We start from the raw sequence: 110,697 nt of genomic DNA on the forward strand, positions 1-110,697 counted from the left end.
CCTGACCTAAGGTGAGTTTTAAATAGGGACAATTTTTAAACAATTTTAAAGAGCCACAGCTACCAATATTTGGATTTTAATTGGTTTTTAGCAGGGGAAAATTTTTTGTACAATGTTTTAATATGCTGTGAGCCGCCCTGAGTCCCATGGGGAGAAGGGCGGCATATAAATTTAAATATAAATAAATAAATAAATAAATGATTAGGTTGGACCCTAAATTAAAGAAATTTTTGCATGAATTACCAATAGTTGCAGATATGTGGAAGTTTTTTGTCTAGCCAGGAACTCAAGGAAAATAATTGTTTGACTTTTTCTGCTCTTTGACTTTTTCACCTTTACTCTGACTTCTGATTCATAGCAAAAGTAGTCCAGACAACCAGCGTTTTGCAGCCCTTTGAAGTTACTACATCCCTGAAAAAAAAATATTTATGACCCTTGTAGCATCCCATGGTCACATGATCAATATTCAGACATCTGGCAGCCAGACAGGCATTTACAACAGTTGCAGCATCCCATGTGATCATCATTTATAATCTTGCTGGCTGACTTCTGACCAGGAAAGCGAATGCGGAAAGTCAGATTCACTTATCAGCTGAAGCGATTCGCTTAATAACCACAGCAAGAAAGGTCGCAGACTTGGGTACGATTCACTTAACAACTGCCTTGCTTAGCAGTGGAAATTCTGGCTCCAACTGTGTTCATTAGTTGAAGACTACCTGTAGAATTCCAAGTGTTGGGTTATGCGCCAGCCGTGTGTTGCAGCTGCTTAGAGGACCAACGCAGTCCTAGACTGCTTTAACAGAGGGAGAGAATCAAGATCACGTGAAGTGTTACTACCGCTTTACAATGCCTTGGTAAGGCCACACTTGGAATACTGCATCCAGTTTTGGTCGCCACAATACAAAAAAGATGTTGAGACTCTAGAAAGAGTGCAGAGAAGAGCAACAAAGATGATTACGGGGACCAGAGGCTAAAATATACAAAGAACGGTTGCTGGAATTGGAACTGTCTAGACCAGGGGTAGGTCACCTTGGCTCTTTTATGACTTCAACTCCCAGAATTCCTGAGCCAGCCATGCTGAGGAGAAAGGGAGAGGTTTCCAAGCTGAGCCATTCTGTCTCTGGAATTCTGGGAGTTGAAGTCCATGAGTCATAAAAGAGCCAAGGTTGCCTATCCCTGGTCTAGAGACTGGTCTAATGAAGAGAAGGACGAGGGGTGACATGATAGTATTCGTTATAGAGTCCCCGACGGTGTTTCTTCTCCCTCAGTTCGATAAGAGGTTTCGCGGACTTCCGTCCTGTTCTTCGTTGCCTACCTTTGATTAGTTCCTCTCTTCGTTGGATCTTGATTCCTCTTTGAAGGACTGTCAATCTTGTTAATTGGTCACCTTGTTGGACGGAGGTCTTCGCCACTTACGAGGTTGTGACCAGGTTTTTAAGAAGGGATTGGACAACCATTTGTCTGAAATGGTATAGATTTTCCTGCTTAATCAGTAGGTTAGACTAGAAGACCTCCAAGGTCCCTTCCAGCTCTGCTGTTCTGTGCCTACATATAAACCCATTAGCATTATTATTTCAGTATTTAAACTACACTATGTAAAAAGAAGAAAGCCATTTTAGGAGTCATTTACCAAGCATAGCATATGCTGAGAGTAAATCCATATCAGCAACTTTGCATTTTCAGACTTCTGCTCGTAAGCATGCTCAAATTCTTGGAAAAATGTGTTCTAATGGGAAAAAGCACACCAAATCTTTCTGTTGCATTGTGAAATAATTATTTTCCTTGAAAACAAGTGCCAGACTACACAAAGATCTTTCACGTATGTGCAAATTAGTGCTATTGCATCTGGTAATTCATACAAACATTTCTTTAGCTAGGATTAGATATCCCATACCACCTACCATTTGCTGATGGAGGCTTTCTCTTCAACTACAAGTAATCTTTGACTTACAACTATTCATTTAGTGACCGCCCAGTTACCACAGCACTGGAAAAAGTGTCTTATGACACTTTTCACATTTATGACCCTTGATCATGTGATCAAAATTCAGACACTTGGCAACTAGCTCATATTTATGACCGTCTCAGTGTCCCGGAGTCATGTGATCCCCTTTTGCAACTTTCTGACAAGCAAAGTCAATGGGAAAGCCAGTTTCACTTAACAACCGTGTCACTAACTTGTTAATTGCAGTGATTCACTTAATAACTGTGGCAAAAAGGTTGTAAACTGGGGCAAAACTCACTTAACAACTGTCTCACTTAGCAACTGAAATTATGGTTGTAAGTTGAGGATTACCTGCATAACTTCCAGAATTTCTGGATACTTGTGTGTAAATCAAATCTAGGACAGGAAAAACTCAAGCCTTTTAGGGGAGTTTTAAACAATTACTTCAGTTTGAGGAAGCGGAAAGTCTGCACCGTGGGAAAATAGCAAAGAAATTAGGCAGAACATTATTTGAAGTGCTGTGGTAGACAGAATAACAAATGAGAGACGCACACACAGACCCACACATAAACATTTCATGCGGTGTGCTTCAACACTAACAAGCACCTTCTCATTCGGCATGCAATTATTCTGAAAAATCCTTCATGTTTCTCTTGATGTTTACCTAGATAATTCAACCATTTTTATGGCAGATGGGTGCATAAGACCCACGTCGTTAATGAGGGAGTCCCACCTGCTGATCAGTGAAACAAAAACTGGTTCTTAAGGTAACAAAAGAAAAACAAAACAAAAGGGATGTTAAAAAGAAAGCAGATGTTATAGGAAATCTGGCTGACAATTTCTGAACTGTTGCTGAACGGAAAAGCCAGTCAAAGCTCCAGAGATAAAAAAACAAAAACAAAAAACCTTACATTCCATCAATCTGTGAGTGATTCAACTTATTTTTTTCCTCTTTATCTCTCCATTTCCCAACTGTTCACGAACCATATAACATAAAGTAACTATGGAGTGTTTGGCGCTCCCAAAGCTTGATTCTTTGCTTAGATTCTTATCAGTTTCCTGATGATGCTACCTAGCTGGGTAATGAAATGTCTACAAATAGACAACTGATCTCAGAGAGCACTAAGGACCCCACAGTCCAACTGTAAACTTCAGTTCTCTTCTATTGAAAATAAACAATACGCACCGTCTGGGGGCATCAGGTGATCGCCATTTTCAACCTTCCCAACTGGGAAACCGGATTTGTTGAAAGATTGCATGGTTCATGGCAAAAAGGTCATAAAATCAGGTGTGATTCACTTAACAGCTGTCTTGCTTAGCAACAGAAATTCTGCCCCCCAACTGTGGTCATTAAATCGAAGACTGTCAATGCAAGATAAAACCTGCTTAGCTATCAAAGATAATTAAAATAGTATTAAAATATTGAGTTTAAAAAAAGCTATTGACTGCTACAAAATGCTTCTGGAGAGTTAGTTTTGGCTACACAATACAAGTTTGATTGTTGGTATGTTTATTGTTTCATAGCAATGGCAGTAACATGGCTACAATACTTGATATACATGCCATGATGATTTAAGATACGTTTGCCATATTAGCCTGTATATTTGTCATTTCCAGTAGAAGTATCCCGTCAGTAAAATCATGCAATCTATATTGGTCATAAAAGGAGAACACTAAAATTAAAATGTGCCTGGGGAAGTTAATTATCATTGATTGATATTTGCTGTTCTGTAAAGAGCTGTTACATTTTATTACCCATATAAAATGAAAATGATCAGAGCAGCAATAATAATGACAGCATTTTACATATCAATTTTAAATCAGCAATTAGGCTGCAGCATTGCATAACCGGTAAATGGGAGTCTGTAAATAAATGGCAAGTCTGTCTGTCCTTTGCTGACTCCATTCAAAATTATTTCATTTCAGTTCGAAAGATTACTCTTTTAGACTCATTCTGAGATAAAAGCCTTCCAGGGCAGCAATCTGGCTGACTTTAGTTGTCTTCCCGGAGATTTCTCTTTCATAAGTGTGCCTTTTCCCAAATTTATTTATTTTATTGGCAGAATTTATTAGCTGTCCATCTGACCACATAGTTACCACAAATAGATGCAAAAGAAGGACACTGAGAATTGAGAAGTTTTCTTGTTGTCAAAAGACCCGGCTAAGAGATTTTTTTTTTCACTGAAGACAAAAAAAAGTATGGGGAACTATATGTTCAAAACTGTGTGTAGAACTCAGGTGTCCAAAGGTGGTTATGATAGTCATAGCTTGTGTCTTTCTGTATCAGAACTTGGTTAGGAGTTCCAGAGAGTCATAACTATGAGTCGGAAGCTGATCAGAAATTAAAACATTTGAGAAAGTTCTATGATTGCCAGCCTGATCCATGCTGAACTGAACTAAAGAATCTGAATTTTAGTTCAGTGGTAGCCAGGAAATTATAATCTCAGCTTGACCACCAGATTCCCAATAGATCAATTAGAAATACGGTTTGTAACATCTTGCTATCATACTTCCAGAAACCTAACATGGTCAAAAATATTAAATGTTTTCATGTTAGATAAACAACTCTTAGATAACTAAGATAACTACGAGTTCTTCTCAGTATGTGTTCCACCTTATCTTTATTTTAATACTATGCTCAGGGGTCCTTGTTTAAACATTGGATTTCTTGTCTTTGTCAGGAAACAGTTGACCCCCTCTACGTCTGTCACTCTTAGAAGATTCTGCCGTTTTCTGTTCACTCCCTCCCTCGTGGTCTTCACCATCACCCTCCTGGTCTCCTGCCACACTGTGGTAAGAGGGAGGGATAGACTCCAAGGATGGCGTTTGAGACTCTCCCATGTGTCGGATATAAGTTTCATTCATCAAAAGGGCAATGAGGCCTCCCTTTTCTGGAGCATCCTCTTCCAGGATGTCACCATCAGAGTTTTGGTGACGATGTAAGAAGGAGGCCTGCTTCAGGGAACGTTGAAGCAAGTGACTTCGAAAGGCTCTCTGGATGACCATAGCTGAAGCTTCCTCATACTTACGTCGGAGGGTGGTGGTGATTGGTTCGTGGGAAGCCCTGGATGGGTTAGCAGCCATGAACTTTTCCTCCATCTGTTGCTTGAGTATGTCCATCTCTCCAGAGTCCCCCAGAACCCTTTTGGTGAAAGCAAAGAGAATGTCCAAGCAGTGGATTCTGTCTTCACTGACCATGGGCAGATCCATTGCGATCAACTCAAGTCTGTTTGGCTTAGGGATGCGCAAGGGATCCACTAAAGCGTGTGCAAAGTCGGACAGCTCGGAATATGAAATAAACTGGGTTGCCTTGGGGTCAAACTTCTCCCATACCTCGTAAAATATTTCAAAGTCGTCGTCCCCTAAAGGCTCGGTGCTTTCTTCTGTGGCTACGTTGAAGTTCTCCAGAATGATAGCGATGTACATGTTCACCACAATGAGGAAAGATATAATGATGTAAGTCACGAAGAAGATGATCCCCATTGCAGGGTTTCCACAATCTCCTCTAGAAGACGTCGAAGGAACGTTGAGCTTTGGATTACAAAATGGCGGTCCGGTGTTCAAAATGGGGCTGAGGAGCCCATCCCAGCCAGCAGAGGTGGTGATCTGGAAGAGGCAGAGCATGCTATTCCCAAAGGTTTCAAAGTTAAACAGGTCATCAATCCCAGCTTCTCTGACAACGTATGCGAAGTTGGCCATGCCAAAAATGGCATAAATGAACATCACCAGAAAAAGCAGGAGGCCGATGTTGAACAGAGCAGGGAGAGACATCATCAGGGCAAAAAGGAGGGTCCGGATTCCTCGAGCGGATCGAATAAGCCGAAGGATTCGTCCAATCCGTACTAAACGGATCACCCGGAAAAGCGTGGGCGAGAAAGAGACTACAATCCCAGACAGCACATTACCTGAAAGGAAAACAGAAGGGATCAGATTCTTCCTCAGTGGGTGTGTGGACATAGGGAAAGAAGGAAGGAAGGAAAGAAAGAAAGAAAGAAGGAAGGAAGGAAGGAAGGAAGGAAGGAAGGAAGGAAGGAAGGAAGGAAAGGAAGGAAGGAAGGAAGGAAGGAAGGGAGAGAGAGAGAGAAAGAAAGAAAGAAAGAAAGAAAGAAGAGAGAGAAGGAAAGAAAGAAAGAAAGAAAGAAAGAGGAGAGAGAAAAGGAGAGAGAAAGAGAGAGAAGGAAAAAAAGACAAAGAAAGAGAAAGAGAGAAAGAAAGAAAGAGAAAGAGAGAGAGAGAAAGAAAGAAAGAAAGAAAGAGAAAGAAAAAAAGACAGAGAAAGACAGAATGAAAGAAAGGAGAGAGAAGGAAAGAAAAGAGAGAAAGAAAGTGAGAGAGAAAGAGAGAGAGAAAGAAAGAAAGAAAGAAAGAAAGAAAGAAAGAAAGAAAGAAAGAAAGAAAGAAAGAAAGAAAGAAAGCTCTCCATGGTGTTTCCATGGAAATGTTGATAGAGGTATTAAAAACACCTGGATACTTTAGAAATACTGTACAACTTTTAAAACCAAAGCAATTTTCTTTAAAAGCCACGTGATGTTTAATGAATCTATACTGCTAAAATTGTGCACTTTTAAAGTCCCTTGGTAAGATAATCATCCCTAGTCCTCTCAGAGAACACAACCCCTGACAGGTCACACAACACATGTGGATCTGAATGATACGTTGCTTTCCCCCCAATGAAGGAGGACCATGATTCTCTACCTTTCTGCTGCTCTCTTCCTTCCAGGGCCTCTGGCCAAAATTTCTTGGCACCATTGGAGCCCTGATGTGATCAGGGCAACCTCTCCTTCAGTCTTTCAATTCTCCCTCCCGGCTAAAACTTGTGTCTTTACAAACTGCGTTCCCTGATTGGCCATTTTGTTTTCTATACTTGCCCTCTATTTAGCATCTCTTTTTCTCTTCTTATTCATAATGTATTTTATTCTCTTGATATTGCTGTGAGCCGCCCATAGTCGTTCTAGAATTACTACGTAAATCATATAAATTAAGTCAAGCTTGATTCCAGTCATTTCATGCACAAATCCATGTAGTTTCTTTGAAGCAATATAAATAATTTGCTACTACTTTCCTCCAGAATCTCTCTCTCTTTCTCTCTATCCCTGTCTCTGTCTCTTCCTCCCTCCCTCCCTACATCTCTCTCTCTCTCTCTCTCTCTCTCTCTCTGTGTGTGTGTGTGTGTGAGAGAGATTTTTTATCTATCTATCTATCTATCTATCTATCTATCTATCTGTCTGTCTGTCTGTCTGTCTGTCTGTCTGTCTGTCTGTCTGTCTGTCTGTCTGTCTACCTACCTACCTACCTACCTACCTACCTACCTACCTACCTACCTACCTATCTATCTATCTATCTATCTATCTATCTATCTATCTATCTATCTATCTATCTATCTATCTATCTATCTATTTCCAGTGTAACCTACAACACTGAGAAGTCTCTTGTGCAAATACTAACAAGACCAAAACCGCATCTGATCCCATAGAACAGGGATCTTCAAACTCAGCCCTTTTATGACTCATGGACTTCAACTCCCAGAATTCCTCAGCCAGACATGCTGGCTGAGGAATTCTGGGAGCTGAGGTCCATGAGTCATTAAAGGGCCGAGTTTGAAGACCCCAGCCATAGAAGGTCATCCCAGTTCTACCACTAATGGGGAGCCTCATCTGCTTCCTTTGACTAAGCGTTGGGGACATCTTTGGATCTTTGGAGAAGTCTTTGCAGGGTTTGGACCACAGCACCAAGTGCTACTGTCTCCTGTCTCTTTTGGAGAGAAGTGGACATCAAAATGCATTTGTAGGTATATGGCTTATGGTGTCCAGTGAAGAGGTGCAATAGAGGTGTTTCTTTAACTCTTGACACCCCTAATTTCAGTAGGCACAATTTAGCAGGGGACTTCAAAGGTTTTTAGTGCTTGATTCTATTGATATTGATAGATAACTTTATTGTCACTTTGAATGTACACCAATCAGCGTACATCAAAATGAAATTTTGTTGCATACAGCTCTCAAAGGGTCACCACCTCCGATATACACTCCTTGTTCGTGGCCAGCTCAAGTTTCAGATCGTCCATTTTAGTCTCTAGGGAGCGAACGATGGCAAACAGGACAGATGGAAATGGAGCTCCATGTGAATTAGGCCTCAAATTAGCTTGTATTCCTGCACGACAGCCTCGCCTCCTTTCCTTTTTCTGATCCTGTCTCTTCCACCTTTTCCTTAAAGAGGCCTCGCTTCTTTTCGCCCCTGGAGAACACTGCCGCCACCATCAACTCCTCCAAAAGCCTCTCTCCCTTCCTCTGGGCCTGCCGACAGTCTCATCCAGTTCCTTCACCCCATAAGCCCCGGGACCTCTCCTCCTCTGCCTCCTTTGGAAACAGCCCTGATTTGCAATAGAATCCATTGCTGGGCTAGCAGTCAGATCTTGCTGCTGGCAGAACAATTTCAAACAGCGCCAACGACTTTTAATGGTCTCACTAACAGTTCTGAAACAGCTAGAAACTCGCCACGCTAGCAAAGATTGTCAGTTGTATGTTACCTTAGTTCCACCACGTTGCTCAAACACATCAAAACCTTCCTGATCATGTAGCCCATATCCCATAATATCCCTCCCAAAACTTTTCATCTTCGAGAGCCGAGACAGCCATTCTACCACGCTTAGCATTCTAGCTGGCATGCAAAAAAAGCAAAAAACAAAAAAACCCCAGTAAGATCAACCTACCTACAATTGACATGATCACAACCACCAGATCAAAAATATTCCATCCATTGATAAAATAGTAATGTCTCAAGGCCACCAGCTTCAGGACACACTCAGTTGTGAACAGAGTGATAAAGAGGATGTTAATCTTGTTCAGCACATAGATCTTCTCCTGAGACTGGTCGTCCGCCTCCACCATCATTGTGACCATATTAAGGCAGATGAGAGTCATGATGGCAATATCGAACGCTTGGTGAGTCACAATATCAAAAAGGAAGCCTTGGTACTTGTTCTAGAGGCAAGAAGAGAAGCAACCTTGCTCAGAATTTAATGTATTATCAACAGAAGAGAATCTCTGAAGCTCAGGGGTTGAACTGTGGAAGCCTTGGTGCTCTCTGAGTTTGGGTTGGGTTTTTTACAGACATTTTATGACCCAACTAGATAATATCATCAGTGGTAGAAAGGAGTGGGGTTTTGCAGGGAGGAGGAGGAAGAGGAGGAGGAGGAGGAGAAGAAGGGGAAGAAGAAGAAGAAGAAGGGGAAGAAGAAGAAGAAGAAGAAGAAGAAGAAGAAGAAGAAGAAGAAGAAGAAGAAGAAGAAGAAGAAGAAGAAGAAGAAGAAGAAGAAGAAGAAGAAGAAGAAGAAGAAGAAGAAGAAGAAGAAGAAGAAGAAGAAGAAGAAGAAGAAGACGACAACTGCGGGGTCCTTGGTGCTTGGGGTCCTTGGTTGTTTACTTGCAGATATTTGATGATGTTATCTAGTTGGGTAATGTAATGTCTTCAGGCAAACAACCAAGCACCAAGGTCTCCACAGATTAGCTTGGAATAGGGCAGTGCACACCAGAAATACATTTGGAAAAAAGTGCATTGGACTTTGCACAAACCCAAATCATACAAAGCACCTTTCTACCTTTCTTTAGAATAGTCTTTTATTTTTCAGTCTCGCAGAACAAAAAATAGTTGTGACTACTTTAATGACTCTGCTCATTAAAATCAATGCAACTTTTAAAGCAGTTGAAACTTTTGTTTTGGCTCATGCTGAAAATGCTTTAATGATAGCACAGGCCCTCTGTGGTTTGTGGAATACCCAAAACATGTTTTTCATATTCTTTCCAAAGCAAGCACAGCTGTACTCATTATTTTCCAAAACCGACCCCCAATAATTTATGTTACAAATGAATACAATCAGGAAATAAACTCTTGGTGCTTCTAGTGTTATTTTCTTATCTGTGTAACAAAGGACAGTTCTATACAGGTAGTCCTCGACTTCTGACCACAACTGAGCCCAACATTGCTATTGCTAAGGGAAATATTTATTAAGTGAGTTTTGCCCCATTTTACGACCTTTCTTGTCACAATTTTTAAGTGAATCACTGCAGTTCTTAAATTAGTCACACGGTTGTTAAGTGAATCTGGCTTCCCCATTGACTTTGCTTGTCAGAAGGTCGTGTTAGAAGTAAGTCTTAATCCTGGTTCATCCAAGCCGGGAATAAATAAGCAAACATGGCGACTGCTTTGGGAAGAGGGTTACAGTTTATTGCAGAAGACAGATGGTCCTTGCAAGAAGCAGCAGAGGAGAAGAAAGAGAGCGAGCACATGGGTAGAAGGCCTTTTTATACCCCCTCCCAGCCCTGCTTGGAGTAGTTTCCTGTTCCTGTGGCATGAACTTTGAGGCTATTTCTGTGTGTTTTTCTAGGCCTTGATATCTGTGGTTTAATCCCATTATCATATCCTGCTTCCCAGGTGATGGGGCTAATGACTCTTAAGAGCTTGAAAACAGAACTCTAGGGACCGAGGTTTGAAGGACTACCAAGGTGTAGACGTATACATATTCTGATCGATGACGGGACCCGTTTCTCTACTCCGGTCCAAACCAAAGACGATTTCAAAAAATGCTTTTAAAAATCCTTTTGGTGAACAATATTTTTTTCTGCCTTTTTAATATTTCCTTCTCTGGGTTAACTTCCCACAGTCGCAAATGGGATCACGTGACCCCAACATGCTGCAACCGTTATAAATATGACCCAGTTGCCATGCATCTGAATTTTGAACATATGACCATGGGGATGCTGCAGCAGTTGTAAGTGTGAAAAATGATCATAAATTACTTTTTTAAGTGCCGTTGTAACTTCGAACTGTCACTAAATGAAATTTGTTTCTCGAGGACTACCTGTTATGATGCAAAAGGGGAAAAAAAAACCACTGCTCTTCGTTAGGGCAAATCAAACTGCAGCCCTGGAAAAATGTCTCCTGAATTACTAAGGCACTTTACAATGCCTTGGTAAGGCCACACTTGGAATACTGCATCCAGTTTTGGTCACCACGATGTAAAAAAGATGCTGAGACTCTAGAAAGAGTGCAGAGAAGAGCAACAAAGATTAGGGGACTGGAGGCTAAAGCATATAAGGAACGGTTGCTGGAATTGGGTATGTCTAGTTTAACGAAGAGAAGGACGAGGGGAGACATGATAGCAGTGTTCCAATATCTCAGGGGCTGCCCCAAAGAAGAGGGAGTCAAGCTATTCTCCAAAGCGCCTGAAGGCAGGACAAGGAGCAACGGGTGGAAACTGATCAAGGAGAGAAGCAACCTAGAACTAAGGAGAAACTTCCTGACAGTTAGAACAATTAATCAGTGGAACAATCTGCCTCCAGTTCGACACTTACGAGGTTGTGACCTTCAAAAATTCTTCTCTGACCTGTCGGTAAACAGACTTTACCATATCCCAAAGGACGGACTCGTCCCCCAACCTGAGCTACTGGAGGTTCCAGGGAAGGTTGAAATAATAATAATAATAATAATAATAATAATAATAATAATAATAATAATAATAATAATAATAAATTATTATTAGTATTATTATTAGTATTATTAGTATTATTAGTATTATTAGTATTATTAGTATTATTAGTATTATTAGTATTATTATTATTAATTTGCTTGCTGATGATAAACTTGATTATCCTGTTTGTACTGAAATTGCTGCCACTTCTAATGTATCATCTTAACCCTAAGATTCATTCTTTACTTCCCATCTAGATTACTGCAATGCGCTCTACGTGGGGCTGTCCTTGAAGACTACCCAGAAACTTTAACTTTCACAGCAGGGGCATCTAGGTTTGCCCATGTAATGTCTATGCTGTGTGAGCTGCACTGATTTGAGGTTTTAAGGCTTAGGATTTTGTGATTATAGAAACGTCTTCAAAATTTTGTGAAATGTAAAGCAAAAGGTTGAGGTTGCATTATCTTTGTAATCTACTGCACCAAAAAAAAACTACAAAAACCCTCAGGAATCATTTTTTTCTCTCTCTCCTCGCCCCTTTCTCTTTCCTTTTCTTATTTTGCTAACTTATATTTCTTCTATATTTTTATCTTATAATGATAATTAATAAAAAAAGTATTTAAAATATATATCTACAGTCCATTAAATATGAATAATAATAACAACAATAATAATAACAACAATAATAACAATAATAATAACAACAACAACAACAACAACAATAATAATAATAATAATAATAATAATAATAATAATAATAATAAAGTTGGAAGGGACCTTGGAGGTCATCGAGTCCAACAACAACAACAACAACAACAACAACAACAACAACAACAACAACAACAATAATAATAATAATAATAAAGTTGGAAGGGACCTTGGAGGTCATCGAGTCCAACCCCCTGCTCAGGCAGGAAACCCTATACCATTTCGGACAAATGGCTGTCCAGTCTCTTCTTAAAAACTTCCAGTGTTGGAGCATTCACCACTTCTGGAGGCAGGTTGTTCCACTGGTTAATTGTTCTCACTGTCAGGAAGTTTCTCCTTAGTTCTAAGTTGCTTCTCTCCTTGACTAGTTTCCATCTGTTGCTTTTTGTCCTGCCTTCAGGTGCTTTGGAGAAGAGCCTGACTCCCTCTTCTTTGTGGCAGCCCCTGAGATATTGGAACACTGCTATCATGTCCCCCCTCGTCCTTCTCTTCATTAAACTAGACATACCCAATTCCAGCAACCATTCCTTATATGTTTTAGACCCCTTACTCAAGCAGGAGAACCTATACCATTTCAGATAAAGTAGATTGATTTGAAGTGGGCAGCCTTATTCATTTTTGCAAGCGTATTCTAACGGTAATCCTTTGGAGGGTATTCTTACCGTTGGCCTTGGTATAGGCTTTTGAGGCTTCTTTGATCCCAGTTTTTTCATAGCATTATAGTACTTTTTTTGTTCTTCCGTCATAAAGATGTCTTGTCCACCAAAGTACAAGGAGAAAACACAACAAATACTACTGACAGTGCATTTTGCATTGTTTCAAAGCCAACAATCTATTTTTGAAACATCACTCATCTTTCCTTTCTTCTGAAGTTCATGCTGAATTATTACAAACAAATTAAAGACTCTTTGCTGACCATATTGAAATCCTTAAGTTGTCCTAAAGCTAAGTTGTTCATTGCTCCAGACTTGCTATTTCGAGAACTAAGAATTAAAAACATGAAAATGTTTTCATCCCAATAGAGTTTGCCTCCTAATATACCTGTCCCAATTTTACTGCTCTACAATAGAACTGAAATTTTCCCATTTGCCCCATCCCTGCCCCCCCAAAAGAGAATAAAACTGAAAAGATTTTCTCCTCTGATATTCACAGAAAACTGAGCATTTTCCAAAACTTATTGCAAAACTGTGGAGGAAGAACCTGCATGTACTGTATATAAAAAACTAAGTTCCTTTCTGCTAGCAGGATAAAAAAATGAATATAAACTGAGTTCTTGAGACTTTCCACCTACAGAAGGTCAGTTAAGCGTGGCACCCTACTAACTCTTGAGATTTACTTTCCCATTCAGCGAGCATAAAGCAAGACAAGAAACGTGGATACTTATCTTTTTCTTTTGTTGATTAAAATTGTCAATAATGACCCCCACAAAAAGATTCAGAGTGAAAAAAGAGCCAAAGATGATGAAAATCACAAAGTAGATGTACATATATTTGCTGTGCTCCCATTTTGGCTGACGCTCAACCTGCAAAAAATGAAGGACAGAGATGTGGCTTTTAGACTGAGTTTTTTTTTTTAAAAAAAATCCTCTTTATAGCTAGTCAAGAGCTGTGTTTTGCTAGAGAAATACCTCTTGGTGCAATCCGATATATGAACCAATACAGATATTAATATTTTTTTCCACAGGTTGCAGTTACATAAAGATGAGTGCTATCTCTCATTATCTCGGAACAATTATTATGAAACATGTAGAAGTGAGAAGCAAACACTTCAACGGTTCCTATTATCTAATCTCTACAGATAGTCCTCAGCTTACGACTGGTTGCTTAACACTGTACAGAGTTATGATGGACTCCCCCAAAAGATACCGATCATCTAGATTCAAAGTTCCAACATCTGGGCCCCCCATCCCTGCTCTCGTGATTGCACATTTGCTGCACATTTCTGCAGCCATATGACCACAATTTACTATGTTTTTTTGCGGGAAACTGCCAATTACTTCCAATTTCTGGCAAAGAACTTCCCATTGAGGACAATGGGTCCACTTAACAACCATGGTGTTTAATGACCACATATATACTTAGCAATGTTGTCAAGTTGGGTCAGTCATATGATGATCCACTTGATAAATTCCTAACAGTGAGGACAATTAACCAGTGGAACAGCTTGCCTTCAGAAATCGTGGGTGCTCTATCATTGGAGGTTTTTAAGAGACTAGACCAACGGTGGCGAACCTATGGCACGGGTGCCAGAGGCAGCACTCAGAGCCCTCTCTGTTGGCATGCGCGCCACCGCCATCAGCAGCAGGTCCATCAGGCTGCCACCGCCGCCCGGAGCAGGAGCCCCACCCAGCACAACGGAGGCGAAGTGGTCGACTAGCAAGCTTGAGTAGAGGTGGTAGAGCAGAGGTCACCAACCATTGTCGATTGGTGGACTGGAAGAAAAGGGAGGGGGAAGCATTTTACATGCATGCATGCACATACGGGGCCGCGAGCACACACACGCTGCAAATGGGGCGGGGCTCGTGCCTGCATGATACTCGCTAGCCCTGCCCCATTCTTGCGTGGTGCAGCGCCTTGTATCTGCACCCTGCGACGCGGCAGCAGCCATTTTTGCACCTTGCAGCACAGTGGCCCATTTTTGCACCCCTGGTTTTTCCGTACCAGAGGCGGCACTCAGAGGCACCTCCTTGCCCCCCTCCCCGAGGGCACCACAATGCTGATGCGGCCCTGGCACTTTGTGATAAATAAGTGGGTTTTGGGTTGCAGTTTGGGCACTTAGTCTCTAAAAGGTTCGCCATCACTGGACTAGACAGTCACTTGTCTGAGATGGTATAGGTTCTCCTGCTTGAGGAAGGGGTTGGACTAGAAGACCTCCAAGGTCCCTTCCAGCTCTATTCTATTCTAATAACAGACACAACTTATGATTGCAATTCCAGATTCAATTTTACAGTTGTAAGTAGAGGACCACCTGTGCCCCCTTACTATTGTTCCAGGAAACTAGACACAATACGTTTGGTTAGATCTCCTTGTTCCTGCAGAATACAAGAATAATTTATATTAAATCCAAAATGCTTCACTTCAAAAACAGAGGTATGCTTTATATTTTCCATTAGATTAGACGACAACAGCTTCTTTCAATAGCATCTTTTTCAACTCACAAATTTTATTCACAATTCAAGCTCCCGAAATTATGGTGAGACAGTAATTCAGTCTCAGTTTGAAGAGGAAGAATCTGCAAGTGGGTAATTACCGTGTAATTATTCAATTACTGTAAGGAAGGCTAGCAATGTCAAAGTAATTTTAAAAAATTAGCAAGCCCTACATAATAACTTGAATTTCTACTTTGGCTTATCTGAAGCCTTCAGCTTTTCCATTAAGCTTCTCTCAATTGGCTCTTTTATTACCACCATCTGAACATTGTATACACATCTATGTGATATCAGCTAATCTGGGAAGTTGAAAGAGTTGGGAAAACAACCCAAAATAAAGCAATAGCAAATCATTTCCATATTTCACCAAATAAAAGACACAGATGTGTCCATGTGAATGGAGATCAACTCATAGGTGACATTACTTTAGGCATAAAAATGTCAGTGGGACTTTGAGCCAGTCACCAGGAGATTTTAAATTCTAGTTCCAACTTAGACATGAAATCCAGCTGGGTGATTTTGGACCAATCACAAGGAGAAGGAGAGTTCTAATCCCACTTTAGGCATGAAAGCCATCCAGATGACTTTCGCTCAATGACAAGGAGAGGGTGAGATCTAGTTCTGCCTTAGGCATGAAAAACCATCTGGGTAACTTTGGACCAGTCCTTCTCTCTCAGTCCAACCCACATCAAAGTGTTGTTACTGTGGAAAATAGGATGAGGAAGGTAGTTTGAACATATTTGCGTCCTTGAGTTATTTGTTTATCTTGGATTCCCACATTACTCTCAACATGGTTAGTAAGACAGAAACTGAAGAAGCAGATGTACTGGGATCCAGTTCCCCATTTTGGAAAAAAACAGCAGAATCTCTCCCTTCCTCCAGTTCTCCTTCTAATTGCATTTATGGTGCTGGAGTTTCTATACTTGTGTTTCTTATAAATTCTGTGTCTCCAAACAACAGGAAGAATTTAGCTGCCCAAACACATTAGAATTCAATCCCATTTTATACCAGTTTATGGCAATCCCAGCTGAATCTCAAATAGGTTTTGGATAGGAAGGTTACCGTGTATTGGATATGTTCTGGAAGGCTTGCATTTTGCCTCCTATGACATTCCTAGATCCCCATACACACTCCTCCCCCTCCCCCCAAAAACCAAGAAATAAGCTGCATAGGCCAGATATTTTAGAGTGAAAATCAAAATGGTGAAGAGAGACAGTGCAAGGTGGGAGCGGTTCCCTGCAGCTGAATAAGGCACTCACTGGGAGCTGAGGAACAGAGATACGCTGGCTCAGCAGGAACCAAGTAAAAAGCAACAAAAAAAGTTCTGGCTTTTCAAACCCTTGTTTAGAAACCCAGTGAAGATTCAAGAATGGGGGCATCTCCAGGAAATCCCAGAGCCTGCTGGATGCATACCCCTTTCCTGAGCCTTCCTAAGACCAAGCACTTCTCCTGGCTGGCTCGCCTAAAATGTTATGCAGGATCTGAAGTGTGGCTTGGTAACAAATGCAAGAAATCAGAAGTTGCCTTTAAGCTTATGTGTTTATTCAGCGGAAGAAAAACGGGCCCCTCTAAAAGAGAGGAAGCCCAGAGTGACAATAAATCCTCACATTTATACTTTTTGATTACATAAGCAATCCACTCAGCAAGGCTAACACATATTAGGCTGCATTAACAAAGGGATAGAATCAAGATCACGTGAAATATTAATACCACTTTACAATGCCTTGGTAAGGCCACACTTGGAATACTGCATCCAGTTTTGGTCACCAGGATGTAAAAAAGATGTTGAGATTCTGGAAAGAACGCAGAGAAGAGCAACAAAGAGGATGAAGGGGGTTGGAGAGTAAAACATATAAAGAACGGTTGCAGGAATACCCATACAGGTTAAATTACTTCTCTTCCTACTCCCCCCCCCCCACATGATAGCCATGTTCCAATATCTCAGGGGCTGCCCCAAAGAAGAGGGAGTCAAGCTATTCTCCAAGGTGCCTGAAGGCAGGACAAGAAGCAACGGGTGGAAACTAACCGAAGAGAGAAGCAACCTAGAACTAAGGAGAAACTTCCTGACAGTTAGAACAATTAACCAGTGGAACAATCTGCCTCCAGAAGCGGTGAATGCTCCAACACTGGAAGTTTTTAAGAAGAGACTGGACAGCCATCTGTCTGAAATAGTATAGGGTTTCCTGCCTGAGCAGGGGGTTGGACTAGATGACCTCCAAGGTCCCTTCCAACTTTATTATTATTATTATTATTAATTATTATTATTAATTATTATTATTAATTATTATTATTATTATTATTATTATTATTATTATTATTATTATTATTATTATTATTATTATTATTATATGAGATAAAGAATTTACTTAGAAAGGCTGGCACACTATAGATAAGATAAGAAAGAACAGAAATAGCTAAAGATGTTCTTTTGGGTGTTTCCCTAAAGGCACTGGGTGTTCTCAGATGTCTTGGGACATTGGGTGTTCCCTTGGTGATTTTCCATGGCCCTGAAGTACCCAGAGATAGAGGGGGCATCTGCACATACAGATACAATCTATGCTTTCTCCTGATTCTTGGTCAACACAGTGGTAAAAGAAACTGAGCTTGGCAGCTGGAAAGCTGACAGGCCAGATTCAAGACTTGAGCACCACACAACAGGGTGAGCTCCTGTTACTGCCCCAGCTCCTGCCCATCTAGAGTTCAAAAGCTGCAAATGCGAGTAGATAAATAGGTACCCCTTTGGTGGGAAGGCAACAATGTTCTATGTGGTTGACGCATAGTCATGTTGTCTAAATGGCCATGGACAACGCTGGCTCCCTCAGCTAGGAAAAGGAGATGAGCACCCAGCCCCTAGAGTCGGACACAACTAGATAGAGGAAACTTTTATTTTTACCTTTACATAGAAGCTGTGGAACTCCAACCTTTGACAACTACACTGACAGTAACTGTGATGGGATGTGGAAATAATCTTGAGAAATCAGACTAAGAGATGCTACCTAGAAAATGGTCAGATAAGAGACAGCATAGCCCACATCTGCCTAGTGGAAAACACAAGAAGCTCAGGAGGGACCCTCACGAAGTTATTGGACTGTTAATGTGGCTTTACTATAAACCAGAATTAGCTTACATGGCCATGTTTCCTGCTTGGTCTACCTGGCAGTTGTTATGGGTTGTCTATATGGCAATTTTGTAATGGGAAAACAAACTAACTGGGTTCCCATAGCAATGTACCACAAACTCCCACACCCTACTTTAGTCTGCATGTTAGTGACATGTTTTGGCAGTGTGAGAAATTTAATTGTAAATTGCACAGATTTAGAATGGTTTACCTAAACTACATACATATTTTGTTTCTCACCGTACATACTGGTAGTTATATATATACATGTGAAGATAGCTTTAGAAAGCATCTAGATATCACTATCCTCCATAGAGCCAAGAAGCAGCCTCATACTTCATTTGACATTCACAGTGGCTGTGAACAGATTTTTTTTATTTAATTTACTTTTTAATAACCCATCTTTATTATTTTTATAAATAACTCAAGCTGACGAACATACTCCTTTCTCCTCCTATTTGGGCTAAGAAGAGTGACTGGCCCAAAGTCACTCAGTGTCTTTCATGCCTGAGGCGGGACTAGAACTCATTGTCTCCTGGTGATTGGCCCAAATTCTCCTAGCCAGCTTTCATGCCTAAGGCAGGATTGGAATCCACAGTCTCCTGGTGATTGGCCCAAAGTTACCCAGCCAATTTTCATGCCTAAGGCGAGACTAAAAGTCACCATTTAAAAGTCACCATTTCTAGCCTGGTGCCTGAACCACTAACCAAACTAGCCTTGAAAGGTGCCTTATAAAAGATGCCCTATATTCCAATTGGACGGAGAAGGGAAGTGTTGATTTAACACAAGAAGTAGTAAATAAATTTGTCTAAGACTTACTCCTGTTGAATCAACTGCTGCATACATTATGTCCATCCAACCTTTAAAAGTTGCCTAAAAGAAAATAAGAAAAACAGGATGAAATAATTGATGCGGTGTAAAGAAGCTGCTGGACAACAGGCAAATAATAAAGAGCTGAAGATTTGCATTAGTCTCCATTCAGGACATCTTGGAGATAATCACACATGTGGCTTCTTTTTTCTCTTAATTTTTTTTTAACCAATATTTTTTTATTCAAAACATTAAAATACAAATTCCAAAAGGGGAAAAAAGTATAAAAGCAAAGCAAGACTATTAAACACACATACACAAGAAGAAAATAATTGCAGATAAAAAGAAAAAGACAGATATATAAACGTACATATTTTAACATTTTGAATAAAATATGGTTTTGAATTAAAAGATATAAGGTGTCCATAAGTTATGTTTGTCTTCTAAAGATTTTCATCCATAGACTTTTCTTGAGAAGCTTAACAGTTTATTGTTGCCTTTTAGGATTCTTTTTAATTTCCCAGGCAAATCTATATTTTTGAGATTCCCAGGTAGAGTCTCAACTAAGTACTAACCAAACTAAACCTAGTTAGCTTCTGAGACTGGCCCAAAGCCTAGAAGATGCTGACCTTTTAGGTTAGATTAGAGCTGTCCCAGCTTGGCAATGTTAAGACTTGTGAACTTCAATTCCCAGAATTTTCATCACATGACCCTGTGAATGCTGCAGGATCCAGGTTTGATGGATTCACCACCAAGAATATTAGTGTATGAAGAAAAACTTTCTAGGACTTTTGTTCTATTGGTTGACCAGCTCATCTACTTCTAAAACTTGCATGAACAATGGAAAGCAGAGTACGAGTTAAATAGGCATGGAACTAAATTATGGCTGAGACAGGAGGATAAATCTGCAAGAGGTCAGGTAGGATGGGGTAGTTATGTGCATGTGTATAAAAGGGAGAAAAATCACACAAATTCTCAAACCTACCACTTGAAGAAGAGCCAAATAGCCTAAGCCAACGTTATCAAAGTTCACTTTAACGGTGGTCCAATACAGTTGTCCAGTGCTGTTTTTATTCTTGCAGTCTGACTTCCGAAGTATAATACTTTCATTGATAAAGCTATTTGTTTCGGTCCGGTTAATGCATTTTCCAAATTTTCCGGCAAACAGGCTGACTCCAACAATGCTAAAGATGAGCCAAAAAATCAGGCAGACAAGAAGCACATTCATAATGGAAGGAATGGCTCCAAGTAAGGCATTGACCACCACCTGTGATGCAGAGGGAGGGAGGGAGAGAGGGAGGCAGGGAGGGAGAGAGGGAGGGAGGCAGGGAGNAAGGAAGGAAGGAAGGAAGGAAGGAAGGAAGGAAGGAAGGAAGGAAGGAAGGAACAAAGGAAATTTGATTTTTTAAATTGAGGCATCTTTTAGTTGCAGTAGCTATAAATCTAAATCCTCTATTACCAAGATTTTTTTAAAAAAAATAAATGTTATTCAAATCCAGCTTTTAAAAAATCCTATTCATCATTCTTTTAAAGATGTAGGTATCATTAACTTGTAGTTTTATATAAATAAATATGTTTTACAGGTATATTTACAGCAAACGAGATAGTCAGGAAAACAGGAGAATCATGAGGTAAATCACAGATCACACAGAAAAAAAAAGGCGGGAAAAAGGGGAAACTCCCCTTCCCCCTCCACAGCAACCAATCACAGCGCAGGTTGCCTCACATGGCAGCCCGCCCTCTCCAATCAATCAACTCTGTGTGTTCTGGTTGACTGCGCAACCTCACTGCTCCAACTACTAAATCTGAATTAAATTTCTTAAGAACCTTCCAACTGTAACCTCCCCAAACTGTTTTCACTTTCACCACCGGTTGCATAGCAACTGTTTGAAGTTATGACAGGTTTCCCCCCTCCTCCCCATCAAAGGTAGTTCTGATCCAGTTCCAGAGTTCCGATGGCCGGGTTCCCCCTCTCACGTTCACATGACCACATGTCAGCCCTCAGCAACTGGCCCACCTTTACAGTCATTTGCAGCATCCCGTGGTCATGTGACTTTTTTTTTTTGCCAAAAACTGACATTTACTTCTGGTTTTCAGCAAAAAAAATGCCTCACAGCAAACAATGGATTTACCTAACAACATTGGCATTTACATAATGGCCACTACCCCCCAAAAAAGGTCATAAAGTCATATCAGTGACATGGATGACAGGGTTTATCACCACCACAACTTATTACCGTAATGGGCAGGCTCCATTACAGTCATAAGTCAAGGACTATCTGTACTGCAGTGTTTCTCAACCTAGGCCAGGGGTAGGCAACCTTGCCTTTTTTATGACTCGTGGACTTCAACTCCCAGAATTCCTCAGCCAGCCATGCTGAGGAGAAATGGAGAGTTTCCAAGCTGAGCCATGCTGGCTCAGGAATTCTGGGAGTTGAAGTCCACCAGTCATAAAAGAGCCAAGGCTGCCTACCCCTGACTAGGCAACTTTATGCTGTGTAAACTTCGACTCGCAGAATTCCCTATTAGCATATTGGGGAATCCACCCATTGATTTAGCATTGTTCTAAGTTGCTATTTTACCTCTGTATATGCCTCATGGGTCTGAATGTTGCTTCCTAATGACAAAAATAAAAAGTTCACAGTTGTAGAGATGGCTTGCTTTCTTTACTGGATGCTCCAGAGCTCTTAGAAATCATCCGTCAGGACCAGATTTGGCAGCCTTTGTTTAAAATAAAAGCTAAATGGGATCAGGAAATCCCTGGGGAAATCAGTTCTCAGGACTTGTGTTTGTGTTAATAATAATAATAATAATAATAATAATAATAATAATAATAATAATAATAATAATAATAATAATAATAATAATAATAATAATAAAGTTGGAAGGGACCTTGGAGGTCATCGAGTCCAACCCCCTGCTCAGGCAGGAACCCTACACCATTTCGGACAAATGGCTGTCCAATCTCTTCTTAAAAACCTCTAGTGTTGGAGCATTCACCGCTTCTGGAGGCAGGTTGTTCCACTGGTTAATTGTTCTCACTGTCAGGAAGTTTCTCCTTAGTTCTAGGTTGCTTCTCTCCTTGATTAGTTTCCACCCATTGCTTCTTCTCCTGCCTTCAGGCGCCTTGGAGAATAGCTTGACTCCCTCTTCTTTGTGGCAGCCCCTGAGATACTGGAACACTGCTATCATGTCCCCCCTTGTCCTTCTCTTCATTAAACTAGACATACCCAATTCCAGCAACCGTTCTTTGTATGTTTTAGCCTACAGTCCCCTAATCATCTTTGTTGCTCTTCTCTGTACTCTTTTTGTTTGTGTGTTATAGCAGTAGAGGGAGGGTGGGTTTCACCTCTCCTGTCTGGGAGTAGCCATATTGGCCACTGTGAGAAACATAATACAAGTAATCCTCGACTTACAATAGTAATTGAGCCCAAAATTTGTCTTACTAAGTGAGTTTTGCTCCGTTTTACAACCTTTCTTGCCACAGCCGTTAAGTGAATCACTGCAGTTATTAAGTTAGCAACATGGTTGTTAAGTGAATCTGGCTTCCCCGTTGACTTCACTTGTTAGAAAGTCACAAAAGGGGATCACGTGACCCCAGAACACTGCAACCGTCATAACTATGAGTCAGTTGCCATATGTCCAAAATTTGATCATGTGACCACAGGGATGCTGCAACAGTCATAAGTCCAAAAAATAGTCAAAATCACTTTTTCCAGTGCCGTTGTAACTTCGAACAGTCAATAGATGAACTGTTGTAAGTTGAGGACTACCTATACAGGTCTCTGATGGGCTTGGCCTGGTCTAGTGCAGGTAATCCTTAAGTAAATATAATTCTTCTCTTGATAGGACCAAACTAGTATTTTTCAACATTGGCAACTTTTAAGATGTGTGGACTTTAACTCCCAGAATTCTCCAGCCAGCATCAATGAAGTCTCCACATCTTAACGTTGGCAATTTTTGAAAAACTCTGGATTAAACCATGAATGTGGAAAGATCACCTAGTGTTAGAGGATTGCCTCAATTTGAACAACAGGTTCGAACACACGTCAGAATACTTACTTCAGCAGCATAACTAATTTCAGTGCTTTTGACAGAAAGGGTACATTAACTTTTTCTGTACTCAAATATTATACAGAGAGGATCATCTCTGAAGTAGCCTCATTGTCTGGACTACTTTAAAATAATTACTTTAAGGATTGCAGTCTTTAGTTTCCATGTGCAACATCATTTATTCTGACAGAGTTCATGATCTCTGTTAGCACCTTTGATTCTCTGCTCTGTTTCGGGCTAAATTGCTTTAGCTCAGTTATTATATACATGAACATAATCTCGTATTCATCAAATCAGGGTGACCTGTGAAGCCAAGGGCTCCCAATTAAGTATAAAATAGATTTAAGGTATCGTGATGAGCTTTAAAATTTCTCTGGGGTTTGTTTATTTAAATTATCCATTGAATAAACACTGATGAAATAAGATATTATCTTTTATACAGATGGTATAATTTACTAGAAAGCTATTTAACGCAAGAGAAAAATATACAGGTAGTCCTCATTTAATGACCACTTGTTCAGTGACCATTCAATGTTATGACCGGATCTGGAAGTTGCAGTTGTCACAGTGTCCCTATGGTGACATGATGGTGATTGAGGTGCTTGGCAACCAGCGCACAATTACAATTGTCCCATCAGTTCCAACCTGTACCGCCAGCATCTAACAAGTAAAGCCCTGTCATTGGGGAAGCCAGCAGGAAATTACAAGCTACATGACATTGTACTTAACAATGATTGCAGCAGGGACTGCCATGATAGGTCAGTATGATGTTTTTTTCAATTCCTAACCATGTTACTTAGCAACAAAACTGCCAGTCAAGTTGTGGTCAGTAAGAGAGGACTACCTGTGGCTTATTCGTCGCATTTTAGAGAGCTGTGGTGGCACAGTGGTTAGAATGTAGTATTGCAGACTAATACTACCAACTGCCAGCAGTTCGATTCTCACCGGCTCAAGGTTGACTCAGCCTTCCATCCTTCCAAGGTCAGTGAAATGAGGACCCCAGATTTTGGGGGGCAATAGGCTGACTCTATAAACCGCTTAGAGAGGGCTATAGAGCACTGTGAAGCGGTATATAAGTTTAAATGCTATTGCTATTTTATCAGCAGTAGGAAAAAAATAACTTGTGGCAATGCAATATGATTTGAACATCTTTCCAAGTTCAGTTATGGATTTAGTATGCATATTCATCATCACTGCTTATACCCATTTGTAAATAAAACTATTATGATATATAGGAGCAGGATCAGCAAAGTATATCTAGAATGGAAAATTCACCTGTAATTAGCATTATCATCCTTGTTAATGCCATGGTGATTTGTTAGTGGCGTTCCACGGAGAGTACTGTATATTGGAATATATCAGAGGCACATCCTCTTAGCAATTTGGAATCAAACTATTAAACACTTAAGTAATCAAAAACAGCTCCTTGGAACATATGTCAAAAGCAACAGCAAACTAGAAGAGATAAAGGAAAATCACTCCAAGGTTCTGTTGCTGATCTTTATGGTAATGACCTGATGCCGTTTTAATCCATGGTTTTAATCAGTCTCATGTTCACTATCTCCTGACCTGGTAAATATTCAAAATATGCAAAGTAATTGGAAGAAAATGGATTGAGCACTGAAGATTTCAGTTCTTCAGAACTGGAGAAGCTTCTTGGGTGAGAAGCAAAACGTCTTCAAGGAAAAACAAAGGAAGCCCAGTCGCCTTTTGAAAAAGCACCTTTGGGACCAGCAAAACCTCTTCCTCACCTTATCTCTGTGTGAATTAGGGAATTTGTCTGAGATGTTTTCTCATGTTACTATCTTGCTGTTCTTTATTCCCTACTCCAAGTTGTGATGTCAATCATCTGCTATACATACAGTATATTTGCTGATGCTTTACTTAAACGTATGTATGTATGATGTGTTTTATTAGTGTTGTGTGTCAGTGATGCATGATCTCTGTAGATGACATATGCTAAAAAAACAAACCTATCTACCCAAAAGCTATTAATGCAGGGGGTCCTAGAGCATAACAAAAAAATAACAGAATAACAGAGTTGGAAGGGTTCTTCGAGGTCTTCTAGTCCAACCCTTGAGATCCTATACTATTCCAGGCTTTTTTTGGAGGCTTTATGGGATGGATACACATGGCCATAGAAAGAACAGCAGAGTAACAGAACAGGATAACAGAGCTGGAAGGGACCTTGGAGGTCTTATAGTCCAACCCCCTGCTCAAGCAGGAGACCCTATAAGATTCCGGACAAGTGGCTGTCCAATCTCTTCTTTAAAAGGGTATGATCAAAGCTCTATCCAACAATTAACCAGTGGAACAACCTGCCTCCAGAAGCAGTGAATGCTCCAACATTGGAGGTTTTTAAGAAGAGACTGGACAGCCATTTGTCTGAAATGGTATAGGGTCGTGGTGGCGAACCTATGGCACGCGTGCCACAGGTGGCACTCAGAGCCCTCTCTGTGGGCACGCACGCTGTCGCCCCAGTCCTAGGCCTTCAGCTGGATTTTATAAAATATTTTTGCTTTAGGCCTCCACCGCCGTGTGCAAAAAAAAAAAGGTTCAATCAATCAATAATTTCAACTTCTCACAGGAAGAAAAAAGATCTTGCAAAATTGGAATTGATTGATTGAACTTTTTAGTCCCACCCAGTCTGCCATTACCTCTGCAGCCACGCCCACCCCATGGGCCACGCCCACCCGGCACCCGACGATACATAAGTGGGTTTTGGGTTGCAGTTTGGGCACTCGGTCTCTAAAAGGTTTGCCATCACTGGTATAGGGTTTCCTGCCTGACCAGGGGATTGGACTAGATGACCTCCAAGGTCCCTTCCAACTCTATTATTATTATTATTATTATCTTGTCTCTATCTATTCATTTTTTTATGTGTGCTGCATTTATAAGATTAATCGCACTTTAGGGAAATCTCTGTTGAGATCCTCTGATCATCTCATGTTGATAATTCTGAAGCTGCTTAAAAAGCAGCGGTTTTCGTTCTTCTTACCCGCATCCCTTCAAATCGAGATAGGGCTCTTAGCGGTCGCAAAGCTCGCAACGTACGGAGAGATTTCATGGGGCCCATCTCTGATTTTCCAAGCAAAGGTGCTATAAGAGTTATCAAGGAGATCTAAAACAGAAAGCAGGAATATTAATTTCAAGGCATTACTTTAAATACCATGCATTTTGCCTCCTCCTGTGCTAAAAATACACCAACCAATTAATTTTCTGCGTAAATTTTAAAAAGAGGGCATCATGAAATGGTACAATAGGATTTGATTTTACAAAACTTTGGAGAATGGACCAGCGAGAGATTATCTAGTATTTCTCTAATCTTGCACTAGTAATTTAGCATGAATATTCCGATTTGTAAGTATTCTGCTGTACAGATAAATTTCAACTTTCGCCCACAATTATTTCTGTTGTTGAGCAAGATTGTTAAGTCTTACCCAATTTTTTTAGCCATGATTATTAAGAAAAAAACTGCAGTTGTTGTGAATAATGCGGTCGTTAAGCAACTCCAGCTTTCCCCATTGACTTTGCTTGTCAAAAGCTGACTGGAAAGATCACAAATAGTGATCGCCTGATCCCTGGGACATTGCAAACATGATAAATATGTACTGGTTGCCAAGCACCTAATGTCAAGTTTCAAAGCATGTTTTTTTTTCTGCTGCAACAGTTATTGCTTCTCAACTTGCCAATGAATTCAGAGGGGAGGGAATCGGATTGGAATGCAGACTTCAAAGATTAAGGAAGCGGACCATGGGAACCAAGGACGTTTACCAGGTGTCTGGCCAGACCCGGAGATACTTTCTCATAACAATATTGCTGCATCTAATTGGGCATTGTGACCTGATCCAGAGGGAGGAGAGAGAATTCTATACTTTCACTATATAGGGCTTGGGTGGGGTTTTGCCAGAGCTGGTTTTGCTTTGATCAGGGTGGAAATAATGTACTCAATAAAGTTTTACATTAAGAGATCGGAATGTCTCAAAGATGTTTGCTTGGTTGGGTTCGTCAGTCAGAACCCTGTCACCCAAATTTTGATTGTGTGACAATAGTTCTAGGTGTAAAGATCGGTTGTAACTTTTTTCCAGTGCTCTTGTAACTTCAAACAGTCACTAAACAAATGATTGTAAGTCAAGGGGCATTTGTATTCTACTTCCCAGTTGGTCAGCTTTCTCATGTTTGATCTCCAACAGTCCAGATCCACAAAATAGGTGAAAGATGTCCTAATCTCAAGCTTGGCTTGAATGGTTTCAGTGGAGAATTCAGCCAAGCGTCCATATTAATGAATTGTTGTTAGTTGTGAAGTCGTGTCTGACCCATCACGACCCCATGGACAATGTTCTTCCAGGCTTTCCTGTCCTCTACCATCTTCTGGAGTCCATTTAAGCTCACGCCTACTGCTTCAGTGACTCCATCCAGCCACCTCATTCTCTGTCGTCCCCTTCTTCTATTGCCCTCCATCTTTCCCAGCATCAGGCTCTTCTCCAGTGAGTCCTTCCTTCTCATTAGGTGGCCAAAGCACTTGAGTTTCAACTTCAGGATCTGGCCTTCTAAGAGCAGTCAGGGTTGATCTCCTCTAGGACTGACCGGTTTGATCGCCTTGCAGTCCAGGGGACTCGCAGGAGTCTTCTCCAGCACCAGAGTTCAAAGGCCTCCATTCTTTTGTGCTCAGCCTTTCTTATGGTCCAACTTTCATGGCATAGCTTTCATAACTTTCACGGCATAGCTCATAGCTTCATTGAGTTACGCAAGCCCCTTCGCCACGACAAGGCAGTAATCCATGAAGGAGATATTAATGAATAGGTGATCAGAATTCACAGTTCTGTTCTTCTTCTCCTGGTTGGAATTTCAATCATCTTGGGCCCCGTAGCCAAAGAAAGAACCAGATTCTTAGAGTCTTTCTGAAAGTCAGGAGAGTTGGGACATGATCCTTCCAGGGATGAGGTGCTACAGTGGAAGAGATGTGCCTCCTAGGTCCCACCAGATGGCGCTCCACGTCAGAAATAATTTTGTACAGTACTTCTTTATACAACTCAATCACTCTCAGCCAATTGCCTTTCTTCAAATTTAAGCAGTCCCAAACTGTAAAAATGTTCCTTCTCCTTCTCCTCCTCCTCCCCTCCCCTCCTCCTCCTCTTCCTCCTCCTCCCCCTCCCCTTCTTTTTCTACAATTATTGAAGTAAAACATGTTTTATCTAATGTCAGAATGTCATCAGAGACCATTGGATCTTTTCAGGGAATGAGCTGCAGAGAAGTTTAAAAAAGGAAGACATTCTCAACCAAAGTTAAAAGGTGGCCCATAAGAAACACTTAAATGAGTAGGTCAATAAATCTTTCTCCTCCTCCTCCTCCTCCTCTCAAACTATACAGAGAATTCCATACAAGGTTGCATCATAGATGTGTATCAGGGCATTACAATCTGGGTAATTTTATTTCTGATCCCTTTTCATCCATCCCATGAAATTATCTTTTTTTCAGATCTATGCTCTGAGTGCCTTAAGCATATGCTGTGCTTTAGCATGAATATATATTGCCATCTAAGCCAAAACCTTCGCTGTGTTGTCTCCATTGTGCCAGTTGATTTTGGCAATCAACTCATGCTCACTTGGAAAATCAATGAGATCCATTCCATTTCAACTGCAATACTTACATCTACAATCAGGAAATCAAGCCAGCACCAAGCGCTGGTGAAGTATTTGTGGAATCCATAAGCCACCCATTTCAGCAGCATCTCTAAGACAAATATGTAGGTGAAGATTTTGTCAGCATACTCCAGCATGGTTTTAATATTCTGCCTTTCGCTCAAGTAAATGTCTTCAAATGCCTGAGATAAGAATGAACATATTATTACATTTGTAGAATATTATTACATTTATTATTAAATTTACTATTTTTCTTATACATCTCCCTCTTCCTTTCCTTCTCCCTCTCCCCCTTCCTCCCTCCCCCCTCCCTTTCCCTTTCTATCCCCCTCTTCCTCTTCCACTCCCTCTCCCTCCCTCTCCCTTTCTCTCTCTCTCCCTCTTTCTCTCTCTCCCCTCTCTCCCCTTNCTCTCTCTCTCTCTCTCTCTCTCTCTCTCTCTCTCTCTCTCTCTCTCTCTCTTTCTCTCAGACACACACACACATACACACATATCCACAGGCACACAAACATATACATGCTGCTGGGACATTAGACATAATACAAGAAAGGTATAGCAAATATAAATGGAAAACTCATGAAAAAATCAGGGTTAAAAAAAAGGGTCTGTCAAACTTCTTACTTTTTTTTAAATAAACCTTTTTTATTATGCTTTCCTCTGACCACAGCAATTCTTTCTCTTTTCTGTTGCTTTAGCTACCATTTTAACCCACTTTCCTTTTCCATTCTATCTCTCAATGTTCTCAGACCATTAAGGATTTCATTTTTCCCCCCATTGACAATTAATAAGGTGCTGAAGCAAATCCTGAACACTGATGAAATGAAAAAAGTTCATTTTGATATGATGGTGCCTTCAAATTAGCGAAAGCACAAAAACCTCAAAACCAATCAGATTTAAAAGCAGACTATGAAGGAGGCAAGTATATAAGTGGTTTTCCATGAAAACCCGATTAGACATTCAGCCAGATCCCCAAAACAATGAGCTTTGTTTTGAAAGAATCATAGAATGGTTAGATCAGTGGCAGATCAGATTTTTAACCAAGCTAACTACCCTCCTGTTGTTGTCAGGCAGTCCTCAACTTATGACCACAAGCGAGCTCAAAATTTATGTTGCTAAATGAGACAGTTGTTAAGTGGATTTTGTCCCATTTTATGACCTTTCTTGCCACAGTTTTTAAGTGAATCCCTGCAGTTTTAAAGTGAGTAACACGGTTGTTAAGTGAATCTGGCTTCCCCTTTGACTTCGCTTGTCTGAAGATCACAAAAGGGGATCATATGACTTTGGGACATTGCAACCGTCAAAAATATGAGTCAGTTGCCAAGCATCTAAGTTTTGATCACATGGCCATGGGGATGTTGCAATGTGTGAAAAAAATTCGTAAGTCACTTTTTCCAGTGATGTTGTAACTTTGATCGATTACTAAACAAAATGTTGTCGATTGAGAGCTATCTGTATTTGTCTACATTGATGTTTTTCAGTGTCAGCACCTTTAAGATGCATGGACTTCAAATCCCAGAATTTCCCAGCTAGCCTGCTGGCTGGGGAATTGTGGGAATTGAAGTCCATGCATCTTAAAGCTGTCAAGGTTGAGAAACCATGTTCTACATTATTCCTGACTGGAAATAATAATAATAATAATAATAATAATAATAATAATAATAATAATAATAATAATAATAATAATAATAATAATAATAATAATAATAATAATAATAATAATAATAATAATAATAATAATAATAATAGTAAAGTTGGAAGGGACCTTGGAGGTCATCTAGTCCAACCCCCTGCTCAGGCAGGAAACTCTATACCATTTCGGACAAATGACAATGTACTTTCCTTTCTTCTGCTTAAGTTAATGTTAAAGGAAAAACAGTTCACACATACCAGCGCTCCACTGCTCAGCAAAATCATGAACACAATGAAGCTTTCAAACCAGTTGTGTTCCACAATCTGGTAACATGTCTTTCTTAAATTCCACCAGGTTTTCCCTGGAAACTTAGTCGTATTCACTGAACACCAAGGATAACGGTGAACACATCCTGAAAGAGACATTAAAGTCACAATGTAAAATTAATGCGTAAAGACAATTCCCATGAACAGGTTAATATTATATATATTAGCTCTGCATCCTGTCTTTCAAGATGCTTGAAGAATCTCTCTGGGAAGACACCACTAATCCAGTTGGCCACCCTGTCTGGGATGATGAAAAGTTTAGACCATCCTTTCTGGATGATAAAATTCATAAAAGTAGGGGTGGTCCTTGACTTACAACTACAACTGAGCTCAAAATTTCCATTGCTAAGCAAGACAGTTGTTAAGTGAGTTTTGCCCCAGTTTATGACATTTTTGCCACATTTATTAAGTAAATGATGTGATCCTTAAGCGAATCTGGTTTCTACCGTTGACTTTGCTTATTGGAAGCTGGTTTATGCCACTAGCATAAATACATGGCAATTGTCAAAGCCCCAGAATTCTGATCATTTGACCATGGGGATGCTGCAACGGTCGTAAGTGTGAAACAGTCACAACTCACTTTTTTCAGTGCCTTTGTAACTTCAGATGAACACTATACAAATGGTTGTAATATATATATTGATATTACACATTATTATGAATTGAGATGTGTTTGAATATTAGTTGAAGATGCATGGATCTTTGGACTGTTAGAAGAGAAATCAGCTGGGCAGTCCTTGAAGAAAATTGGATACAGTTTTCAGAGAACCATACTTTAAAAGAAATTCAGAGAGGGCCGTTTTGGTGATGCTCTGATACGTCTGTGAGTCCGTATATCAAAACCTGCATGCTGGTGGGTATGGTATCACGAAGCCTTGCTCCTTAAAATGTAGGTAGACCATCATGGAGCCTGCCCATCACCATCATAATAATCACAGGATGGGTTGTCATGTGACCAGATTTGTTTTTACGATCTTTTTTTTGTGGAGGTCACTAACACCACAGACCTAAAGTGACCGCCACAGTAGCTAACTGAATGTTGCAGTCATTAAAGGAACCAATTATTTGCTATCAGGAGTCTTTTGGCAAAAATTGGAAGTAAATGCCAATATTGTAAAATAGCGATGGCGAACCTTTTATAGACCGAGTGCCCAAACTGCAACCCAAAACCCTCTTATGTATCGTCAGGTGCCGGGTGGGTGTGGCCCATTGGCTGGGTGTGGCCCATTGGCTGGGTGTGGCCCATTGGGTGGGCGTGGCTGTAGTGGTAACGGCAGACTAGGTGGGACTAAAAAGTTCAATCAATCAATTCCAACTTTGCAAGATCTTTTTTTTTCCCGCGAGAAGTTGAAATTGGCTGATTGATTGAACCTTTTTTTTTTTTTTGCACACAGCAACGGAGGCCTAAAGTGAAAAGGTTTTATAAAACCCAGCTGAAGGCCTAGGACTGGGGCGACGGCGCGCGTGCCCACAGAGAGGGCTCTGAGTGCCGCCTCTGGCACCCGTGCCATAGGTTCGCCACCACTGTTGTAAAACATAGTCACATGGCCGTGGGGCATTGCAAATAGGTATAAATCTGGACCAGTTATCAAATGCCTGAAATGTTCTGTAAGTTACTGGCGGGGGGGGGGGAGTCATCAGAACTTCAGAACTGGGTTGTAAGCACCCAGAAAGGTTTGTTTTAACCTCAAAAGATTGCAGGCATCCAGTCATAAGCTGACTACTGTACATCTGCAGATACATGAGGGGATGACGCTTCAATTACAAATGTCATGGCCACCATCTGGTAGATTCTGACCCACAGACCCACAGATATCTCTGGGGACATCCTTATGGTTATAAAATCATATAAATCTGTCAAGGGGCTCCTTACTTTCTGGGAAACAATTGTCTGGCTGCTTGAAATCCTCATCAAGCTCGGAGATGTTCTTCAGGAATTCATCTGGGTTTATCAGATCCACAGTGCTGCCTTCTGAACAGCTGGTAGAGTCTGCAATCTACAAAACAAAAAAGACAGGCCAGATGTTTCCACGGGATCAGCTGTCCCTTGGCATTCCTGGAGTAAATGCTGAGAGAAGACACCCCCATTTTTTAAAACATGGAATTGGGGTTCTGCATGATCTGAACTCAAATGGCAAAAGTAATTTGTAGAATATAACACTAAACCAAACCAGATGTGTTCTTTTCTCAGAGGCCATTACCGGATCACAGAACACACCCATGGGTGTGTTAAGCAGATTTTGATCTCTGCACATTCTTAGTTAATACAGGCAGTCCTTGACTTACAACAGTTCATTTAGTGACCATTCCAAGTTACAATGGCACTGAAAAAAGTGACTTGTGATTGTTTTTCACACTTACGACCGTTGCAACATCCCCATGATCATGTGATCAGAATTCGGATGCTTGGCAACCGGCACTCATATTTATGACGGTTTCAGTGTCCCAGGGTCACGTGATCCCCTTTTGTGACCTTCTGACAAACGAAGTCAATGAGGAAGTCAGCTTCACTTAACAACTGTGTTACTAACTTGAGAACTGCCGTGATTCAGTTCGCCGCTGTAGCAAGAAAACGAAAGTAAAATGGGGTAAAATTCACAATTCCAAATTGGGCTCAATTCTGGTCATACGTTGAGGGTAAGGGTGAAAAATTGCCAGTTTTTTCAGTGCTGTTGTAACCTCGAACAGTCACTCAATGAACTGTTGTAAGTCGAGGACGTACAGGTAGATAAGCTGGGCTGAGAAAGATTGAGTGGCTATGTTTCCCAGAGAATTCCCATGTGGGAGGGTGAAAGACTAGGTCCACACATGTGAAGGGCCAATTAAACTGATTTAAGCCTATGCCTAGGAATCTTCTCAGCACCTGCTAGAAGGGGCTGCCCCAAAGAAGAGGGAGTCAAGCTATTCTCCAAGGCGCCTGAAGGCAGGACAAGAAGCAACGGGTGGAAACTAACCAAGGAGAGAAGCAACCTGGAACTAAGGAGAAACTTCCTGACAGTTAGAACAATTAACCAGTGGAACAACCTGCCTCCAGAAGAGGTGAATGCTCCAACACTGGAAGTTTTCAAGAAGAGACTGGGCAGCCATTTGTCCGAAATGATATAATGTTTCCTGCCTGAGCAGGGGGTTGAACTAGATGACTTCCAAGGTCCCTTCAACTTTTTTTTTTTTTAATTATTATTATTATTATATAATAATAATAATAATAATAATAATAATAATAATAATAATAATAATAATAATAATAATAATAATAATAATAATAATAATAATACCTAGTAGCGTGTCAGTCGGTCTACAAGTCTGACCTAAACCGTAAAAACAGATGGATAGCTCAGGAATGGGTCCTGGACCCTATCCGTCTACACCTACTTTGATGGTATTACAGAAATTGTCGCAGGATGGAAGCGGTTCCTAGTAAGGTCGCCTTTTGCAATTGACTAATGGTGAATTTGTCAATGCCAATGGTGTTCAAGTGGTGGTATTATTATTATTATTATTATTATTATTATTATTATTGTTATTATTATATGGAATTCAAGGGAGATTGGACTTTGTCCCTGGGTGGCTATGCTCAACTGTAGGCACCCCGCCCCACGTTCTGCACTTCTTCTCCTACACCTGAACTTCACCCGTAGATCACTTAGGCAATATTTTTCTTGGCTGTAGATTGAGGAGTGGTATTTACCTCTTTTTTCTTGGACAGCGAAGATCCGACTTTCCCTTCGGGAATAGAAATTTCTGACGTCCGGCTCCAGACTTCGCAGCTTTTGGCCTTTTCTCCCCTCAAGCGCAACTGGTTTTCTTGCTGAAAATCACAATAGCTGGGATTCAAAATGAGTTTGCTAAGCACTGGTTGCCTTGGCTACCAATACGGCAGCCACAATCACATGATCCACACCTCACCTCTCTTTTGTGGGTGCCAACCCTACAGATGCCCCTGCCCAGAGTTTAAACATCAGGATTCTGACTAAATTTATTTTTCTTCTTTTCCATATACAGGTAGTCTTCAACTTACAACCATTTGTTTAGTAACCATTTGAAGTTACAACAGCACTGAAAAAGTGACTTCTGAGCATTTTTCATGCTTACAACTGTTTCAGCATTCCCATGGTCACGTGATCAAAATTCATAGGCTTGGCAACTGGCATGTATTTACGACAGTTGCAGTGTCCTGGGACCACATTTTGCAACCTTCTGACAAGCAAAGTCAATGGGGAAGACAGATTCACTTAACAACCATGTCACTAACCTAACAATTGCAGTGATTCACTTAACCACTGTGTCAAGAAAGGTCATAAAATGGGGCAAAACTCATTTAACTGTCTTGCTTAGCAATGAAAATTTTGGGGTCTCAATTGTGGTTGTAAGTCGAGGACCACTGGTACCATTTTCCAACAAATATCCTCGCACCTAAACCTCCTGTCCAGGGATGTTCATACAAACAAATCCACAAAAAGGAGTTGAAGCTTTGATCCCATGGTTGTGGCTGTGATTTTGCTTTTCTGGACACTCCAGCAGATATGTCCCTGCTGTTTATCCAAGAAAGAAGAATTTTTATTTATTACATTTATATGCCATCCATCTCACTAATTATAGTCACCCTGCGAGGCCTACAAAATGATTAAAGGATGATACAAAATATTATATGCATCTTCCTAGTATTTATTTATCAGCATTTCTGCCTACAGACTTAAGTAGATCTTCTCATAGAAAGAGAAGGTGCGGGGAAATAGTATACATTTTAACCCTTTTGCCAGATTTGCCATTTCTGACAAAAATTTGGTTTCTAGGTAAGCAACAAAACCAGGAGATCTTGATGAACCAGTACTGATCCTCTCTAAGGCACTGTTTTACAACTTTCGCAACATTAAGATGTTTGGACTTCAACTCTCAGAATTCCCCATACAACCTGTTGGCTGGGGAATTCTGGGAGTTGAAGTCCAGACATCTTAGAGCTCCCAAGGTTGAGAAACACAGCTCTAAGGGAAATAACTAATAAACAATAACTTCTTGGAATCAAGTTCAATTCTGGTGCTTTCATGGACCCATCATAGCTATTCTCACAGGGTTAGCCACTGTCTTCTTCAGAGATATAGTTTCAACCCAGGAATGTCCTGCTGATCTCCTACTGACCCAACTTGACTTTGCGACCTGCTGAGATGACCCGAATCTAGCTCCTAACCTGCTTCGTACACTCTGTCTCCATGACCGAGCCCAGATCTTCTGAGGTGTCACTATCAGTTTCCCCATGAGCAATCGGAACACAGATAAACACGCTGGGATTGGAGATAAAGTCATCTTGGTTGCTCTTCTCACTTGCCCACGGGCTGCTGTGACCCTCTTTGGAATTATGGACGTTGCTTCTCAATTCTACCTCATTTTTCTCCAAGTCACATTTTACTTTCTTGGCAGCTGCTTTCCTCTTCCACCCCAAAACTCGGAGGAAAATGGTCAACACAGCCTGTTTTGCGACATGAAGTCCTCTGTGGATCCTAGCAAAGGCAATCTTCAAGTTGTTGGTCTCCCTGTCGTCTTCTGGGAGCTGATTGAGGTTATCGGTACTGAAGGAATTCAGCAGAAGGGCAATGAACAGATTGAGAACCTCAGAGGAAGGAGAAAGCAAAAGGTTAATAACAGATGCAAATTATTATTAGATTTGCTTACAGGTAATATAACAGATTATATTATTATTATCATTTGGAATACGAATGGGGAGACAGAGGTCATTTACAAGAGGAAAGAATATTTGGACAAAGTGTTGGCTCTTTTCTAATCTCCCCAAAAAATCTCCTGGTGATTTCATAGATATAGGCCAGGGGTAGGCAACCTTGGCTCTTTTTATGACTCGTGGACTTCAACTCCCAGAATCCCTGAGCCAGCCATGCTGAGGGGAAAGGGAGAGTTTCCAAGCTGAGCCATGCTGGCTCAGGAATTCTGGGAGTTGAAGTCCACGAGTCATAAAAGAGCCAAGGTGGCCTACCCCTGATATAGGTAGTCTTCAAATTACAACCTTTCCTTTAGTGTCCATTCAAAGTTAAAATGACATTGAAAATAGAGTACATAGAAAACAGAGAGATAAATAGAGAAAGACAGACAGACAGACAGATAGACAGTAAAGAGAAGAAAGAACCCTAACTCACCACTAAATTCCCAATCACCATCACCAGCACGAAGACCAGCAGGCATAGCGACCGCTCAGCTACCACCATGCAGTGCCACATGGTCTCAATCCATTCCCCACACAGGATTCGGAAGATAATGAGAAAAGAATGGAAAAAATCCTCCATGTGCCAGCGTACTTTGCAAGTGGGATCTAACTTCTTGCAAGAGATTTTATAACTGTTCCCAAACAGTTGCATCCCAAATACAGCAAAAATAAAGACGATAATGGCCAGGACCAGAGTGAGGTTGCCCAGAGCATCCACTGAATTTAAGATGATTTTTATGAGGGTGTTTAAGGTGGGCCAAGACTTTGCCAGCTTGAAGACTCTCATCTGTTGAAGACGAAAAGATCAAATCAGTTTCAAATCAGTTTTAACAATAACAGAGTAATACGGTATGTCAAGTACTATGTTCAAAGATAACTAAAGGAAGCAAGAGGTCAAAAAAGTTGAGATAAAGAGCCACAATCATGACTCCCTTTCTTAAACATTCAACTCATCTCTGCCAGCGATCCATAAATTAAAAATATTGTCCATTTACTGATAGTCCTCGAATTACAATAATTCATTTAGTGACCGTTCAAAGTTATAACAGCACTGAAAAAAGTGACTTATGACCATTTACAACATCTCCCGTGGTCATGTGATCAAAATTCAGATGCTTGGCAACTGACTCATATTTATGACGGTTGCAGTGTCCCGGGGTCATGTGATCCCCTTTTGCAATCTTCTGACGAGCAAAATCAATGGGGAAGCCAGATTCACTTAACAACTATGTGATTCATTTAACAACGGCAGTGATTCACTTAACAACTGAGGCAAGAAAGGTCGTCAAATGGGGCAAACCTCACTTAACAAATGTCTCACTTAACAACAGAAACTTTGAGCTCAGTTGTTGTCGTAAGTCGAGGACCACCTGTAGTTCCGAAGCCATGGAACAAACAGTTACCAGCCTCAAGGTTCGCAGCACAGAATAGCTGCCCTTTTTCCCGCCTTTTTTCCCTTTCCTGTCCTCTTTGGTCTCGCTGGACGTGCTGAGATCAACTATGCTGATCAGGACAATCACGCTGTCAAAGACGTTTGAGCGCTGCTGAAAATAATGGTAAGGGTCCATGGCAATGATTTTCAGGATCATTTCTGCTGTGAAAATCGCTGTGAAAATCTGTCAGATTCAGAGAAAGAAAAAACAGCAGAGTCAGTCCTGAGGAAGGTGAGGGCTACTTCATGTTTATTTCTTCACTGGATTTTTTTTTTAATCCTGCCTTCGTTGCTTTATAAGTAGCTCAAGATGGTGAAAATACTAATATTCCTTCTTTTTCTCACTTCAAGAAATCTGTGAGGTAGTTGGGGCTGAGGGAGGGAGTGACTGGATTACCCAGCTGGCTTTCATGCCTAAGGCAGGACTAGAACTCACCATCTCCTGGTGATTGGCCCAAAGTCATCCAGTCAGCTTTCATAGTTAAAGCAGGACTAGAATTCACAGCCTCCTGGTGATTGGTCCAAAGTCATCCAATCGGCTTTCATAGCTAAGGCAGGACTAGAATTCACAGCCTCCTGGTGATTGGCCCAAAGTCATCCAGTCAGCTTTTATAGCTAAGGCAGGACTAGAACTCAGCATCTCCTGGTGATTGGTCCAAAGTCATCCAGTCGGCTTTCATAGTTAAAGCAGGACTAATTCACAGCTTCCTGGTGATTGGCCCAAAGTCATCCAGTCGGCTTTCATAGCTAAGGCAGGACTAGAACTCACAGCCTCCTGGGCCTTTATCACTAGACTAAACTGATTTTCTCTTAGTCTTCCATATATTCAGTTCAGTCTTTGTTTGTCAAAGTCATGTGATCCTTGATTGGTTGTTTTATTATTATCATCAATTCAAACAAAAAGGAGAGTCAACAGGAAGGTTAAAAAAATCAAGATGGCAGCCAAGACCACACAATCAAAGACTTGCCCTCTTTTTATCAGTACAGGTAGTCCTCGACTTACAACAGTTCATTTAGTGACTGTTCAAAGTTGCAACGGCACTTTAAAAAGCAACATAGCTATTTTTCACACTTACAGCCTTTATAGCATCCCCATGATCATGAGATCAAAATTCAGATGCTTGGCAACTGACTCATACTTATGACTGTTGCTGTGTCTCAAAGTCATGTGATCCCCCTTTGGGACCTTCTAACAAGCAAAGTCAATGGGAGAAGCCAGTTTCACTTAACAACCGTGTGACTAACTTAAAAACTGCAGTGATTCACTTAACAACTGTGGCAAGAAATGTCGCAAAATGGGAAAAAAAACTCACTTAACAAATTTCTCACTTAGCAACAGAAATTTTGGGCTCAATTGTGGTCGTAAGTCGAGGACTCCCTGTATAGCAACAGATTTAATATTTTTAAACAAGTCACAACAATTAACCAATGGAACAACCTGCCTCCAGAAGCGGTGAATGCTCCAAAACTGGAAGTTTTTAAGAAGAGACTGGACAGCCATTTGTCTGAAATGGTGTAGGGTTCCTGCCTGAGCAGGGGGTTGGACTCGATGACCTCCAAGGTCCCTTCCAACTTTATCTAATAATAATAATAATAATAATAATAATAATAATAATAATAATAATAATAATAATAATAATAATAATAATAATAATAATAATAATAATAATAATGTTGGAACCAGTAGACTATCATTTAATTTTGATAGTTTTTATTAATCGTTTCTTCACCGTTGTCGTTAGTCATATAGTGCACGGTTTCTAGGTTTCTAGAGGAAATGTGTTTCAAATCAAGAAGAAAAATAAATCCATAGGGATCCCCTAACACTCCAGCCAAAGGGATCAACCAAATTTTTATCATTTTATGGATGTAAAACAGGGATAGTAGATTCCCTTCTGCTTCAGGATTTGCTTACCATGTTACCACTCGAAAGAGCTTGCTCAAACTGGGGGGTCATTTTGTAGTGGTCCAAGGCCATAAAAAGAGTGTTCATCACAATGCAAAGTGTGATGATGAGATCGGTAAAGGGGTCCATTACAATCACACCCACTTTCTTCTTTATTTTCTGCCACAGAGGGCAACAGTTCCAGATAAGACACTTGCGGGCTAACTTGTTCAAGAAGCCAGGCCATTTTCGATCTGATTCTTCAAGCTCTAAACAAGGGAAAAAGGGGGAGGGGGAGGAGAAAGACAAGGAGGAGGAAAGGAGGAGGAGGAGGGGGAGGAGGGGAAGGAGGAAGGAAGAGGAGGAGGAGGAAGAGGAGGGAAAGGAGGAGGGGAAGGGGAAGGAGAAGGAGAAGGAAAAAGAAAAGGAGGAGGGGAAAGAGGAGGGGGAGGAGGGAAAGGAGGAGGAGGGGGAGGGGGAGGAGGGGAAGGAGGAAGGAAAGGAGGAGGAGAAGGAGAAGGGGGAGGAGGAGGAGGGAAAAGAAGAGGGAAAGGAGAAGGGGAAGGAGGAGGGTAAGCGGAAGGAGAAGGAGAAAGAAAAGGAGGAGGGGAAAGAGGAGGGGGAGGAGGGAAAGGAGGAAGAGGGGGAGTAGGAGGAGGGGGAGGAAGAAGAAGAAGAAGAAGAAGAAGAAGAAGAAGAAGAAGAAGTAGTAGTAGTAGTTATTGACCTACTCATCTAAGTTTTTTTATGGCCTATCCTTTTAACTTTGGTTGAGAATGTACAAAATGTCTTCCTTTTTTTTAATTTCTCTGCAGCTCATTCCCTGAAAAGATCCAATGGTCTCTGATAAAATTCTGACATTGGATAAAACATGTTTTACTTCAATAAATTGTAGGAATTTGAATGGTTAGGAAAAGGTGTTTTATTTTTCAGCCATCGCTCTTTATGTTTTTTAAGAAACACTTTTTGACTGCAAATTCCACACAACAGAAAGTTGGGATGCAAGCATTTGTAAAAATTTCAAAATAACAGACCATAAACAAATACAGTGGCCCAGAATCACCTTACAGGGGAAGTGGGTAGCATAAACATTTAATAAATACAATAAATACATAAATAAATATGACAGATTTTCCTAATCTACAATTTCTACTGGAAAGGAATTGCTACTGTAATAATCTTTGACAGCTATTTGTTTAGTGACAGTTCAAAGATACAACAGCCACGGAAATGGGTGCAAGGGTCAGTCCAGATGACCCTTGCACCCATGATCAAAATTTGTGTGCTTGCAACTGGCATGTACTTATGACAGTTGCACTGTCCCAGGGTCATGTGATCACCCTTTATTATCTTCCCAGCCTGCTTCTGAAAAGCTAAGTCCATGGGGGAAATTGGATTCACTTAAAAAACAACACAATTCACCTAACAATGATCTCAAAAAGGTGGTAAAATTGGGCAGGACTCACTAGGCCATGGGTAGGCCACCTTGGCTCTTTTAGGACTGGTGGACTTCAACTCCCAGAATTCCTGAGCCAGCCACGCTGAGGGGAAAGGGAGAGGTTTCCAACCTGAGCCATGCTGGCTCAGGAATTCTGGGAGTTGAAGTCCACGAGTCATAAAAGAGCCAAGGTGGCCTACCCTTGCAATAGACCATCCCCATGTTTAGAAACAAAAGTTCTGCAAAAGAAAACTTGTACCTTCAAGGACGCTGGTGATAATGCTGGCTACACTTGCTGCCCGCTGTCTCTGAAGTGGCTGGTTGTAATAATCAACTGACAGTCGATGAACTTGGACCATCTTGTTAGTTTCATCATACAAAGACATCTGTTTAAAGACACATGCAGTAGGTTTACCTATAAATATCCCTGCTCTTTGGGCAGAAATATGACAATTTATACATCAGGCAAGTCAAAGGATTCTTAAAACTGAAATATACAGGTCCTATACAGGTAGTCTGTATGAGAGCAGAGAAGAATGCAGGGAAAAGCAACAAAGATCATTTATAGTGATTTTCAGCATCCTGTGGTCACACGACTGCATTTTATGACATTTTTGATGAAAAGCAGATGTTTTGGCATGGTAACAGTATTCATTGTATGACAATAGCATTTGCTTAACAACTGCTGCAAAAAAAATAATAAAATCAGGCTAATCACATGACTGACCCTGTTTGTGACTGTAATGTCCAAGCTCCATTACAGTCATATGTCAAGGACTCCCTATATTACAGTTGTTAATTGATAGGTTTTTGTAATCTGTCTCATATTTAATCTACATCTGCACAACCAGCTTTTCTTCTTTCCTTCCCTCCCAATTCCCCACAACTTTAGTCCTAAATTAGTCAAATTATGCATATAAAGAAAGCACCTGCAGTTCATTTGTTAGTCATAAAAGTGCTAACAGACTCCCTCCGACATTCAGACTAAAATAATTATAAGAAACACCTCTGACATTAACAAGAGAAATAGTTATACCACTTCAGTGAGGTTCACACAGTGACTAGCGTTTTTCAAATATGTCTTATGAATTGTAGAAACTGCTTGCTTAAAGATGCAGCCTATAAATAAATTCATTAAACAAATATAATTCATTATAATCGTAGAGAAAATCCACCTATCAGTGTGGTCCATAAAAGTTGAAAATGACTCAGCATTATTCACTTACCCAATTCACTCACTCAGTCAGTCAAATGATTATAATATACAGGTAGTCCTTGACTTACGACCATTTTTAGTGACCATTTGAAGATACAACAGCACTGAAAAAAGTGACTTATGACCAGTTTTCACACAACTGTTGCAGCATCCCCATGGTCACGTGATCAAAATCCAGAGGCATGGCAACTGGTTCATATTTATGACGGTCACAGGGTCCCGGGGTCACGTGATCCCCTTTTGTGACCTTCTGACAAACAAAGTCAATGGGGAAGTCAGATTCACTTAACAACCATGTTACTAACTTAACAGCTGCTGAAATTCACTTAATGATGGTGACAAGTAAGGTTGTAAAATGGGGCAAAACTCACTTAACAACTGTCTTGGTTAGCAACAGAAATTTTGGGTTCAATTTGTCATAAGTTGAAGACTACTTGTATGCTACGAAGTATAGTTGAAACTACCTCCTTTTATGAAAATATTAGGCTGTGTTGTCCCAAAGGACAATTAGGGGTCCTTCAGAAAACATCCCTATCTAATATACAACCATGTATACAATTCTGATGTATAACTACACCTGCATCATGAACAGCCTATGAAGCATAACCCCCTTTCTTGAAAGAGCAAATAATTGCCAATATTTTCAACCCACCTGGTTGCTCATTTTGGGATTTTGCATAACAGGAGGAAGCAACAAAGCTTCTCCTGCAAGAGGTTCCACGTTCAAGGACCTCATTCCACCAGGTCCCAAGGAGACCAACCCGTTGCAATCATCTCCAGTGTTCCATCTATTGGACTGCATGTAGTTAGGAGTAGCTGGATGAGACCCATAGCTGGCTTGACTTTGGGTGCTTGGACGCCTGACTATGCGCGTAGGCAAAACACAACTACGATGGAGCTCCATCTCCCCAACATCGTTGGAGTCTTCATCCCCAACTTCAGTCTTTGATCCAGTCTCTTTCCCTGACAGGTACAAACTGAAGACACTGCCATGACTTGGTCTCCGTTTTGCTGGGTTTGAAGAAGGTCCATAGCCATAACTGAAGATCTGCAGAGTACAAGGATGGGAGAAATGAAATGCAACACAATATTGGCATGTGTTGGTTTTCATCACCTAGGGCAGGGCTTTTCAACCAGTGGTACAGGTACCACCTGTGGTACATTGGCACCTGGCAGGTGGTACCCGAACATCCTAGAAAAGTGGTAGCGGGGGAGGGGAATGAGCTGAACCGGTGGCAGCACCGCACAAGTCTGAGTGAGAGATGGCTGGAGCTGCAGGGCTGTCAGGGCTCAGCGGAAGCGCCAGGATCAGTGCCGCTTTCCAGTTGATTGGCGCTTCTTCGGGGCTGACAAGGCTCAGTGGAAGTGCCAGGATCAGTGTCAGGCTCCAGCTGGAGCTCGGTGCTGATCCTGACGCTTCTGCTGAGCCCTGAAGAAGCACCAATCAGCTGGAAAGCAGCACTGATCCTGGTGCTTCTGCTGAGCCCAGAAGAAGTGCCGGTCAGCTGGAATGTTGCAGCATCTCCAGGGTCTTTTGATTTACATTCAGATGCTTGGAAACAGATTTATATTTATGATGGTCACAGTGTCCCAGGGTCATGTGAGGTGACCAAAACCTGCTGCAACCACCCAGCAGACGAGGGGAATAAAAACCAAACACCCCCACCACCCCACCCCCGCTGCCAATCCTCAACAGAAATGCTCACAGCAATGAAAACCTCGGACAGGAGGAAGAGCGCCACCGGGTGGGCAGGCAGGTGTCTTGCTCAGCTGTGGCTTGCGGGGCACTTTTTTCAGTGCCATTGTAACTTCGAACAGTCACTAAGCGAACTGTTGTAAGTCGAGGACTACCTGTACTTTATCACTTTTTTCCTTTTTTTTTTTTTTTGGTCATCAAGTTTTTGACACCTTGCTAGGCGACTGGTGGTACTCGGATGTTGCCATATCCTAAAAGTGGTACAATGGGTGAAAAGGTTGAAAAGCCCTGGCCTAGGGAAGTTCTTCAAATAAACAAATTAATGGTAAAAGAGACTGTGTATAGCTCAGGATTGAACTGAGAGGTCTTTGGTGCTCTCTGAGTTGGGTTGTTTTCTTGCAGACAGTCCATTAGCACTGATGATGTTACCTAGTTTGGGTAATGAAATGTCTGCAAGAAAACAACCAAGCTCATGTGCCAAGGGCCTTCAAATAAAATTATGGACTGTGAATCTACTGCCCAATGCAGAAAAAAATATGAATGTTTTGAGCTCCCTGTCAATAAAGAAGGTTATTTATGATTTATTTCTGCCACTTATCTTAGGGACATATCTATAGAGATTCTCAATCATTCAGTCATGGTTGTCCCAAATTTGCTTTTCCAAAAGTCAATGGACTTCCTTGGTTTTTCTTTGAAAACATTTCACTTCTTATCCAGCTTCTGGTCTTCAGTTGAACTGAAGAAGCTTCTTGGATAAGAAGCAAAATATTTTCAAGGAAAAAAAATAAGGAAGTTCATTTGCTTTTTAAAAGCACCTTTGGGACAACCATGACCTGGATGATTGAGAATCTCCATAGATGTTTTCAAAGAAAAAAACAAGTCCAGTTGTCTTTCAGAAAAAAACTTTTAGGTGTTTACTTTGGGGACCTGGCTTTGGGGAAAATAATAATAATTTTTCTTTTTTACAAAAAAGGAATATCAGATTGCACAGTATAGTTGACTGCTTTCCTGGGTCACAGAAAAAGATCTTGAAAGTCACTTTTCGAAGGTATAAATTTACTAAAAACTTCCATGAAAGGGTTTTTGGTCACCAACTGGTGATTACAAATTGCACATTGCAGTCAGTTTTTTTTTCAATTGGTACATTTTTTTCCACAGTTTTAAGATTCCAGTTTTGCATGAGTCTTTAGTTGTTCAGTTAGCAACACGGTTGTTAAGTGAATCTGGTTTCCCCATTGACTTTGCTTGTCAGAAGATCATAAAAGGGGATCACGTGAAACTCCCCCCCCCCGGACACTGCAACCGTCATAAATATGAACCAATTGCCAGGCATCTCAATTTTGATCACATGACCATGGTAATGCTGCAACGGTCATAAGTGTGAAAAATGGCCATAGGTCACTTTTTCCAGTGCCGTTGTAACTTCGAACAGTCACTAAATGAAGCATTGTAAGTTGAGAACTGTCTGTACTGTATATTAACATACTGTTTTCCGATGACTGTCATTTGAAGCTGGGCCCGAATCTTCCATTCCTAAGGACAGTTTCTTCATTCGGTTGCTTCGTTCTTTGTCTTCCTTAGATGCTGGAGACACTTCAAAGGAGCTATGAGACATACTGTCATTTTCTCTGGCGTTTAATTCCTAGATTGTGGAAAGAGCGAAAGGGAACTATACAATTCTGTTTTCACATACATGTTTTTTAAAAAAAGATTACTATTTAAAAGGACAGCTTCCCTGTATACAGCTGCTGGTTTACCCTGACTGTCTAAAAGACTCCCAAGTAATTGCAGTCTTTTCTCAATTGTAATATTTTCAATATATCTCCTTTTAAAAATATGTCTGGCATATCTTTGTAAATCCAAACCATATAACAGTGATGGCGAACCTTTTAGAGACCGAGTGCCCAAACTGCAACCCAAAACCCACTTATGCATCGTCGGGTGCCGGGTGGGTGTGGCCCATTGGGTGGGTGTGGCCCATTGGCTGGCTGTGGCCCATTGTGTGGGCGTGGCTGCGGTGATAACAGCAGACTGGGTGGGACTAAAAAGTTCAATCTATCGATTCCAACTTTGCAAGATCTTTTTTTTTCCCACGAGAAGTTGAAATTGACTGATTTATTGAACCTTTTTTTTTTTTTTTTTTTGCACACAGCAGCGGAGGCCTAAAGCGAAAAGGTTTTATAAAACCCAGCTGAAGGCCTAGGACTGGGGCGACGACGCGCATGCCCTCAGAGAGGGCTCTGCGTGCCGCCTCTGGCACCCATGCCATGGGTTCGCCACCACTGCCATATTATTATTATATTTATTATTATTATATATTATTATTATTATTATATTATTATATTTATATTTATACCCCGCCCTTCTCCCGTAGGACTCAGGGCGGCTTACAGCCAGTTTAAAAACAGTTTAATACAATACAATACAAAGTTTTAAAAAATCATTAAAAATAAATATTTAAATCGGCCGCTTCTACTAAAATTTGGCTAAAACCAATTTAAAATACCCCTAGGCCAGTCCTGCCCGCTGAAANGACGGCACCCTGATGAGGGCCTCTCTGTGGGAGCGTATCGGCCGGTGGGAGGCAATCTGTGGCAGAAGGCGGTCTCGGATGTAACCAGGTCCAATGCCATGGCGCGCTTTAAAGATGATAATCAACACCTTGAAGCGCACTCGGAAGGCCACAGGCAGCCAGTGCAGCTCGCGCAGTAGCGGCGTTACGTGGGAGCGACAGGTCGCTCCCATCACCGCTCGCGCGGCCGCATTCTGGACTAACTGGAGCCTTCAAAAGCATAACAAAACCTTCAAAAGCATAACAAAACAGTAGTCCTCCATCGCCTTCCCTAGCATTGTCTCCAAATATATTTATTTGAATTTTCTATCCTATTTTTCATACAGGAAGTTAAATGCCACATACATCATGTTCCCTCCTTGAAAATCTGAGTCACTTCCTTCTTCCTTTTTTTCCCTGGCACACATATAGTATATGTCCTTGGTCTCACTTCCTGGTAAGGTCTAGTTAGACTTGCTATCTCTATCAGAATTTCCTATAAATAAATCTCTTTTATGTTGTAGTCGCCAAACTTGCTTTAACTAGTTAAGCTAGATCAGTGGTGGCGAACCTATGGCACGGGTGCCAGAGGTGGCACTCAGAGCCCTCTCTGTGGGCACGCGCGCCGTCACCCCAGTCCTAGGCCTTCAGCTGGGTTTTATAAAACCTTTTCGCTTTAGGCCTCCGCTGCCATATGCAAAAAAAAAAAAAGGTTCAATCAGTCAATTTCAACTTCTCGCGGGAAAAAAAAGTTCTTGCAAAGTTGGAATTGATTGATTGAACTTTTTAGTCCCACCCAGTCTGCCGTTACCACCACAGCCACGCCCACCCAATGGGCCACACCCACCCGGCACCCTACGATGCATAAGTGGGTTTTGGGTTGCAATTTGGGCACTCGGTCTCTAAAAGGTTCGCCATCACGGAGCTAGATGATGTGATAAAAGTATTGTATAGGAATCATGGTGGTGCAGTGGTTAGAATGCAGTATTGCAGGCTAACTCTACATTCCCACAGCCAGGAGTTCAATCCTGACTGGCTCAAGACTTCCATCTTTCCAAGATCGGTAAAATGAGGACCCAGATTATTGGGGGCAATAGGCTGAATCTGCAAACACTTAGAGAGGGATTTAAAGTGGTATACAAGTGTAAGATCTGTGGGAAGAATCCAGAGAAAGAAAATTTTTGGGAAATATTAAAAAGGCAGAATATATTTCCTCAAAGGATTTTAAAGTCAGACACCAACAACAACACCCCAAGTCTCTCTGCCCCAAACAGAAACCAGGCCTGCAGAAATGCAGATGTGATAATCTTGTCAGAAAGATTGGAGCCAGGAAGCTTGGATTAGAAAAACAAAGATTCCTAGAAGCTACAATCCCTCACACACAAAATAATCCAATAGTCATCAGCCACAGCCACAGGGAAGCAGGATATGACCTTTAGGACATAATAGGATTAACCCACCACTCCCTGCTATATGTGGTCAGTTTTTCCAGATTAATCTTTTTGTCTGGCTCTCCTCTTCAATAAAACCTTTACAACCTTCTTTCTAAAGCAGTCTCCATTTTGTTTAATCCCAGCTTGGACTGGACCCTGATGAAGATTTTTCTTTCAACAGAGCTATTGCTATCATTGCTATGCAAGTCCAGGAAAGCCTGTGAAGGGGGTGAGCTCATCAAAAAAAAAGTCAATATGGCAGCCACAAACATACAATTGAAGACTCTCCCTATTTTCTGCACATTGTGAAGCATGTAAAAATGGGAGGAGCTTCAATTATATCAGGGGTGTCAAACTCAATTTCATTGAGGGCCGCATCAGCATTGTGGTTGCCCTCAGGGGGCCAGGTGGGTGTGGCCAGGGTGGGTGTGGCCTGCTGGGTGGGCGTGGATGGAGTGGGTGTGGCCTACTGGGTGGGCGTGGCCAACTCTACATCGTTCACGTCAAGGGGGCCTGTGGGGGCCTGGGCAGGAGTGGGACAGATCTGAGGGTCTCTGGCAGAAGGGGTGGGACCGGGGCAAGTGCCAAGGCATGGCCCACTGGAGGAGCCTCACTGTTCCTCTCAGACCATGCAAGGGGGGCTGGATGGTGGTGTGAGCTGCCCGGAGCCCTGGGCAGCAGAGGTCAAATGCCCAGCCTGGCCCTTGAGCACCTGCGGCACCAAACCCAGCCCCACTTCCTCAAGGCTGCTGCTTAAGGTTCTCCTGGTTCCTCGCTGTTTCCAGATGGCCTTGTGGAGCTAAGACTGAATGCGTTTCAGCATAGATGGCCACCACAAAATTGTACATTAGCTCCCGGCCGGCCTGGGCCAGGGCCAAGGCAGAGGGGGCCGTTCCCTCACTGTTTCCAGGATGGCTTCGCGGGCCACATGAAACCACTTCACGGGTTGCATCCGGCCCCCGGGCCTTGTGTTTGACATGTCTGAATTATATGGTTTAAACAACCAGCTTAACTTTTTGGACTAGCTCTGCACAGATTTATCCTGTTTGTCACAAGTGGAGGTTGTGATGTAGTGGCACAATGTTCTTTTAGTCATTTTAATGAAAGCAACCAGAGTTATAGACACCTCTTGCTCTTTTTTTAGCATTTCCATGGCTTCCCGGAATTTTCTCTCTTTGGCCTCTGTTTCAGCAATGGTGGCTTTGCTCTGTTCTTCATAAGCCATGGTAACCACAGCTAAGATTAGATTGACCAGATAAAACGAGCCCAAAAAAATGACCAGCACGAAAAACAGCATGTAGATCTTCCCAGATGCTCTTAGTGTCTGAAATTAGAAGAATATATTAACCAGTTGTGAGAAGTTTTATATGAAAATATATTTTATTCTTTATACTGTTTCCATCCTCCCTTTAAACATCAGCAGAATCGACAATGGTCTGAGAATCAGCATCTCCACTAGATAATTGACAGTCAAGCTGAAACAAGTAAAAACAGCAAATAGGGGAGAAATCCTTTACCCAAACTTCCTCAAACACCCAAATAAGTTACCTAGACCTAATCCACATATCAAAGGATAAGGTCTGCAAACACAAATAGGGTTAATTAAAATAGGTCTCCCAGTGGAACTGCATGTTTACAAAAATTAATAATATAAATAATAATAATAATAATAATAATAATAATAATAATAATAATAATAATAATAATAATAATAATAAAGTTGGAAGGGACCTTGGAGATCATCTAGTCCAACCCCCTGCTCAGGCAGGAACCCTACACCATTTCAGACAAATGGCTGTCCAGTCTCTTCTTAAAAACTTCCAGTGTTGGAGCATTCACCACTTCTGGAGGCAGGTTGTTCCATTGGTTAATTGTTCTAATTGTCAGGAAGTTTCTCCTTAGTTCTAGGTTGCTTCTCTCCTTGATTAGTTTCCATCCGTTGCTTCTTGTCCTGCCTTCAGGCGCCTTGGAGAATAGCTTGACTCCCTCTTCTTTGTGGCAGCCCCTGAGATATTGGAACACTGCTATCATGTCTCCCCTCGTCCTTCTCTTCGTTAAACTAGACATACCCAATTCCAGCAGTCGTTCCTTATATGTTTTAGCCTCCAGTCCCCTAATCATCTTTGTTGCTCTTCTCTGCACTCTTTCTAGAGTCTCAGCATCTTTTTTACATCGTGGTGACCAAAACTGGATGCAGTATTCCAAGTGTGGCCTTACATAGACACACACACCCCTCAAGTGTCACATAGACACTTCCATACCAGGATAAGCTCCCCTATAAAAGTCTGTAGCTGTACCCCATTTCTCTGCAGCTGTCCCTAAAGGCAAACTGTTTACTTTTAGGAATAAATATTTCTCCTTTCCTCCTAGCTGTCTGGATCTCATTTTTATTTATCCTTGTGCAACCCCAGCTTGAGTTGGAACCCCAAATTATTCTTCTGGTGCAATCTTTGATTAGCATTTAAAGAATAACAGAGTTGGGAGGGACCTTAGAGGTCTTCTAGCCCAACCCCTGCTCAAGCAGGAGACCCTACCATTCCAGACAAATGGCCATCAAATCTTTTCTTAAAAACCTCCAGTGATGGAGCACCCACAATTTCTGGAGGCAAGCTGTTCCATTGATTAATTGTTCTCATTGTCAGGAAATTTCTCCTTAATTCTAGGTTGGTTCTCTCTTTCCAGCACTTAACTTCATGTCCTGCCCTCAGGTGCTTCAATTTTAACCATTCACTCCTAGTTATTCCTATTCAAAAGCTGTATGGTATCCATCAGTGCAATCAAGATTTATGGTGGATTGAAAAATCAGCAATCTGGGAATCCCTTTTTTAATATTGGTGATTAAGTTTTATAATTAACGTCTTGAAATAACAACGGGTGGAGACATTAATAAAGTTTTAGCTCCTTTATTAAATCAAAACAGGATGCCTAAAAGATTACTTCCATAGGTCCCGCTGTGCTGCCTCACCATGTTGATGGTGGGGTCACTGAGCACCAATGAAGATGGTATTTTCTATAGCAGGGGTGTCAAACTGCCGGCCCGTGGGCCAGATACATCATAGCAAAACCGCGTCTAACCCATTGCCGGCAATGGGAAAAAAGTCATGATATGTCACGTCACGTCACGTGAGGTTGCGAGTTTGACACCCCTGCTCTATAGGATCTTTACCCAAGGTGCAAAGGTCATCCTAGGTAGCCAGCTAAAGCAAGCAAGCAACTATATTTGTACATCTGTCTCTGAGGGAGATAGATAGGTTTTCAATTTTGATAAATAAATATTGGGAAGCAGCAGAGATATTGGAAGATGCTGAAGGCAGAGATTGATTTTATTCAATCAGAATTGAGCTGGAAGGGATCTTGGAGGTCTTCTAGTCCAGTCCCTTGCCCAAGCAGGAGACCCTATACCAGGGGTAGGCCACCTTGGCTCTTTTGTGACTCGTGGACTTCAACTCCCAGAATTCCTGAGCCAACCATGCTGAGGGGAAAAGGAGAGGTTTCCAAGCTGAGCCATGCTGGCTCAGGAATTCTGGGAGTTGAAGTCCACGAGTCATAAAAGAGCCAAAGTTGCCTACCCCTGCCCTATACTATTTCAGACAAGTGGCTGTCCAGTCTTTTCTTAAAATCCTCCAGTGATGGAGCATCCATTCCACTGGTTAATTGTTCTCACTGTTAGGAAGTTTCTCCTTAATTCCAGGCTGCTTCTCTCTTTGATTAGTTTCCATCCATTGCTTCTTGTCCTGCCTTCAGGTGCTTTGGAGAAGAAGCTGACACCCCTCTTCTTTGTGACTATCCCTCAAATATTGGAATACTGCTATCATGACACCTCTACTCCTTTTTTTTCTCCAGACTAGCTATATATCCGCTCTTCATATGTTACCGACAATGGTCAAGGGATCATTTCACATTGCATGAGAGAAGGCAAAAGGGACACTCCTTCTGCATTTCACTAAGAAAGCCACATGGATAGACAAGTTAGGGGTGTGACCAAAGGAAGTTATTTGATTAGGTCAACTGGGTCACGCTGTGGATCACCCTCAGGAAAACAGCAATCTAGAATGTTTCATTGTCCTTATGAAAACGTATATGTCTCTCAGGAAGTCACAACATGAGAAAAACACGGTGAAACAGACTAGGTCTACTTCAGCACAGGAGGAAGACAAAGGCGTACACTCCTTAGCTGAACGGGGTAATAAAGATAAATGAATACTTCTGCTCAGAGCTTTTTTTCTCATAGAACACCCAGCACCTTTTTTGGATGGAACCTTGTAGGGTAGGCAAGGCGGGTTGTATGACGTGTGTGAGTTCTGGCACCTTTTTTTTTTTTTTTAGAAAAAAAGCACTGCTTCAGCTAGATCAGATCATGTCTGGATCTGCAAGCATTCTTTCCCAATAATGTAATGTGCTTTGCATTATATGTAGTCTATTGTACTTTAACAAACACTTCTGGGGTATTTGGAGGGGGTGGGGTAATTATGGGCAAGGACTCTGGATTAAATTCATTTGTTCAACTTGTTTTAGGCCACCCTCCACTTCAAAAGCCCCCTGGTTGTCTTAGGTCAGGGGTAGGCAACCTTGGCTCTTTTATGACTCGTGGACTTCAACTCCCAGAATTCCTGAGCCAGCCATGCTGAGGGGAAAGGGAGAAGTTGCTATGCTGAGCCATGCTGGCTCAGGAATTCTGGGAGTTGAAGTCCACGAGTCATAAAAGAGCCAAGGTTGCCTACCCCTGGCTTAGGGCCTATCAATTTCACAGGGTTTTTGTTATGGTGAGAGAGAAAAAAATGGAGGAAGGAATGCTATATTCACTACATTGAATGAATGAATGAATGAATGAATGAATGAATGTTGAATTCTATTCTGACCTTAAGCATGAAAGCCAGCTGGATTACTTTGGGTCAATCACCAGAAGTCAAGTGAGTTCTAATTCTGCCTTAGGCATGAAAGCTGGCTGGGTAACTTTCAGCCAATCACCAGGAGATGGTGAGTTCTAATCTTGCCTTAGGCACAAAAGTCGGCTGGGTGACTTTGGTCCAATCACTCAGCCCAACCCACCTCATAGGGTTGTTGTCTTTATTGGGAAAATAGGAGGAGGAAGGAGATATATTTGCATCCTGGAGTTGTTTATAAAAAAATAATAAAGGTGGGATATAAATGAAATGATCTTGGGACTATTCATTAAAGCCTTGTACTCCTGCCTCTTGAAGGCTACCCAGCAGACAAAAAATGGCTGGGCCTATTTATTACTGTCCTGTTCCTTAAGTGAAGAGATAAGTCTACTTTTGCAACACCCCAAATCTGAAGGTAGAGTCTAACAGTAGGACTGACCCAAGCTATCCTACATCTTGACCAACTTTAGGTGTTCAAAATCAGGGGTATAAAAACTGTGCAATGAACATCAGATTATACGTAAAACCTTTGCTCAGCATTCTTTTAATACTCCAAAATAAGAGGAACTGGGCGAAACTACAAGTTGTAGACACTAAACATTATCTCCATTAAAACTTTCAGGGTATTTCCCACAATTTCACATTGCCTACATGTCTAGCCACTTCTCAAGCTGTAGGGATCCCCCCAATCTATGGGAGATTTCCCAGTGTGGATCCATTGACCCCATGTAGTTTAATCTGTTTATCAATCTCAGGAGGAGATCAGAACAGGGAAAAAGAGTTGTGAACACTCCCGCACTTCAGGCTGCAGGTGGTCGCCATAATTAAAAATACTCCCCTGGGTTAAAAAATATTCATGCACTCTTCTGTTACTTTAGGTTGCTTGGGGGGCAGAGATGGTATGTAAACATTTTATTAAATCAGTAAATAAACTCTGCAATCAGGGCGATAAAGAACAAACACCAGCAGCTAAGCAGAGAACTAGGCAATAGGTTTCATCTGACAGAATAGTTTTTGCACAGAGAGAGCTTTGTATGAGTAAATGTCTATGGAGATTCTCCGTCATCCAGATCATGGTTGTCCCAAAGATGTTTTTCCAAAAGGCAACTGGACTTGCTTGATTCTTTTTTCCCTTGAAAACAGTCCTTTCAGCAGCCCCAAGTGTCATGGTTCCAAAAGAAGAAGCTCTTCAAAGAACTTTGAGGCATTGTTTACCTTAAAGAATCTTTAATTTGCAACATAGCTTCTGCACGTACATAGAGAAGCCAAAATCTGAATTCTCCTCCCCCAAACACACAGTATCAAAGCATAACTCACTCCTTCATTTAACAGTCATTAATCACATTCTCCAATTAGTTTGAAGTGTGAACTTTCCCTCCCGTTATCTCCTCTTATTACAACCAACCTTGAAGAATACTCTACTGAGATATTGTTATGGCTAGTTAGTCCCCAAGCACATTCTTCCCCCTTCCCTCCAGCACCATCTAACTTTAACTCTAAAAGTAATACATAGGTCAGTGGTGGCGAACCTATGGCACGGGTGCCAGAGGTGGCACTCAGAGCCCTCTCTGTGGGCACACGCACCGTTGCCCCAGTCCTAGGCCTCCAGCTGGGTTTTATAAAACCTTTTCGCTTTAGGCTTACACCGCCGTGTGCAAAAAAAAAAAAAGATTCAATCAATCAGTCAATTTCAACTTCTTGCAGGAAAAAAAAAGATCTTGCAAAGTTGGAATTGATTGATTGAACTTTTTAGTCCCATCCAGTCTGCCGTTACCACCGCAGCCACGGCCAGCCAATAGGCCACACCCACCCAATTGGCCACACCCACCCAATGAGCCACACCCACCCGGCACCCGACAATGCATAAGTGGGTTTTGGGTTGCAGTTTGGGCACTCGGTCTCTAAAAGGTTCGCCATCACTGACATAGGTTAAATAGGAAATGTCTGCATCTTCATATATTGTCAAGTAAGAACATCCGATGTTAGCAGCATTGACACCAAGAAGACTCCACACCCATTTTATACTCTGATTCAGCTGGCTCCGAGGATACAGATATACCCACTCAATGATTCTCAGAGTGCTAATGAGCAGAGGACTGCAAAGAATATAAATCCTTCTATTCCCCACCATTGAGTCAAAACTGAAGAAGCTTTTTGAATGAGAAGAGAAATGTTTACAAGGGAAAAACAAGCAGCTTTGGGGCTTTGCCTAAATGGATAGCAGGGTGCGAAGAAATAGAACAAGGGCTCCACACACACACCTGTTGGTAGAGGCGTTCCCAGTAGTCTTGTGTCATGAGGCGGAACAATGAAAGAAAAGCCCAGCCGAAAGTATCAAAACTGGTGAAACCATAATCAGGATTTTCTCCGACTTTCAGACACACATATTGTGGTGGACAGGAGCTAAAAGAGACAATGGTTTCATTTAGAGTACAGGTAATCCTCTCTTAATGACTGGAATTAGGACCAACAACTCTATCTCTAAGTCAGGGGTCTTCAAACTTGGCCCTTTTATGACTTGTGGACTTCAACTCCCAGAATTCCTCAGCCAGCCATGCTGGCTGAGGAATTCTGGGAGTTGAAGTCCACTAGTCATAAAAGGGCCAAGTTTGACGACCCCTGATCTAAGTGGTTAAGTGAGGACCTAGAGCAGGGGTAGGCAACCTTGGCTCTTTTATGACTCGTGGACTTCAGCTCCCAGAATTCCTGAGCCAGCCATGCTGAGGGGAAAGGGAGAGATTTCCAGGTTGAGCCATGCTGGCTCAGGAATTCTGGGAGTTGAAGTCCACGAGTCATAAAAGAGCCAAAGTTGCCTACTCCTGACCTAGAGGGATCCAAGATACTTCCGGAAAATGTCTCCAGATCAATCCCCCCCCCATCACAGTTAGGGCTTGGCCTAAATATGAGGTCACACCAGCTAAGAAAAAAAATCTCTGCTACCAGTATATGAGTTTCCTAAATGAAAGGACTGTATTTTGCTATAAATGTTTTTTATGTTCTTCGTTATGCATTTACTGCTTGAGGGATACTGTGAAACTCATCATCTGCTCTACTTTTGCTTCCCTAGATTTGACTTTTGTATTCAAGTAAATAAGTATTTTGGTTTTGTGGCCTCACGGGAGAGGATGCTAGTCCTCATGTTTCTCTTACAACTCTTTGAACTAGAGACTCCTACGTAGGATGGCTTTAAGCACTAAACTAAAGGTGAGTTTGTAGGCTGTTTGGACAGTTAAAATTTATATGATGCAGGCTTTTAAGGTTTTTTTCCTGCTGCTCTTCACTACTATAACCAGCAGTTTTATTTGTCCTCTATTGGGATTTTATTTTTTTATTGTTAGCTGCTCTCTCGTAATGGCTCAGTTGCAGAATCCAAATTTAATGAATATAGCTAGTCCTCAATTTACAACCATTTATGTAGTGACCAATTGAAGTTACAACAGCACTGAAAAAAAAGTGACTTATGACCATTTTTCACACCTATAACTGTTGTAGCACCCCAGGATCATATGATCAAAATTCAAACGCTTGGCAACTGGCATGTACTTATGACGGTTGCAGTGATTCCCCTTTTGCGACCTTCCAACAAGCAAAGTCAAATGGGGAAACCAGATTCCCTTAACAACTGTGTGACTAACTTAACAACCGAGTGATCCACTTAAGTACTGTGGCAAGAAAGGTCATAAAATGGGACATAACTCACAGCTGTCTTGCATGGCGATAGAAATTTTGCACTCAATTGTGGTCGTAAGTGGAGGACTACCTGTGGTCTCAGCTGAAGCAATAGGAAAAGTTTTTTCAAGATTCTTATCCAGTTGAAATGCAGACTCTTAGTTTCCAAACCAAGGCGGAAATTTTCAAACAAATAATAGCTGGACCTACTTACCCTCCATCGGAGCCATTTCGACACAGCAAAAAGTCTTCAGTGCCATTTTTCAGTTGGTAATTTTCTGCAAAATCAGAAAGACCAGCTCTATAAATAATGGAAGAGCTTCTTGGGCACAAGGTTTTTGATTGTGAAAACATTAGGATGTCCTGAAAACAAAGCAGCCCTGTTTTTCCAAACTTGCTTCCGTTCCATCCTCTCCCGATTCTTCTGAAGCATCTTTCTCCTCTTATTCGGCCAAAAATACATCTTTGTCCCTCTGTCTTGGACACGTTATGTTTTTAAATCCAAAATTTCTAATGTGCATTGATGCAGGAAAGTAGCTTTCTGCAGCGTATCCTGAACGCAACCCTTTTTTAATAATAATAATTTATTATTATTATTATTATTATTATTATTATTATTACTACTACTACTACTACTACTACTACTACTACTACTACTACTACTACTACTACTACTACTACTACTACTACTACTATTTCAACCTTCCCTGGAACCTCCAGTAGATCAGGTTGGGGGACGAGTCCGTCCTTTGGGATATGGTAAAGCCTGTAATGGCTGTCCAGGCTCTCCTTAAAAACTTCCAGTGTTGGAGCATTCACCGCTTCTGGAGGCAGGTTGTTCCACTGGTTAATTGTTCTAACTGTCAGGAAGTTTCTCCTTAGTTCTAGATTGCTTCTCTCCTTGATTAGTTTCCCCCCTTTGCTTCTTGTCCTGCCTTCAGGCGCCTTGGAAAATAGCTTGGCTCCCTTTTCTTTGTGGCAGCCCCTGAGATATTGGAATGCTGCTATCATGTCCCCCTTCATCCTTCTCTTCATTAAACTATATCCAATTCCAGCAGCCTTTCCTTATATGCTTTAGCCTCCAGTCCCCTAATCATCTTTGTTGCTCTTCTCTGCACTCTTTCTAGAGTCTCTACATCTTTTCTACATCGTGGTGACCAAAACTGGATGCAGTATTCCAAGTGTGGCCTTACCAAGGCGTTGTAAAGTGGTATTAATACTTCATGTGATCTTGATTCTATCCCTCTGTTAATGCAGCCTAGCACTGTGTTGGCTTTTTTGGCAGCTGCAGCACACGGCTGGCTCATATTTAAGTGATTGTCCACTAGGACTTGTTCTTAAGAACAAGTACATGGTTTTAAATAAAAAGCTCAAGACAGACCCCAGCCAATCTCCCTACATCCTGAAGTTTTCTAAGTCCCAAATATGGAACTGAATTCTTAATGCTTTATTCTGGGATATTTTTTCCACTTTCCATACGTCGCCCAAACAGGAGGCCCAAATATATAATGATTAATCGTCATGGCAGAAGTCAAGGTATCTTACCTTCAGTGTTGGTGAAAATCTCATAGGAAATGTTACTTATGCTCTGATTGATAAATTCCGTATAGTTCCTGACACATTTCTGCTTCAGATGTCCCTTGAAGAGTTGGAGGCCAATGAGGGCAAAGACGCTCAAGCAGAAAACGGTCAAAATCATCACATCTGTGAGTTTCTTCACCGACTGGATCAAAGCGCCCACAATGACCTTCAGACCTGCACACAGACACAAGAACGAAAGAAAAGCCAAGGTCACAAGAGCTGGAGAACATCAATGCTAGTGATGTTGCCTAGTTTGGATAATGAAATGTCTTCAAGAAAACAACCAAGCTCAGAGGACAACAGGGACCCCTCAGACCGGGGCACATTTAATCTCAATATAAAATAAGATGTTGAGATTCTAGAAGGAGTGCAGAGAAGAGCAACAAAGATGATTATGGGGCTGGAGGTTAAAGCATATAAGGAACGGTTGCTGGAATTGGGTCTGTCTAGTTTAATGAAGAGAAGGACAAGGGGGGACATGATAGCAGTGTTCCAGTATCTCAGGGGCTGCCACAAAGAAGAGGGAGTCAAGCTATTCTCCAAAGCACCTGAAAGCAGGACAAGAAGCAATGAATGGAAACTAATCAAGGAGAGAAGCAACCTAGAACTAAGGAGGAATTTCCTGACAGTTAGAACAATTAACCAGTGGAACAACCTGCCTCCAGAAGTTGTGAATGCTCCAATGGAGATGTTTAAGAAGAGACTGGACAGCCATTTGTCTGAAATGGTCCTGCTTGAGCAGAGGGTTGGACTAGATGAACTCCAACAACTCTGTTATTCTGTTATTCTTATAACCATGAGAAATTATTCCAAAAGTTTCATACCTGGGACAATGGAAATCGTTTTCAAGGCTCTCAACACTCGGAACATCCGAAGAACAGAGACGTTTCCCAGCTCAATAAAGTCTCCTATATACCTGTAACGTCAACATAGGGCAAATGTCAGTGTTAGTGCCATCTTTAGAACTGGATATGGGGGTTGACTCTAGCTTTGTTTAAACTCCCATTAAACATCATTAGTCACTGGAGAAAAACATTTTTCAGGAATTGGGCAAATCCAACCTCTGTGCAGGCCAGCAACAAAATTATTATTATTATGGTCTGTCACACAGTCAGCCAGATTTACAGACTGGATTTGGCATTTTTTGTCAACCTGTTGAGTCCTTCCCAAGGTCCTGGGATACGCAGAGGCTGCCATTGAATAATTCTAAATGAGGTATCATCGTATGAGGTAAACTGTTCCAAGTAAAGCTGCCTATTGCAATTATTCTTAAATTTATTTGCTGCCTATCTTATCATGGGGACACTCTAGGCCAGACATGTCAAACACAAGGCCCGGGAGCCGGATGCGGCCTGTGAAGTGGTTTCATATGGCCCGCGAAGCCATCCTGGAAACAGTGAAGGAACAGCCCCCGCTACCTTGGCCCTGGCCCAGGCCGGCCGGGAGCTAATGTACAATTTTGTGGTGGCCATCTATGCTGAAACGCATTCAGTCTTAGCTCCACAAGGCCGTCCGGAAACAGTGAGGAACCAGCCCCTGCCGTGTCGGCCCCGCCCCCTGGGTGCATGCTGGGGAGGTGTCACCCTTTGTGAGGAATGAAGAAATGGACCATGCCTTGGCGCTTGCCCCAGTCCCACCCCCTTCTGAAAGAGACCCTCAGATCTGTCCCTCTCCTGCCCAGGCACCCACAGGCACCCTTGACGCGAACGATGTAGAGCTGGCCATGCTCACCCAGTAGGCCACACCCACTCCATCCATGCCCACCCAGTAGGCCGCACCCACCCTGGCCACACACATCCGCCCCCACCGAGGGCAACCACAATGCTGATGCGGCCCTCAATGAAATTGAGTTTGACACCCCTGCTCTAGGCGGCAAATAAATTTAATAATAATTGAACTGATATTTTTGCAAAATAAATAAATGCAAAAAAACAAATGCAAAACTGAGAAATGCAAATAAATGCAAAAACTAGACACAAGTGGAAAATTTGACATCTGGGGATTAATTGCTCACGGAGACCCATAATTGCCTCTTTGGTTTCATTTCAGGAGGGTTTATGGGCTTAAAATGTGACTCTTCTTGTCAGAAATTCAAAATATTGATCCGTTTTTCTTCCTTGACATGAAAATGCAGGCTTGGGAACATTTCCATATTGGGTGTGGGGGGGGGGGAGATGCCTAATAGCCAGGCTGCCGGGCAATTAAAAACTTGGAAAATTGCCAGAAAGGATGACAATTTCACTGTCATATTTTAGTGGCATAAACATCAGTGTTTCTCAACCTTGGGTGGACTTCAACTCCCAGAATTCCCCAGCCAGATGCAGAGAACAAATGGAACCACATTTACTGATAGGTCATCTTGGATTACGAAGAGACTATAGTATAGTCCTCAATTTACAACTATTAAATGCTGGTAGACTGTTTGACCAACCATATTATTATTGTTGTTATAATATTTTTCAGTAGTGTTGTTATTACAGTGGCACCTTGGTACTCATTATTAATTGGTTCCGGGAGACATAGTAAGTATCAAAAATGATAAGCACTGAACAAATTTTTCCCCTAAGGAGTAACGTCGTGAGTCACAAGGCAGTTGACACCAATAAGTTCTAGCTTGTGTGTTGCGTACCAAACAAACAATGAGCACTGGGACAAAATTCTCATGTCAAAATGCATTGAGTACCACATTCGATGAGTTTCAAAGCAGTTGAGCGCCAAGGTACCTCTGTATTTTGTACTTTGTTCTCTATTTTATTTTACCATGGATACCAACAAGATTGGAGAGATAAAGAACTCCCATTAAACAAACAAACAATAAATAAATAAATAAATAAACAAATACTGTCTACTCTTGAGGGAAAAGATAAAACCCCAAGTGGCCTCAATGGCTCTCAGAGAGAGTGCTAATGACGAGATGACTGCAAATAAATATGATCCTTTCATTCCCCCCCACACTTCATCCTGTCAGAACTTATCCTTTCATTTCCCCTCCCGACCATTCAGTCAGAATGGATTAAGCTTCAAGGATGAGAAGCAAAACTTTTCCTCTTCTTCCTCAAGGATAAACAGTCCAATTGCTTTTTGAAAAAGACCTTTGAAACCACTGTGACTGGATGACTGAGAATCTCCTAACACAGTGGTGGCGAAGTCTCCTAACACAGTGGTGGCGAACCTATGGCATGCGTGCCAGAAGTGGCACTCAGAGCCCATTCTGTGGGCATGTGCTCCATTGCCTCAGCCCCACCTCCCCCTGCGGCCCCCTCATCAGCAGCCCCCCCCTTGAGGAGAGTCGCCCCCGAGCACGACCTGCACAGAGCAGTGCAGCCAAGGACATGGCCGCCAGGCAGTGGGGACAAGACTCCGCCCTCACACCGTTGCGCACAGTTGATGCTGAGGGGCGCGAGCGGACGGTGTAACTGCCATGGTGCTGCTGGGCCACCTGGGTGATCTGCAGCGGGCTGTGGAGGTGGTGGGTGGCCCTGCGACTGGGCAGAGCGGGGCGGGGGGCGCGAGGTGGGAGTCGGGCCAGTTTTTGGGCACTCGGTCTCTAAAAGGTTCGCCATCACTGTCCTAACAAATCCTGAGGGAAAAAAATTAAGGAGACCAGTTCAATTAGCTGTAGGTTAATCAAAGGGGGAGGGTGCCACTTACGCCATTAGAATGACACTGAAATCCAGCCAGTTCCACGGGTCTCTGAGGAAAGTGAACTCATTCAAACAGAACCCTCTTGCCAGAATCTTGATTAGACATTCAAAAGTATAAATGCCAGTGAACGTATACCTGAGTAGAGGAAAAACAGGTCAACGGAGATCTTGGATGTCCCTGCCCATAAGAATATTTTGTGAGAATGCCAGATCGCACCTAGAGCGCTTGGTGGAATTCTCCTGGGAACCTCACATTTATGCCTACAAGTAGATCCCAATATGACCATTCATACAGCAATCCAGCCTTACCCAGCCCCTCAGTCACCCCATGCTCTGCATAATGACCGCAACAGAGAGAGCAGGGATTGCATGGATGCCTTGCTTAATGACAGCAACAACTTAATGTCCGTTATTCTGGTTGTAAGTCAAGGACTGTTTGTACTTTTGTTGTCTTGCAACATAGCTCTCTCCAGGAAGTAGTAGAAAACTTTGGGTTGGTTCAGCAAAAGGATACAGAGAAACTAAAAATGGGGTAAAAATTAATAACCTGGCAGTTCAAAAGCATGCAAATGCGACTAGATAAATAGGTACCACTTTGGTGGGAGGTTAACAGCGCTCCATGACGTTATGCTGGCTACATGACTGCAGAAATGTCTTCAGACACCGCTGGCTCAATAGCCTTGAAATAGAGATAAGCAGCGCCCCCAAGAATTGGCAACAACTAGCGGAATAAAATCCGCAGGGACTCTTTTACTTTTTTTACCTTTTTTTTAATGAAATAATGCATTATAATGAAAGTGGAATAATAGTGCTAAAGCTACTTACTCAACATATTTGCTTGAAGAGTTCTCTTTGCTGTTTGTTTGCGATGAATCCGAAAGAGCCATGAACACGCAATTAGTTAAAATAGTGAGCATGATAAACCAAGTAAACAATGTGAATTATAGGAGTTCAGGAAAATGATGTTTTGGGAACATGACACTAGTCCTCAGTATCCATAGCCTACAAATACTGCCCACATAAAATTATTGCTCTTGGATAGATCCCCGTTCCTGATTTATTTAAAAGAGATACAAATTAATAGCTCTGAACTATTTTGGGGATAAATTATTTAAACTCTAGACACTAAGCATTTTCTTGCATTTTTCCTAGAGAACATAGGTACTTTCTCATAAAAAAAAATGCCAGAATGAAAACAGAGGAGGAAAAAAAGCAATTATGTAAAGGATATGAATGAATTAAAACTTTAATTGTCATCCGCCTGATTCGGTGGAAAGGACTCAAGATGTACAAAGCATTTGTGGCAGTAAATCGAAAGATTGTTTTTCCTTTGTTCAAGACCATAAATGTCTGCAGAAGAAAAGTAAGAAATTAACTAGAGAGACTCTTGCTCCCCAAGTATGTCATTTTATAAACAGCGCCATCTACAGGCAGTCCTTGATTATGACCACAGTGGAGACCAGAATTTCTCCTGCTAAACAAGTGGTTCTCAACCTTTTTAATGCCGCGACCCCAACCGGTCGTAAGTCGAGGACTAAACCGGTCGTAAGTCGAGGACTAAACCGGTTGTAAGTCGAGGACTAAACCGGTCGTAAGTCGAGGACTAAACCGGTCGTAAGTCGAGGACTACCCAACCAGTCGTAAGTCGAGGACTTTCCCTGCCCGGGAGCGCCGCGCATGCATGGTTCCGCCCCCTGCGCCGGCCGAGGCGTAGCTGGCAAGCAGCAGAGATGGAGCAGGCCGACCACCAGCTGGCCCAGCTCAAGGGAGGTAAGGCACCCGCCTGAAAAGGGGAAAAAAATGGCGGACAGCCTTGCTTGGCGACCCCGTGAAATGGTCGATCGACCCCAAATGGGGTCGCGACCCATAGGTTGAGAACCGCTGTGCTAAACGATGCAATCATTAAGTCAGTTGTGCCTGATTTTGTGACTTCTTTTGCTGCATTTGTTAAACAAATCACTGCATTAAGCGAATCCAGCTTCTCCCATTGACTTTGCTTGTCGGAAGCCAGCTGAGTGGGTTGCAAATAGTGATGGTGTGACTGTGGAAGACAACTAGGCTGAGCCTGAGGGAGGGGTCAAACGTGTCATCCGTCTCAAGTCACAAGAAATCTAAGCCCAGCCCACCTTGAATTCCATTCATTCTTATCTACTCGCCAATTCGCTTCAACTTTTAGTAGTTCAGATTCTTGTAGAGAGCATAAACTTGCAATAAACCTTTATATTCATTTAAACTTCCTGGACGTCCTGATTTTAGAAGAGTCGTGGTGGCACAGTGGTTAGACTGCAGAATTGCAGACTAACTCTGCCAATTGCCAGCAGTTCGATCCTAACTGGCTCAAGGTTGACTCAGCCAGTCAACTTACCATCTCATCCTTCCAAGATGGTAAAATGAGGATCCCAGATTGTTGGGGGGGGGCAATGTGCTGACTCTATAAACTGCTTAGAGAGGGCTGTAAAGCACTATGAAATGGTATATATAAGTCTAGGTGCTGTTGCTATTTTCCCGTGCTTGTCAGTGACTCTAGGATTCTGCAAGCATGGTAAATACACATGAGTGTTCCCAGTTCCCGAGCACCCAAATTTTGATCACATGGGGATATTGCAACAGTCAACAGTCAAGTGTGAGAACTGGTTGTAAGTCTTTTTCTTCAGCACCGTCATCTTCAAATGGTCATTAAACAAATGGCTGTAAGTCAAGGATTACCTCTATTCCCAAAGGGAAAGTTAGGCATACAGGTGGGTTGTTTCAGGTTTGCAGACTACAAAAGTCACAGTCAAGGAATAAAAATGTAGAACAGTGTTTCTCAGCCTTGGCAACTTGAAGATGAGTGAACTTCAACTCTCAGAATTTTCCAGCCAGCGATGGCTGGTTGAAGAATTCTGGAAGTTGAAATCCACACATCTTCAAGTTGCCAAGGTTGAGAAAGATGGATGTGTGTGTGACCATTTCAGTGGATATGTTTGGAAGGAAGGGATGGAATATCCAGAACTTTGGAATATTGGAGAGTAGTGAAACAGAATGATTAAAAATTCAGAGCAACGCCACTGAAGCAGACTTGAACTTAGAAAATTAAACTGGGTTCTCAAACTTTGCAGAAACCTCAACAGTCCACCAATGTCTGGCAGAAACAAAGTGATGAACAATGCTCAGATTGAGCTCCTATTGCTTTGTCTGTGAGGGCTGGATTAAAACTTGTGCCTGCCTCCCCTTTCTAATTTCTGAGAGGGACCCAACCAGTGGTGGGATTCAAATAATTTAACAACTGGTTCTCTGCAGGGGGGAGGCAGGGAGGGAGGTGTGGGGGTTGCTGCCAAGAGGCAGGTGGAGGGGGGGAGCTGCCCCATGCACCCCACAACTGCTTACTGTGCCGGACCTGGCACCGGACCTGGTTACCTTCGAGACCGCCTCCTGCCACAGATTACCCCCCACCGACCTGTACGCTCTCACAGAGTGGGTCTCCTCAGGGTGCCGTCGGCCAGGCAGTGCCGGCTGGCGACCCCAAGGGGGAGGGCCTTTTCTGTGGGAGCTCCCACCCTCTGGAACGAACTGCCCCCAGAGATCAGGGTGATTCCTGATCTCCCCTCCTTCCGCCGCGCCCTCAAGACGTGGTTGTAGGTCGTTCGCCCTGACCGGATCCCCTAAAATATCCCCAAAATTAATGAAAATTAACCTGTAAGAGTTTATAAAGCAAAATTAACTTAAAATTGACCCACATATATTGTGTATGTTAGTTTTTTATCATTTGTCAGCCGCCCTGAGTCCGAAAGGAGAAGGGCGGGATATAAATGCAATTAATAAATAAATAAAATAAATAAAGGGCCCCCCACAGCCAGGTCCACCATGCCCCGACACCCGTCGCATCTCGCCTCTTTGGTAGTGACTTCTCCCACTTTCTCCTTCTTCCTCCTTTGAACAGCGCTTCACTCCCATTACTGCTTTTTCAGTCTCAGAGTTTTGTCCAAAGCCTGTGCAGAGGTTCTTTGGAAACGAAGCCCCACAGCAATCGGATGGGGTGGGAACCATTCCTTCCGCTTTTGGACCGGCTCCGAAATGGGCTGGAAGGAGCAGTCCGAGGACTCCAATCTGGCTTTGCAGCATGCAAGGGGATTGGAGGCACGTGAACGCACGCTAGTCTGGCATCTCAAAAAAACATTTATTTTTTTCCCCTTGCTGGATTTTCGCTGCCATACTGTTTAACTTTCTTTAAAGTTTACTTGATGCAGAAGGGCAAATTTTAAAGAAAGTTAAAACAGTATGGCACCAAAAATCCAGCATGGGGGTGGGTGGAAATCCTGGTTTCACATACGGGGAAGGTTTTTCGCTGCCAGACTGTTTAACTTTCTTTAAAGTTTACTTGATGCAGAATGCGGATCCTTCCCCCTTGCAGGGGGGGGGAGGAGGAGGAGGAGGAGGAGGAGGAGGAGGAGGAGGAGGAGGATGACGACGACGACTATGGAATTTTTGGTACTCTCTGAACTTGATTATTGGCTTGAAGATGCTTCATTACCCAAAGCACTCGTGATGTTACCTTGTTTGGGCAATGGAACATCTGCAAGAAAACAGCCAAGTTCAGGGAACACCAAAAACTCGTCATAGAAATGGTTTTCTATTTTCTGGCTAGCAATGTTCCTGATGTCCCAGTCCAATCTGAGCCTTCCTAGTGGTCTCCCTTCCAAGACCTATTGAGAATTGACCCTGATTAACTTTTTGAGATCAATGAAGTTTGCATAGATGCTGGCTAGATAAGAATTTCAAGCAGGCATTAACAAACTAATCTCATTTTTCTCCAAAAGCATCATCACAACATACGTGTGTTTTTCTTATGATACTAATGCTCCCATTGATTCACCACAAGCTACTGTACCTTGTGATCATGATAATAGGGGTCAAGATCTTCCAAGGGTTCTCCAATAAGTTCCACAGGAGGGTTTCCATAAAGGGCAGGGACTTTCTGGCAAGCCTGAAGATCAAGCTGAGGCCTCAGCTTTTCTGATGGTGGCAAGTCTCTCTTGGCCACAATACGTTTCTTGATGGTGGCCAAAGACTCCGGAGTGAACCGGTGGAAGTTTTCTGCACCCAACAATCCTCCAGTAGCCATTTTTGCATCGTTCTTGTTATGGAATGATAAAAAGATGGGTAGATTAGCCACTCGGCTGCCACATGCTCTTTGACGGGCATAATGAGAAAGCAGAGTGAAAAAGCATGCAAGGAAACCAATCAATATCATAAATATATACTGAAATAGGACTACAGTAGAGGCCCCCAGCCGTTTGGGCACCAGGGACCAGTTCCATGGAGAAAGGTTTTTCCACAGACTGGAGAGTGCGTGGTTTTGTGTGCTGCCTGCATCCCATGGATGGGGCTTTGCTTGTTTCCATTGCCTGGTTGCTGGCATGCCGCGGCCTGGTGCTGGTCCACAGACCGGAGGTTGGGGACCCCTGGACTATAGTACAGATCGCCTTTGAATTAAAATGGCAATTGAGCCCAAACTTTCCCTTGCTAAGCAAGACAGCTGTTAAGTGAGTCATGCCCCATTTTATGACCTGTCAGAGCCTCCTTTTGACTTCATGACTTTTTTTTGTACAGTTGTTAAGTCAGTAACACGGTTGCAAAGTGAATCTGGCTTCCCCATTGACTTTGCTTTTCACAAAAGAGGATCACGTGAGCCTGGGACGCTGCGACCGTCATAAATATGAACCAGTTGCCAACTGCCTGAATTTTGATCACGTGAACATGGGGGTGCTATAGCAGTCATACGTGTGAAAAATACTCATGTCAGTTTTTCAGTGCCTTTGTAACTTCAAATGGTCACTAAACAAAGTTATAAGTCAAGGATGATACAAAACAGTGACATGAAAATGTTTGGGAAATATGATCCCATGAGCCTCACACCTACTCATTGAATTCTTCCCTTTCAACATGTTATGCAGAGTACAGGAGACAGAAACAACAAACTAAAGATAATAAATTTATGGAGTAAGAAATAAACAAATGTCTAGCTTACACCAACTTTCTTCACTATACCTCTCCACAACTTTCCATCCTGGCTTCCATCATCACCATAATAATAATAGTAAAGTTGGAAGGGACCTTGGAGGTCATCTAGTCCAACCCCCTGCTCAGGCAGGAAACCCTGTACCATTTCGGAGAAATGGCTGTCCAGTCTCTTCTTAAAAACTTCCAGTGTTGGAGCATTCACCACTTCTAGAGGCAGGTTGTTCCACTGGTTAATTGTTCTAACTCTCAGGAAGTTTCACTTTATACATTGATTTTTGAGGAATTCTTGGTGGTCTCTAAGCTTGGTTGTTTTCTTGCAGACATTCCATTACCCTACTTGGTAGCATCATCAGTACAAGTGAGTGTGGGCTTTGCTACCTATTTTTGCCCTCATAATGTTATCTAGTTCTGTAATAAAACATCTACGAGCAAAAAAAACAACAACCAAGGTCAGAGAGTACCAAAGATTTCACAGTTCACAGTATCTTTTCTTCTACTGATTTTTAATTCTCTAAATTTCACTTTTTAAGATCTCCTCAGCTTCACCCAATCATGTTTTTCTATCTTTCCATACCAATTTGATTCATTCACTCTTCCTTCAAATATTTGTTTTGTGATTCAGTCCTTATTCATTCCCTCAGCATGGCCAAACCATGCAGTATTTACAGACTAATTCTGAAGACAGGACAAGAAGCAACGGATGGAAACTAATCAAGGAGAGAAGCAACCTGGAATTAAGGAGAAATTTCCTGACAGTGAGAACAATTAGTCAGAGGGACAGATTGCTTCCATAAGTTGTGGATGCTCCACTACTGGAAGTTTTAAAAAAGAGATTGGACTGATGTTTGTCCAGAATGGTCTAGGCCAGGGGTAAGCAACCTTGGCACTTTTATGACTCGTGGACTTCAACTCCCAGAATTCCTGAGCCAGCATGGCTCAGCTTGGAAACTCTCCCTTTCCCCTCAGCATGGCTGGCTCAGGAATTCTGGGAGTTGAAGTCCACGAGTTGAAGAGCCAAGGTTGCCTACCCCTAGCGTAGGGTCTCCTGCTTGAGCAATGGGTTGGACTAAAAGACCTCCAAAGTCAACCTCTTCTCCAAAGCACCTGAAGGCATGAAAAGAAGGAACGGATGGAAACTAATCAAGGAGTGATTCAACCTAGACCTAAGAAGAAATTTCCTGATAACTAGAACATATAATCAATGGAACCACTTGCGTCCAGAAGTTATAAGTGAGCACTGAATATTTTTAAGAAGAGACTGGACAGTCATTTGTCTGAAATGGTATAGGGTTTCCTGTCTGAGCAGGGGGTTGGATTAGAAGACCTCCAAAGTCCCTTTCAACTCTGATATTCTGTTGTTCTGTTTTACTAATCACTAGTAAATTATTTTTTTTACTAGTCACTAATTTTTACTATTATTATTTTATTATTATTAAATTTATTTGCCATTCATCACATGATTCAATGTGACTCCAAGCTGCTTAATTCAACCTACATTCATCCAGAATTATAAAACACAATTGTAATAATATGTCATCATTTATAAAGATCTTCTAAAAACCATGGGGTGTGGGCAGGGGTCCTATACAGTTCCCTAAGAGTTAAAATGTTCCAAAGTTAAGAAACTAATCTTGGATTTTTTTTAATTTTTTCATTCATTTGCACAAAATAACAGCCCTTGTTAATCATCAGCTTAGATGCCGTTTTTACATGCATGTCAAATAAGTAACCATTTCATAAGCAAATTATATCCATATTTTAACATTTCGCCAGGTACATTTGCAGCCCATCAAAGCAGAAACATTTTCAACATAGTACTGAAAACATTCCAGTCTAAATCAGTCCATTGCACGTACTTCCTTTTTGGTGGGATGTAGGCAATCACACAGACTCACAATTTTAGCTTGTATAGAATAACACATGATATTTAGGGAACATTTGGCAGCATGTGTGACATGTACACAAAATGCAACAGTATTATTCTTACTCTCAGCAGGAAATGTTGCAGGTAGCATTAGTGGTAAGTTAGCTTCTAGATAGCCTCTTACTAAAAAAAAATGGGTTACAACTATTTATTTTCTAGATTTGTTCCCTTTACACGTTATTTCTTCTCATTCTTTTTTTCAAATGAAGAATACAACTGACCTGAATGTATTCTCTTCCAAAGGCAACCAATAAACCTCATTCAAGATTTACTGCTGTTTTTATTGCTCAAGACAAATGGGATGATGGGACAAGGGTAATTTGAAAAGCTAGGTTTGAATTATGTATGGCTTGATATCACTCTTAGATCAGGCAACGAGGGAATACTGTAATGGCTCAAATCTCTCCTTTGCCAAACTGAAGACACCCATTAGTTAGTAGCTGTGATGATCTGACCAAATGATGCCTAGTAATAGTAATTATAATTACGCCTCATAATAATCCAGCAATTTGGGCAAAAGTTTGCTTTGCTCTGGATGTCCATGCTGATGTTCAGACACGGATGGAGGTGAAATTCCTGAAGGATTTTAGCATCACATTGTTGGACACATCTCTGCACCAGGGCACAGGTGGTCCTCAAGTTACAGCCACAACCGGGATCAGAATTTCCAGCTGCCATGCACCCAAATTTTGATCACATGATCATGGGTACCCTGTAAGTACAGGGACCAGTTGTAACTCACTTTTTTCAGTGCCATTGTAACTGCGAACAGTGGCCAAATAAATGAGTCAAGGACTACCTGGAAAATACTGATGTGACCTATTTAAAGCACTGAGATCACTGAGGGAGATTCTCCTATTTTAAAAACAGGAAAATATCTACTGGATTTGACTGAAACCTTTTTTTTCCCACGGAAGTAAACAGGGGCCTCTGTGAAGCCCACAAGGAGACACAAGATGCAGAAGGATACTGTTCATAGCTTCTCCCGTCTCCACTCCTGTTCTCCATACAGGCAGTCCTCGACTTACAACCGCAATTGAGCCCAAAATTTCTGCTGCTGTGAAACATTTGTTAAGTGAGTTTTGCCCCACTTTACGATTTTTCTTGTTATCTGAATCACTGCAGTTGTTAAGTGAGTAACATGGTTGTTAAATGAATCTGGTTTCCCCATTGCTTGTCAGGAGGTCACAAAAGGGGATGATAGGACACTGCAACCATCATAAATGTGAATCAGTTGCCAAACACTTGAATTGTGATCATGGAACCATGAGGATGCTGCAATGATTGTAAATGTGGGGGGAAAAATTCAATGCCGAACAATCACTAAATGAACTTTTGTAAGTTGAGGATTATCTTTTATCTGAAAGATCCCCCTTTAAAGATATTTTCAGGGAAGCCATTAAAATTTGGTTATCCATCAGACTTTGAAGGCTGGAAAGTTATGATCCTTGATCCCTCTGGCACTGAACAGTCTCTTTTTGACTACTCGAGGTCTTTATTAATGTTCCCAGTGACTTATAGATGTTGTATGAATGCTGCTAAAATTGGATGTTCTTGCTTTGACAACATATGGAGATGCAGCCATTTTCCTTCTTATGTTTTACTCTTAGAATTAGATGATACTGGGGGAGAGGAGGAGGAATGTGCATGGGAGTTTAGTTAGACATAACAATATCATAACTAGTGTGAGAACCAAGGTTTTTTGAAATAAGAGATGATAAGAAATGGCAGGTTGAAGAACTGGAGGGAAAGCCTGCATTTCAAACTAATTGGAGAATGTGATTTATGTCTGTTAATTAGAGAAGGGAATTGTGCTTTGATATTATGTGCTCAGGGGAGGGGAATTCAGATTTTAGCTTTGCCTATGTACATGCCGATGTATGCTACTCGAATAAAGATTCTTTAAGGTAAACAATGCCTTGAAGTTCTTTGAAGAGTTTCATCTGTCGGAACCATGACATGTTGATTACAATAGGGTGGGGTGAAGTACCAGAATAGACAGGATTATAAGCCAACATGAGCAAAGAGATTGAGAATTCTGAGATGTTTTTAGACATTTTTATGTAACTACCTACAGATAGTTCTTGACATAGCCATTTGTTTAGTAACCACTCCTCACATTTATGACTGTCACGGTATTGCTATGATCACATGATCAAAATATGGTTGCTTGGCAATCTGCAATAATTTGCAGTGGTTTGCAACATTATGGGGTCACGTGATAATGATATGTGACCTTCCCAGATGACCTCTGACCAATAAAGTCAACGGGGATGCAAGATTTGCTCAACAACCACAGGATTCACTTAACAAACATAACAAAAAAGGTTGTAAAATCAGGTGCAACTCACCTAGCACTCGCTTTGCTTAGCAACAAAATTTCTGGTCCCAATTACGGTCATAAATTCAAAATTACCTACAGCAAGTTACATGAAAATAAAGTCTCCACACATTTTATATTCCTACCAAGAATATATACAAGTTCTTGGTATGAAGAGAGAAAACACGACATTTAGATTATATCATTAAACACCAATTTTTACGTAGATTGTTGTTGTTTTTAAAAAAAAGACCTCTCAGCTTAATGTGAAAACAGGACAACTAAAGTTATGAGTGAAATCATATGGAATAGACACAGGTCAAAAACATACTGATTTTTTTATCCTTACTTACAGCCCTAAAACCGGGTAGTTGTAAAAGAAGCAAACATAACATATAGCAATAAACATCCTTACAACATCGAACAGCTAAAACAGCAGATGCAGCATTGAAGAAATTGTCTTGCTAAAAACTACCTCAGAAAGATCCTCAAAAGTAGTTTAGAATATTGTTCTTTCTGAAAAGTTAAAAGACGTGCAGTATGAAACTTCAAACTTAGGACTGATATAATGCCTTAGACCACACTTGGAATATTGCATCCAGCTTTGGTCACCATCATATAAAAGGGGATGTTAATACTCTAGATTGAAAGAGTGCAGAGAAGAACAACAGAGATGATTAGGGGACTGGAGGCTAAAACATATGAAGAACGGTTGTTGGAAGTGGGTATGTCTAGTTTAATGAAGAGAAGGATGAGGGGTGACTTGATAGCTGTGTTCCAACATCTCAGGGGTTGCCACAAAGAAGAGGGAGTCAAGCTATTCTCCAATAGCTTGGAGAAGGCAGGACAAGAAGCAACAGATGGAAACTAATCAAGGAGAGAGAAGCAACCTAGAACTAAGGAGAAATTTCCTAACAGTAAGAACAATTAACCAGTCGAATGACCTGCCTCCAGAAGTTGAGGTTTTTAAGAAGAGATTGGACAGCCATTTCTCTGAAATGTTATAGACTTTCCTGCTTGATCAGGAGATAGGACTAGAAGACCTCCGTTATTCTGTTAATTTCAACCAGGGTCCTACAACAGATTTAAATTATTAGGAAAAATGAACTCTAACAGACAGATAGAAAACAGATATATGTTTGTCACTTAAGCATAATGATATCACCCTGTTATCTCCACAGTGTCCACCAATGAAACCTAATACTAAATTACAATGTAATCTGCTTCCTTCTTCTTGTTCTAAGAGGTTTTTCCTCTATAAACTGGTAATAGTATTAGCATCTGCCATCCTGTAAAGTAAGTATTGCAGATAAAACTTTCTCAGCATTTCTTACTGCTCAATGCTTGCTAGAACATTTATTATCTCCACCCCTGGCTGGCTACAGGGCAGTCAGTGTTGCTAAACAAACTTAATAAATAAACAAAATCAAACTTTCAGCACCACGGAGAGCACCAGTTAATTTAACTAGCTTTAATAAAAAATGTGCCAAAATATGGATTGTGGGGTCTTTTCCCCATCATCACCAACAGTAATGTGTGTTCTTTTTGTACATCCACATCCAGGTGACTCAAAATAATTAGCAACAAAGATGATTAGGGGACTGGAGGCTAAAGCATATAAGGAACGGTTGCTGGAACTGGGTATGTCTAGTTTAATGCAGAGAAGGACCAGGGGGGACATGATAGCAGTGTTCCAGTATCTCAGGGGCTGCCACAAAGAAGAGGGAGTCAAGCTATTCTCCAAAGCACCTGAAGGCAGGACAAGGAGCAACGGGTGGAAACTCACCAAAGAGAGAAGCAACCTAGAACTAAGGAGAAACTTCCTGACAGTCAGAACAATTAAGCAGTGGAACAACCTGCCTCCAGAAGCGGTGAATGCTCCAACACTGGAAATTTTTAAGAAGAGACTGGACAGTCATTTGTCTGAAATGGTATAGGGTTTCCTTCCTGAGCAGGGGGTTGGACTAGATGACCTCCAAGGTCCCTTCCAACTTTACTACTACTACTACTACTACTACTACTACTACTACTATTATTATTATTATTATTATTATTATTATTATTATTATTATTATTATTATTATCATTATCATTATCATTATCATTATCATTATCATTATCATTCTATTCTATTCTATTCTATTCTATTCTATTCTATTCTATTCCATTCCATTCTATTCTATTCTATTCTATTCTATTCTATTCTATTCTATTCTATTCTATTCTATTCTATTCTATGACTGGGCACTTTCTAGTTCATGAAATATATGCCAATTACTCTGTAGCATTGGCAATAGGAGAGATATTATTGAGGCTGATACCCATCAAATTTCAGGTTTTCTTTCTTATAGGGAGGTGCTTGAAATGGGAATCTCCAGTCAGTGGATACATTTTTGGCTTTAAATTTTCAATAACTACCTGCCAGCTTTTGACAAGAGGTTATTTTGATAGGTTGAGTCCAATCAGGGTCTGGATTTAGGCCAAATGAGATTAATGAACAAGGAATTTATAATTGTCATGACATTTGAAGTTCAGCACTTCCTTAATTAATTGAGTGTGCAGAACTTGAATACATTGTAGCATATTAATTGTTGACCACCAAGCTATAAATATTTTAATGTGACCGAATGTCAGCAAAATCAATCATCATTTTTTTTCTGCCTTTTTCTTACTTCCTTATTATAGAAATCCCTTATTTCTTTATAAATACTTTTTGGATTTTCAACTTGTGGTTAATGTCTTTTTAGATCTTCATCAAATTTATATTTTTCATCAGCAAGCTCCATCCTATAAATCTTAGCAAAAAAAAAGCTACAATCAAATCTTATACTCAGATTTCACTGCAGGTTTTATATTGTCCTACATTGAGACTTTAGAAAGAGTACAGAGAAGAGCAACAAAGATGATTAGGGGACTGGAGGCTAAAGCATATAAGGAACGATTGCAGGAATTGGGTATGTCTAGTTTAATGAAGAGAAGGATGAGGGGGGACATGATAGCAGAGTTCCAATATCTCAAGGGCTGCCACAAAGGATAAGGGTGTCAAACTATTCTCCAAAGCACCTGAAGTCAGGACAAGAAGCAATGGATGGAAACTAATCAAGGAGAGAAGCAACCTAGAACTAAGGAGAAACTTCCTGACAGTTAGAACAATTAACCAGTGGAACAACCTGCCTCCAGAAGCGGTGAATGCTCCAACACTGGAAGTTTTTAAGAAGAGACTGGACAGCCATCTGTCTGAAATGGTGTAGGGTTTCCTGCCTGAGCAGAGGGTTGGACTAGATGACCTCCAAGGTCCCTCCCAACTTTATTATTATTATTATTATTATTATTATTATTATTATTATTATTATTATTATTATTATTATTATTATTACATACACAAGCTAAAATGGGTAAAATTATGGAAAATGACATTATAAATCCACTTCCTGCTAACTTTTTGGAGTGCACCAATAAGTAGTTTGATTACCAGAACATTTTGAGTAGCTCCTCTATAAATATATGCTAAGAAATCATAATGGCTGTAGAATATCCAGCTTGGTCTTTTTCAGACTGTTAAACAGAGCTGATAAAAACATTGTTTATTTTTCCCACAAAACTGTACACTAGAAAATGTGTTTAAATGTAAACACATCATCAAGGACCTAGCTATGACTTTGACAAGTTGCAAATAATTTTAAATTACCAGTAAGATCTAACATCAAAAAAGTAGCAAAATCTCCATACAAAAAATCAAATGACATTCAAGGAAAGAAAAAAAATGCCAGAATCTGACTGAGAAACAAAATATCTTAATTTCCCATGTAGATTGTTAACCTGTGATCTTTTTGTAACAGCAATTACAAAATTGTTTAATTTACTGATTTATTAATAATATTAGTACTATATAAAAGCAATAAGGAAAAAAAATCACAGTTACCAGTAATCTGGGGAAACTGATCAATGACCATATGCACAATGTCATTCTATAAATCTCTGGTGTGTCATGTTGGGCCATCTATATATTTTTTATTTTTATTGGAAGAATTAACATTTTTTTCTGATCGTTGCTAGGAAGAGTGGGGATGTAATCACCCAATGAAATCAGATGCAACAATATTTTCACATTGTCAACAGCCTAAAAGTGTAAATGAATGGTGGTAACGTGAGATGGTTCCAGATTGTTTGGACCAACTCATTTATCCACCCATTTTCTTAACTGAAATAATCAGTCAAAGACATTCCACTCAGTGTTAATGGTTTTGCTTGTTATTCTTCATCTCTGCTCATCTAAAAATCACTGGAAATCAAAGGCATCACACACAAAGCAAAGTATCTTTCACTTCCCTGCTGCCCCATCCAACCTATACATCATACTCATTTTTTATTTTTATTTTTGGAGTGGGCACTTTCGAATTCTCCTTCTTCTTCTCCTCTTGGTGAACACATCCAAGACAGGAGTTTAACTTCTGAAAGCTATTAAAGTCACCACTGTTAAATATCACCGTTCTGCCTTGGGAGGAATGAAAAGAGAAGGGAAGTTATAAAAACCACAAATGAGACTTACTTGTGCTTCCTGGATTCCTAAAAAAAAGTTTCTAGGTTGATTTCGTTACATCCAAAAAGAGAGTCAACTCCGCCAAGTGGCTCTCCCAACGAAGAGAAGGAGCGTGGGAGAGAGAGAATAACCCCTATTCATTTTTCATATAATCATTTCCCTGTTCCCTGGTCGATTTCTCCTCTGCTCAGTACAGCGAGAGCATTAGTTTAGAAGTGGGGTGTGTACAAGAAAGGGCAGGGCAGCCTGGAAGAGAGAAAAGGGTGTGTGCCTCTCTCTCTCTCTCTCTCTCTCTCTCTCTCTCTCTCTCTCTCTCTCTCTCTCTCTCTCTCTCTCTCTCTCTCTCTGTGTGTGTGTGTGTGTGTGTGTGTGTGTCTACAATCTCAAAGTGAAATGGCTAATGTGGTTTTGGGTAACCTCTTGGGGGAAAACTCTAACGTGAGTGAACAGCTTTGGAAAACTTCCCCCTCTCTCTCTGTTCTCGCCACCTGTGCCTTCCAGATGTCGTTCCCATCATCCCCAGCTAACAGGAACGGGAGTGAGAGGGCACACAATTCTCTCACGTTCTTCTCTTTTTAGAGGGGCACACTTTGGGGAAAAGAAAAGATTGTGCTCTGGAGATGACAGGATGGATATTTTGTGACTTTTCGTAAACCCAAAAGCCAAAGTAGTTCAGGGGGACACTTAAAACGCTCCGCTGCTTCACCATTCCAAATAAACTTTTTTTTGCAGTCATTGTCTGTTTTATTGGCCGCTTCTTAAAGCGGTGAATGCTCCAACACTGGAGGTTTTTAAGAAGAGACTGGACAGCCATTTGTCCGAAATGGTATAGGGTTTCCTGCCTGAGCAGGGGGTTGGACTAGATGACCTCCAAGGTCCCTTCCAACTTTACTATTATTATTATTATTAAATATCAGCAAGCCCTAAAATTCTCTTAGACTGTCAAATTCGTTTATTTATTTGTTTACTTGCTTGTTTGAATTTTATCCTGTATTTATTACTTTACAGGAAACTCAAGAGGGTGAACATTAATATTCCTTCGCCGCCGCCCCCCCATTTTCCCCATAACAACAACCCTGTGAGATGAATTAGACTGAGAGAGAAAGACTGGCCCAAAGTCACTCCTCTGACTTTCATGCCTATGGCGGAACTAGAACTCATGGCCTCCTGCTATATCAGGGGTAGGCAACCTTGGCTCTTTTATGACTTGTGGCCTTCAACTCCCAGAATTCCCAAGTCAGCATGACTGGTTCAGGAATTCTGGGTATTGAAGTCCACAAGTCATAAAAGAGCCAAGGTTGCCTACCCCTGTGCTATATGGTCTAAAGTCACCCAGCCAGCTTTTGTGCCTAAAATGGGATTAGAATTCACAATCTCCTGGTGACTGCTCACCCAGTCAGCTTTCATAAGTCATGGCTAGAACTCACAATTTCCTGGTTTCCAGGCCAGCAGCTTAACCACTAGAGCCAGGGGTAGGCCACCTCGGCTCTTTTATGACTCGTGGACTTCAACTCCCAGAATTCCTGAGCCAGCATGGCTCAGCTTGGAAACCTCTCCGTTTCTCCTCAGCATGGCTGGCTCAGGAATTCTGGGAGTTGAAGTCCACCAGTCATAAAAGAGCCAAGATGGCCTACCCCTGCACTAGACTAAACTGGTCCTCTTTATTCATGAATGTATTCTAAATTCATACAAAACTCAAGAGATAGGAAAGACAAGTCTGAGGTCTGCTGGTGAAACTGGCAGGGCAGAAAGTTACGCTAACCAGCACTGGGTCTCATGTTGTCTTCTATCATAAATAGCTTTCAGAAGTTCTGCTGACCGATGGCTGAGAATCCCAGAAAGGTGGACAGGTTCCCTTTAAGGCTGGGATGTAAGACCTGAACACACCCCCTGGCCCATAAGTATGGAAAATTGGGCTACCTGGATGAAAGTGGGCCGGTCCAGGCATGTATCAACCCTGCTTGGAATTTCCATTCCAAGGCGATTGTTAATCAAACTTCACATGGGTTTACAGCCTATTTTGCCAAAGTTGTTAAGCAAAACACTGCAGTTGTTGAATGAATTGTGTGGCCATAATTTAAGCACATCCAGCTTCTCCCATTGACTTTGTCTGTAGGAACCAACTGGGAAGGTCACAAGTGGTGATTGCGTGATTTCTGGAGGCTGCCCCTGTCGTAAATTCATGCCAGTGGCCAAGTGCCTGGATTTCAGTCACATGACCTTGGAAAAATTGTGACGATCATAAGTGCAAGGACTGTTTGTAAGTCACTTTTTCCAGTGCCCTTCCAACTCTGTTATTCTAATTCTAAATATTTAAGGAATTTAAGACTCACCATTCATGTTGCTCCCTCTACCCAAAATAAAACTGACACCATATTTGAGTAATTACATGGAATTGTTATTCAGTACAAATAGGAGAAATCTGATTCAGGGAAAGATATTTATTTATTTCTTTTTTTTAATCCAGAGAGAACCTCATTGGGGCACCGTAGTAATACCTCTGTTCCAAGTGATACACTTTGCATACCTCTGTTCCAAGTGATACACTTTGCATAAAGAACAAACATGTGCAAATGAGGTAAATCACAGCAGAAATGTGATCTACTGCATAAAAAAGACATAGCAGGGAGGCCCATTAAAATTGGTTTTCCCTAAACCTTGATATTTAAATTAAATTTCTGTCTGTTTATATCCTATTCTGCCCAGTCCAATTAAAAAAAATGTTTCTAGGACAATTTTTCATGTATTTGAATTATTAATAGGATATAATAAAAATAAAGAAAAATTAAACTATAAACAAAGGAAAAAGGAGGGGAGAGAGAGAGAGAGAGAGAGAGGCACACACCCTTTTCTCTCTCCCAAGCTGCCCTGCCCTTTCTTGTACACACCCCACTTCTAAACTAATGCTCTGTGTATCAGAGCCATAGAACCAGGGGTCTACCACACTACTCAGGGTCCAAGATGCAGACTATGCAGAGAGGCCTCAGAGCCAGTCCAGTGCTTAGTGGGAGGATGTAAGTTGCAGGCAGCAACAGCATATGCTGAACCCCACCACCAAGTGTTGTGTATAGGAACATCTTCATAGTGTATGGCGAGGCCCTCCTAAGTCCAGATGGGAGATCTACTGAAGGTTGTGGAGAATAAGAATAAGATCCTGTGGGATTTCCAGATCTAGATGGACAGGCAAGTCCTGATCAATCAACCAAACATTGTTGTAATACACAAAGACCAGAGCACTGTGGTGGTGCTAGATATAGTGGTGCCAAGTGACAGCAACATCACAAAGAAGGAGGATGAGAAGCTGGAGAAGTAGCAGGGCCTGAAGGAGGAACTGGAGAAGATGTGGAAAGTCAAGGTCAAAGTGGTCCCAGTAGTGGTAGGAATATTTTGGGCCGCAATTCCTAAGCTGGGAAAGGGGCTCCCATTGATCCCAGGAATAATATCAGATCTCCCTGTCCAGAAGAGGGCAGGGCTAGGAACAGCTGAGGTACAATGCAGAACCCTCAAACTCCCTGATAGAGGACCCAAGATTGAGGAAGACATGCACCATCCATAAGAGAAGGGGATTTTTAACATGTGTGTGCATGTGCATGTGTACATGTATGTGTGCGTGCGTAGGTAATAATAATAATAATAATAATAATAATAATAATAATAATAATAATAATAATAATATTCAACCTTCCCTGGAACCTCCAGTAGATCAGGTTGGGGGACGAGTCCGTCCTTTGGGATATGGTAAAGCCTGTTTATCGACAGGTCAGAGAAGAATTTTTGAAGGTCACAACCTCGTAAGTGGCGAAGACCTCCGTCCAACAAGGTGACCAATTAACAAGATTGACAGTCCTTCAAAGAGGTTAGTTCTAGGTTGCTTCTCTCCTTGATCAGTTTCCATCTGTTGCTTCTTGTCCTGCCTTCAGGCGCTTGAGAATAGCTTGACTCACTCTTCTTTGGGGCAGCCCCTGAGATACTGGAAGACTGCTATTATGTCCCCCCCTCATCCTTCTCTTCGTTAAACTAGACATATCTAATTCCAGCAACCTTTCTTTATATGTTTTAGCCTCCAGTCCCCTAATCATCTTTGTTGCTCTTCTCTGTACTCTTTCTAGAGTCTCAACATCTTTTTTACATTGTGGTGACCATAGTATACAATTATACTATATTATAAACACCTTTGTGTGTATGAGTGTATGTATATATAATATATGTGTGTAGAATGCGTATATTTGTGTGTATAAATAAATATTACATAAATATTTCATCCGTATTTCATCCTACTCATCTATAGGTAATCTAATAGTGGCAGGTAATTAGTCTGTATGTTGCCAGTAACATTAACTCTGCAAACCAATAAGTAGCTTGGAACAGGCATTTATCCTTCTAATTTTGAAGAATTTAGAAGTCAGGTAAAGAGGACTTACATTCTTTGTCTAGATGTCAGTTTGCTATAGGATGAGATGGGATGGGATGGGATGGAATGGAATGGAATGGAATGGAATAGAATAGAATAGAATAGAATAGAATAGAATAGAATAGAATAGAATAGAATATGGAATGGAATAGAATAGAATAGAATAGAATAGAATAGAATGGAATGGAATGGAATGGAATGGAATGGAATGGAATAGACTAGACTAGACTAGACTAGGCTAGACTAGACTAGAATAGAATAGAATAGACTAGAATGGAATATGGAATGGAATGGAATAGAATAGAATAGAATAGAATAGAATAGAATAGAATAGAATAGAATTCTTTATTGGCCAAGTGTGATTGAACACACAAGGAATTTGTCTCCGGTGCGTAAGCTCTCAGTCTACACATAAACAGCAAGTTATAGGTCATAATCATAGTTACAATCATTAATCATAGGTTACAAAGAACAATCAATACATCATAAGAGACTGATAGGAGAAGATAGTAGGAAAGATGAGAAGATGAGAAACGAGACAGTGTTGTGGGAATTAAGTGTTCAGCAGAGTGATGGCACAGAGGGAAAAAACTATCTTTGTGTCTAGTTGCTTTGGCATGCAATGCCCTACAGCAGCGTCCTGAGCGGAGAAGTTGAAATAGATTATAGGAATATATAGGAATAGAGTTCAAAAGAATATGATTATATGAAAGCATTCAGTTTTGTCTGACAGTTACGTTTTGCAGGCATTTGGGCTGAATGATTGAAGAATCTCCTTGGTGGGTTGTTAGTGACTGAAAATGGAACAGGGTTTTTCCTTCAATCTGTTATATATCCGTGGTGGTGAACCTACAGCATGCGTGCCATAGGTGGCACGCAGAGCCCTCTCTGTGGGCACGTGCGCCGTCGCCCCAGTCCTAGGCCTTCAGCTGGGTTTTATAAAAGCTTTTCAATCAATTTCAACTTCTCGCGGGGAAAAAAAGATCTCGCAAAGTTGGAATTGATTGATTGAACTTTTTAGTCCCACCCAGTCTACCGTTACCACCACAGCCACGCCCAGCCAATGGGCCACACCCAGCCAATGGGCCACACCCACCTAATGGGCCATGCCCACCCGGCACCCAGTGATACATAAGTGGGTTTTGAGTTGCAGTTTGGGCACTCAGTCTCTAAAAGGTTCACCATTACTGTTACATATTATGGGTTATTTGCACTAATAATAATAATAATAATAATAATAATAATAATAATAATAATAATAATAATAATAATAATAATAATAATAATAATAATAATAATAATAATAATAAAGTTGGAAGGGACCTTGGAGGTCATCTAGTCCAACCCCCTGCTGAGGCAGGAAACTCTATACCATTTCAGACAAATGGCTGTCCAGTCTCTTCTTAAAAACTTCCAGTGTTGGAGCATTCACCGCTTCTGGAGGCAGGTTGTTCCACTAGTTAATTGTTCTAACTGTCAGGAAGTTTCTCCTTAGTTATTAATACCACTTTACAATGCCTTGGTAAAGCCACACTTGGAATACTGCATCCAGTTTTGGTCACCATGATGTAAAAAAGTTGAGACTCTTGAAAGAGTACAGAGAAGAGCAACAAAGATGATCAGGGGACTGGAGGCTAAAGCATATAAGGAAAGGCTGCTGGAATTGGATATGTCTAGTTTAATGAAGAGAAGGATGAGGGGGGACATGATAGCAGTGTTCCAGTATCTCAGGGGCTGCCACAAAGAAGAGGGTGTCAAGCTATTTTCCAAGGGGCCTGAAGGCAGGACAAGCAGCAACGGGTGGAAACTAATCAAGGAGAGAAGCAACCTAGAACTAAGGAGAAACTTCCTGACAGTTAGAACAATTAACCAGTGGAACAACCTGCCTCCAGAAGCGGTGAATGCTCCAACACTGGAAGTTTTTAAGAAGAAACTGGACAGCCATTTGTCCGAAATGGTATGCGCAGGGGGTTGGACTAGATGATCTCCAAGGTCCCTTCCAACATTATTATTATTATTATTATTATTATTATTATTATTATTATTATTATTGTTATTGTTATTGTTATTGTTATTGTTGTTGTTGTTGTTGTTGTTGTTATTATTATTATTATTATTATTATTATTATTATTATTATTATTATTACTATTATATATCTGAATGAAACATTACCCTCATTGCTTTTCAAGGTTTTTTTTTCTATATTAGCACTCTAGCAATCTTTGAACTGGGGTGAACTGGAATTTCTGTACATCTGTCTCCCTCCACCCCCCCACCCCCACCCCATCCCGGGAAAACCCACTCACTTCTGTAACATGATCAGGAAGTTTTCCACAGAGCCAAATGGAATTAAACGACACTAAAAGGCTGAGCATTACTCTTAATGCTGAATATGGCACAGATAGCAGCAGCTTGAAGCAAAATGGACAGCGTAAATGATAATGGAGCCACGGCAGGGGAATGAATTCGTAAAGATGGGAAACCTTTCTGTAGTGTGTGTATACACCACTTATTACTTGCAAAGGGACAGGACTCATTAAAGCTAATGTATTTACAAATGAAGACTTTTGGAGACAAGAAGGAAGATCTGCTAAAGTCTTTGGAGCAGTTTTGACAAACTAAGATTTTATTTCCATGCAGAATTATTGCTAAAGAAGAAAAAAAAACCCAAAAGGCATACAGCAACTTTAGCAATTCAGTTTAGTGCCAGAGTCCATCAAAGCCAACATGGTTTTTCAAGTAGTAGCCATACAGCTCTTTCTGGGGACAATTGAAGATGGACACAAAGGAAAAAGTCTTCCCATTGTTAAATTAGGAGAACAAGTCAAGGAAGAAAAATTGAACACCCTTCATAACAAGCATTGCCATCTGATTCAAGCTGGAGATCTATAAGTTTGACCTCTAATAAAAACACGGGGAGATTGAAATCGAGATGTCTTTTGCAATATAGGCATAATTCAGTAGCAGAGATCAAGGATCAGGGGTTCGATTCCTTGTATCTGTTGTGATACAGCAGTGGTGGCGAATCTATGGCACGGATGCCAGAAACGGCACTCGGAGCCCTCTCTGTGGGCACACGTGCCATTGCCACAGCCTTGCCTCCCCCCGTGACCCCCTACTCTCCAGCAGCCCCCCTGAAGGAGAGTCGCCCTCGAGCGTGGCCCATGTGGAGCAGCGCAGCCAAGGACATGGCAGCCAGGCAGCGTAGACAAGACTCTGCCCTCACACTCCATCATGCAGTTGATGCTGCAGGGCGCAGGCAGAGGGTGTGGCCACCATAGCGCTGCTGGGCTGCCTGGGCGATCTGCGGCGGACCCTGGAGGTGGTGAGTGGCCCTGTGGGCAGTCGGGGCTGGGGGTGGGGGGGGCAGAGTGGGGGCGGAGCAGGGAGGTGGAGTGGGGGCGGGGCCAGTTTTTGGGCACTTGGTCTCTAAAAGGTTCGTCCTCACTGTGATACAGGATAGCCACTACCTGGCTCAACAGTAGCACCTGTGAAAGGGATCTAGTTGTCCTGCTGGACCACTGCTTATGTATGATACAGCAAAGTACTTCAGCTGCCAAAACTAATCAACACAATCCTACACTGCATCAACAGAGGGGTAGTATCAAGATCACAGGAAGTGATAATACTGCTTTATACTGTGGGAAGTCAGGCCCCAGAGAAGGAAATATTAAAAGGGCAGAAAAATATATCTCCTCAAAGGACCTTAAAGAGACAGAAAAGCATGCCCAGTTTTTCTTAATAGCCCCAGGTCTCTCTCCCCCAAGCAGAAACTAGCTCTGTAGAAATGCAGATGTAAACCATCAGGAAAGTTGGAGCTAGGAGATTAGGAAGACAAAGACCTAAAATCTGCATACCCCACCTGAGACATGGTAGGATTAACTCACAAAGGCCAAAGGGCACATCCAATCTCAGGTCAGAATACATGACACAGGAAATAGCCTCAAAACAGGAACAGGAAATAACTCCAAACAAAAGGCTCCAGAGGGTATAAAAACCTACTTCCTACATATGCTCAGTCCTTTTTTTTCACTTCTCTTGCTGCCAGAACCATCGTCCTGTCTGGCTCTCCTCTCCAATAAACTACAACCTTCTTCCCAAAGCAGTTGCCATGTTTATTCCAAGCTTGGATGAACAGGATGAAGACCTTTCTTCCAACAATTGGAAGAACTTGTTTGGAACTGGGCTGCTGAGAAGAAGAAAAAAACCCTGAAAACCTGTCAACCATTTTGTAACGTTCTCTAAATAGAGGGAAAAAGTTCCGCCAAAGCTTTTATGCATCTGCAGTTTGTTTTTCAGAAAGTAGTTTTCTTTTCCCACATAAAAGGGTAAATCCTGCAGCTGAACTGCCTCAACATTACATGGTTCCCTTCAGTGAGTCACCTCCTGAAAGACCTATTGGAATAACCAGTGAAATTGTATAAGGCCATTAAGCAATGCTTTTATCCAGCCGAGAACGGATACGTGAGAATCCCATTTCCTTATCTTAAATTAGAGCATGGAAAGAGAAGGTAAAAAAAAAAAAAAGAACAGCATCCCCAAGAGATCTATATGGCCACTACCCTGACAATGTCTAAGCCAGGGATCTTCAAACTTGACCCTTTTATGACTTGTGGACTTCAACTCCCAGAATTCCTCAGTCTGCGTGCCTGGCTGAGGAATTCTGGGAGTTGAAGTCCACAAGTCATAAAAGGGTCAAGTTTGAAGGCCCCTGGTCTAAGAAGTCTTTGGAAACTTTTGCTTTTTCACATCTTTAGTTATGGCAGATAGGATTGCCTCTATTGGCTGGAATGTTTTCTATTTATGTACATTATTCTTCCTTTAGCTTATGGTGCTTACTGCTTTCAATGTTGTATACTGCCACCAAGAATATTTTTGTAGCTAGATGGTCGTCTTCTTCTTCTTCTTCCTCTTCTTCTTCTTCTTCTTCTTCTTCTTCTTCTTCTTCTTCTTCTTCTTCTTCTTCTTCTTCTTCTTCTTCTTCTTCTTCTTCTTCTTCTTCTTCTTCTTCTTCTTCTTCTTCTTCTTCTTCTTCTTCTTCTTCTTCTTCTTCTTCTTCTTCTTCTTCTTCTTCTTCNTCTTGACAATATTTATCTTTTTCTCTGCTTTTCAAGCAGGCCAGCTCATCTTTTAGAAGACAAGTCTTTTTCATATGTCAAATAAAACCAAAGTGGTTGCACTTATCAACACTTGTCTATTACTGCAACAATCTTTTTAAACCTTTAAAATAATTCAGTTTCAATGAATTGATTTGGACAAGTATTATTTTCATTCCTAAGGGCCACCCATTTGCATATAAATGCTTTGAGCATAGGCTAACAAGAAAAACTTCAGAGTAACAGGAAATGCAAACATAAACTCACAATAAGTAATTTGGCTACAAGGGAAATGCTTAGTACTTTAATGGCCTCATGACTGCTGAAACAGTATCGGGTAATTTGTTCAAAATCTACTTAAGCAGAAGGATACAGTGGTGAGGCTTTTTTCATTTGAGTCTGATAGACCAATATATTCCAGCATGAGGAATAATCAGAGATTCATTAATAAATATATTAAGCCAATAAATGATTCGTTATAATTAAAAATATTCCAGCAAATAATATTCAAATTCTCCAACTATCATTGGTCTGTTGAGTTATGTATTAATTTGCCTTGCATGTTCTTTGAAGTAGATTATAAAAATATCTTCGCTGGAGAAATTCAAACCATTCAAACATTTGCAAATGAAGTTAGGTTAGGAAAATAGAAATTGCCAGAGGGCGAGCATGGGAGAAATTCAGTCATTCTGACTTTTGATGCAAGAGTGCCATTTTTCCGGTTTACAAGAGACTGAAAGATCAAAACCTGCTCTTCTCCAGCTACACAGTTTACACAGTGGTGGGATTCAGATAGGCGAACAACTGGTTCTCTGTGTGGATGGTGCTTCCGGAAGTCCATTCTGGGCCTGGGCAACAAAATAATAATAATAATAATAATAATAATAATAATAATAATAATAATAATAATAATAATAACAACAACAACAACAACAACAACAACAACAACAAGAACAACAACAAGAACGATAACAATGATGACGATGACGACAATGACGACAACGACGACGATGATGATGATGATGATGATAATGTTGGAAGAGACCTTGGAGGTCATCTAGTCCTGCTCAGGCAGGAAACCCTACACCAGTGGTGGCGAACCTATGGCACAGGTGCCAGAGGTGGCACTCAGAGCCCTCTCTGTGGGCACGCGTGCCATCGCCCCAGTCTTAGGTCTTCAGCTGGGTTTTGTAAAACCTTTTTGCTTTAGGCCTCCACCTCACGGGAAAAAAAAAAGATCTTGCAAAGTTGAAATTGATTGATTGAACTTTTTAGTCCCACCCAGTCTGCCATTACCACCGCAGCCATGCCCACCCAATTGGCCACGCCCACCCAATTGGCCACACCCAGCCAATGGGCCACACCCACCCAGCACTTGACGATGCATAAGTGGGTTTTGGGTTGCAGTTTGGGCACTCAGTCTCTAAAAGTTTCGCCATCACTGCCCTACACCATTTCAGACAAATGGGTGTCCCGTCTCTTCTTAAAAACTTCCAGTGTTGGAGCATTCACAGCTTCTGTAGGCAGGTTGTTCCACTGGTTAATTGTTCTCACTGTCAGGAAGTTTCTCCTTAGTTCTAGGTTGCTTCTCTCCTTGATTAGTTTCCACCCATTGCTTCTTGTCCTGCCTTCAGATTCTTTGGGGAATAGCCTTCAGATTTCTTTGTGGCAGCCCCTGAGATATTGGAATGCTGCTATCATGTCCCCCCTCGTCCTTCTCTTCATTAAACTAGACATACCCAATTCCAGCAGCCGTTCCTTATATGTTTTAGCCTCCAGACTAAAGATTAGCTACCAGTTCTGTTGAAGTGGTGCAAACCGGCTGAATCCCACCACTGAGTTTACAACTCGAAGACTAGATGCACATCTACCTAGAGGTAGTCATTAACCTAGCAACCATTCATTTAGCATTCAAAGTTACAACACCACTGAAAAAAATTACTTACAAATCGCAGTCATGCTTAGGGCCATCACAGCATCCCCATTGATCAAAATTCAGGCAGTTGGCAACCTACCCTGTATTTATGACTATTGCATCACCCTGGGGCCATTTGATGGCCATTTGCGACCTTCCCAGCCGGCTTCTGACCAGTCAATGGGGGAAGCTGGATTCACTTAACGGCCACATGGTTTCCTTAGCAATTGCTGTGATTCGCTTAACAACTGTGGCAATAATGGTCATAAAGTCAAGCATGATTCACTTAACAACCACATTGTGGCGGTGGAAGTTCTGGTCTCAGTTGTAATTTAAGGACTACTTCTTTATTAGAAGGAAAAGTATATTCAAAAACATACATATGTTTAGTATGTGAAAAACCTCACAAAGTGTTGCAAAGTGTCTACCTATCAAGTTGCTAGGACTGACGTGATGGCACATAACCTACTAGTCAAATGTGCAAAACAGGACCAATGGTTTTCAGGGAACCTTGCCAAAGATGCCAAACCAATCCAGAATTTGGTGGAAATAAACTGTGGATGGAAAAACAGGGATCACTGGACCCTGCTGAAATATGAGCCAGCCGTGTGCTGCAGCTGCCAAAAAGGCCAACACAGTGCTGGGCTGCATTAACAGAGGGACAGAATCAAGATCACGTGAAGTGTTAATACCACTTTACAATGCCTTAGTAAGGCCACACTTGGAATACTGCATCCAGTTTTGGTCACCGCCATGTAAAAAAGATGCTGAGACTCTAGAAAGAGTACAGAGAAGAGCAACAAAGATGATTAGGGGGCTGGAGGCTAAAGCATATAAGGAACGGCTGCTGGAATTGGGTATGTCTAGTTTAATGAAGAGAAGGACGAGGGGGGACATGATAGCAGCATTCCAATATCTCAGGGGCTGCCCCAAAGAAGAGGGAGTCAAGCTATTCTCCAAGGTGCCTGAAGGCAGGACGAGAAGCAATGGATGGAAACTGATCAAGGAGAGAAGCAACTTAGAACTAAGGAAAAACTTCCTGACAGTTAGAACAATTAACCAGTGGAACAACCTGCCTCCAGAAGCGGTGAATGCTCCAACACTGGAAGTTTTTAAGAAGAGACTGGGCAGCCATTTGTCTGAAATGGTGTAGGGTTCCTGCCTGAGCAGGGGGTTGGACTCGATGACCTCCAAGGTCCCTTCCAACTTTATTATTATTATTATTATTATTATTATTATTATTATTATTATTATTATTATTATTATTATTATTATTATTATTATTATTATTATTATTATTATTATTATTATTATTATTATAAATGGACAGCTTCAGTCATCTCTAACTGGAAATTGTGAATTCCAAATTTATTTTTATTTTATTAATTGATAATATTTATACAGTCATATGTCTACAGAGATTCTCAGCCATCCAGGTCCTGGTTGTCCCAAAAGTGCTTTTTCAAAAGGCAACTGGACTTTCTTGGTTTTTCCCTGAAGGCATTTCACTCCCCATCCAAGAAGCTTCTTCAGTTCTTCAATATTTATCAAGGCGAGCAAGAACTGAAGAAGCTTCTTGGATGAGAAGAGAAACATCTTCAAGGAAAAACAAAGGAAGTCCAGTTGCCTCTTGGAAAAAAGGCACCTTTGGAATTTATATAGCCATCCATCTTACATCAAACTCCCAATCAAGATGGCTCCCAATTAAAACAATATCTGTAATAAAACAACACAAAAACCCTGTTAATACCACAAACATTAACAAAAACAAGTGCAAAGGAGGCATGACAGAAATGGCTGGGTTTTCTTTGTGTCAATGGCTTACCAAACATAAATTCAAGCCTTTAGGCAGACTAGCAGAAATGTTTTTAATAATAATTATTATTTATTAATTTATTTATTAATTTAATTTATATCCCGCCCTTCTCCTTACGGACTCAGGGCGGCTAACAACCAGATAAAACACTAATCCCCAAAAACTACAATTTAAAAACATAAGTAAAAACAAATATTAGTAATTTGGTCAAGTTAATATAAAATTGCTTTAAGACCCCATTAAAATTTTCCCCTAGGCCAGTCCTGCAAGTTGGNAGGAAGGGAGATCAGGGATCACCCTGATCTCTGGGGGTAGCTCATTCCAGAGGGTGGGAGCTCCCACAGAGAAGGCCCTCCCCCTTGGGGTCGCCAGCCGGCACTGTCTGGCCGACGGCACCCTGAGGAGACCCACCCTGTGGGAGCGTACAGGCCGATGGGAGGTAATCTGCGGCAGAAGGCGGTCTCGAAGATATCCAGGTCCGATGCCATGGAGCGCTTTAAAGATGATGATCAACACCTTGAAGCGCACCCGGAAGGCCACCGGCAGCCAATGCAGCTCGCGCAGCAGCGGTGTTACGTGGGAGCGACGAGTCCCTCCCAGCACAAGTTGGAGATGGGGAGGCTTTTGTGACATGCAATTACTGTTAATGGCCATGGTGCTCATTTATTAGATTATTTAAAAAGTGCCGTTTCTATGTCAAACAAGGGTCCTTTTTTCATGAAACTATGTTTTCTGTGAAAAGCCTTTTTAGCTTGGCGTTATTAATTTTTCCGAGCAGAAGAGAAAAAAAGATGCTTTCCTGTTTTGTTCTTTAAGAGTAACAGGTTAGCGTCTAACCTAGATGCCAGATTGTTGGCTCCAGCCTTCATCATCCATGAAACCATAGATTGATTTGAAATCATGATGAAACCTTGGCAACTTTAAGATGTGTTGATTTCAGCTCCCAGAACCATCCATCATAAATGCGTATCAGTTGCCAAGCATCCAAATTTTGATCATGTGACTATGGGGTGCTGCAATGGTCATAAGTGTGAAAACTAAGTGTGAAAAAGAAGTCTTTTTTTTCCAGTTTTCATAGCAAACAGTCACTGAAGGAATGATTGTAAGTCAAGGATTACTTATATTGTGGTCATTAACCAGCACAAGAGACCTGAAGTTCAAATATTCACAATATCCAAAGCTAAATTGACAATGTCATCTTTTGTTAATCAACTTCACATGATCAATATTGGCATATCGCATTACAAATTACCCCATACTCAGCCAACTGAACATTGCAGTTGAGTGTTGGGAAGATGTGTCATGATGCCATCAACCTGGGTTACTAGCAGAAGCATTTATGCAGAAGCATTTAGGCCAGGGGGTCACGGACAAGACTAGTGTCTTAGCCCTTTTTGACAAGTGTTACAGCATCACACATATCTCCCAAATGGGTAAAGTTTGCCACACATTGCTGTGCTGTGTCTTGCTCTGGAATTGTGATGATGCCATTACCCATAAGTTTAAATGCCCCAAAGGTGCTTTGTCCAAAAGGCAACTGGACTTTTAAAAATTATTTTCCTTGAAAACATTTCGTTTCTCACCCAAGAAGCTTTTTCAGTTCATTCACTTCAGTTCTCAAGCTTCCTCCTTCCATTATATATTCAAGATGGACAGTATTTAATATTTGTTATGTATATGTAGGGGTAGGTCTATACAGATGTTGTACATAGTATGTTTTAGGTGTGTGTCATGTATGTGTTTCACTTTGAGAGCGTACAACTAAATTTCATTTTTGATGTGAGCTGTTGTGCCCACAGTAAAAAAATGACAATAAAGGTTATCTTATCATCTTATCTTATCTTATCTTATCTTATCTTATCATCTTATCTTATCTTATCTTATCTTATCTTATCTTATCTTATCTTATCTTATCTTATCTTATCTTATCTTACCTTACCTTACCTTACCTTACCTTATCTTATCATCTTACCTTACCTTACCTTACCTTATCTTCTTATCTTATGAAGAGAACGAGGGGGGACATGATAGCACTGTTCCAATATCTCAGGGGCTGCCACAAAGAAGAGGGAGTCAAGCTATTTTCCAAGGCGCCTGAAGGCAGGACGAGAAGCAACGGATGGAAACTAATCAAGGAGAGAAGCAACCTAGAACTAAGGAGAAACTTCCTGGCAGTTAGAACAATTAACCAGTGGAACAACCTGCCTCCAGAAGCGGTGGATGCTCCAACACTGGAAGTTTTTAAGAAGAGACTGGACAGCCATTTGTCCGAAATGGTATAGGGTTTCCTGCCTGAGCAGGGGGTTGGACTAGATGACCTCCAAGGTCCCTTCCAACTTTATCATATCATCATCATCATCATCATCATCATCATCATCATCATCATCTCATCTTATCTTCTTCAGAACTGAAGAAGTTTCTTGGATGAGAAGCAAAATGTTTTCAAGGCAAAAATACCCCAGAAATTCCAGTTGCCTTTTGGAAAAGCATCTTTGGGACAAACACGACTGAGAATTTCCATAGACAAAAAGTTGAACCCTTTCCAGATGTTGGAGCCTGGATCAGCCCTTTTGAGAGTTGCAAGACGGTTGTAGAGTTTTACCCAGTGCTGCAAGCAGAGCTGTTGAAAAGTTACTGAGTTAAACAGAGTGAGTTCATGCAGAAGAGGAGAACCAGGGTCTGGGGATAGCCTTTTGCTTATCATGAAAATAACAGTATCCAGGGGTGGACAACCTTGGCTCTTTTATGACTCGTGGACTTCAACTCCCAGAATTCCTGAGCCAGCATGGCTCAGCTTGGAAACTCTCCATTTCTCCTCAGCATGGCTGGCTCAGGAATTCTGGGAGTTGAAGTCCACGAGTCATAAAAGAGCCAAGGTGGCCTACCCCTGGTATAGACCATGAGTGATGACTTAGTTTAGTCAAAAGTGCACCAGGGAAGGAAAGAAGAAGCAATAAATTAAAAAAAATCTTATCTATAATTGCTGCATTTAGCTGTAGTGCAAAAGTAACTTTGGCTTTGATTAATAACTGTCTTAAAACACAGCATATGAATAATGGTAGATTTCCTCCATATTTTATTAAACATCTGCTGCAGATTTCATTGGTTCTTCAAAAGCCTAGGACTGCACATCCTTTTGATTAAGACAGGCATAATTAACTAACATGTCACAATAATATAAAGTAGCTGTTGCAGCTTCCTAGATCACTAAATGGATTTGAATTCAAATGTATCTCTCTCTGCTATCCAAGTCCTACAAAGGAGTTGAATTATTTACAGGGCAGATTCTTTGCTTGTACTTTTACTCTAGAGAAAATGAAAGTTCACACACAAAAAGGATATGATAGCTCTTCCAGGAAGTACAAAATCATCAGTAGATGAGTTATTTCTTTCCTTAATTTAAACGCGAATGACTGGTGTTTTATAATTTTTCCAGATCAGGAACAGAAAACCAAAACTAGAACCATGTCATGGGTTAATTAGGATTTATTGAATAAACTATAATTTCTAGTTGTCTATGGAGATTCTCGGTCATCCAGCGATGGTTTTTCCAAATTGCCTTTTGAAAAAGCACCTTTAGCACAATTTCTAGTATTAGCAGAACATGCTAAGAGGTTAATTATAATTTATAACAAATGAAGGTGAATATAAGTGTCCCAGGATAATGTTGCAGGATCCAATCTGGGTCAGTCACTGGGACCAGAGGCTTAGTCTTCTGGGATTTGGGACTCATGCTGGAGCCCATTAGATTTCTCTAATTTATAAACCAAAAAGATTGAACTCTGGGGATGGACCACCACCAAACAAAACAGGTTTTTCATGGGATATGGACCAGTTTAGAAAATTTAAATTTTACTTCATTTCCCAGGACATTTTGAGAATTACAATTCCCAAGATTTGTTGAGGCACAAGCATATACTAGAGTCCTGTGACAAAAAAAATGGAATTGTGATTGCAGATGTTCTCTGACACGCATTGATGCAGAAAAGGGGCATTCAATTGCATACTTACTAATTCTGGTGATCACTATGTGGGAAGAATCCAGAGAAAGAAATATTTTGGGAAATATTTAAAAGGCAGAATATATTTCCCCAAAGGATTGTTGAAGGAAAAGTCTTCATCATGGTTCAGTCCAAGCCGGGAATAAACAACATGGCAACTGCTTTAGAAAGAAGGTTGCAGTTTATTGAAGAAGAGAGCCAGACATGAAGATGGCTCTGGAAGAAAAGAGAATGAGCACATGTAGGGAGTGGGTTTTTATACTCTCTGAGGCTTTTGTTTGGAGTTGTTCCTGTGGCATGAACTTTGACCTGAGTCTGAATGTGCCTTTCTGGTATTTTGATGGTGGTGGGTTAATCCTATTATGTCCCAAGGGACATATCCTGCTTCCCTGTGGCTGTGGCTGATGACTCTTAGATTTTTGGTGTGTTGATTCTAGGGATCTTTCTTCCTAATCCTAGTTTCCTGATTCCAGTCTTTCTGACAAGATTATCACATCTGCAATTATGCAGACTTGGTTCCTGTTTGGGACAGAGAGACTTGGGGGCAGGGTTGGTTTCTGCTTTTAAAATCCTTTAGGGAAATATATTCTGCCTCTTAAATATTTCCAAAAATATTTCTTTCTCCGGGGGGGGCTGACTTCCCACAGGATCTTAAAGGCAGAACCACCCCCCCAAGTGTCTCTGCCCCAAACAGAAACCAGGTCTGCAGAAATGCAGATGTGATAATTTTGTCAGAAAGATTGGAGTCAGGAAGCAGGGATTAGAAAGACAAAGATCCCTAGAATCAACAATCCCTCTTACCAAAAAAAATCCAACACTCATTAGCCACAGCCCCAGGGAAGCAGGATATGACCCTTGGGACATAATAGGATTAACTCACCATCATCAGAATACCAGAAAGGCACACTCAGACTCAGATCAAAGTTCATGCCACAGGAACAACTCCAAACGAAAGCCCAAGAAGGGATAAAAACCCACCATTCCCTACTACATGTGGTCAGGGTTTTTTTCCCCAGAGCCATCTTTCTGTCTGGCTCTCCTCTTCAATAAACTGCAACCTTCTTTCTAAAGCAGTCTCCATCTTACTTACTCTAGGCTTGGACTGGACCCTGATGAAGATTTTTCTTTCAGCAACTGAAATAAGGAAACAAAGTCAAACTAGATCAAAGTCAAACTTGATGAGAGTCCATCAGGAAATTCTAAAATCATAATCAAGATTGGAGAACGGGAAAGAAATCCAAAAGTTGCTTCCGTGTTGCTTGCCAGCCATCATCCTCCTCAAAACTGAAGTGTCCATGTAGTCAGCAAGAATCAAAATCAACTTGGGGCATTCCTTAATCTTGGCAAGGCCATTTGCTGCAAAGAATGAACACCTTGATTGTAGTCAACAGAGGAATGAAAATGTTCTCCAAAGTCTTTACAGAGTTTACTTCTGCCATGGGGGGCGGCGGGGGGGGGCACATTGAAACCCTGGGAGCTGCAATGAAAAGTGTCAGACTTTGTGTTTCCAAACCTAATACTGCCATCTATCTCATTGCTGTCAATTTTAGCAAAATGTTTTGCAAAAAAACAAAACAAAACCCACTTCAATGAGTTAAAATACATCAGCAGCAACATCCTTTAGAAAATAGACATTGGAAAGCCGAATTAATATGTGCAGTAGAGATTGCTCTGAAATTGTGAGGAAGTTCTCACAAAAAAAGCTCAGGACCCAAGAATCTCATTTTAAGCTCACCCACCCCACCTCGATTGTGAGGATGAATAGAACACATTCATCTCTCACTTATGAAGTCTTCTTATGGAAACCAGGCTCCATTTCATCCAGACTATAGTGTTTTCTCCCACTGATGGAACCCCCAAAGAAGATGGCAGGAACTAATTGTGATTCTCCTAATCCAGGGGTCTTCAAACTTGGCCCTTTTATGACTTGTGGACTTCAACTCCCAGAATTCCTCAGCCAGGCACGCTGGCTGGGGAATTGTGGGAGTTGAAGTCCACAAGTCATAAAAGGGCCATGTTTGAAGACCCCTGTCCTAATCAGTCTCTCAAAGAGAGTTGATCTGATAAATCCAACAAATTAGAACATATATGTATGGGATCCTTGGTGCTCTCCGAGCTTGGTTGTTTTCTTGCAGGCATTTCATTATCCAACCAGGTAACATCATGGGTGTGTGGAAAGAATTTTAAGAACTGTAAAAAGAACTTTACTTCAAAGTTAGATTTATTCCTCTACTGACCCTGACCCTCCCTTTAATCATTAACATGAGCCACGAGTAACCAAAACTAGAAAATTACGTTGCAAAGATTACTAATTCATTTTCTCCTCTGGCAATTAACAATCTGGCTAAAATAATTAACCTGTTTTAATAGTAACAGAACAGGAAAATCCTTGTACAATACAGAGTTTTCCTGGCTACACAGAGGTGGGCAGCAAAGCCGCAACATAGGCATATATCAAACAGAAAATATGTACACATTCAGCAAAACAAGATAAGAACATTTCCACCAGAGCTGTACAGAGACCTGTAATTAAATTGTCAATGCTGCTAACATCGGATATTCTTGCTTTGACAGCATATGGAGACGCAGCCATTTTTCTTCTTATGTTTTACTCTTAGAATTAGAATTAGATGATACTGGAGGGGAGGAGGAGGAATGTGCATGGGAATTTAGTTAGACATAACTATATTGTAACTAGGGTGAGAACCAAGATTTTTTGAAATAAGAGATGATAAGAAATGGCGGTTGAAGAACTGGAGGGAAAGCCTGCATTTCAAGCTCATTGGAGAATGTGATTTATGACTGTTAATTAGAGGAGGGAATTTTGCTTTGATACTATGTGCTCAGGGGAAAGGAATTCAGATTTTGCCTTGGCCAATGTACCTACGGATGCTATGCTACTCGAATAAAGATTCTTTAAGATAAACAATGCCTTTATTGTTTTATTAGAGTTAAAGTATATAAATATTGATTGTATTATGTTTGTTTAGTTAAATTGTAATTTAGATTTAGAATGGGATGTGCTTTAATCCTGTATCTGGTTCCGGGAAGTCCAGTGGGGGAAGGGGATTAGGGGACAGAAATTATAAAAATTGATGTATTTATATGTTATAGGTAAATAATAATTATATTGAAAAGAGGAGATGCTCGGCTGGTACCCCAAACTGCACTCGATGAGGTGGTTAAGAAGGGAGAGGGGATGTAGCTAGGTGGAAAGGAGGAAGGAGGAGAGGTTGTGGGTTTAGAGAGAGGAAGGATAGGAAAGTGAATGAGGGTGGAGGCAAGGTGGGGACTGCCGAGCGTTTCCGAAAATGTATTGACTTGGATTATCTTTTTTCTGTTTGTGTATGTAAATGCATCATACTGATATTTGCTGTTTAATTATAAAAATCAATAAAAATTTTATTAAAAAAAAAAAGATAAACAATGCCTTGAAGTTCTTTGAAAAGTTTCATCTGTCGGAACCATGACATAAACATTACAGAAAGCACATTCACACATGTACTCACAAAAGGACCATTAAAACCTATCAATACTAATAGCCACTGCACCCTAAACTGTAGCTACTTTCAATGGCTGTCTTTATGCTCTCAAATAAACTTTTTTCCCTTTCAAACAGCATATCTGGATTCATTCTGATTCATTCTTGCGCAACCTTGGATAGGATTGGGACTTCAAATTCTTTTGACAGGTGCCATTGATGACGATATCTAGTTGGGTCATGAGTCATCTGCAAGAAAACAATCAAGCTTAGAGAACACCAAGGACCCCACAGTTTAGTCCTGAGGTACAGTATTGTCTTCTATTTATTTGTGTTGCATGGTAATTCTTTCAAACAGTGAACAGAAACAAACTGTGTTAACGTTTATCTATAAGGCTCACTTGATATAAATAAGATATACTGGAATATGGAGAAATTCCAAAACAATTCCGATGGACAAGCAGTAACAGAAGTCCTGCAACTGTGCCCTTGCTGGTCTTCTTTCTTAGCAAGATAGCATCTCTATTATATGTGTAAGATGTTCACTGGTTCTACATAATGCCCTAAGACATTGTTAGCTTTACTGTGGTTCATTTAATAAGCCACAATGGGCTAGATTGCCAGAGCACAACAAGCCAGAATGAGAGTGCAAATCAGAATCATTTGTCTTCAAAATATAGCAATAGCACTTAGACTTATATACACTTCACAGTGTTTTACAGCTCTCTCTAAGAGGTTTACAGAGTCAACACATTGCCTCCAACAATCTGGGTCCTCATTTTATCCACCTTGGAAGGATGGAAAGCTGAATCAACCTTGAGCCGGTGAGAATTGAACTGTTGACAGTCAGCAGAATTAGCCTGCAATACTGCTTTCTAACCACTCTGCTACCACAGCTCTTATTCTGGTTCTATTCTTAATATTCTGGTTTTCCTAAAGGATATTTCATTTTTCATATAGTCAAACTGCATCTGGAACTTCATGAATTCCTGTTCTGGAAAATAAAAATTTCCTGTTTGGAAATGCACAACCTAACTTAAATAATCAGAATAACAAAGTGAAACATTCAGAGATGAACCACTCACTCTCTTTTCACATAATTACAAAATACATTTCTAACAACACACATATTTTATTTCTATTCTTAGTGTATGTTCATACATTTTCATGCTGATGTAAGTACTGTAATCCCGTTTCTTACGCTACATGAATCCATGCAAGAACCATCCAGTGGGTAGAAATATGCAAGAGCAGAATTGTTTTACAAGAATTATATTAATAATTGTCACACAATCTGTTACATTCTATATCAATTCTTCTGCACAGATGCATTTTGAAAATTACCATTCTATAAAAGTCTTAACTGAAAGAACAGAATAACAGGGCTGGAAGGACCTTGGAGGTCATCTAGTCCAACCCCCTGCTCAAGCAGGAGACCCTATACCATTTCGGACAAGTGGCTGTCCAGTCTCTTTTTAAAAATCTCCAGTGTTGGAGCATTCACTGCTTCTGGAGGCAGGTTGTTCCACTGGTTAATTGTTCTCACAATCAGGAAATTTCTCCGTGGTTCTAGGTTGCTTCTCTCCTTGATTAGTTTTCATCCCTTGCTTCCTATCCTGACTTCAGGTGCTTTTGGAGAATAGTTTGATTCCCTCTTCTTTGTGACAGCTCCTTAAATATTGGAACACTGCTATCATGTCACCCCTAGATCTTCTCTTCATTAAACTAGGCATATCCAATTCCTACAACCGTTCTTTGTATGTTTTAGCCTCCAGTCCTTTCATTGTGTCATCCAGCCATCACTGAAATGACACAATGCCTGTCCTTTGACATAACGCAGATTGATTCTAGAAGATACTGTATAAATCATTAGGGCAGAAATGACATATGGTTCCCAGAATTTTCAGAGTATCACAATGAACAAAACATCCGGAATATAGATGGTTAGGGAACTCTGCTGCAATGCAATCTTTAATTCCCACTGTGGATCTGTAAGAGTTTATACAAACACTAATGGAAAAGCTCCTGAGTTAACTATTTATGATATTATTATTATTATTATTATTATGGTCTGTTTCCAGGAAAACTCTGCTGTGACAAGAGAAAAATCAGTGAGAGTAATATCACTTTGTGTTGCCATTACTGTCAGGGAACTTCTCCTGTTGAATGTCAGGAGCCATGCTAGTCACATTGCTGTAGGATGGAGGAATGACAACCGAAGATAAGCTCTGAGAATTATTAGACTGGCTGTCTTCAATTTCACTCAGGCTGAACACAGATAGGTTTTCCTCTTCTGGAATATTCTCCAAGGAGATAGTTACACAGGGTTCCTGAGATGCTTTCTTTCCTACACGGTGGAGGTGCACCCGAAAAGCTCTTTGAATTACGATGGCAGACTCATCCTGCTTTCTCTTGGGAGTTGTCACAATAGGCTCATAGGCAATCTTCTCCGGATATTTATCCTCTATTTGGGACTCAAACGAGTCCATTTCTCCAGATTCTCCTAGCACCCTTTTCGTAAAAGCAAACAAAATATCCAAACAGTGGATTTTATTCCCATTGACTATCGGAAGGTCCATGGACAACAATTGCTGGCTATTTGGTTTCGGTATTCGTAAAGGTTCTGCCAGAGCATCTGCAAAGTTGGACAGTGCTGAGTAAGAAATGAACTGGGTTGCTTTGGGGTCAAATTTCGCCCAGATCTCATAAAATATTTCAAAGTCGTCGTCCCCTAGTGGCTCTGTGCTCTCTTCGGTGGCAACATTCAAATTCTCAATGATGACAGCGATGTACATGTTAACTACAATCAGAAACGAAATAATGATGTAGCTGACAAAATAGGCAATGGCCAGCTTGCTGTTGACGCAGGGGTTCTTCTGGGGCATGGAGTTGATGTTCGGAGCACAGAAATAGTCGTCCTGATGGATGACCATCGGTCCAAGAAGTTCATCCCAGCCGGCAGAGGTTGTGATCTGGAAGAGGCAAAGCATGCTATTGCCAAAGGTCTGGAAGTTGAAAATATTGTCAATCCCTTGTAGCCAGCTCGCGCAGGAGAAATTAGCCATGCCAAATATAGCATAAATGAACATGATCAAGAAAAGGAGGAGCCCAATGTTGGTGAGAGCAGGAAGGGACATCAACAGGGCGAAAAGCAGGGTGCGCAGTCCCCTCGCGCCTCGGATCAGCCTCAGGAGGCGGCTGATACGGATCACTCGAATGACTCGCAAGATTGTCGGCGGGAAATTGAGACGTCGCCAAAGCTGGGTTGCGGCAAGGCCTGGGGGAAAAACAAAACAAAAACAGGCTTCTTTTCAATATCTTTCAATTTAACTTAAAACTCTGTTCTTCAATACTAGTCCTTGAATTGCAAATTACTTTTGTTTAGGAACGGTTCAAAGTTGCGAGAGCTTTGAAATAAGTGACTTGTGACTGTTTTTCACCCTTTCGCCCATATCAATCCCAATGGTCATGTGATCAAAATTCAGACATTTGGCATTGGTATTTATGATGGTCGCAGAGTCCCGGGGTCATGTGATCACTTTTCACAACCTTCTGACAAGCAAACTCAATGGGGAAGCCAGATTCATTTTACAACCACGCGACTAAGTTAACAGCTCCAATGATTCACTTAACAATCGTGGCCATAAAACGGGGCAAAATTCAATGAACAGCTATCTTGCTTGGCAAAGAAAATTTGGGGCTCAATTGTGGTCATAAATGGAGGCTTACCCATCCCTTTGGCCTTCCAGAAGGGCCTTGAAACTTCCCTCTCTGCTAGTTGTTCTGGGGATCTGATGGGGACACTCATGAAGTAACAGACCACGTGTCTGTTTAGTCTGTGCTCTTTGTAGTTTTTAACTGATTTTGTATTTCTTTGAATGCTCTTACTTTTATGATGTTATTGCACTGCAAGCCAGACTCATTAGCTGTGGATAGTGAGATGGGAAGTATTGTGTAGTGCAGTGATGGCGAACCTTTTAGAGACCGAGTGCCCAAACTGCAACCCAAAACCCACTTATGCATCGTCGGGTGCCGGGTGGGTGTGGCCCATTGGCTGGGCGTGGCCCATTCGGTGGGCGTGGCTGCGGTGGTAATGGCAGACTGGGTGGGACTAAAAAGTTCAATCAATTCCAACTTTGCAAGATCTTTTTTTTCCCCGCGAGAAGTTGAAATTGACTGATTGATTGAACCTTTTTTTTTTGCACATGGCAGCGGAGGCCTAAAGCGAAAAGGTTTTATAAAACCCAGCTGAAGGCCTAGGACTGGGGCAACGCTGTGCGTGCCCACAGAGAGGGCTCTGAGTGCCACCTTGGCATCCATGCCATACGTTCGACACCACTGGTGTGGGTTTCAGTAGGCAAGGAGCAGACCAGCATAGTTACAACATTATATTTATTGACTCGAACTAGAACTGGAGAACTGCAGGCAATGGCCTGTAATTTATACGCTGAGCCCACAGGGCCTTAACCAATCACAATACTTGAAAAACCCACCCAAATATGAATATTCAAAGTTTCCCTCCAAAACAGTTGGAGTTAACAGTCAGGGTCATCTAAAGGTTAGTTTCATTTTAGCTTCACAAGCAGTTGGAGTTAAGTTAGTTTCACTTTAGCAGGTATTGACACAATTTATATATATATTCAATACATAACAGGCAGCATATGAATTTAAATAAATAAATGAATGAATAAAATTTAAAAAAGCAGATTTTAATGATGGGTAATGGTGGTTGGGATCTACCCCAAGAGAGCAAATTGATGGATTATTTTTTTTAAAAAACGTGTTTCACACACATGCACGTTGTCTGAGGCTTGCTGAGGCTATGCCAGTTTACTTTTTTCCAAATTCTGAATTATTTCTCTTCTGTGCAACATTTTACAACCAATTCTTGCAACCGTGCATTCCTAAGTCTGCATTATACAGGTAGTCTCGACTTACAACAGTTCGTTTAGTGGCCGTTCGAAGTTGCAACAGCACTGGGGAAAAAATGACTTATGACCACATTTTTCACACTTAACGAGCACTGCAGCGTACCCGTGGCTGTGTGATTAAAATTCAGGGAATTGGTAACCGACTTGTACTTATGACAGTTTCAGTGTCCCTGGGTCACAGGATCCACCTTTTGTGATCTTCTGACAAGCAAAGCCAAAGGGAAAACCAGGTTCACTTAACCAATGTCTCACATAAGAACAGAAATGATGGGCTCCATTGTGGTCGTAAGTTGAGGACCACCTGTACATGTGAAGTGGAAGTTTATGACTGTAAATACGTATGCTGTGCCAAATGTTATTTGCCTTAGAGCTTGCTAGCATTGGCAGGCAATCACCTTGTAAACAAAACAAAACAAAAACCCTACTTACTAATTATTGAAAGAATTACAACCACCAGATCAAATATGTTCCAGGAGTCTTTGAAGAAATAGAGCCTCAGAGCCAGCAGCTTCATTAAACACTCGCCAGTGAAGAGGGCAACAAAGGCACAGTTGATCTTTTCTAGAAGTTGGTCGGCAGCCACGTCTTGACCTTCGTATTCCACAGCCATGACCAGCACGTTCAGGAAGATAAGGCTTATAATGAAAAGTTCAAAGGCTTGCTTGTTTACGATATCAAAAAGAAATCCTTGGAACTGGTTCTGTGGAAGGGAGGGAGGAAAAGAGAGGGAGGGAGGGAAGATGGAAGGAAGGAATGGAGGGAGGGAAGAAAAGAGAGGGAGAGAGGGAAGGAGGAAAAGAGGGAGGAAGGAAAAGGGAAGAAGGGAGGGAGGAAAAAAGGTAGGGACAGAAAAGAGGGGGGAGGAAGGAAAAGAGAAGGAGGGAGGGAGGAAAAGAGAGAGAGAAGGAAGAAAAAGATAAGGGGGAGTGAGTGAGTGAGTGAGTGAGTGAGGAAGGAAGGAAGGAAGGAAGGAAGGAAAAGAGAAGGAGGGAGGGAGGAAAAAAGGGAGAGACGGAGGGAGGGAGGAAAAGAGAGAGAAGGAAGAAAAAGATAAAGGGGAGGGAGGGAGAGAGGGAGGGAAGGAGGAAGGAAGGGAGGGAGGAAGAAAGGAAGGAAGGAAGGAAGGAAGGAAGGAAAAGAGGAGGAGGGAGGGAGGAAAAGAGAGAGAAGGAAGAAAAAGATAAAGAGGAGGGAGGGAGGGAGGGAGGAAGGAAGGAGAGAGGGAGGGAGGGAGGAAGGTATTAGTGCCAAGATTCCAAAGTAGTTCAAATAGTTACATCAAGTCCTTCCATAATTATGTATCCCAATCTGAAAGTCACAAAGAGAATCTAACACAGTGGTTCTCAACCTTTTTAATGCCGCGACCCCAACCGGTCGTAAGTCGAGGACTAAACCGGTCGTAAGTCGAGGACTAAACCGGTTGTAAGTCGAGGACTAAACCGGTCGTAAGTCGAGGACTAAACCAGTCGTAAGTCGAGGACTAAACCAGTCGTAAGTCGAGGACTACCCAACCGGTCATAAGTCAAGGACTTTCCCTGCCCGGGAGCGCCGCGCATGCGTGGTTCCGCCCCCTGCGCCGGCCGAGGCGTAGCTGGCAAGCGGCAGAGACGGAGCAGGCCGACCACCAGCTGGCCCAGCCCAAGGGAGGTAAGGCACCCGCCGGAAAAGGGGAAAAAAATGGCAGACAAAAAAATGGCGGACAGCCTTGCTTGGCGACCCCCGTGAAATGGTTGATTGACCCCTAACAGAACAGAGAAGTCAGAAAGTCAGAAAGAACCCTGGGGAAGCCCTGAAAGGCTTCAAGGAGATGCTTCTATTGCTGTTGCTGCTAGAAGGACTAGAAGACCTCCAAGGTCCCTTCCAACTCTGCTATTCTGTCATTCTGAGTGACATTTTTGTATTTTCTTTTTAACCAGCTGCAAATGGAATGCAGGTGATCTGGCAGTGATCTCAGCATCTTCCCTGTGATTCAAGGTGGCAGATTCATTGCAAACTAATCTGAGCTGACTTTGGCACAGTCTTTAAAATTTTGTTACTTTTACTTTAGTTTTATAAGCATATAATTAGTCACCCGGTCATTTAGCGACTGTTGGTACTGACAACCCCAATCCCAACCTTTCCACAGTCATGTGATGCTCTTCAGATGCTTGGCAGCCGCCCTGCATTTACAACATTTTACAATCACATTTTGCGAAGCTTTTGACGAACACTGACATTTGTTTCATTTTTAGCAAAACTGGCCTGCAGCAAACCATAGGGTCACTTAGTGACCACACTGCTCGTTTAATGACTGCAGTGTTCACTTAATGTCTATGGTGGCGACTTTACAACTGCTGCACTTGTTTAATGATCGCCAAAAAAAGGTCGTAAAATTGGGTTGGTTGTGAGTTATAACCATGATATGTAGGTTTTATTATGGCCATAACTCCTGATCTGTTTGTAACACGTTGATTAATAATATGAATCATAGCAATAGCACTTATATACCACTTCACAGTGCTTTACAGCCCTCTCTAAGCAGTTTACAGAGTCAGCCTATTACCCCCAACAATCTAGGTCCTCATTTAGATTCAGATAGATAGATAGATAGATAGATAGATAGATAGATAGATAGATAAATAGATAGATAGATAGATAGATAGATAGATAGATAGATAGATAGATAGATAGATAGATAGACAGACAGACAGACAGACAGACAGACAGACAGACAGACAGATAGCAATAACACTTAGACTATAATAATAATAATAATAATAATAATAATAATAATAATAATAGTAGTAAAGTTGGAAGGAACCTTGAAGGTCATCTAGTCCAACCCCCTGCTCAGGCAGGAAACTCTATACCATTTTGGACAAATGGCTGTCCAGTCTCTTCTTAAAAACTTCCAGTGTTGGAGCATTCACCGCTTCTGGAGGCAGGTTGTTCCACTGGTTAATTGTTCTCACTGTCAGGAAGTTTCTCCTTAGTTCTAGGTTGTTTCTCTCCTTGATTAGTTTCCACCCATTGCTTCTTGTCCTGCCTTTACAGCCCTCTCTAAGCAGTTTACAGTCAGCCTATTACCCCCAACAATCTGGGTTCTCAGATAGATAGATAGATAGATAGATAGATAGATAGATAGATAGATAGATAGATAGATAGATAGATAGATAGATAGATAGATAGATAGATAGATAGATAGATAGATAGATAGATAGATAGATAGAGATAGATAGATAGATAGATAGATAGATAGATAGATAGATAGATAGATAGATAGATAGATAGATAGAAATAATACTTAGACTTATATACCGCTTCACAGTGCTTTACAGCCATCTCTAAGTGGTTTTCAGTCAGCCTGTTGGCCCCCAACAATCTGGGTTCTCATTTAGATTCATTCATTCATTCATTCATTCAGGTAGGTAGGTAAGTAGGTAGATAGACAGACAGACAGGCAGACAGACAGACAGCGATAGCAATAAGACTTATATACCCCTTCACAGTGCTTTATACCCCTCTCTGAGCGGTTTACAGAGTCAGCCTATTGCCCCCCAACAATCTGGATCCTCATTTTACCGACCTCGGAAGGATGGAAGGCTGAGTCAACCTTGAGCCCTGTCAGGATCAAACTCCTGGTAAATGACAGAGTCAGCTTGAAATTCTGCATTCTAACCATTGCACCACTATAGCTCATGCAGGAAAAAAATGTTTTATATTTGGCTTTACTAGAATTTCTGAAAAATCTTTCCAAGTTAGTAATAATGCAAATGCATTGATGCTTGCAAGGGCCTTACCAGAGGTCGTGGAATAGTCTTATGTGGTTTCTTGGTACCAAGCTTTTTTAGTGCATTATAATATTTCTTTTGATCCTCTGACAAAAAGATGAGTTCTCCACCTAGGTATAAGAGAATAATAACATTGCTATTAGATTTCTAAAGTATATTTTTTTCTGAATCTATTTATCTCTGTTCAAACACAAGAATTGTCCAAAGCCAACTAAAGAGTTAGTACCAATAAATAGAATTTTAACAGACAAAGCTCTGTACGATTCGAATATTTATTGACTTGGTGTTAAAGATGGGTGGATGGGCAATCTTCTAAAATATACTCTTTAATTTAACTGAAAAAAGTTCCTGAATTTGGGTGCGACTATCCTAAAGCCCTAAAATGTTAGTCATAATTATGATAGAATAAGAACAGGATCTTGTGGTTCTTTAAATGAATACTTTTTCTCATAATCCCTTTGTGCACTCCATATAGTCATTTTTATTGCTTTTTACTTCTAGAAGTCAAGATGACTTGTAGCTATTCCTGTTGCTCGGAGCGGCTTAATTTACTTTGTGACTCTCATGAAACAAAGACAGGCTCTAAACTAAAATATGAACTTCTGCTTGGATTTTACAGGACATGTCATCTGATTGACTGTATGGTCCAAAGGATTAGAGAATAAATGTACTATCCAAACTACTGCCAGTAAATGAACTATTTATGGTGGTTACTAAGAAACCAGGCCAGGAGCACCTCTGGACACCTACAGGCTGCGTGAGTTAAGGAAGCAATCATTAAGAGAGCCATGCCTAGGCAGAAGGTTTTGCTGGCACAATCTATGGAAATAAGATGATCCTGTTCTTTGAGGCAGTTCTAATAGCCTGGTGCCTCAAAACCTCATATTCATTTTGCAGCAAAAGATCAACACAACTGGTCTTTCCGCAGAACTTTCTAACTGTACAGACTGTACAGTGATAAGGCACTGTTGACTTACAACAGTTCCTTTAGCAACCATTCAAAGTTACAACAGCACTGAGAAAAATGACTTAGGCATCCCCGTGATCACATGATCAAAATTCAGAGGCTTGGCAACTGACTCGTATTTATGACGGTTGCAGTGTCCCGGGTTCACGTGATCCCCTTTTGCAACCTTCTGACAAGCAAAGTGAAGGGGGAAGCCTGATTCACTTAACAACCATGATACTAACTTAATGACTGCAGTGATTCACTTAACAGTTTAGCAAGAAAGGTCATAAAATGGGGCAAAACCCGTTTAGCAAATGTCTAACTTAGCAACAGAAATTTTGAGCTTAATTGTGGTTGTAAATTAAGGATAACCCGTATATAAAATGAGAGCAAGAAAGGTTAGTTGTTGAGAATTATTCTCTTTCTATATGAATCCTTTCCAGGACTATATTCAATTGCCATATTTCCTATATCTTGCGTAAAACACAACACCGACAAACCGTCATTGGATACACTTGAAAGACTTTGTAACTGTTTGTCTTTGTGAGTCTTGGTTGTCTATTTATGATAGATACTTATCTTTTTTCTTTGCTGGTTAAAATTGTCGATAACCACACCAATGAAGAGGTTCAGCATGAAGAAGGATCCAAATATAATAAAGACCACGAAGTAAATGTATGCATATACATTGCTTTCAAAACATGGTTGGGTAGAATTCTGAAATAAGAAAAAAAAATACTGAGGAAAAGCCTATAATTAAGTAAAAAAAAATACAGCTAATTTAAATTTGATGTTAATATGATACAAATGATCAGTATCCTTATTCTGGATTTCAATTTTTCTTCTTCAGGATATGCAAAATGACTAGCACTGATGATATTATCTAGTTGGGATCATGAAATATCTGCAAGAAAACAACTAAGTTAAGAGGGCACCAAGGACCCTCACACAGAGAGCTCTCCAGAAGAGCATTACAAAGAAATTGTTTTCAGAACTGGCATGTTCTGGCTTCCGTTTCCAGATTGTGGCGTCTTTGGATGTATGAAGAGAGTTCCCTCCCTGCTGTCTGGTTTCTTTCCATCGAAATACTCTGGAAAGGGTCGAAAGTCGCCCTGGAGGGGTAACCACCGCTGAGGAGGACCCTCGCCTGAGCATGGAAGGGCGGCAGCCCTCCCGCTTGAGCTGAGGCAGCTCCTTTGGATCAACGGAAGAAAGATCGGCCATCAACATGGCCGATCATCTAGCTGCACCAGCTGAAAGCCAAAAGCACTTCTAAGCTCAATGAAGCACCATGGAAGATCTGGGTGAGACCCTTCCTTATCTCTCTCTTTACCCTAACTACCTTCCTGTGAAAGCTCTTTGAAACTTTTTCCCCGCTCTCAATTCAGCGGCTTTTGCATACTTAGGAATTTAAGCTTTGGAAAGAAAAGAAAAGAATAACTAACTTTAACAACTAGATAACTGGATTTCTGTTCTGCGGATACCTTGGGGTCCCAAAACTTCTTATTATAGAGACTTATCATTTACCTAAACTATTAATTTTGGAAAATATCTTTTTTTCTGCTTTTTTAACTGAAAAATAAAAAAGCTAAGCGTTTGGGAAAAGATTTTGTGGTCTGCTGGGGACATCTTGTGGTGAAACCTAGCATAGCAACTGAATTTCTTTTCCTTTTTTTTCAGTTGTGCCTGTTGACTCCCTTGATTTGTCCTTCATATTATCCAAAACATAAGAATTGGAAACAGCTAGCTGGTGAAAACAATTTTTAGAAAGTGTGGAGGTGAACATTGGCTCACTCTTACTAAACATAGCCTCCACTAAAGGACTATCTCTAACCACCATGGAAACGGAGGAATTCTACCCACAACTCAACTATAAACTTATCCTTGAAAAAATTATTGAAGCTACAACTCAAAAGTGAAAGCTGAGGATGTTTTCATAAAACTACAAATCGAACTCCAGATGATCAACTTACAAGCCAAAAAACAACAGAAGAGGACAGCAACATTCACAACCTATAAGAATTTTGGTAATCCAACATTAACTTTAACTACAGTATCTATAACTCCAAAAGCAACAGGAACTAATCAACAAACATAATACATTGAGAACTTAGACAATTTAGCTAACCAAACAATAACAACAACACTGGATATGACTTGCTACTTTACTCAGACGAAATTGGAAGAAGAACAAGAGGACCAGACTGAACTGATGACAAAGATTCCAAACCAAACATGGAGATTTGAACTATTAGGGCAACAACCTAATTATTACAAAGGGGCCAGTTCCTTTGGAAAATTGATAACTGGATGTTCTCCCTTGGTTCAAACAACATGTGTGGAAATGAAGAAAGACACATCAGTGGATTCAAAGGCACTGGTATGGAAGCCTACCTGGCACAAAAAGAAACCCAGAGTTAGATTTAAAAGTGGGATTTAAAAATTCACTTAATGGCTAAGTAGCTTTTTGGAGTGATTGGTTTAATATCCAGGATTAAGACTTACAAGGGAAATTAAAATTAATTGTTAGATTATAGTTTTGATTGTTAGATGGAAATACATTTGTGATAATGGAAGATATTTTGCTAGTAAATGAAATAGAGTATATTTGTGAACAAAGTAAGAAGTAAATTTTGGAACAACATGTCTATTCTGGTTATGTTAAGTATTTTATAATGAAATGAGGAAAATTAAGGTTATCCAAATTTAAATATTGGTTATAAAAGGCAAAATTGGAACATGACAATTGGAATTAAGTAAAACTTAAATACAGGACTTGGATATGTATAAGTAAGATGTCATTGATAAATGTATTGATTGATTGAGCTTCAGTTAGAAATGTATTAGGAGGAGTTGGAGGCGGTGGCAGCGTGCTCCAGGGGCGAAAAGAAGCAAGTCCTCTTTAAGGAAAAGGTGGAAGAGACAGGATCAGAAAAAGGAAAGGAGGCAAGGTTGTTATGCAGGAATACAAGCTAATTTGAGGGCTAATCCACATGGAGCTCCGTTTCCATCTGTCCTGTTTGCCATCATTCGCTCCTAGAGACTAAAATGGACGATCTGAAACTTGAGCTGGCCACAAACAAGGAGTGTATATCGGAGGTGGTGACCCTTTGAGAGCTGTATGCAACAAAATTTCATTTTGATGTATGCCAATTGGTGTACATTCAAAGTGGCAATAAAGTTGTTGTTGTTGTTGTTATTATTATTATTATTATTATTAATATTATATTTAAGGGAACTAGAGGAGGAATCTTTATTGATGTAACCTGAGATACACATGAATGCTTTTGTTATTGGATTATTGATTACCCTATCACCATGCTTCCTAAGCACTTGGATGTAAAAATTTGAAAAATTAATAAAACCTGTTGAAGAAGAAGAAGAAGAAGAAGAAGAAGAAGAAGAAGAAGAAGAAGAAGAAGAAGAAGAAGAAGAAGAAGAAGAAGAAGAAGAAGAAGAAGAAGAAGAAGAAGAAGAAGAAGAAGAAGAAGAAGAAGAAGAAGAAGAAGAAGAAGAAGAAGAAGAAGAAGAAGAAGAAGAAGAAGAAGAAGAAGAAGAAGA

General features: G+C 41.1%; 2 protein-coding genes across 2 annotated transcripts in view; both read right to left on the bottom strand.

Annotated features, from left to right (window-relative positions):
- Positions 1-4,597: 4,597 nt before the first annotated feature.
- LOC107303297 (sodium channel protein type 5 subunit alpha-like) lies at positions 4,598-67,082 on the bottom strand. Its single transcript, XM_015832514.1, has 27 exons — positions 66,849-67,082; positions 63,213-63,331; positions 62,807-62,917; positions 61,989-62,117; positions 59,162-59,253; positions 58,302-58,511; positions 56,971-57,034; positions 55,349-55,490; positions 49,331-49,528; positions 45,707-45,862; positions 43,177-43,572; positions 41,568-41,694; positions 39,901-40,139; positions 37,957-38,169; positions 36,987-37,340; positions 36,029-36,448; positions 34,532-34,651; positions 32,717-32,840; positions 30,775-30,929; positions 28,896-29,069; positions 26,244-26,366; positions 20,178-20,459; positions 19,202-19,255; positions 13,501-13,638; positions 12,779-12,883; positions 8,652-8,922; positions 4,598-5,850 (listed from the first exon to the last, which is right to left on the bottom strand). Exons 1-27 carry the CDS (start codon positions 67,080-67,082, stop codon positions 4,598-4,600), a joined length of 6,003 nt encoding a protein of 2,000 aa, XP_015688000.1.
- Positions 67,083-99,609: 32,527 nt separating this feature from the next.
- LOC107303298 (sodium channel protein type 5 subunit alpha-like) overlaps positions 99,610-110,697 on the bottom strand; it is a 66,798-nt gene continuing 55,710 nt past the window's right edge. Inside the window, exons 22-25 of the mRNA XM_029282959.1 lie at positions 107,712-107,853; positions 106,197-106,297; positions 102,847-103,117; positions 99,610-100,763 (exon numbers count right to left, since the gene is read on the bottom strand). Of these exons, the coding sequence (XP_029138792.1) occupies positions 99,610-100,763; positions 102,847-103,117; positions 106,197-106,297; positions 107,712-107,853 (1,668 nt within the window). The remainder of the gene's footprint in view (positions 100,764-102,846; positions 103,118-106,196; positions 106,298-107,711; positions 107,854-110,697) is intronic.

This window comes from Protobothrops mucrosquamatus, unplaced genomic scaffold (genome assembly GCF_001527695.2).
Source record: "Protobothrops mucrosquamatus isolate PMUCROS unplaced genomic scaffold, P.Mucros_1.0 scaffold5, whole genome shotgun sequence".
Taxonomy (NCBI): Eukaryota; Metazoa; Chordata; class Lepidosauria; order Squamata; family Viperidae; genus Protobothrops; species Protobothrops mucrosquamatus.

Bases quoted from the DNA above. Each gene is read 5' to 3' on its own strand.
- LOC107303297 (XM_015832514.1), bottom strand. From the start codon at position 67,082: ATGGCTACTGGAGGATTGTTGGGTGCAGAAAACTTCCACCGGTTCACT. The intron at 62,918-63,212 runs ATATCCTTTACA...CCTATAATTCAC, and splicing joins ATTAAAGTTTTAATTCATTC to ATTGTTTACTTGGTTTATCA. The intron at 19,256-20,177 runs GTAGGTTTGAGA...ATTTTCTTTTAG, and splicing joins ATTTGGCTCTTCTTCAAGTG to GCAACTTTTAAAGGTTGGAT.